At 38.7% G+C, this 144,179-nt stretch overlaps 2 protein-coding genes and 1 non-coding gene across 6 annotated transcripts; 2 read left to right on the forward strand and 1 right to left on the reverse strand.

The window, feature by feature from the left end:
• Positions 1 to 54,209: 54,209 nt before the first annotated feature.
• GPR180 (G protein-coupled receptor 180) lies at positions 54,210 to 84,109 on the reverse strand. Of its 3 annotated transcripts, XM_053563902.1 has the most exons (9): positions 83,896 to 84,109; positions 80,435 to 80,593; positions 74,328 to 74,528; positions 66,628 to 66,808; positions 66,435 to 66,484; positions 62,346 to 62,503; positions 59,195 to 59,386; positions 56,585 to 56,662; positions 54,210 to 55,727 (listed from the first exon to the last, which is right to left on the reverse strand). In XM_053563902.1, exons 1-9 carry the CDS (start codon positions 84,038 to 84,040, stop codon positions 55,569 to 55,571), a joined length of 1,323 nt encoding a protein of 440 aa, XP_053419877.1. In that variant the 5' UTR covers positions 84,041 to 84,109; the 3' UTR covers positions 54,210 to 55,568. The 3 variants fall into 3 exon arrangements, with proteins under 3 accessions (XP_053419877.1, XP_053419878.1, XP_053419879.1); XM_053563903.1 differs by lacking the exon at positions 80,435 to 80,593; XM_053563904.1 differs by lacking the exon at positions 74,328 to 74,528.
• Positions 84,110 to 87,885: 3,776 nt separating this feature from the next.
• On the forward strand, positions 87,886 to 115,855 carry TGDS (TDP-glucose 4,6-dehydratase). Of its 2 annotated transcripts, none has more exons than XM_053563863.1 (12): positions 87,886 to 88,092; positions 90,178 to 90,244; positions 91,787 to 91,855; positions 93,031 to 93,121; positions 106,451 to 106,593; positions 108,510 to 108,608; positions 109,568 to 109,627; positions 111,004 to 111,047; positions 111,643 to 111,808; positions 112,837 to 112,895; positions 113,551 to 113,648; positions 115,031 to 115,855. In XM_053563863.1, the coding sequence occupies exons 1-12, from the start codon at positions 88,010 to 88,012 to the stop codon at positions 115,114 to 115,116; spliced, it is 1,065 nt and encodes a 354-aa protein (XP_053419838.1). In that variant the 5' UTR covers positions 87,886 to 88,009; the 3' UTR covers positions 115,117 to 115,855. The 2 variants fall into 2 exon arrangements, with proteins under 2 accessions (XP_053419838.1, XP_053419839.1); XM_053563864.1 differs by lacking the exon at positions 87,886 to 88,092 and adding an exon at positions 88,147 to 88,393.
• Positions 115,856 to 139,987: 24,132 nt separating this feature from the next.
• TRNAF-GAA (transfer RNA phenylalanine (anticodon GAA)) lies at positions 139,988 to 140,060 on the forward strand. Its single transcript has one exon. It is a non-coding gene; the product is annotated as a tRNA-Phe (tRNA).
• Positions 140,061 to 144,179: the final 4,119 nt, after the last annotated feature.

The following is a 144,179-nucleotide window of genomic DNA, read 5'->3' on the forward strand; positions in this document are numbered from 1 at the left end:
CTGTATTTCATATTCCTTTGGGGAGATGTGTTAGTTTCCCGGGTCTGCTTTAAGAGAGTACTGCAAACCAGGCAGCTTCAACAACAGAAATTTGTTGTGTCATAATCCTGGAGGCTGGAAGTTGGAAATCAAGGTCTCAGCAGGGCTGGTTCCTTCTGAGGGCTGTGAGGGCGATTCTGTTCCAGGCTTTTCCCCTTGCTTCTGGCAATCACTGGTGTTCTTCGGCTTGTACACGCGTGCTCTGAACCTCTGTCCTCACGGGATGTCTTCTTTGTGTCCCTTCTCTCTGCATGTCTCTATGTTCCAATTTCCCCATTTAATAAAAAGGACCCAGTTAGATCAGATCAGATTCCCACCCTAATACCCTCATCTTAACTTGGTCATCTATAAACACCCTATACACAAATAAGGTCACATTTACAGGTACTACAACATCAACATCTTTTAGGGGACTTCAATATCTTTTAGGGGAGCACAACTCAAGTCAAAACAGGGGGAAATGAACAACAACCGAAATACCTCTGGGTTAAAAAAATTAAAAAAAAAAAAAAGAAAGAAAAAAGAAATCATGCTAAGCTGATATGATTTCCTTCACCTCAAGTCTATGTTTGAGTCCAAAGGCGTCTTCACCTAGACAGTCCCAGGAAGGCAGTTTCCCATTAGAAGACAAGGCTATTAGAGGCTGTTTCAATAGACAGTCATGGGGAGCTGATTACAAATCACTCTCCTGACACACTGGCCAAAAATCAATGATCAAAAACTTCAAAAGGACCAATTTTAAAAGCTGCTAGTAAGGTCTGATTTTGACAAGTCGAGATTCCTTATAAAGATGGATTACTTGGTTCTATAGAGAAAAGGGGTACAGGATGAAGTGGGAGGGAGAAGCTCTGCTTTCAGTTGTAGCCTCCCCAGGCAGCTGAGGGCTTTGGGCAGGTGTTCCCCTGTTCTTAGTCTCGGTGTCCTTGTGAAGGGTGGACAGTGACCTAAACACTGAAGGCCGGGTGGGCCGAGCCAGTGCCCCCCTGAGGTAGTGAAGAAGCAGCTCTTTCTGCCTAACACTGCAGGGTAAGATCCTCAGACCCTGGTCCATGCCACTCGCACACTGAGTGTTCCAAGAATTTAACAGTTTCTCGCCAATAAATATGACTTTAGTTTCTACACCGCGTACTATGGGGCTGTGGGAATATCAATGCACGGAATGGAAAACTTCAACCAAGTCTGATGAGGCCGCGTATCTACACAGTCCTCTTTTCTCTGAATAACTTTCTTTCGCCCACTCAAAAACCCTGGGGGTCACTCAGTGAATAGCGTTCCAAAATAAATGGGGATGGAGGCCTTTGAGTAGCCATCTTTAAGTAGCTTGCCGGTCTAGTTGGAAGGTTCACCACACAAAGGCCTGTACAAACTAACAGGGGCTTGAACAGCTCAAGGAACATTCATCCTAGCACAGAGAAGGAGCCATTCTAAACACAGTGGCCAGGCCTGGGGACGCTAGTCTTGTTCACTGGCTCTGGGGTTGAGTGACTGACTTTGTCTTTTTAGGGCAAGGATCTTACAGTGTGTTCACAACACACACATTTTCTTACATAAAAGGTAAATCATCAGCTGAACTAATTCTTTAACATGTTTTCATGAGAATTTCAGCTCCTAGAGAGTGGACAGTATCTTGAGAGTCTCAGCAAAGCACCCCAAATTTGACTTCCTTCTCATCCTTCAGTGTGGCTTCAAAATATACAGGATTGAACTGGACCCACATATGTTTGCAGATGGATATCTGCTAAAACCTTCTCCTTTCTGACATCTTTGCTGGGCTCATGCTAGAATTTTTGTAAACTGATCTGGAAAACTGTCTCTTCACCTCCACAAACCATTGCGGAGAAAGGATAGATAGGGCTTCTGAGAGGTAATTCCTCCAGAGGGAGGGGAGTGAAAAGGGGTTTGGTTTGGTAGGCTTTTTTACTTTTCCAAGAGGTTATATAAGAGAATTGCTTTCCTCTGGCAATATCTGTTGAGAAAAAGAACCCTTTGGAGCCCTTTCATAGGAGAAGCAGTAACTTCTATTTCCCCACCCAGCATCACATTTAAAGGGCCTTTTTTTTTTAGGTAAGAGTCACGAAGCCTCTAGCATTCCCTGAAGGGAAGAGATTCCTCCTTGGCTGGAAGTCTGGATGGGCGTCTGAGCTGCCAAAAGGAGCAGGTGTTCTTCTCTAAGAGCAAGTTGTTGGTTTCTGCTGAGTGGAAGACCCCATGTCACTTCTCAAATCACTAAGGCTGAGACTGTCAAACAACATGTCCCTGGTCACTAAAATAGTATGTTGGTGATGTTATCAGGACTTTTTTGGTATGTGGCACACTGAAGAAATCAGAGTGCTGAGCACGCATGGATTTCTACAAAGAAACACATCATAATGTCGGAAGAAAGGCTTGAGGTGGGAGAAAAAACATGCTGAGGTGATTCACTGCGGGCTTTTCCTCATTTAAAATCTTGATCAGATGTTGAATGATACTATGTCAAGTGTGCATTTGGATTTGCAAGGGGGCTTTAGCCATGGTAGCCAAAAATGGGGTCACATCAGTATCCTGTATGCACATCCCAGCATCCGATTCAAAATAGTCCGTGGTGTGCTTTCCCTTTTGGTACCTATAGATGAATTTCAGTTACGTGTGTGCAAATCACCACCTGTGCTTCCTGGGTCACTCAGCTGACCACAGCAATGACAATCATTGATCATAGATGTAGTTCAGGGGTGTTTGGTGCATAGAGATAGGAGGGTACCAAATGTTACTTTAGGGAGGAAGAACTCATGACCATGAATGGCAAGGATGATAACAGTGGGTATAAGGAAAAGTTGGGGTTCAGCATATTCTTTCCTTTTTTTGGAGTTTTGGCTAGGGATGGGCTTGTACCCACCACCCCTGGTATATGGAGCTGGCACTCTACTCCTTGAGCCACAGGCGCTGCCATTTTTATTTTTTTTTTGGAGACAGAGTCTCACTGTCACCCTCCATAGAGTGCTGTGCCGTCACAGCTCACAGCAACCTCTAACTCTTGGGCTAAAGTGAGCCTTTTGTCTCAGCCTCCCAAGTAGCTGGGACTACAGATGCCTACCACAATTCCTGGCTATTTTTTGGTTGCAGTTGTCATTGTTGTTTAGCTGGCCTGGGCTGGGTTCGAACCCGCCAGCCTGGGTGTATGGCCAGCGCCCTACCTACTGAACTATAAGTGCCACCAATTCATCATATTCTTGAGTGAAAGAGGAAATAGCCCTTATCTCCAGATGACCTATCCCATCAAAGACAAAGGAAGTCCTCTGGATGGGAAAGTTAAATGGACCATCATCTTGGCCGCATCTCACCCACTGCGTGGTTCCATTCATCTTTTCTCCTGACACCGTCTGCAACCTCAAGCTGCCCATCCACAATAGAGACTTCAGATGGGCAGGGAGGAGAATTAAGGGCTTATCAGACATCTGATGATAGATGACTCGGGTTTAGGCTTAGACGTTATAGGATCTCGATTTAAAAACATCAAAATGTTCATTTTGTGCCAGTTTGAAATGTGACTTTCAAAGATGACCCTAAGCTTACGGGAGTAGATAGTCTGTCTGACATATGTGAATTTCACTAGACAGCCTGTTTTTGCTTCCCTGTGAGGAATTAAAGTAGATATGCTAAAAGGTTGTACCTCTTTCAAAGCTGATTCTCGCTGTAAGAAAGTGTTAAACCGCAGCTGGCGATGGAAATGGCTGATAAGGCGTCTAGTCGGTGCCACCGCCTCCGTGGGTGGCTGCTCTTTTGACTTATCTGAATTCGGAGTGAGGGGCTGTTTGTAACAGAGTCTTACACACAAAATTTACATGGTCAGAAAGGTTTGTAACATAACAAACACCCTTATCATCGCTAGCATCTTTACAACAGCTTGGATGACTTTTTAATTGTGGCTTAATACAGTTAATTATGGTAACTCTTCCCCATTTTCCAGGATGATGAATTAATATTACAGATCATTAATGTTACTAAATTGGCATAATGATATAGTAGATCTAACGTCCCAGTTATGTTAAGACCTGCTTTATAATTTGGCTCTTTTGTTATTTGCCTTAAATAGGAAAAGCATGCACTAGGCTTGCCTCTTACAGTAGGTTGCATGTAACTACTTGCACTATTTTCCTTAATAAATTATTGATATAGAAAATCCCAAATGGAAGACTTCTTCATCTTCAGACCCTGTATGAAGCCAGCATTTTCCTTCTAATATCCACTTCATCAGTAATAAAAGTTAGAAAGCTCTGGCTCTTGAGCCAGGTTTTATAATTAGACAAGACTGTATTTTACATCTGCAAAATACTCATGCTTAGCGGGAAAAAAATGAGAAACGCGATATGTTCCATTCTGTTGCAATGGTTATACCATTTTAATCTCTTAAGTTCAATATATATCCTCTAGCAGGCTGTACTTCTAGGATTTCATTTTTAGATCCTTAAGGCGGCATATATCTGTCAAACCGACATAATGAATTTAAAGTGCTAATGCCTAGAAGACCAGAAAAACATTGAAATATATCCTTGGTTGATTAAATTACCACCTCCAGCTACTTTACATCCTCATGTCCAAATAGATTTTCTTTTTACTTACCAAGTGCCGGATCTGGAAGATGTGGAAGATGTAATTTTATGGTAAAAACATGCACATGTCTTTAGACAAGAGCATTTTACTTAAGCATCTTTTTAAAGTCTGCACAGAATTTCTGTGATAGGACTTGCAACTTGATTACGAGTCCTTTGAATTATGCTCAACCTACAGGTTAACCTTAGGATGTAACAAGTAACTTTCAAGTGTATACTCGGAGTAGAATTGATGTTAAAAATCTGGAATACTAATACACAAATGTTTGTGATAACCCCGCTGAAAATACGTTAACTTGTTTCGCAAAATTAAAAAGGCAGCGATGAAGCCTCATCTTTGTGTTAAAGTCGTTTGTTCAGGAACAAGTCAAGAGCAAAAAGGACTCAGAGACAGTCCTTGTTCCTAAATGGGGTTGCCTGGTCATCTAACTAGTCTGTTGCAAAAGAGAGACGTGGTGGAAAATTCACTCCTCCCTGTAAAAGTGGCAGTCAAAATAGCCCTAGAAATAAAAATGCTATGGGCCTGAATTGGGAGAAAATATTAGTTTTCCACTCAACTTTTACTTTTGTAATTTAAGGTAGAATCAAAGCTGAAAGATAGTCAAGCCTTTCTCTACACTGGTATCCACAGATTTTTGCTGGTTTAGATAACACCACACATCTACGTACACTTATCACACAGTGTGACTCCTACACACACGTACGCTCAAGTACACAATCACAAAATTCAAATATCCACACATTTTAGCAATCACTCTCACACCATCTTTAACAAAAAAGGGAGCAGCAAACTCAGCAGCAGTATGTGGGACTCGTTTTCTCCTGGAAGATGTCCTGTTGTAAGCAGCAACCATGTGACACCCTGTCCTGGCCCTTGGGAGGGAAGGACCAATTCTGACCCACTGGTATGTCCACTATGCGCACCAGTCTGAACGTGACTGTGGGTGTGGGAGAATGGTTCTGCCATTTCAAGGTTAAGTTTCCAGAACTTTGGAGTGCCAAAATGCAAGGCAAAGGCAGTGAGTCTCAGTGGTTAGACATGAGGGTGCTGTGATGTCTCCGGGTGAAACTCACATCCGCGAGGAACGGGAAATAAAATGACAAATATCAGAGGAAACAGGAGCTGGGCCTGACGGCAGGAGAGCAGACTTGTAGTGCTTTCAAATGAAACGTTATAATCCCTCTGACAATCCTGTTGACTATGAGCTATAGCACTAGGAGTACAACGCAGAAAAAAAGATACATTGTGGGATAAACAGCTTCTTCTAAGGTAAAACTGAATGGCCCAAATAGATGAATAAGGAGACACAATGCTGGGAGAAAAGAAATGAGTCAGTGGCAATATAAGAAAGAGGTAAAAGTGAACAGAGGACAGAAAGGCAGGAAAGAAAAAAAATGTAAATGAGTGAGACAAAAAAGCCAAAAGACAGAAAAGAAAAAGAGAACAAGAGGGGGAAAGAAGTAATATTTTTCCTTGATAAAAATGCACAAAAGGGAAGATGAACTTTGTTCTTTTTCTCTTTCTACTCTCCTCTCTTTTTCTGCTTTTCGCCTCGCAGCACGCCAGCCTAAGCTGAGAGCTGTAATGTCATTAAATTGCAAATGCTTTTTCATTTCCGACACACACTGTTTACTTATCTGGCAAAAACATATGTTGGAAGGAATCCGTTAAATTCTGCCCATTGCCTTGGGTAAAAGTGCAATGGAAACGGACCCACCGAGCGTCCTCTTTCTTCTTCTTTAGCACTCCCCTTATCTACAAGACGGCTTCGCAGAAAACTGGCTAGTTCAATGAAAAATGAAGATACAGCGGGAGATTAGGGAAGAACACTGAGCACAAAATTCCTGGAGAGAGGGTCACTCCATTGCAAATGATTTCACTCCTCTAGATCTGCATAAATTACTATTTTTAAGGCATCTCCAAAGTCTGTATATTTTTCTCACTCTGTCAAACATTTAATTTCACGCCCCGTGTTCTGAATATGCTAAAATGCATATCTCTGATGCACCTTTAAGCCAGAAAAACGAATGCAAAATTGAAGATAAAATGATGTGATTTGCACTACAAGCCTATTACTTGAGGTATTTACATATAGTTTACCTCTGCAGTTCTGAGGATGATTTATTAAAAAAAAAAACTGGATTAAGCTCATATAAATATGTATAAATCTTTGTTTAGAAAATAGATTTTGCAGCTGTTGTGTCGAGAAAAAGTTCTTTAAGATTCTGTGAAGAATTTTCCTTTTAGCATGCTTTAAGAAGGAAAAAAAGGGGGACAGAATTTGACATTCTGCTTGGGGGGCGGGGGAAGCCTGTTCCACCATCTGACAGTTATAAAGACTCCTTTTATTGCCCTGCTTTGCCCAAAGCAGCTGGCCCCTCCTCGCTCTTTTATTATACTTATTTAATTTTCTTTCTTCCCCCCTTTTTGCTTGGGCCCAAATAATAGTGCCCTGGATTACTAAGCTCAAATTAAATATCAATGTTTAATGACTGAAACAATCGCGAGCTTCTTGGATCTGCCCCCACTCCCTTTTCCGCTCCCCTTCCAAACAGACTCTGTATCCAGAGCAGAGGCTCCTCGCTGACACTAAGCCTCCGAGTTGCCGACTTCCAGTTACTGATTTGAAAATGATTATTAACATACTGCAAGCAAGAGTTTCACTGGAGAAGCAATTCCAAAAATACTGGCGTTTTGTTTAAACTATCTCCACCTGTGCATTTCAGCCCTTCTTGTTTTGTTTTGTTTTTTAATCTAGAATTTTGCCTCTTTGTCTGAAAAAATGCTTCAGTGAGTCCAGCCTCTCGCATCCCCCTCTGATCCTCGTCCCTCTGTAATTATTATGGAAGAATTACTCTTTGCTATTTTCTTGTTGGGCTTTTGGTTTAGGAGAATTTAGATAACAAAGTTGACTAATTCAGGACTGAACACACATTGGACTCTGCACGTATACCACCAGCTACACGATAAGGGAAGGGCCCAGCTTCTGGCTGCACCTGCCGTGATGCTGTGGGAACAGCAGCTTCTAGAAGCAGGTAGTGGGAACAGTTATTACTTCAAAGCCCACATTAATCCTTTGGCAATTAAAACAAGAAAGGGATGTTTACAGGCATTCGATCACTTTAGGTAGAGATAGGAGTTTGCTTACAAAGATTAAATTCCAGTTCTGGTGTGCTACATCTGCTTAAAGTTGACTAATGACAATTTAAAATAATGAAACTGCAGTCATTTTCAAAAGTTAAGAGTCATTCTTTTTGTACAAAATGGCTTAACAATCCCCCCTAGTGGTCTGATGCCTGTTCCTGGGATTTGTGAACATTCTCTGTTCCAAAACTGCCCACTTGGTTTGTTTATAGGTTCATAGCAAAGAATCTGCAGATGAAACCAAAGTCAGACCATTTAGAGTTGAGCTGAACTTCCACTGAATTCCTCCTTTCCTATTCCTACAGTGGCAACTACTCCTTGATTGACTAGACTAAAGCCTACCTTAAAGCCAGCTTTGTATCTCAAGGGTTTTCTTAAAGCTGATGAACAAACTCAGGTTCACGCTCTTGTCATTAAAATCAATGAATAAATGAGGGGTGTGATGAACTCTTTCTTTGCAATATTGCCAGTAATTGATTTAGGTTTCATTGGAGAAAAAGAGTAAGTCGTAGAAACGATCTAGGCTTCTTTTCCAGGAAGGTTTTGCCCAAATGGATTATTTCAATTCTTTAGGATAGAATTACCTTTACATGTTTTTCAAGTGTCACCACTAAAAATATGGGGAAGGGGGAGAGGCGGGAGGATAGGCGGAGGGAGGGTGATTGGCGGGATTACACCTGCGGTGCATCTTACAAGGGTACATGTGAAACTTAGTAAATGTAGAATATAAATGTCTTGACACAATAACTAACAAAATGCCAGGAAGGCTATGTTAACCAGTGCGATGAAAATGTGTCAAACGGTCTATAAAACCAGTGTATGGTGCCCCATGATCGCATTAATGTACACAGCTATGATTTAATAATAAAAAAAGAAAAAAAAAAAGAAAATGCTGGGTTGTTGTTGCCATTATGGTGTTTAAATCTTTTCCTCACTCTCCACACAAAGGGTGAGACATCCCCTGTTTCCTTTGAGGAAACAGATATTTACCGGTGACATGAACTGCCTGATGTTCTCTGCTTCCTTGGGCCCATGCCTACACCTGAGGTAAGTTGTAACTGAGATGCAGTCACATAAGTCTTCAAGGCAAGAGCACAGAGACAGGGAGAGATCCTGGAACCTGACTGCTGGCTTCTTTTCCCTCTGTCATGTTCCCAAATTCCTTTTCTGGAGTATGGACAAATGCAATCTAGCATTCCCACTTTTCTTTTTTTGTGTGTGTGTGTGTGGTTTTTGGCCAGGGCTGGGTTTGAACCCACCACCTCTGGCATATGGGACCAGTGCCCTAGCCCTTTGAGCCACAGGCGCCGCCCCCCACTTTTCATGTAAGAGGCTATATAGGTTCTTCTCCTTGCTAGCTCAGATAGGGAGGTTTCTTATATTACTAGAATATGGGAGAAGAAGAATATTAGAAAATTACTAGATGCGCATCTACCACAAACAGTGCAAAATAAGCCTCAGATTCTAAACCCTGACCTGCAAGAAGCTTATAATGTTAGGAAAACGTAACATATAAAAACAAATCCATTGCCAGTCTCTGCACTTCAGCCTTGAAAGCTTGCAAACTTTTAAATCTGTTTTCTCCTGAATACATGAAAACCTCCAAAGTTGACCACTCCCCTACACTGATAATCTCCTTAAGTTGACCTGATTTTCATAGACCAGACATGCACCACATGTACATATCAGTACAGTAGGCCTCATTCCTTATGTTGACCATCTCCACATGCTAACCAGTTTGTTAAAGTCCTTTGGGTGGTCAACATACAGAAGTTCTTCTGTATTTAGACTATTTCCTTCAATGTCACTTGGACTTGACTTCATTTTCTTCCTTTCAGTTTCTGCAGTCTCCGTCCTGGTCCACAGAACAGCATTTCTTGCTAGCCCTACTGCCTCCTTTTATTTATTTACTAATGCACTTCAAATTCAGTGGCAAGAAATATTTACCTAACCAATTAATTTTCCTTGTCAGAAATCTACTCTAGTTCCCAACTATACCATCCATCATGAAACTTAATTTCCTTAGCTTTTAGGACTCCTAACAGGCCTTGTCAATCAACCATTTAGGAATACAATCATCACTTTTCCTGTGTATGCTAGGTTTCATTTCTCTCCGTAGTTAGTTAAACCTGTTGGCTCTTCCTCGAACCACACCTTGGATCTTTACACACCTTTATATCTCTCCTGCAGAGGCAGAGTCACCATGAAGCTAATGAATCTTAAGCTTGAGAGCTTCTACTTGCATGGTCCATTACTCCCAAGTCCTGACCAGGCCCAACCCTAATGCTTAGCTTCCAAGATCAGTGGAGATGGGGCACATTCAGGGTGATATGGCCATAGAGAGATTGGGCCATTTCTCAGAGCTTATACCTAATTTCGCATTTGTTTTCTTAAGGAGGACCCACTAAATTGTGTAAGCTTCAGGCTCCACAAAATCAGAACCTATACCAGTCTTTCCTTTTTATCATTTCCCCAGTGACATCTCAGTCCATATTCTTCCTAGGGCCCGCCCACATGCCTGTCCATTCTCTTTCTGAACTATGTATTACACTCGCATTTGTTGTCAGTTTTAGGAGCTTCCCTGCAATCGTGTTATCTTTTCCATTAAATGATATGATAAACCAATCCAAAATAGGGACACTTTTTACATTCCAGAAGATAACTGAGTACCAGAATGCAAGAACATTGGTTTAGTAATTTAATATACTGAATAGAAATTTTTACCAGCTATTTCTGAGGAATTTTGAAACTTGTTAGTTTACCTATATATCTACATATGCCTTTAATATTTATATTAAAGTTTATTATAGGCTAAAATTATAATTTCATAATATCAAGTTATTCAAATAAAAATCAAAACAAACATTTGCAGAACATATTCACTGCTGTATCTTTAACTCTAGCATGGGTAGGTAACAAATACTTCTTGATAAATTATGCTTAAGTCAGGGCTGTGGGTGGGGGATGGAAAGAGTTACTTACTGGCTTATGTACCTGAAAAGCTAGGGGGATTGAGCTGGCCCTTGGCACAGTTGGATCCAGAAATCAGTCTCTTCCCCTATTTGCTTCTTCTTTCTTTCTTGTTGAATTCACCCTTGGGCATTTCTAATTCCTGCAGTTCCTTGATGACCTTCAGCACTTCTAAGCACATATCCTATTAGTTCAGAAGCTGTAGAGTAGAAATAAAAAGCAAAACAAAAGTTTATTTTCTCCCAAATTTCTAGCAAAAGGTGTGGAATTGAGTCTCATTGTGCCAACCTGAGGTGCAACCTAAGTCCTATTTCCCACCTGACCTTTGTTGTAGGAATGGAGAGGACTGGGTCATAAGCACTTTAGGTGAGGGAAAATGGGGGCTGAAACTGTGTGGATCCAGAAAGCAGGAGGTGATGCCCTGGAGGGAAATTGAGGTGCTATTACCAAAAGAATGATGAACAGGTGGTGGGTAGGCAAAAATGACTATTCTTACCTCCTGGCCCCTCTGTATCAATAGTTCTTAATCTAGTTAGGGAGGGAAAGAAAAATACCTGAAAAACTAAATAATGACATGTAAATACTATTGCAAAATAATGCACACACATGTGCAAGTAGCAATGAATCAACCTGGAGAGGTCCTTAAAAATAAGTTTAGAAAGATACGTATATAAAGTATCTTTGTTGTTTGAGGCCACTGCCATGGTTTTTAATAGGTAAATGTAAGAATAATTACAAAACAGTGAAGATCATTATAAACTGATGATTGGAGTATAATTTGGTAGAACCACCATAGAAAATAGCTTGGGCTCATCTTGTGAAGCTGAATATATATGCTGTTTCTGACTCCATGGTCACAGCCTTCAGTCTATGTCTTAGAGAATTGCTTTCGTGTATGCATAAGAACATCCAATGTCCCCTGTTCATCATCATCGCTGAATTTAATTGCAGGCCAGAGGTTGTGCCAGGCATGCACAACTGCATCTTTAGTCACTGTTCTACAAGCATTGGCAGCAGCATATACAGCATTGTTCATGCTAACATCCTTTTTGAAAACCTTCCATGTCCATGACTCTGCTCACTGCTGATAGTGTGCTGTTTAAGAACATTCTTATATTTACTCTTTATTGACCTAAGGATACCCTGGTCAAAGGGTTGAATTAATAAAGTCACATTTGGGGGAAAATATAGGTCATAAATAGTATTTCTAGCTAGCCATGGTGGTGCATGCTTATCGTACCAGCTATTCAGGAGGCTAAGGTGGGAGGATCATTTGAGCCCAAGAGTTTGAGTACAGCCTGAGCAACATACAAAGATCTTGTCTCTAAAAAACTAAATTCTTTCTGATGAGAATTTCAGCTGGAGGATGAGCACAATAATTGTCAAGGAATAATAAAATCCTGTAGTTATCATCCAGTCCAGCCTCCGTGTACTGAGCACAAGCCACTGATACAGAATGTTTGTGAAGGTATCAGAAAAGATGTTGCTGGCGACTCATGCCTTTTGTAAGCACTAAGGGCCTAATAAGAAATTCACCCTTTGAAAACAGTGAGGTTGCAAACTTTTACCTATCACAGCAAGTTTTCATGTATGCATGCCTGCTGCATTAGCGTATCCCAGCACAATTATTCTCTCTTGGCATCCTTAATTCTTAGAGGAGCTATCTCATCAGCTGTAGTCAATGTCTTTCCAGGGCAATAAAACCAAAACAGTAGTGTTTCATTAGAATTATAGACTTTTTTGGTGTTGGATTTTCATCAACAAAGACCTTGGCAAATCCTTCAAGGAATTTCTCCATTGTTTTGTGACCAGCAGATACTTATTTATTATCATAAATCTTTAAAAATCTAATGCTGTTGAATATTCACAATTTAGTTTCATTTTTAGTTCATCATGATAGATTTGTGCTTGTTTCATGATCAGCATACCACTAAGTGGTGTGTGTTCACCATAACACTGACTGATCCACTCTTTCAGTACACAATTGAGATCATCATTTTTAGCTTTATGCATTGTTTTTCTATTTTTTACTATTGTTCATCACTTTCTGCATAGAACTTAAACAGTTCATCCTTCTTTTCTTTAGGTCACATTATAGTGGCCCTTCTAATACTATACTTTTCTATAAGACTTTTCACACTTACATTGCGGTCTAGTTTCTCCAACAGAGTGACTTTCTGTGTGATACGTAAACATTCCTCTTTTTCTTATCTCTATTGTCTATAGGTGTGTCTACAGAATTTTTTTTGGCATTTTCGACAATATTGTTACACCACAGAGCAGAGAATAAGCAAAAAATACATAGCGAATAATACACATGAGTCTTAGCCCAATGTTCAACATCATAGGAATCTACCATTGGTGCATCCTGCCTGCATACATGCCATTTTATTATCTTTTGTAAGCATGCCTGCATGGGAAATCTGGGCATGTGTGGGAACAATATATCAAAGCTGAAGGGGGTTTGGAAGGTCTTTTCAGGCTGCTGAGTAAACTGTGTATTGTGTGCCTGCATTTTAACTGTGACCTGTTACATGAGGTCAGGATGAATGGAATTTTCCACTTCTGACATCATGTCAGTACTTCAAAATTTTTCAAATTTTAGAACATTTGGGATTTCAGGTTTTCACATCAGGGATGCTCAAGCTTTAGTATATTTATGTTTCCACACTGAAATACTATATAATGGTGAAAATGAAAAAATTACAGAGACACACAATAAGGATACTCAAAACATGACTTAAAAAGTCACATCCAGTATGACATCATTTCTATAAAGTTCAAAACCATGAAAACCCAAACAGTACTTTGTGTAGGGGTATTATTTTATAAATATAAAATATTTTTCAATAAAATATTTTCAGCACCTTTAATAATAATTTAGAAGTCAAAAAGAGATAAAATGAAAAAAGAAAACAAAATGCTTAATTTTATGTTTCTTTGTGCTTCCTTAAAATCTGTTCATGGATTGTTTTCTTTAAAGGAAAAAAAAATCCTCTCACTTTCTGCTAGCCACTCTGTAAGTTGGTCACCCAAGGGACTAGTAACAAACTGGTCAACATACAGAGGTATTCAACACAAGAAACTACCAGTGAGTACATGCAATATGTAGTCTATGGAAATTAGGTCAACTTAAGGAAGTGGTCAATGTAGGGAGGTGATTAACTGTGGACGGTCTACTATATATTAAAAAATGATTGTAGGGAATATTGAATATAGAACAGTAGACAGAATAGTACAGCAAATTCCTATACTCATCACTCAGACCTAACAACCATCAACCCATAGTGGTCCTTTCCCAGCCATAACCTACCACCCTCACTCCTGTATACTAAGTAGAAGCAAATATCCATGAATTGTCATTTTATACAGATATTCATGGATAAATACTTAAGTGTGTACCTCTAAAAGTGACTCTTAAGCAATCCACAATACCATTGCTACAGTGTTTTAAAGCCATAATAATTTCTTATTATAAAATAACTAAAATATACATTTCCAAGCATCTCTTTTATGTCAAAAGTTGTTTTATTGTTTTTTTAAAAAACAGCACTCAAGTAAGGGGCACATCTTTTCTTCTGGTTGATATGTGTACTGACTCTCTGTTGTTGGTTTGTTTTGTTTTTCTATAATCTTTATTTTCTTTTATTTTCTTCATAATGTTTTTTGTTGAAGAAACGAGGTTGTTTTTACCTATAAAGTTTCTCACATCTTGCATTTTCCTTTCTTCCTTTTTTTTTTTAACATTTCTTTTTTTTTTTTTTTTGGTTGAGACAGAGTCTCACTATGTTGCCCTTGGTAGAGTGCCGTGGCATCACAGCTCACATCAATCTCAAGCTGTTGGGCTCAAGCAATTCTCTTGCTTCAGACTCCCTTGTAGCTGGGACTACAAGTGCCCTACAGGTGCTCACCACAACACTAGGCTATTTTGTTTGTTTGTTTGTTTAGCAGGCTGGGGCAGGGTTCAAACCCACCCACCCCGGTGCATGTGGCTGGTGCCCTAACAGGTGAGCTACGGGCACCAAGCCCAGTTACTGTTCTTGACTGATGCTCAAGTTGTTGCATCTTTGGTTATTGGGAACCTTTTCAAATTGGCTCCTAAGTCTATTAGACAAGATCGAAATAGTCCTTGATTATTTTCTTTCTTTCTGGTTCGATAAGATGCTCTGGCATCATCCTATCCATTTCCTACCTCAAACCTGGAATTAGCAATTTCCTCAAGGATCCCTGTTTTTTTCTAGTGAGAAATGGTATACAGAGCGGGCATTTTGAGTGCTAGAGGTGCTCACTGTTACTGGACTCACCATGGTTTCTTGTCTTTGGAGTGGATAGCACTAGGAATGCATACACATTAAAGATAAACTACATCAAGAATTTATAGTGAAACTTCTAATTTAAAGTCAGGGCTACAGTGTTTTAATTACCCTTATTTAGATCATGTTTGTAACTCTCTTTTTCCATGTTGAGAATAGTGGTTAGCAAGGTATTTAATATTTGGTTTAAAAAACTTGGCTTTAATAATTGATCATTTTTACTTAATCAGTTTAATCATCAATAATATTTCAATTGTTTTTACAACTCTAATTAAACTCACTCAAAGGCATTATCATAAAGACATCATTATTTTCCTAAAGAAAAATTTAAATTGCAATATTTTGTATCTACCAAGTTTTGTAAGAGAGCTAGTGATGGCTTACAATGGCATTGTTGTATGGAAAGATAGGCCCAATCTTTCAGTTTCTCATCAGTAAGATAAAGATATTATCAACCCTAACTAGCAGGTTTGTGGGGAGTTAGGATTAAATGTCAGTCTAGGATTAAAGGCCTGAAGGGGACTTCCTAAGTAGGCCCTTCTCATTTCTTCCTTTGGAAAAAATATAGAAATTTAAATACCCTTTCCAAGGTCACACCATTAACTTATAGAGCTGGAGTGATCCTTGAACTATAAAAGCTCAATGATTATGCATGCTCTTTCCATCAAGATAAATTGTTGTGATTTTAAAATATGTGAACTAGGGCGGCGCCTGTGGCTCAAGGAGTAGGGCGCCGGTCCCATATGCCGGAGGTGGCGGGTTCAAACCTGTCCCCGGCCAAAAAAAAAAAGTAAAATATGTGAACTATACACATGCCTATCTATCTATATATCTATCCTTTATCTTATTTTTATATGTCTGTATAAACATGTCTACATATATATGTACATTTATATATATGTACCCATAAATGCAAATGTACACACATATAAATAAGAGAAACAATGAGCATGTAGAGAGATAGGCACGTATATGATTTGCAGATATACCCGAGACATATATATGGCTGACATAGCTTCCTCAGATATTGAGTTCAATATACTTATTACAAGTTTTTTAAAATTATTTTTTATTAAATCATAACTTTGTACATTGATGCATTTATGGGTTTCAGGGTATATACAATGTGAAATGTTTACATTGAAGTAACACATCCATCACAATTAAATGTTTACATTAAGTAACACATCCATCACAATTATGCTCCTTTCTTAATAGTTGTGAAATGTACCATTGCATCATGTACATTAGGTGAGGTTCCCCCCAAATACCCTCCCTCCTCCATATTCCCTCTCCCCTCCCTTCTCTCTCCTCTTCCCTTCTACTTTCTGGACTATAGTTACGTTTTGCCATTCGTATGAGTATGTAGTGGTTATATATTGATTTCATAGTAGTATTAAGTACATTGGATACTTTTTTTCCCATTCTTGAGATACTTTACTAAGAAGAATATGTTCCAGCTCCATCCAGGTAAACAAAAAAGATGTGAAGTCTCCATCTTTTTATGGCTGCATAATATTCCATGGTGTACGTATACACAATTTGTTAATCTATTCATGGGTTGAGGGGCACTTGGACTGTTTCCATGTCTTGGCTATTATGAATTGGGATGCAATAAACATTCTGTTGCAAATGTCTTGGTTGTAAAATAATTTTTGATCATCTGGGTATATAGAGGAATTGCAGGATCAAATGGTAGGTCTACTTTTAGTTCCTTGAGTGTTCTCCAAACTTCTTTCCAAAAAGGTCATATTAGCTTGCATTCCCCTGAGCAGTGTAGAAGCATTCCCCTCTCTCCACATCCACACCAACATCTGTAGTTTTGGGATTTTTGTGATGTGTACTAATCTTCCTGGAGTTAGATGATATCTCAAAATGATTTTGATTTGCATTTCTCTGATGATTGAGGATGATAAGCATTTTTTTATGTGTTTGTAGGCTATGCACCTGTCTTCATCGGAGAAGTTTCTGTTCAAGTCTCTTGCCCACATAGAAATGGGGTTATTTATTCTTTTCTTATTGATTAGTTTGAGTTCTCCATAGATTCTAGTCATCAGACCTTTGTCAGAAGCATAACCTGAAAAATCTTCTCCCATTCTGAAGGTTGTCTGTTTGCTTTACTTACTGTGCTCTTGGTTATGCAAAAGCTTTTTAGTTTGATCAGATCCCAGTAATGGATTTTTGGTGTTGTTTCAATTGCCCCGGGGGGGGTCCTCCTCATAAAATATTCTTCCAGGCCAATTTCTTCAGGTGTTTTCCCTGCACTCTCTTCTAGTATTTTTATAGTTTCATGTCTTAAATTTAAATCTTTTATCCAGTGAGAATCAATTTTTGTGGGGGTTAAGGTGGGGTTCCAGTTTCAGTCTTCTACAGGTCACTAGCCAGTTCACCCAGCACCATTTGTTAAATAGGGAGACTTTCCCCCACTGAATGTTTTTGATAGGCTTGTCAAAGATCAAATGACAATATGTATCTGGGTTCATCTCTTGGTTCTCTATTCTGTTCCATAAGTCTACCTGTCTGTTTTTGTGCCAGTACCATGCTGTTTTGATCACTATTGATTTATAGTATAGCCTGAAGTCTGGTAATGTGATACCTCCTGATTTGTTCTTATTTCTGAGTAATGTATTTGCTATTGGAGTTTTTTTCTGATTCTATATAAAACAAAGTACTATTTTTTCAAGTTCTTTAAAGTATGACAATGGTGCTTTAATAGGAATTGCATTAAATCTGTAGATTGCTTTGGGTAGTATGGACATTTTAACAATGTTGATTCTTTCCAGCCACGAGCCTGGTATGTTCTTCCATTTGTTAATATCTTCAGCTATTTTTTTCTTAGAGTTTCATGGTTCTCTTTATAGAGAGAACTATGTTAAACTATCTTTATAGAAAGAACTATGTTAAACTATCTTTAACATTATTTGTTAGGTAAATTCCCAGATATTTCATCTTCTTTGGCACTATTGTACAAGGAATAGAGTCCTTGATGGTTTTTTCAGCTTGACTATTGTTGGCGTATGTAAAAGCTACTGACTTGTAAGTATTGCTTTTGTATCCTGAGATGCTGCTGTATTCTTTGATCACTTCTAAGAGTTTTGAAGTTGGGTCCCTGAGATTTTCCAGGTATAGGATCATACCATCAGCAAAGAGTGAGAGTTTGATCTCCTCTGACCCTATTTGGATACCCTTGATTGCCTTCTCTTGCCTGATTATGATGGCTAAGACTTCCATTACTATGTTGAATAGCTGTGGAGACAGTGGACGTCCTTGCCTCATTCCTAATCTGACTGGAAATGTTTTCAATTTTACATCATTTAATATGATATTGGCTGTGGGTTTCCTGTAGATGGCCTCTATCAGTTTAAGCAATGTCCCTTCTATGCATATTTTCATAAGAGTTCTGATCATGAACAGACGCTGGATATTATCAAAGGTGTTTTCTGCATCAATTGAGAGAATCATATGGTCTTTGTTTTTTATTTTATTGATGTGATGTATTATATTTATAGATTTGCGTATGTTGAACCAACCCTGTAACCCTGGAACAAAGCCAACTTGATCATGGTGTATAATTTTTTTGATGTGTTTTTGAATTCTGCTTGCCAAGATCTTATTGAATATGTTTGCATCAATATTCATTAGTGATATTGGTCTATAATTTTCTTTCTTTTTTTTTTTTTTAAGAGACAGAGTCTCATTTTGTCACCCCGGTAGAGTGCTGTGGCATCACAGCTCACAGCAACTTCCTGCTCTTGGGCTTAAGCAATTCTCTTGCCTCAGCCTCCCAAGTAGCTAGGACTACAGGCACCCGCTACAATGCCTGGCTATTTTTTTGTTGCAGTTTGGCTGGGGCCACCCTCGGTATATGGGGCTGGCGCCCTACCCACTTAGCCATAGGCGCCAACCTATAGTTTTCTTTCTTTGTTGGATCCTTTCCTGGTTTGGGTATTAGGTGATATATGCTTCACAGACTGTGTTGGGAAGTATTCCTTCTTTTTCTATGCTTTGGAAAAGGTTGTATAATATAGGTATTAGTTCCCCTTGAAAGGTTTGATACAATTCGGATGTGAAGCCATCTGGTCCTGGACTTTTCTTTTTAGGGAGATTTTGTATTGTTGATGTTATTTCAGTGGTTGATATAGGTCTATTCAAGAGTTCTAATTCTTTCTGGTTGAGCCTAGGAAGGTGGCGTGCTTCCAGGTATTGATTCATTTCCTTCAGATTTTCATATCTCTGGGAATAGAGATTTATGTAGTAATCATTGAGGATTTTGTGAATTTCTGAAACGTCTGTTGTTATTTCTCCTTTATCATTTCTGATAGATGTTATCAGAGATTTTACTTTTCTATTTCTGGTTAAGTTGGCCAAAGGTTTATCAATTTTGTTAATCTTTTCAAAAAACCAACTTTTTGTTTCATTGATCTTATGAATGATTCTTTTGCTTTCAATTTCATTTAATTCTGCACTAATTTGGGTTATTTCTTTTCTTCTGCTGGGTTTGGGGTTGGAATGTTCTTCCTTTTCCAGTTGCTTGAGATGATCCAATAAGTTGTTGGCTTCCTGTCTTTCTGTTTCCTTAATGAAGGCTTCCAATGCTATAAATTTCCTTCTTAGGACTGCCTTTGCAGTTTCCCAGGTTTTGATAATTTGTGTCTTCATTATCATTTTCTTCCAAAAATTTAGTGATTTCCTTCTTAATCTCATCTTTGACCCAGCTATCATTCAGCCTAAGATTATTTAGCTTCCATGACTTTGTTTGAGTATGAACATTCCCGTTGTTGTTGAGTATAGCTTAGCTTTTATTCCAGGGTGGTCCGAGAAGATACAAGGAATAATTTCTAACTTTTAAATTTGCTGAGGTTAGACTTGCGTCCTAGGATATGATCTATTTTGGAGGATAACCCATGGGCTGATGAGAAGAATGTATATTCAGTTTTATTAGGGTAAAATGTTCTGTAGATGTCTGTAAAGTCCATTTGATCTAGGGTCAGGTTTAAATCGAATATTTCTTTGTTTAGTTTCTTCTTGGAGGATCCATCCAAAACTATCAAAGGGGTGTTAAAATCTCTAACTATTATAGTGCAGGAAGATATCAAGTTGTTCATAACCATTAGGGTCTGCTTTATGAATTGAGGAGCATTCTGGTAGGGTGCATGAATGTTAATTATCAAAATCTCTTTATGTTGGGTGTTTCCCTTGACAAATATGTAGTAACCTTCCTTATCTTTCTTTATCTTTGCTGGTTTTAAAGCCAATTGTATCTGCTACTAAAATCGCAACCCTTGCTTTTTTCTGGTTTCCATTTGCCTGCATTATATAAGTCCATCCTTCACCCTGAGTCTATTTTTATCCTTTAAGGTAAGGTGAGATTCTTGTATGCAACAAATATCCGGTCTGAGTTTATGCATCCAGTCAGCCAGCCTGTGCCTCTTTAGAGGACAATTTAAACCATTCACATTAATTGAGAGAATTGATAAACCTGGCTGTATTTGGGGTGTCATGATTTTCAGATGTCCAGTGGACATTTTAATCCTTTCACCACTGTGGAAGTTGGGTTTTGTTCAAAAATTTCTGGGTGAGTTTACTTTGGATGTAGAGCATTGCGCTGGTCAATGTGGAGGATGGGTATGAGAATATCCTGGGGAGCTGGTTTAGTTATGGCAAATTTCTTCAGCATGTCTATGTCATTAAAGTATTTGATTTCTCCATCATAAATGAAACTCAGTTTAGCTGGATAGAGGATCCTGGGCTGGAAGCTGTTTTGTTTTAGGAGACTAAAGGTTGATGACTATCTTCTTCTGGCTTGAAGCATTTCAGCTGAGAGATCTGCTGTTACTCTAATATTTCTCCCTTTGTAGGTGATACTTTTCTTACATCTGGCTGCTTGCAGAATTTTCTCCTTCATCTTAACTTTGGCAAAGTTAATCACAATGTGTCTAGGAGATGCTTTATTTGGATTGAGTCTTGCTGGGTCTGCTACCTGAAGTTCTATATCTCTTGCAATGCTTGGGAAATTTTCCTCCAAAATCTCTTGGAGTAGAGAATATGTACCTTTAGGATCATCTCTTCTCCTTTGGAAATTCCCATAAGATGAATGTTTGATCTTTTGGCGTGATCCCACAACTCTCTCGGGGAATGATCTGTTTTTCCTCTCCATTTTTCTGCCTCTTTGAGTGTTTGGGAATGTTCAAAAGTTTTGTCTTCAGTTTCAGAGATCCTTTCTTCTGCCTGGTCAACTCTATTGCTAAGGGATTCTACTGTATTTTGGACCTCCTCAACTAACTTTTTCACTTTCTTGAGCTCTGCTATCTCTTTTCTCATTATGTCCATATCTTTGGTGACTTGGGCTTTGAATTCATTAATTTCTTGAAACAACTTTAGAACTACTCTTTAGAATTCAATTTCTATCTTTTCTTCCATTCTATTTATCTTATTTGCAATCCTTATTTTATTTTATTTTATTTTTATTGTTGGGGATTCATTGAGGGTACAATAAGCCAGGTTACTCTGATTGCATTTGGTGGGTAAAGTCCCTCTTGCAATCATGTCTTGCCCCCAGAAGTTGTGGCATGCACCAAGGCCCCGCATCCCTCCCTCCCTCCCTCCCTCTCTCTGCTTTTCCTTCCCCCCCATAACCTTAATTGTCATTAATTGTCCTCATATCAAAATTGAGTACATAGGATTCATGCTTCTCCATTCTTGTGATGCTTTACTAAGAATAATGTGTTCTACTTCCATCCAGGTTAATACAAAGGATGTCAAGTCTCCATTTTTTTAAATAGCTGAATAGTATTCCATGGTATACATATACCACAGCTTGTTAATCCATTCCTGGGTGTAATCCATATTTTGAATTCAATTTCTAACATTGCTGCCATTTGTCTATGCATGGCATCTTCAGTTGTATCTCCTTTATCATTTCTTGGTGGCGGTGGTGGGGGGGGTAATCTACTTTGATTATTCATGTTGCTGGAGTTCTTCTGTTGGGTCCACACCATGATTATTGTCCACTGTTTGGTTATTAGAACTGGTAGGGTGAGATTGGTAGTACAGATAGCCCCTTAACAAAGCTCTAGGCTTTGTAATTGTGGCTTATCTCCTACAACCTTACAAAGGCCCCTTTCAGAGTTTTGGCCAGAGACCTGAGGACCTACTTGATGAGACAGCACAAGCTAGCTCTGTTCTGATATCAGCCAACCTCTACCCTATCCTAAGAAATCACAGTATTAGATTTAAATCTCGACTGTGAAGAGATACAAATAGCTGCAGCCCCCAGCCCCCAGCCCCCACCCTTCAGTTCTTTTCTGCTACAGAACTTCAAAGGTCAACCTCAGAATGTCCGTGAGTGGACAGCTCCAGACATGGGTTCCAACCAAATTTTCTCAGGCAGTGCACCCTTCAGTTCTTTTCTGCTACAGAACTTCGAAGGTCAACCTCAGAATGTCCCTGAGTGGACAGCTTCAGACATGGGTTCCAACCAAATTGTCTCAGGCAGTGCAAACCCTGCCCAACAGAGAGGGATTCAAGGGTATCCAACAGCACAATTGGAGACAAAAATCCACACTCCCACCTGCAAGACTCAGTCCACACTATTGTCCACTTCTCTGCTCACAGGCTTAGCTGGGGCCAGGGGCAACGCCTCCACCCTCCGGTCTCAGTCCACACACAGTTAGCCTCTGCTTGCCAGACCAGTTGGAGTCAGGGGACCATGCCCCCACCTGCCAGTCTCAGTCCACTGCCTGGCAAGCCTCTGTTCACAGACTCTGTTGGAGTGAGGGCACCACACTCCACCCACAGGTCTCAGTCCTCACCTGGTAAGCCTCTGCTAACTAGCCCCGCTAGAGGGGTCAACACTATGCCCAGATCTCTCAGGACAAGACCAAACACTCTATGCTCTACAGGAGGCAGAACTTCAGACTGCCATGCAAGGGGGAAAGGGTGGACTTGGAGTTTGGACTTGTGGGGGAAAATATCTATTCAATTTAATGCCTGGTGGGGTGGTGTCTAGGTTCCTACGTGGGATCTCCCTGGAGAAAGAGACCTGGAGTTTAGCAGCTCTCTCCAGCAAGGTAAAATGAGAGATCTTTTGTTCCCTGCTCATTCGCAGATAGCCTGTGGCAGGCCTCCTGTTTGGGGTAGGGGTCTCCCATCCTCTAGTCAATAGGCTTTGTACCTGTAATTTGTTTTCTTGAATGCTCTTCCTTGGACTTACAGCTTGCCAAACTTCTTTCTTGGCTCAGCTCCCCATCTTTGGCTTCATAGAGCCCAATTCCATCCAGTTTTTCTTCCTTTGCTCAGGAGCCTCTGCCGAGGGTTGCTACCAGTCGGCCATCTTCCCAGAATCTACTACAAGTTTTAACAACTTGCCACTGAACATACTTAATTTAGGTCATAAGTCCAAGGACTGACTTTACTTTCCAGTCTTGCACCTTGTTTAATTCTCAGTTGGTGCTCAAGAAGAAAACTGTAGCCATAATATTAAAAGAAACAAAATGAACAATTTGAAATCTAAAGTCATATTATATTAAGGGAAAAATTAAGCTGGTCATTTATGGAAAACTAAGCCAACAGTTACTTTGATCTCAACTCTTCTGACTCAAATAGACTGTAAGATAAAGAACAATATTCCAAGTGGATTACACAGTACAGAAGTGTACTGATTTCCATAATCTTTACTTACGCAGGTGTCTAACAGAGCAAAATCTGGCCCTTGTAGTATACATTCCTGAGGCAGGGTGGGGCAACAGGGTTGTAGCATTTCAACCACTAACTTCAAATTTCTTGCAGTTCTACCGTCTACTGGATGCACTTTTAGGCAAAACTATTCTTTTTTGTAATATATTACATCTCATACCTAGTGACTGTGAGGAATCATTTGTTGTAAACTGGCAAAAGAAAACAGTGCTAAATTTCATGTTTCCTGGTAGATGCAAGGAGAGTGAACTAAATTTGTACACTTTTCAGCACATCATTCCATGAATGGGGGATTTAATGGGTGGATACAAAAGAAAATGAAATGAGACATATCTGAAAAGTAGCTGCTGTACTTATAAGCTAATCACACCTCAAAGCATAACATTGTTTTTTTTTAATAACAGAAGCAATAAAATCCTATTATGGATTAATCTTGTGCCAAATTTTGTTTTTTAATCAAATCTATTTTGAGCTAAAGAAAATACAAAAATGCAAATGAAGGGCCTGATCCTCCAGATCTTGTGAACATGTAAGGGCTGATACACTTCAAAGAATTTTTTAAAACTCATAAATTAAAATCATCATACAACACAGCAAAACATACTTATTTGTAAACCTTTTAATTTTATATTCTATGTAAAGTTTCAGCCTACTAAAAGTCTTTGGGAGGGTTGGTTTTTAAAATCCTTAAAATTAGATGTTTAATAAATAAACACCATTCTAATTTAATTTCTCACATATGTGCTATACTATACTCTTAGACTGTGGGAATCCAGTTCTTGCACACAGAAAACAAAACTAAACAACAACAAAACTGTGTTTGAAGAGTCAGTGCTAGCAAATATGCAGCTCCAGTCTCTTCAGATACACACTGTACTTGAACACAAAGGCTGAGTGAGTTCATAGACATGCTGTTTGTGCAGTATTCCCCTGTGTACCTTCTCCATCTGGGATGAAATATTCATTAGTAAACCTAAACAAACTCTTCAGAACATTTTTATCTCAAAGTGAGAAAATACTGTTCAGACAGGCTGCTAATGAAGCCATCCACCAGGTTGTTTGATGTTCTTGTAGTTCAAGTGTTCCAAAAGGCTTTAGGCAGTTTTAACCTTTGTAGGGCAACTGGGTAGCTGTAACACAGACTCCTCCTATAAAATGCCAACTCACACGCCCCAAATGTAAAATATGACAGTATTCAGAACTTCACTATATAGTACTACATATCAAGTAACACATAAACTCTATCTTTACTGTAGAAGTTCATAATAATATTATGAGGATGAGGATGCTTCTTCTTAGAACTCAAAGCGTAAGAAAGAATGTTTTAGTTTCTGTCCTGAAGCCAGGGAACCCAGAAGGTTTTGGGAAATGTATACTGTTACAAAATATATAAAAGAAGTACTTTGCATGTATACTTTTCACAGAAATATCTCACACAACTTAGAAGCAAATATATAATGGGTAAGATTTTATATTATTTCAATATAATATGTATATACATGTATATATACAAAACTATAAGTAAAGTTAAAGCATATACAATGGAAATTTTACATTTTGCAATGATGCAAAGAAATTTTAAGATGCTCTTTCCAGTCATACAAATACTATTTACATTCAGTTGGAGAGAACAGTTATTAGGAAGATGGTTTTGTAGTATTTATGCTGACATGGAATGTGTGCTAAAGCTTATAGGTACTGTGTAGAAAGTCATCAAATACAGTACTCTCCAGCCAGATGACACACAGGCATTTCAAGTTTCATATTCATTTGAAAACGAAGCTCAGTGTTTAACCTGAATAAAATTGCTCCTCTTTCAGTATTTTTCATTTCAATTCATGACACGCTGTCTGTGGTAGGCAGAATCTAAGCTATTGAGTGAGAACAGGACTTGCGACTGTGAGGGGATAGCACTCTAATGATACATTACATGGCAAAATTAAAGGAATTTTGCAAATATCATTAAATTCTCTAATTGGCTGGCCTGAGTTGATCAAAAGAGAGACAAACCTGAGTGGGCCTGATTTAATCAGGTGAGCCCTTAAAAGAGACTCTAGGCTGACAGCAGTGGCTCATACCTATAATCCCAGCACTGAGTCCAGGACCAGCATGGGCAACACAGCTGGAGACCTTGTTTCCACTAAAAAAAATAAAAATTGAGCTGGGCATGGTGGTGCACTCCTGTAGCCTCAGCTACTTGGGAGGTTAAGGCAGGAAGATCCTTTGGGCTAGGAGTTTGAGGTTGCAGTGAGCTATAATGACACCCCTGCACTCTAGCCTCAATGAAAAGCAAGACCTTGTCTTAAGTAAGTAAATAAATAAAGGCATGTATCATGGCAATGTATTTGAGTTGGAGCTGCTATACATTCTTGCCATTGGAAACTGTTTTACTAATTTCAGTCATCCTAGTTGATATAAAGTGATGTTGTGTTTGGTTTTGATTTGAATTTCCCTGGTAACTAATGATGTTGAACATCTTTCCATGTGCTTATTGGTCAGTCATGAGTCTTTTTTTAAATGAAGTATCGGTTCAAGATTTTTCCCCCTTTTTCTAAATTGGTTTATGTTTTTTCTTATTTATTTGTGGGGTTTATTTATCTATTTGGGTTTAAGTCCTTGTGTAGATATACATATTGTGAATATTTCTACCAGTTTATGGTAGCCATTCACATTCTTCACAGTGTCTTTGGAAAAGCAAAAGTTTTAATTTTGATAAAACTTACTTTATCACCTTTCTTTAATTGTTAGTGGTTTTTATGTCTTAAGAAATTTTTGGCCTATCCAAAGGTCACAAAGTTTTCTTTAACAACTTTGAAGTTTTAGCTTTTGCGTCTTACGTCTATTATTTCTTTCAAGTCAATTTTTTTGGGTACAGTATGAGATAAGGGTCCCAGTTTGTTGTTTCTCCGTACATTTATATAGTCATTCTAGTACCTGTGTGTTGCAAAGATTCTCCTCTCCCCACCCAATTGCCTTGGCACATTTTGTTGTAAGGCAGTTGATTGTATGGGTTATTTCCAGACTCTGTATTGAGTTCCATTGTCTGTTTGCCTGCTTTTACACTAAAACCATATAATCTTGATTATGGTAGCTTGATAGCAAGTCTTTAAATCCACACTTTTGTTCTTATTTTTCAAGATTATTTTGGCTACCTCTTTAAAATTATTTACTTTTTAGTAAGTATAATCTTTTGAAAAAAGTCAATTTTTTTTTTAGACAGAGCCTCAAGCTGTTGCCTTGGGTAGAGTGCCATAGCATCACAACTGACAGCAACCTCCAACTCCTGGGCTCAAGTGAATCTCCTGTCTCCGCCTCCCAAGTAGGTGGGACCACAGGCTCCCCCCACAAAGCCCGGCTATTTTTTGGTTGCAGCCGTCATTGTTGTTTGGCGGGCCCGGGCTGGATTCAAACCCGCCAGCTCAGGTGTATGTGGCTGGCACCTTAGCCACTTGAGCCACAGGCGCCGAGCCAGAAAAAGTCAATTTTATTAAGCAAACAAAGGTTCTTTTGGCCAAACAATGCAATAACTAACACAATCTCTTTTTGTCCTGAGGATCCTACCAAGTCTGTTTAAATAGATTAGCAGTCTTACATCTTTTGTTGGCATTTTTACATAAGGCTATTCAGGGATGTGTGTGAACAGAACAATCTTTGACTCGAATTTTAGAATTGTATTAAAAATAGTTTTTGAGAAAAAACTGTGATGAGAAACCTACATGCTAATGCTATTTAACTATTCCCAAAGGAAGTATTTTGTAGGCCTTACTAATGACATGCCTATTTTCAAGGCCAAAGTCAATACTCTTTTATGGAATATAGGGTTTATATGTGCTTGCAAAGGTATAAAAAATGACGCAGAAAAATTACACTTGTTAAGAATTGGCCCAGGTGAGGTGGCTCATCTCTGTAATCCCAGCACTTTGAGAGATTGAGGTGGGAGTCTAGGAGTTTAAGGCCAGCCTGAGCAACTTGGTAAGACCCCAATCCCTACCAAAAAAAAATAATAAAAAAAAGAATTTGATGAACAGGTATACAATTAAAAACAGAACAAACGTAAAGCAAAGCAAGATTCTTTTCTTTTCTCTTCCTTCCTTCCTTCATTCCTTCCTTACTTTCTCTCTTTCCTTCCTTCCTTCCCTCCCTCTCTCTTTCTTTCTCCCCTTCTTTCTTTCTTCCTCCCTCCCTCCCTTCCTTTCTTCCTTTCTCCTTAAATGGAGTTTGCTCTGTTGCCCAGGCTAACATATTTTATAAGGAGATTTTCATTTTTTTTTTTTTTTATTGTTGGGGATTCATTGAGGGTACAATAAGCCAGGTTACACTGATTGCAATTGTTAGGTAAAGTCCCTCTTGCAATCATGTCTTGCCCCCAGAAAGTGTGACACACACCAAGGCCCCACCCACCTCCCTCCTTCCCTCTTTCTGTTTACCCCCCATAACAATAATTGTCATTAATTGTCATTAATTGTCCTCATATCAAAATTGAGTACATAGGACTCATGCTTCTCCATTCTTGTGATGCTTTACTAAGAATAATGTCTTCCACATCCATGCAGGTTAATACGAAGGATGTAAAGTCTCCATTTTTTTAATGGCTGAATAGTATTCCATGGTATACATATACCACAGCTTGTTAATCCATTCCTGGGTTGGTGGGCATTTAGGCTGTTTCCACATTTTGGCGATTGTAAATTGAGCTGCAATAAACAGTCTAGTACAAGTGTCCTTATGATAAAAGGATTTCTTTCCTTCTGGGTAGATGCCCAGTAATGGCATTGCAGGATCAAATGGGAGGTCTAGCTTGAGTGCTTTGAGGTTTCTCCATACTTCCTTCCAGAAAGGTTGTACTAGTTTGCAGTCCTACTAGCAGTGTAAAAGTGTTCCCTTCTCTCCACATCCACGCCAGCATCTGCAGTTTTGAGATTTTGTGATGTGGGCCATTCTCACTGGGGTTAGATGATATCTCAGGGTTGTTTTGATTTGCATTTCTCTAATATATAGAGATGATGAACATTTTTTCATGTGTTTGTTAGCCATTCATCTCTCGTCTTTAGAAAAAGTTCTATTCATGTCTCTTGCCCATTGATATAAGGGATTGTTGGCTTTTTTCATGTGGATTAATTTGAGTTTCTATAGATCCTAGTTATCAAGCTTTTGTCTGATTGAAAATATGCAAATATCCTTTCCCATTGTGTAGGTTGTCTCTTTGCTTTGGTTATTGTCTCCTTAGCTGTACAGAAGCTTTTCAGTTTAATGAAGTCCCATTTGTTTATTTTTGTTGTTGTTGCAATTGCCGTGGCAGTCTTCTTCATGAAGTCTTTCCCCAGGCCAATATCTTCCAGTGTTTTTCCTATGCTTTCTTGGAGGATTTTTATTGTTTCATGCTTTAAGTTTAAGTCTTTTATCCATCTCGAATCAATTTTTGTGAGTGGGGAAAGATGTGGGTCCAGTTTCAGTCTTTTACATGTAGACATCCAGTTCTCCCAACACCATTTATTGAATAGGGAGTCTTTCCCCCAAGGTATGTTCTTGTTTGGTTTATCAAAGATTAGGTGGTTGTAAAATGTTAGTTTCATTTCTTGGTTTTCAATTCGATTCCAAGCGTCTATGTCTCTGTTTTTGTGCCAGTACCATGCTGTCTTGAGCACTATGGCTTTGTAGTACAGACTAAAATCTGGTATGCTGATGCCCCCAGCTTTATTTTTGTTACAGAGAACTGCCTTAGCTATACGGGGTTTTTTCCGGTTCCATACAAAACGCAGAAACATTTTTTCCAAATCTTGAAAGTACGATGTTGGTATTTTGATAGGAATGGCATTGAATAGGTAGATTGCTTTGGGAAGTATAGACATTTTAACAATGTTGATTCTTCCCATCCATGAGCATGGTATGTTCTTCCATTTGTTAATATCCTCTGCTATTTCCTTTCTGAGGATTTCATAATTTTCTTTATAGAGGTCCTTCACCTCCTTCGTTAGGTATATTCCTAGGTATTTCATTTTCTTTGAGAATATGGTGAAGGGAGTTGTGTCCTTAATTAGCTTCTCATCTTGACTGTTATTGGTGCACACAAAGGCTACTGACTTGTGGACATTGATTTTATATCCTGAAACATTACTGTATTTTTTGATGACTTCTAGGAGTCTTGTGGTTGAGTCTTTGGGGCTCTCTAAGTATAAGATCATGTCGTCAGCAAAGAGGGAGAGTTTGACCTCCTCTGCTCCCATTTGGATTCCCTTTATTTCCTTGTCTTGCCTAATTGTATTGGCTAGAACTTCCAGCACTACGTTGAATAGTAAAGGTGACAGAGGACAACCTTGTCTGGTTCCAGTTCTAAGAGGAAAAGCTTTCAGTTTTACTCTATTCAGTAAAATATTAGCTGTGGGTTTGTCATAGATAGCTTCAATCAGTTTTAGAAATGTGCCACCTATGCCTGTACTCTTCAGTGTTCTAATTAGAAAAGGATGCTGGATTTTATCAAATGCTTTTTCAGCATCTATTGAGAGGATCATGTGATCTTTATTTTTGCCTCTGTTAATATGGTGGATAACGTTTATAGACTTGCGTATGTTAAACCAGCCTTCCATCCCTGGGATGAAGCCTACTTGATCGTGATGAATGACTTTTTTGATGATAAGCTGTAATCTATTGGCTAGGATTTTGTTGAGAATTTTTGCGTCTATGTTCATGAGTGAGATTAGTCTGAAATTCTCCTTTTTGTTTGGGTCTTTTCCTGGTTTTGGTATCAGGGTGATGTTTGCTTCATAGAATGTGTTGGGGAAGATTCCTTCTTCCTCAATTTTTTGGAATAATTTCTGCAGTACAGGAATAAGCTCTTCCTTGAAGGTTTGATAGAATTCTGGAGTGAAGCCATCTGGACCAGGGCATTTTTTGGTTGGAAGATTTTTTATTGTTTCTTTAATCTCAGTGCTTGAAATTGGTCTGTTCAGGAGCTCTATTTCTTCCTGGCTGAGTCTAGGGAGAGGGTGTGATTCCAAATATTGATCCATTTCTTTCTCATTGTCAAATTTCTGGGCATAGAGTTTCTGGTAGTATTCAGAGATGATCTCTTGTATCTCTGTGGGATCAGTTGTTATTTCCCCTTTATCATTTCTGATTGAGGTTACTAGAGATTTTACTTTTCTATTCCTCGTTAGTCTGGCCAATGGTTTATCTATTTTATTTATTTTTTCAAAAAACCAACTCCTTGTTTCATTAATTTTCTGAATGATTCTTTTGTTTTCAATTTCATTGATCGCTGATTTGATTTTGGATATTTCTTTTCTTCTACTGAGTTTAGGCTTAGATTGTTCTTCTTTTTCCAATTCCATAAGATCTCTTGTGAGATTGTTGATGTGCTCTCTTTCTGTTTTTCGAATGTAGGCATCTAAAGCGATGAATTTTCCTCTCAAAACTGCTTTTGCAGTATCCCACAGGTTTTGGTAGCTTGTGTCTTCATTGTTGTTATTCTCAAGGAAGTTAATGATTTCCTGTTTTATTTCTTCCTTCACCCATCTATTATTCAACAGAAGATTGTTTAGTTTCCATGCCTTTGGGTGGGGTCGAGCATTTTTGTTAGAGTTGAGTTCCACCTTTAGTGCCTTATGGTCTGAGAAGATACAAGGTAAAATTTCAATTCTTTTGATTCTGTTGATATTTGTTTTGTGTCCCAGGATATGATCAATTTTGGAGAATGTTCCATGGGGTGATGAGAAGAATGTATATTCTTTATCTTTGAGGTGGAGTGTTCTATATGCGTCTATCAAGCACAGTTGTTCTAGGGTCTCATTTAAGTCTCTTATATCCTTGTTTAATTTCTGTTTAGAGGATCTGTCCAGCTCTGTAAGAGGAGTGTTAAGGTCCCCTGTTATTATGGTATTATCAGATATCATATTGCTCAGACTGAGTAAGGTCTGTTTCAAGAATCTGGGAGCATTTAAATTGGGTGCATAGATATTTAGAATTGAAATGTCTTCTTGTTGTATTTTTCCCTGACCAATATAAAGTGACCATCTTTTTTGACTTTAGTGACCATCTTTTTTGACTTTAGTTGCTTTAAATCCACATGTATCTGAAAATAAGATTGCAACTCCTCTTTTCTTCTGAATTCCATTTGCCTAAAAAATTGTCTTCCAACCCTTGACTCGGAGCTTTAATTTGTCTTCTGAAGCCAGGTGTGTTTCTTGCAGACAGCAAATGGATGGCTTGTGTTTTTTAATCCAGTCAACCAATCTATGTCTCTTCAGTGGGGAATTCAAGCCATTAACATTTATTGAGATAATTGATAAGTGTGGTAGTATTCTATTCGTCTTATTTGGTGAGAGTCCATTGCTTAGTTTTATCTTTTGCATCAGTGTGGAGGTTTGGTTCTGTCCTTTAATTTCTGAGTTCTTACTTTGCTGCTGATCCATTGTGGTGGTCAGTGTGCAGAACAGGTTGAAGTATTTCCTGTAGAGCTGGTCTTGTTGTGGCGAATTTCCTCAATGTTTGTATATCCGTAAATGATTTGATTTCTCCGTCAATTTTGAAGCTTAGCTTAGCAGGGTACAGAATTCTGGGCTGGAAATTGTTCTGTTTAAGTAGATTAAAGGTAGATGACCATTGTCTTCTTGCTTGGAAAGTTTCATTAGAGAAGTCTGCGGTCACTCTGATGGATTTGCCCCTGTAGGTCAACTGGCGCTTACTTCTGGCAGCTTGCAGAATCTTTTCTTTTGTCTTGACTTTGGACAGGTTCATCACAATGTGTCTTGGAGAAGCTCGGTTAGAGTTGAGACGACCTGGGGTCCGATAGCCCTCTGAAAGCAGTGTGTCAGAATCTTTGGTGATATTTGGGAAATTTTCTTTTATAATATTCTCTAGTATGGCTTCCATTCCTCTGGGGCATTCTTCTTCCCCTTCTGGAATTCCTATAACTTGTATGTTGGAACGCTTCATAAAGTCCCATAATTCTGACAGTGAACGTTCTGCTTTCTCTCTCTTCTTGTCTGCCTCTTTTACTATCTGAGTTATCTCAAAAACTTTTTCTTCTACCTCTGAAATTCTTTCTTCTGCATGGTCTAACCTGTTGCTGATACTTTCCATTGCATCTTTAAGTTCCCTGATTGACTGTTTCATTTCCTTCAGCTCTGCTATATCCTTTTTATATTCTTCATATCGTTCATCTCTGATTTGATTCTGTTTTTGGATTTCCTTTTGGTTATTTTCCACTTTATTAGCAATTTCCTTCATTTTTTCCATCATTTCTTTCATTGTTTTCAACATGTGTATTCTAAATTCCCTTTCTGTCATTCCTAACATTTCTGTATAGGTGGAATCCTCTGCAGTTGCTACCTCATGGTCACTTGGCGGAATTGTTCTGGACTGGTTCTTCATGTTGCCTGGAGTTTTCTGCTGATTCTTCCTCATGGGTGATTTCTTTTATCTGTTTCTTTGCCCTAATTTTCCTTTCACTTCCTCTTGCTCTTTAAGTTCTCGTGCCTGTGGAAGGTGCGGGTGGGTTTAGATGGATTGAACACACGCAACCACTTGCCGGTTTTCCACTGTTTTAGTCCTCCTCTTGGGGTCCAGAAGTCTCTCGCTGACTCCCTGTATCCTCTCAGGGGTGATGATAGGCAGATCCCACCAGCCAGAGATGCCTGGAGTCCTATATCCCCAGACTCACGGTGCCCAGATGCAAGGAAGCTGTTACTCGACTGCCATCTTGCTCCGCCTCCCTCATTTTGTTTTGTTTTTTACATGAGAGTCTTGCTCTGTTGCCCAAGCTAGAGTCCAGTGGCATCATCATAGCTCAGCCCAACCTCAAACTCCTGGGCTCAAGTGATGTCCCTGCTTGGACAGGTAGCTTGGACTGAAAGCACACACCACAATGCCAAACTAATTTTTCTGTTTTTTTTTTTTCTTTTCAATAGAGACAGGGTCTTGATCTTGCCCTGGCTGGTCTCGTACTCCTAACCTCAAGCAATCCTCCTGCCTCAGCTTCCCAAAGTTCAAGAATTGCAGGTGTGAGCCACTGCACCCTGCCAAGATTCCTTTCTTTAACATACCGTAAGAAAATTATATTTAATAAAAATGATTGATAATATGGTTGCCAAGAAGATGGCTATGCCATAAAAATCAGACTTACAGTGTGACCTAGGAAATTTGCTATTAGAAGGAGTGTTAGATGTAAGACTCTTGCCCTTCCTTCCAACCTCACCAGGACAGCACAAATAGCATCAGTGGAAGAGTCTTCCCAATGAGTGTTTTCACCTCTCCTTCTCTCCCAAAGGGTCAATGAATGTTCTGGCAAGTCCGTCCGAGTATCTTTTGCAAACATGTGAGATTCAGGATGTCTGTCTTCTATGCAGTAAAAAATACACTTTAAGTTTGTTTTAATCAAAAGAAAAAAGTAGAGTGTAGCAACTATTAAGCTTTAGTCTGACATAGTCCTAATTCTGTCATTAAACTGTGAAACAGTGGGTATATTGCTCAATCTATTTGAGCTCATTTCTTCTCAAGGTTGTTGAAAGGACATTAAATAACGTGTACTTGGCCACCACCTTGAACTCCGTAAGTGATGAGTATGTTGTGACTACTAGGATTTTTTTAGATTTTCCCCAAAGTAGATGAAGCATACATAAAACAAATACGCTAAAACAACCACATAGCTTACAAATTCAGTGTACTTAAAATTATGTATTAATCATAATCTTCATCATATCCTAGAATTTCAGGAGTGTGAAAGAATGGAAAGGGTATATTAGGGCCTGGTTCTCCCTCTATGTGATCCTGTGATCTTCCTAGAGAAATTATTTACCCCTCAGAGGCTTTAGATTCCTTATCAGACATATAAGAGGATTGTTTAAAGTCTTATCTCTAAGACTCCTTTTCAGATCTAAGATTTTAGGATTTGACTAAGTAAATATAATTGCCACTTTGCAGTTTTTTTTGTCTGGGGCTGAGTTTGAACCCACCACCTCTGGTACATGGGGCTGACGCTCAACTCCTTGAGCCATAGGCGCTGCCCCATAATTGCCACTTTGCTCTGATGTTTGCTCCCAAATGTTTAGGACAAAATATTTCACATCTCCCAACTATACTCTAGCACTTATGGAAAGTTCTAGGGCTATGAAAAAGTAAGTGCTTGCCTCATTTAATCAATCAGAAAGCTTTTTGCAGAAGAATTCTTAATAGCTTTAAGGAGATACCCTTGACATGGCAGAAACAAACAGGTCATTGAAGTGTCACTTGGATTGGGAGGAAGACATGATCAACTTCTCAGATTGATCTCCTGCCATAATGCTTTTATCACCTGGGCTAATTATTAAGTCTCTTAACAAATTATCATATGAAATCTTTCTTCACTAGTCTCAGACTACATATTAATCTTTGGTTTTGTTTTTTTAAAAGTTAAAGTTTGTAACTATATTTTTCTCATTATGAAGAGAAAAACTTGATATTTGTAGACAATTTGGAAAATGCGGAAAAGGATAAATGAGAACATTTAAATTTCACCACTTTGAGATAGTCATCATTAAGATTGGTATGTGTTGTTTAGTCTCTTTTACCATACCATTGTAGTTTAAAATGGGAATTCAGAGGGCATTTGGCATATAAGGTTTATGTCCTTTTTTTTTTTACTTATGCTCATTTTCTCATGAGTATTTTTATGTCAATAAATATTCTTCAAAAACACCTTTGCAAGGTGGATTGGAACAACCTGGGGGAAAAATATTGGATCTCTACCTGACCCTTTATACAGTGGCTCTTGACTGTGATTGTACATCTCAAATTACCTGCAGAAATTCTAAAACAATACAATGGCCAGACTCCACCCTCGGAGATTCTCCATGAATTACTCTGGGATGGAATTGAAACAGGAATTTTTTTTCCTCATGTGATTCTAATCCTTAGCCCTGAATAAGAACTATTGTTCCACTCCATCCCAAAGATAAAGAATATACATTCTTCTCATCACCCCATGGAACATTCTCCAAAATTGATCATATCCTGGGACACAAAACAAATATCAACAGAATCAAAAGAATTGAAATTTTACCTTGTATCTTCTCAGACCATAAGGCACTAAAGGTGGAACTCAACTCTAACAAAAATGCTCGACCCCACCCAAAGGCATGGAAACTAAACAATCTTCTGTTGAATAATAGATGGGTGAAGGAAGAAATAAAACAGGAAATCATCAACTTCCTTGAGCATAACAACAATGAAGACACAAGCTACCAAAACCTGTGGGATACTGAAAAAGCAGTTTTGAGAGGAAAATTCATCACTTTAGATGCCTACATTCGAAAAACAGGAAGAGAGCACATCAACAATCTCACAAGCCATCTTATGGAATTGGAAAAAGAAGAACAATCTAAGCCTAAACTCAGTAGAAGAAAAGAAATATCCAAAATCATATCAGAGATCAATGAAATTGAAAACAAAAGAATCATTCAGAAGGGCGGCACCCCTGTGGCTCAGTCAGTAAGGGGCTGGCCCCATATACGGAGGGTGGTGGGTTCAAACACGGCCCTGGCTAAACTGCAACCAAAAAAATAGCCGGGCATTGTGGCAAGCGCCTGTAGTCCCAGCTACTCAGGAGGCTGAGGCAAGAGAATCGCTTAAGCCCAGGAGTTGGAGGTTTCTGTAAGCTGTATGATGCCATGGCACTCTACCAAGGGCCATAAAGTGAAACTCTGTCTCTACAAAAAAAAAAAAAAAAGAATCATTCAGAAAATTAATGAATCAAGGAGCTGGTTTTTTGAAAAAATAAATAAAATGGATAAACCATTGGCCAGACTAACGAGGAATAGAAAAGTAAAATCTCTAGTAACCTCAATCAGAAATGATAAAGGGGAAATAACAACTGATCCCACAGAGATACAAGAGATCATCTCTGAATACTACCAGAAACTCTATGCCCAGAAATTCGACAATGTAAAGGAAATGGATCAATATTTGGAATCACACCTTCTCCCTGGACTCAGCCAGGAAGAAATAGACCTCCTGAACAGACCAATTTCAAGCTCTGAGATTAAAGAAACAATAAAAAATCTTCCAACCAAAAAATGCCCTGGTCCAGATGGCTTCACTCCAGAATTCTATCAAACCTTCAAGGAAGAGCTTATTCCTGTACTGCAGAAATTATTCCAAAAAATTGAGGAAGAAGGAATCTTCCCCAACACATTCTATGAAGCAAACATCACCCTGATACCCAAACCAGGAAAAGACCCAAACAAAAAGGAGAATTTCAGACCAATCTCACTCATGAATATAGATGCAATCAACAAAATCCTAGCCAATAGATTACAGCTTATCATCAAAAAAGTCATTCATCATGATCAAGTAGGCTTCATCCCAGGGATGGAAGGCTGGTTTAACATACGCAAGTCCATAAATGTTATCCACCATATTAACAGAGGCAAAAATAAAGATCACATGATCCTCTCAATAGATGCTGAAAAAGCATTTGATAAAATCCAGCATCCTTTTCTAATCAGAACACTGAAGAGTATAGGCATAGGTGGCACATTTCTAAAATTGATTGAAGCTATCTATGACAAACCCACAGCTAATATTTTACTGAATAGAGTAAAACTGAAAGCTGTTCCTCTTAGAACTGGAACCAGACAAGGTTGTCCTCTGTCACCTTTACTATTCAACGTAGTGCTGGAAGTTCTAGCCAATACAATTAGGCAAGATAAGGAAATAAAGGGAATCCAAATGGGAGCAGAGGAGGTCAAACTCTCCCTCTTTGCTGACGACATGATCTTATACTTAGAGAACCCCAAAGACTCAACCACAAGACTCCTAGAAGTCATCAAAAAATACAGTAATGTTTCAGGATATAAAATCAATGTCCACAAGTCAGTAGCCTTTGTATACACCAATAACATTCAAGATGAGAAGCTAATTAAGGACACAACTTCCTTCACCATAGTTTCAAAGAAAATGAAATACCTAGAAATATACCTAACAAAGGAGGTGAAGGACCTCTATAAAGAAAATTATGAAATCCTCAGAAAGAAAATAGCAGAGGACATTAACAAATGGAAGAACATACCATGCTCATGGATGGGAAGAATCAACATTGTTAAAATGTCTATACTTCCCAAAGCAATCTACCTATTCAATGCCATTCCTATCAAAATACCAACATCGTACTTTCAAGATTTGGAAAAAATGATTCTGCGTTTTGTATGGAACCAGAAAAAACCCCGTATAGCTAAAGCAGTTCTTAGTAATAAAAATAAAGCTGGGGCATCAGCATACCAGATTTTAGTCTGTACTACAAAGCCATAGTGGTCAAGACAGCATGGTACTGGCACAAAAATAGAGACATAGACACTTGGAATCGAATTGAAAACCAAGAAATGAAACTAAGATCTTACAACCACCTAACCTTTGATAAACCAAACAAGAACTTACCTTGGGGGAAAGACTCCCTATTCAATAAATGGTGTTGGGAGAACTGGATGTCTACATGTAAAAGACTGAAACTGGACCCACACCTTTCCCCACTCACAAAAATTGATTCAAGATGGATAAAGGACTTAAATTTAAGGCATGAAACAATAAAAATCCTCCAAGAAAGCATAGGAAAAACACTGGAAGATATTGGCCTGGGGAAAGACTTCATGAAGAAGACTGCCATGGCAATTGCAACAACAACAAAAATAAACAAATGGGACTTCATTAAACTGAAAAGCTTCTGTACAGTCAAGGAGACAATAACCAAAGCAAAGAGACAACCTACACAATGGAAAGGATATTTGCATATTTTCAATCAGACAAAAGCTTGATAACTAGGATCTATAGAGAACTCAAATTAATCCACATGAAAAAAGCCAACAATCCCATATATCAATGGGCAAGAGACATGAATAGAACCTTCTCTAAAGATGACAGACGAATGGCTAACAAACACATGAAAAAATGTTCATCATCTCTATATATTAGAGAAATGCAAATCAAAACCACCCTGAGATACCATCTAACCCCAGTGAGAATGGCCCACATCACAAAATCTCAAAACTGCAGATGCTGGCGTGGATGTGGAGAGAAGGGAACACTTTTACACTGCTGGTGGGACTGCAAACTAGTACAACCTTTCTGGAAGGAAGTATGGAGAAACCTCAGAGTTCTCAAACTAGATATCCCATTTGATCCTGCAATCCCATTACTGGGCATCTACCCAGAAGGAAAAAAATCCTTTTATCATAAGGACACTTGTACTAGACTGTTTATTGCAGCTCAATTTACAATCGCCAAAATGTGGAAACAGCCTAAACGCCCACCAATCCAGGAATGGATTAACAAGCCCTGGTATATGTATACCATGGAATACTATTCAGCCATTAAAAAAAATGGAGACTTTACATCCTTCGTATTAATCTGGATGGAAGTGGAAGACATTATTCTTAGTAAAGCATCACAAGAATGGAGAAGCATGAATCCTATGTACTCAATTCTGACATGAGGACAATTAATGACAATTAAGGTTATGGGGGGGAGGAAAAGCAGAAAGAGGGACAAAGGGAGGGGGGTGGGGCCTTGGTGTGTGTCACACTTTATGGGGGCAAGACATGATTGCAAGAGGGACTTTGCCTAACAATTACAATCAGTGTAAACTGGCTTATTGTACCCTCAATGAATCCCCAACAATAAAAAAAAAAAAAGAATTATTTTTCCACATCAAAATAAATTCCCAGTCGATTAAAGAACAGATTGCAAAAACAAAAAACAAAATGAAACCATGAAATTAGTGTATACAAATATAGAGGTAGATGTAATCTTAGGGTACTGAAGAACACCAAAGACAGAAACTTCAAAGGAAAATATTCATATATTGGACTACATGAACACTTTAAATTTCTGAATGTTGAAAAAATTATATATAAAACTGAAAAGCAAATCACAAAGTAGGAAAACTATTTCTAATATGCATTAATAGGCAAAGGTCTAAGAAAGAATAAAGGCAAAGAAGAAGAGCTAATAGAAAAGGTAAATTGTAGGCTAATCGCCTAGAAAAAAGTCACTGTGTATGGAGATAAAAAAAGCATTTTATTTTTATCTATTTTTATTTATTTATTTATTTATTTTAATTTTTTGTTGTTGCAGTTTGGCTGGGGCCTTGGTTTGAACTCATCACCCTCGGAATATAGAGCTGGCACCCTACTCACTGAGCCACAGGCACCACCCAGCATTTTCTTTTTAAATTAAAATTAAGCTGCTCTTCCCTTCAGAATATAATACTGACTCCTCCATATCCCACCCCCACCACACACAACTCAGGGGCTACATAGAGTGTTTATATTCATGCCCTAAAGCTTTATCTCATTAAAAAAAAAAAATCAAACTCAAAGCAAATATATGAAAACTAAAACATGAATATATAAAGAAAGTCACTCTGACACATAAAGGTCTCATAAAATCAGATGCAAAGGAATGTAGCACCACTTTATTACTGCCCGAGTCCAGCTCTGCACAGGTTCAACTTGCAATAAAAGGAGGTCTTTTCAATCTGCTCTCGTGGTTTTACCCTTATTAGAATGCATACTCATTATTTTCTGATTACTCCTCTACATAAAACATATCATTTCATACCTTGGGTTCCACACCCCTTGTGCAGTATTTATAGTTTATCTCTAAAGATTGTAATAAAGCACTGCAAACACAATAGCCCATTTAAGAATGGATTTTATAGGCAAAAAGGCACACCTTTAGTGAAGTGACTTATCATCAGATGCTCCAGTTCTCCCCAAGCCTTGCACGGGGTATACACAACGGTGCAGTAGCATAGCAGAGGCTATTACAGGCCCAGCGAGTCAGCTCCACCCAGTGTGTGTGTTTCCCAGTTTCAGGATGTATCCATAGGAACCCTTTGAAATGTTTTGTTTTATTAATTTGGCTCCTTTCTAGTTTTCACTAGAGCCAACACATTCAAGATAATGCAGTTTAGACATGTCACAGCTGTTGAAATTCAGCATAAGCTTGAGCTGACAGTGGTGTATCATCAAGAATCAGAAACGCCAGAACGACATCATGATAAAGAGTAGAAGCATGAGAAGTAAGAAGACAAAGGGCAGGAAATATTGCCTTACCAACTCCAACAGAGCCCTGGAGGGCAACATCTGGTCTGGAGCAAAGAGTGATTCTTTTAGCACACATTAGCGTCTTCTAGGATAGAGTGATAGAGTGGGGAGTGGCAGGATCTGAGAGATGGATTTTTCCTGGAAGCTGTGAAATGTTGAGCTCTGGAAGGGGATTTTTTTTTTTTTTTTTGGAGACAAAGTCTCACTCTGTTGTCCAGGCTAGAGCGCCATGGTGTCAGCCTAGCCTACAGCAACCTCAAACTGCTGGGTTCAAGCAATCTCCCTGCCTCAGCCTCCTGAGCAGCTGGGATTCCAGGGCCCAACACAGGCCCGGCTAATTTTTTTCTATTTTTAGTAGAGATGGGGGTCTCGCTCTTGCTGGGGCTGGTCTGGAAGTCTTGAACTCAAGTGATCCTCCTTCCTCAGTCTCCCACTGTGCTAGGGTTACAGGAGTGAGCCGCCAGGTTTGGCCAAGAATTTTTATTTAAAAAGGTGACAGATCTATAACCTTGAAATCTACAATCTACATAGGAGCCATAATCTACAATTTTTGCTGTGTGTTTAAAACCTGACCTTACTCTGTCAGGAATGTTTCCCATCTTGAATTCTCAGGTTGACTTTAGAACACACTATATACTTTGAGGAACAATCAGAGATAGAATTTACAGGAGTTTAAAGGATTTTGGTTTGGAAATATTAAATTGTAACAACTATCAAATATCATTTATTTCCATAAAACCTGTTATTTTTACAAAATGAAATTTAAAATATCATAGTGTGCTAATTTGACAAGGAACATAATTTACAGCAATTTGTGGTGTATCCAGGAAGAAATCACTTTGCACTTAAAAAATCCATCTGTCCACCCCTCTCCATCCCCCTACAAAAACCTTTTACAAAGACTTCTGAGTAAGACTTAAAAACTAATCTTCTAAAAGATTGATACTGCTCACAAGCTAGGTAAGACACTTAAAAGTTTATTTAGTGTGGGAGTAAGTTGGAATGCAGTCAGGTGTGAATTAGATAGAATCTTGAACCTGTTCTAATCACACCTACTTTCTCTTGTAACCACATATGTATGATTATTTAAAACAAACATTTCATTTTGTGGACATTTAAATATTATCTCCATGAATGGATAGATTAGGAAGAACCTCAGGCTCCTTGAAAATTCTACATGCAAGGGTCTTAAATAAAGAGTACTGTATCATGTAGGCACAAGCACCATACACAATGTTATAACATTTCCATGGGTTAGTAATATTAGAACCCATCTCTCAAATCTGGCCACTCCTCACTCTATCCTGCAAGACCCTCTTTTCCATGCCAAAATAATTGCTCTGAACCAGAATACATCATTGAAAAAATGACAGAGCCCGTATTTGAAATCAGGTCTGTCTTGCCACAAAATCCATGCTCTTTCTCATATATTATTAATACCTTCTAGTTATGAAAGATGTCAGCCCCTTTTATGCTTAACTAGCCATATTCTAAAGCATCTGTGGCAATGAACCTGAAGTGTAAGTGATATATAAAGCAAGAATTAAAAAAATTACAACTGATTTTAAATACGCTTTTCTTATTTGAGTACAAGACTTATATGAGACAATATGCAAGATACAATGTGAGATACTCATAAGGTTTCTCTTTCAACAGATGTTCTTAAGGAATGAGTGAATCTGAATATTCTCATTCTCTAAACTTCTGGAGTTTATACCCTATTAAGTATCCCTGACTTTTGTTTTTCAAAAATCTCATTAGTTCAGGGTGATAAAACTTTCAAAAATGTATTTAATGTTGGTTTAACATCAGGAAAGCTATTACTACTACTCACCATATTAATAGAACAAAAGAGAAAAATCATATCATCATATTCTTGGATGGTGAGAGGCATTAGATAACATCTATTTTTTTTTAAAAAATATTTCATTCAAAGCATCAAGATACCAGGCCAAGCATAATGGTCCTATTTGTAATCCAAGCACTTTGGGAGGCTAAAGTGGGAGGATTACTTGAGGTCAGGAGTCCAAGACCAGCCTGAGCAAAAGTGAGACCTTGTCTGTACAGAAAATAGAAAAACTAGCTGGACATAGGGACTCACATCTATAGTCCCAGCTACTCTGGAAGCTGAGGCAGAACTGATTGAACCTAAGAATTTGAGGTTGCAGTGGGCTATGATGATGTCACCGCACTGTAGCCCAGTCAACAGACATCCTGTCTTTAAAAAAAAAAAAAAACTTAATGCAGTAAATTGACTTTTTTGGTGTCTAATTCTTTGAATTTTAACATGTTTAGCATGATGAAATCACCACCACAGTAAGGACACAGAACAGTTTCATCAGTCCCCCAAATGCTTTGGTGTTAACCCCTTTGTAACTATACCCTTCCCTCCTGGAAATCACTGATCTTTCCTCCATCACTGTGACATCTAAATGGAATCATACTGTAACATGTAACTTTTAAAAACTGGGTTTTTTTCATCCGCCATAAGATCTTCAGTCTCATACAACTTGTATGAATCAATAGTTGTTTCTTTTTATTACTAATAGCATTCCTTTGTATGGACCAATCATACTCTATCAATTCCAGGGCATCTGGGTTATTCCCAGTTTTTGCTAATTATGAATAGAGCTTCTACAAACCCTCTATACAGGTGTTTATGTGAACGTTAAGTTTTCATTTCTCTAGGGTTAAAACCCAGAAGTGGGATTGCTGGGTTATCTGGTAATGTGCTTAGTTGTAAATAAGGAACTGCAAAACTGTTTTCAGAATGACTGCAACATTTGGCATTTCCACCAGGAATGTAGGATGCTCCGCATCCTTACCAGGAATTGGTAATTTCAGTATTTTTATTTTAGCTATCCTACTAACCGTACAGTGGTATCTTGCTATGGTTTTAATTTGCAATTTTCAAATGGCTAATGATGTTGAACATCTTTTCAGAAGCTAATTTTCCATTTGTATACTCTTTTTGTTAAAGCACCTGTTCAAGATTTTGGCCCATTTTTCCATTAGGTTGTCTTTCTCTCTGTAAGGTTTTAAGAGTTCTTTACACATTCTTTATGAAGAGCCCTTTATTAGATGTATAATTTATGAATATCTTCCTCCAGACTGCTGCTCATCTGTTTATTCTCTTGACAGTGTCTTTGGTAGAACAAAAGTTTTTAATTTTGGTGAAGTCAAGTCTATCATTTTGTGTGTGTGTGTGTGAGTCGTGCTTTTTTTTTTTTTTTACATAAGTGAAAGACACTTTTTAGGATAATTGGCACTGCCAGATATTTTATTATATATTCTTTTACATATTCGGGGGCCAAATTTGGTAGGGGTTTTCCCCTCAAAATATTCAGGGGATACCAATGTTTTTCTTACATGGATAGCTTCTGTAATGCTTTGGTCAGGTCTATAAGTGTGCCCATCACCCAAATAGTGCTCACTGTACCTGTGAGGGAGGTTTTTAATGCCTCCCCTCCTCCTCCTCTCTCCTTGATTTCTAATGACCTTTATTTCTCTTTGTGCCCATGTGTACCCGTCATCTAGTTCTAAATTATTAGTGAGTACATGTGGTGTTTGTTTACCATTCTTGAGATAGGATAATAGTCTCCAGCTCCATCCATATTGCTGCAAAAGACAGTAATTCATTTCTTTTTATGGCTGAGTAGTACTCCATAGTAATACACATACCATATTTTGTTAATTCATTCATGAACTGACAGCCACTTGGGTTGATTCCACATCTTTGCAATTGTGAATTGTGCTGCAATAAACCTTTGAGTGCAGGTGTCTTTTTGATAAAATGACTTCTTTTCCTTTGGGTAGATGCCTCGTGGTGGAATTGCTGGATCTGGTGGTGGGTCTACTTATAGTTCTTTGAGATATCTCTATCTTGTTTTCCAGAGAGGTTGTACTAATTTTCAGTCTGCCAGCAGTGTATAAGCCCTCCTTCCTCCCAGGCATCCATACCAGCATCTATCATTTTTGGACTTTTTAATAAAAGAGAGTGAATTGTGCTTTTGGTGTTTAAGAACTCTGCCTAATCTCAAGCCATAAAGATTTCATCCTATGTGTTCCAAAAGTTTTATGTTTTACAATTAGACCTATGATTCATTTTGAGTTAATTTTTGTATAAGATGTGGGATTTAGGCTCTGGCACCTGTAGCTCAGTGGCTAGGGTGCCAGCCACACACACCAGAGCTGGTGGATTTGAATCCAGCCCGGGCCTGCCAAATAACAATGACAACTACAACCAAAACAAACAAACAAACAAACAGAAAAAGATGGGGGGGGAGGGGGGAGGTACCTGTGGCTCAAAGGGGTAGGGCATCAGCCCCATATGCCGGAGGTGGTGGGTTCAAATCTAGCCCCGGCCAAAAACTGCAAAAAAAAAAGTGGGATTTACCTAAGATTGAGATTGAGGTTCATTTATTTTGCATTTGGGTGCCCAACAGTCCCAACACCATTTGTTAAAAAGACGTTCCTCTCTTTACCAAATTGCTTTTGGTCTTTCTCCTCCTCCCCTTCTAGTTTTCTGAAATAGATTGTGTAGAATTGATGTTCTCTCTTTAAATGTTTGCTGGAATTCACTAGTGAAACCATCTGATCCTAAAGATTTCACTTTCAGAAGGCTTTTAAACAAGAATTCAATAGTTATAGAATTATTTGGGACATTTATTTCTTCTTGAGTGGGTGTTGGTAGTTTGTGATGTTGGGGGAGGCAATCACCATCTCTAAGCATCCCTGCATATTTCTGATGTACTAAAAATCCCAGGTTCTACCTATTCTTTATCTGGGCCATTTCTGGGGGCTGTGTATATAGTGAGCAGGACAAGGTAATGTTTCTTCCTCAACAAAGATCCGGTTAGAAAGGAGATAACTTACCCTTGAGTGTAACACAAATCCATTGCATATGTTAACATCCTGTACTGCTCCATAAACTTCAAACATCCGTGCTACCAGTGCACACCAACATGAAGCTCATGGTGCATGCTGCAGCAGGTTAACTGGTTAGTTTGCAAGTAAAATTTCAACATACAGTTTTCAGAGAATTGCTTCTGTCATCTAAATTGTCATACACATATTTATGTTTATGGGGTTTTTTTTTTGCAATGTTTTCTTATTCTGTTAATGTTTGCAGATTCTGATATCCCTTTTACTCCTTAATTTGTGTCTTCTCTTTTTTCCTTTGTCAATCTTGCTAGAGGTTTATAAATTTCATTGATTCTTTAATGAACTAGCTTTTGGCATCATTGATTTTTCTCTATTTTTTTTCATGATCAAATTCATTGATAGCTGCTCTTATCTTTGCTATTTCCTTCCTCCTGCTTGATTATAGGCTTTTGCTTTTTTATTTTATTAAATTGAAAATGTAGATTATTGATTCAAGACATCTCTTTCGGTATAAACACTTAAATGTCAAAAATTCCTAAGAAATACTTTAGCTGCCCCCTACAAATTTTGATAACTGTATTTGCAATTTTCAGTCAGTTCAAAACATATTTGAGCCATGGATAATTTTTAAGTGTTTGACTTGCAAACATTTAAAGATTTTCCAATTATCTTTTTGTTACTGATTATGGTGAGAGAACATATTATGCATGGTTTTGATTCTCTTAGATTTGTTACAGTTTATCACCCAGGTGAATGTACCCCTGATAAGAATGGATATTTTACTACTGTTGGATTGAGTGATCTATAAATGGCAAGACTCAGTTGATTGATAATACTGTTCAGTTATTCTATCTTCTAGCTGATTTTCTGTCTACTTGGTCTATTGACTACTGAGAGAAGAATGTTGAAGTCTCCACTTATAATTATGGATTTTTTTTGTCAGTATTTGTTGCATGTATTTTGAAGATTTGCTATTTGGTGTCATTTAAAGTTATACTGTCTTCTTTGTGAATTGACCCTTTATCCTTGATCATTTCTGTTACTCTGAAGTCATTTTTGACAATGTCTGTAAAGTTCTTTACTTTTTATTTTTTTAGTTGTTACTAAGAATTTCAATATATATATTTCATTTTTCAAAGTCTAGTTGGAACCACTACATGTAGAATGTAGAAATCTTACCACCACATGTGTTTATCAAAACTATTTAACATTGTTATGGAGGTACCAGTATTAAGAGGCAAAAATAAGAGGTATGAAATGGAAAGGAAGAGACAAAAAAAAATCAGATTTTATAGATAACATGATTATTTACCTAGAAAACACAAGAGAACCAACTATAAATTTATTACAACTGTTAAATAAATTCAGTTAGGTGAGTGAGAACAAAATTAGAATACAGAAATCAATAGTCTTTGTGCATAAAACAAACAGATGTATGTAAGAAATAATGAAAGAAAATAAAATATCCATGGGTGTCAAGAAATGTACAAGATTCATAGAAAGAAGTTTTTAAAGGTAACTGACAAAAACACACATTAAAAAAAATACAAAGGTGTTTCATGCCATTTTTTTGCATCACTGTGGGAACAACCTCCATTTCAGAGTGGATGATATACTTGGCTAAGAAGACAATAGGGTGAATCTACCATTTATGGGCTTAATACCCAACATGTTAAGAAAGTCAGATCTCCTTAAATTGTTAAGAAAATTTAATTCATTCTACTAAAAATACCAAACAGGATTTTTTCTTTTGAAAATCAGAAAAACCAATTTCAAAGTTTATGTGAAAAAATTAGCAAGAATTAGAAAAATTATGAAAAAGGACACTAACAGAAAGTTATCCATACCAGAGAATATTTCAAAACCACAATAACTGAAACAGTATGGTACTAGATCATGAATCAACAGTGCATCAGATAGCCTTAAAAGTCCAGAAATCAATTAGTAATAAATCAGTACATAAAAGATGAATTATGTAATACATGATGCTGCTATAAGTGGCCAGCCATCTGAAAAAAATGAAGTTGGATCTCTAGTTCATATTTTAAGCAAAATAAATTCCAGGTGAATCAAAAAAATAAAATTAAAATAAAAAATAAAACCATAAAACTACTAGATGAAAATAAGGGGGGATTTAAAAATAATCTCAGTGGTAAGGCTTTTCTGCCTTTGGCAGGTGAAACACAGAAACCAGAAAACACACACACACACACACACACACATACACATAAAACCCCTGAGAATTCCATCTGTACTTAAAAAAATCTGCAAGAAAAAAATACCATTAACAAAATATAAAAAAAAAGTGACCAACTAGGAAACACATTTTAAACTCATACCACAGCCAACAAATTTCTTTTATAAAGAGCTTCAACAAATCAGTAAGGAAAAGTCAACTAGCCCAATGGAAATGTGGGCAAAAGAAGTGAACACACAGATCACAGAACTGGAAAGAAAATGGTTTTTAAACATTTATACTAATTTATTTACATAAATTAATAATAGGAGAAATACAAATTAAAACTATCATGAGATGAAAACTTTTTATCAGATTGGCATCTAATATTGTACAAGGATATTAGCAATGTCTTCTGACATCAAATACCTGAAGGCAAACTTCATGGGTTAAGGGCACAAGCCTTCACATGACCACCCTCACTTCAGACACCAGTGGCAAGTTTGGGCATTTCAGGGCCGTCCTCACTTCTGATCTACTGGCTACAAGTTCAGTGGTTTCCACAGCCCCCTCAGGTTCAATAATTTGCTACCAAAGAGCTCAAGAAAGTGCTATACATAAAATTATAGCTTATTATAGTGAAAGGACACAAATCAGAACAGTCCCAAAAGACATGCAGAGCACAAGGTTTAGGACCCTAAACAGTAAGTTTCCGTGCTCCAAGGACACATCACTCTCCTAGAACATTGATGTATTATGACACAGTGCACAGTCAACTGGGTAACCTCACCTGAGCTTCACTCAGTTTCTTTTGGAACTTCATTACATCTGTATGATTGATGACATCATTAGCCATAAAGTTGAATTCAATTTCTAGTGCCTCTACCCACTCCAGAGGTTGGGCTGCTAGTATTTGATTCAAACTCTCTATTCAGATGGCTGGTCTTTCCTGTGTGGCCAGCCCCCTCATCCCAGTCATGTCGCTAGCATAATTACCAGGATCTACCATGAATGACAAAGACACTTTTATCACTTAGAAACTTGAAAGGATTTAAACCTGGGAACTAGGTGGAATGGCAGTGAGAGCATCTTGGGAGAAGGGAGGAACAGGCAATTCTTGATTACATAATCCTAGTTTCAGCCTTGTCTGTAATAACAAAAGACTGGAAACCAATAATGTCCAATAATGGAGAACTGATTTTAAAAAATCAAAGTTCACCTATGCAATGGAGATATAAAGTTCACCTATAAAATCAACGAAAAGAATGCAGCAACTCTGTAGGTGGAGCTGTAAACTGCTGAATGTACAAAACAATCTGTATATGCTATAACTTATGTTTCAGGAATGTTTGTTTATTTGTGCGTGGGGACATTTCTAGAAACATAAGAAACTGGTGACACAGGTTGGATCCAGGGAAGACAAGTGAGTGGAAGAAGAACTTTTTTTCACTTTTTTAAACTTTCTACTTTGTGTACAATCTGTATATATAATCTATTTACTAATAAAACACTATAATGTATTTGCCCATTTCTGAGACTACCAAACACAATTTATAGCAATCTTTTCTTGATACAAAGGGCCACCATCACGAATTATATTAAATAAAGCTCAATAATCTATTGAGACACAGAGGGCAGTTTTCATCCGAGTGACCCCCACACTGCCGTAATTTGAGTGTTATGGCCATTTTTAGCTTTCCTGTCTTCTCCCAGCTGCTTCTGACTAGGGTCAACATTCCTTCCCCAGTTAATTCCAACTTCTCTTTTAAATTGGTGCTTCTCGTTATTGTGGGCTAAGCAACCAGACAGACATACAATCCTATTACAATACTGCACAAAGGGAAACTACCTCTGACACAACTTGAGAGATCCTCTCTTAATTGATGAGTTTTAGATCAGACTTACAAAAACGACTTGACTACGGAAGATTTTTACACATTTCCAAGTTCTATATAATTGAAAAAAGAACAGGCAAAGCATACTGAAGTCATTACGGACAAGTTGTATTATTTAATTAATGCTACATTGCTAAATACACACCTGCAACTTTTTTCATAATTACTTTTGTACATTCACACAAAAATGTTTTTGCATCTAGTACGCATCAAGGAATGTTCCAGGTACTAGGCATCAAGGAATGTTCCAGGTACTAGGCATACAGCCATGAACAACACAGACAATGGCCAACCTCCCTTAGAATTTATATTGTAAAAGGAGAATGACAAAAAAGATAAAGTAGTTAAGTACATCGAAGGAAAAAGTGATCTAGCAATGAGAATAGGGGAGGAGCATTAGATAGGGTAGTGTATCAATCAGGGTCTGATCAGAAAAGAAGAATCACTAGGCTGGCTCAAGCCTGTAATCCCAGCACTTAGGGAGGCCCAGAAAGGAGGATCATTTGACTTTAGCAGTTTGAGACCAGCCTGGGCAACAGACTGAGACCCCATCCTATACAGTCCTATTACAATGCCGCATTCTGCAGAAGCTGGCACCCTCTGTCTTAGAGAAAAACACACAACCTGGCCCAAGAGTCAGAGAAGCTGAAGAAAGCATTCCAGCAGGAGCTGGTGTTCCTGGAGGCCTCACTGTTGTCCCATAGCCAACACGAGCCAACAGGTAAGCAATGACATGGGAGATGTACAACAGTGCCTTGTGCCCTGGATCTGGAGGCTCCTTTACTCCTACCTTCTCTGTGTGGCCCACACTGTCTGAGAATTATGCTGGGAAGGGCATCCTGGAGAACGTATCTCAACATTGACTAAATTGACACTGTATAAACCCATCACAAGAGGTCTAAGATCTCTGAAAGACAGAGCTGAGCGGAGAACTTGAAGGATGAGGATTCAGCTATGCAACAATGCCCAGATTTGGAAGAGAATTTCCTAGGCAGAGCAAATGGCTAGTGCAAAGGTTCTGAAGCAGTGATAAAGCTAGATATTTTTGATGAATAAGGACAAGGAGGCTGGGGTATGGTGGGAGAGATGGTGTGAAATAAGATCAGAGAATTTTTCACTAGCATACTCAATATTGGGGCATCACACACACACATCACATGGGGCCATGAAGAACATGGCAATGAGCAGAGACTTCTTTCTTCTAACTGCCAGGGGAGACAAATGGAGAGTTTTCATCAGGGAATTTATATATATATTTTTTAACTTTTTATTCTGAAATAATTCCAAATTTACAATAAAGTTTTAAGATCAGCATGAAGAATTCCTGTAAGCCCATCATCCAGATGATTTCCATTTTTAAGAGACTGGTTTGGCTGTATCGAGGAAAATGGCCCTAGGGGGCAGGACAGTTCTTTCCTCAGCTCCAGGCCTGGCTCTTGTCCCACAGGCCAAGATGAGCCAACAGGTAAGTGACAATGTGGGAGATGTTCATGTGCTTCATGGCACTCCTGGAGCACAGTGCACACAACACTCTTAGAGCTGTGCGGAAGGCTGCTTCCTGTGCGGAAGGTGGAAGCAGTAACGTTCCTTAGCTACTGCGAGAGTTCACACTACACTGCTTTCCTGACTCTGGTTTCCAGATCTCATAGGAAAACCAATCTCATTATTTTAGTCTCAACTCACAAATTCACGCCGGAAGAAAAATATAACATTACCTCTTCAGATTTGGCCTCCAATTGATTGGCTATTTCTAACAATCATACTAATTCTTTAAAACAAACCACCTCAGGGATTTGACACCACATAAGCTATTTACGAGAATGTTTCATAAATAATTCCAGATTTCCAAAGAACTTCCATGGAAAGTGAGGTCTCTAGGGAAACATGAAGAGGCCCATGTTTATACTGATGTATAGGCTCTGCTCTTAATTTTTTTTTTTTGAGACAAAGTCTCACTTTGTCACCCTCAGTAGAGTGCTGTGGCATCACAGCTCACAGCAACCTCTAGCTCTTAGGCTTAGACCACGGGTCCTCAAACTGCAGCCCGCGGGCCACATAAAGTGGTGTGATTGTATTTGTTCCCGTTTTGTTTTTTTACTTCAAAATAAGTATGTGCAGTGTGCATAGGAATTTGTTCAGTTTTTTCTTTTAAACTATAGTCCGGCCCTCCAACCGTCTAAGGGACAGTGAATTGGCCCCCTGTTTTGAAAGTTTGAGGATGCCTGGCTTAGACGATTCTCTTGCCTCAGCTTCCCAAGTAGCTGGGACTACAGGCACCCGCCACAACACCTGGCATTTTTTGTTGTTGTTGTTGCAGTTTGGCCGGGGACCAGGTTTGAACCCACCACCTTCGATATATGGGGCTAGTGCCCTTCTCACTCAGACACAGGCGCCTTAGAGTTGACCTTATAGACTTGTGTATCTTCTATTTCCTCTGACTTGGCTTACTTTACTTGAGATCATAAAAGTTTCCCTAAAGCAAGCTCTTCTGCCTAGCTTAGCTTTCTCTGCTAGTACTATCTGGTAAAAGGCAGGTTCAAATGATGAAATGTGCTATGCTCACATCTGACTTCAGCACAATTGCTGGTTTAATGTTCAAATCAACAGCTAAAATTAACTATGGCTAGCCATTCATTCTCACTAAAATACACACACCTAATGTGTGCTCATTAAATCATGAGGGTAAAGTAGAAAAACGACAGTTAGGTGACCTTAGGGGAATAGTTTATCCTGTCTCATGCTCAGGTGGTTGGGAACTTGGTTACTGCAGCAGGGCTCAGTAATGATGACGGCAAAGTGCCTGATGCTTAGTAGTCACTCAGATATGACTACATGTCAATAAAAATAAGCAGCTACATGTTTTAAGGGAAGAAAAAGGCTTATGGAAGTACAAGAGCTCTGGATAGATAATTGATCTTCTTTTTTTTTTTCCAAGTCCCACATCTTTATTGATCAAATCATTGCAACAACTCCATGAGATAGGTATTACAATCATGCCCTTTTTGTTAATGAAGTTACTAAGGCACAGAGAGTTCAATGATAAGGTCCAGAACGACCCAGCTAAGAAGTTCCAGTGCCAGGATTCCAACATGGTCAGTGTAGTATAGCCCACCCCCATTCTGAACTCTACACAAACTCCCCTGGTGTTCTACATGCTGCACTTAAATGGAGCTGCCCAAGTTCTTCACTGAATTCTTAATTGGCATAGGAGCCTAGAACTCAAGAAGAAATGGGGAAACTGAGGACCCATTAAGAAGAGACTTCCCAAAGATGCAGCGAGTGGTTGAGCCAAGATTAGGACCCAGGCCCCTGCCTTCCAAGAGCTTCCTTCCTCCATCCCACTGGATAATCGATCTTCTTTAAGAAAAAAATGTAAAAATGTAAAAACAGATTAAAAAGCTTTATCTGATAGAGGAAGAAAAGTATGAAAGTTTTTATCTTTGATTTTGCAGTATATGCTCGCTATAATTGGCAATGATGAATCTCCATGTAAATATTTGGAAGGAGAAAAAGAAGGAATATAATACCATGACTTATGAACTATAAATTTTGTCTTCAATTACTAATCAAGAGCAGGTTTGTACATTGTTAATAAACAATCATTTTCCTTCATTTAACAATGGCTCTGGAGAACTAAATTATTAGCAATGCAATTTCAACCATAAATTGAAAAATAATTAAAGTAGAAATAACCTGTTAAAGTTTCATAAAAGCAAACATAGTAATAAACTACATATATGTCGATTACAATTACTATGTTCTTTGAATAAAATAATAGATTATTCCCTTTCTATTGTTGCAAGTTTGCAAACTTTATGAAAAGGCTTCACTTTTTTTTTTTTTTTTGTAGAGACAGAGTTTCACTGTACCGCCCTCGGTAGGGTGCCGTGGCGTGACACAGCTCACAGCAACCTCTAACTCTTGGGCTTATGCAATTCTCTTGCCTCAGCCTCCCAAGCAGCTGGGACTACAGGCGCCCACCACAACGCCCGGCTATTTTTGGTTGCAGTTTGGCCAGGGCTGGGCTTGAACCCGCCACCCTCGGCATATGGGGCCAGCGCCCTACTCACTGAGCCACAGGCGCTGCCCTCACTTTTTTTTTTTTAAAGCTTAATTAACTGCAGCTCAGTTTAACACAACAGGGGCTATTAAGGAGACATGATAAAAAAAAAAAGGTTATGACCACTCAGCAGATCCTGTAAAAACCTAAAACATACCTCATACTTTTCTAGTCTTAACCTGTAGCTCTCACTTATTAAATGATTTACAAAGAATTATTAGAGACATGATTTAATGAGCAGGCTCAGCTTTGTTACTGTGCCATTTTGCAAGTCACACACACACACATTTTGTCTTTAAAATAAAGCAGAATACTATTCATTTCCAATGATAAACTAGGTGTGAGAGAAAAAGACAAAACCATAGATATTTTTATGTTGTGCTAGTTATTTTAACTATTTAATTAAAAAGTTTAATTGTCAGATCAATGCATCATTTCTTCCTTAAGAACATAATAAGTAGATAGAAAATATTTTTAAAATAAGCCAGAGGTAAAAATGAAAGGCCTGAACAACTTGACAAACAACAACAGAATAAATTCCACTCAGTGGCTGTTAATGGAAGTTTTTATTTTCTACAGCAGCTCTGACCACCTTTTAGCAATTCTTCAATCAGGCACTTGAAGCTAGCAGTCTTTTAGCTAGCAGACTCAATACTGGGGCATGACATACATACAAAAATATGGCTTTATTACAAAGGATTCAAGATGGCAACTACTTAGAATCCAGTGCCAACACAGATTATAACAAATCCAGTGAGTATTTTGTTTTTCAATTATTCATAGAAAATTTAATCCTGATTAAGTATCCTTGGGCAGTAATTCATGGGTAGTTGATGACTGAAACCAACATTTATGTGAAATGCTTCTGTTAATTTAATCTGTGTATATGGCTTAATTATGATTGGGGATTCAATGTAAGAGAGATGAATAATATTGGGATTAAAATTTTAGTACCATATCACATAGTACCTTTTCCTTCTTTCTTTTCAAACACATAAACCTGCTTGCGTCTTCACCTAAGTGCTCAGATTTTAAAACTCTTTGTCCTTACAACACATCATGTATCTAAGTTTTATTTTTCATAAACTATTTGTCAAAAGCCCTTTGGTGATCAAGATAAAACCTGGGAGCCAAAAATGATAGGAAGAAATGGAGAATAACCCTACCCACAAATAAACAAAAGCATATTCATTTAACTGTGAATATATTTTATATTCATTTCCTGAAGTAATTTCAGTTTCAATTTTTTTAAACTCAAATGTGAAATGCATTTTTCTTAAAGCATTAAAAAGAAAAGCAGTTTTTAAAATCAGTGTGTTACACTGATTTCATAACTGGACTAGTTTAATATGTATAAGTAATCATTTAACTGATTACTTTTTATAAGCTATCACACCTGAGTTAGCTATTGATATATAAGATGAAGCATTATAAGTGGTGAATATTTTATCAAAATATCATATAACTCTTTTTCACATTTATTTCCATACAGAAATTGCTTCAATTACCTTACAATAACACTCTTTCTTGAAAGTTTATTGTTTAAGTATATTCAAAACATTTCATTTATTACCTTTTCTCAGTTCTGGCACTGCTTAAATGCAGTTATATAAATAACATGCTATGCTTTCACTGTTCAATTTTTCATACTCAATGTATGAAAAGAAGTCATTGTATTTGGATCCTTATTGCACTTTTACCCAATTCACTTTTCCTTTCAGTAAAAACCAAGTATCAGAAATGAGGGCGACTTTTGTGTCCAGATGATATGGTCAGTGGTAATGTTACCGAGGAAAGTGAAGAAACTTCCCAGTATAGACTGTGGGACAGAAAGAGTCTGTAGAGAATAATCATGGAAACAGCCTGGCAAAGGATAACACCTATTGTAATCACCTGAAAAGAAAAGAAAGAAAATGTTTTACTGCAGGCAGAAGCGCGGAAACTGTATTTATCACGAACGTATAAACGTACTCTATGTTTCTATAACATCTTTACCATGGGTACGTTTTATCAAGAAAATTTTCAGTAGAAAAATATGACTAATGCGCAGGCCTGTAATTGGTCAAGGATAAAACTCCTTTATGGTTTATGGATGCCAAAGTAAGAGACAAGAAGAAAAATTTATAAACCATTTTCTCCTATAGGCATGCACACTACAGCCAGGAGTTTTAGTTAGTTATGAGAAAAATCGGGTTCCTGGCTGATTTAGTGATGGGAAATAAAGCATTTCCTATCCGAATTTTACCCTTTTAAATCCCTCAGAGGCTCAATAATTTGTGTGTTCAAGCACATACTGCATTGCTTGGAAAGGGGCTCCTGGCAGAAGTCCCCTTTGAAATGATGGAGCTATTCAGGTAGGTGTCAGTACAATCAAACTTGTGGCACACTGTTAAAACAACTGGATTGATGTTTATAAATATCTTGATTTTTACCATTATGTAGCAAAAAATTTTAATCATTTTTTCTTAAGAGAGATTTTATAAATCCTCTAATTCAATTTATAAAACAGTATTCTAAAATAAGCTAACATTGGAACAACAAAAACTACTTCCATCATTTTGCATATAAACTAAATTTTTGAAAATTTTATATTTTAAACTTCTAATTTATATACTTATGGTTCAACATTTTGTATTAGAGTTTTAAAGGACTTATGAAATTTCTGAATAAATAGGCCTAGTTTAATATTTTCCCAATAAAGACTAAATTTCCATTTAAACAAACCTATGTTGAGCAGGTATGTTACTTACCTTATCTCTTTGGTAGTCACTAAAAATGACAGAAATGCATGCAAGGCCTGGATGGCACAAAAACCACAAGATACAGCCCTGAAACAAAGGAACATGTCAAATAAGTCCAGCTCTGTTTACTATCAAAATACACCAGACAGAAAATGTTACTTGCGTATTTAGATCCCAATTAACCTTAACTGGCCTGCAGTTAGTAAAGCTTGCAATAAAATGTGGAGATAAATTTTCTGTTGCTGTGCTATGAATATTTAGTTTCTATCCACGTAAGTATTTTTTTGGAGTATTTGTAATCTTGTATCTGTCAATCTGTTACATATATACATTATGATAATACTACAAATATTAAACACATAAAAGTAACAAATTGATAACTAAGTGACAAAGTATAAATGTGTAATCTCTATAAAAAATAAGAATATACATTTATATTTTCATGTTGATACACAAAAAAATTCTGTAATAATACACAAAAAAACATTAACAGTGGTTACCTATTTGAAAGGTAGGACAGAAGAGGGGGAAATGGGCAACTAAGAGAGGAAACTTTTTATGTTATACTTTTCAAATCTCTTTTTCTATTTTTCCTTGAACCATAGAAATGTATTCTTTTCCAAAATTAAATTTGAAATTAAAAAATAAGTTAATAAATACGAGCTGTTAAGATGCTTGGTACATTGCAGATAGAAAAGAAAAAACAAAATGTAGAGCAATATGTTTAGTATGTAACTATAAAGAAAAGGAGAGAAATCTATACAGGAATATACTACATTAAAATTCTCTGGAAGGATAAATTAGGAGTGATGATATGAGGAGCTAATAGCAGTGATGATATGAGGAGCTGCAGGTAAGTGAGTACATATAATAGAATTAAGAAATACTTTTTGCTGGGTGGCACCTGTGGCTCAGTGGATAGGGCACTGGCCCCATACACCGAGGGTGGTAGGTTCAAACCCCGCCCCGGCCAAACTGCAACACAAAATAGCTGGGCATAGTGGTCCAGCACCTGTAGTCCCAGCTACTCGGGAGGCTGAGGCAAGAGAATCGCATAAGCCCAAGAGCTGGAGGTTGCTGTGAGCTGTGACCCCACAGCACTCTACCAACCGTGGATATAGTGAGACTCTGTCTCAAAAAAAAAAAAAAAAAGAAATATTTTTTGCTACTCTAAAGTTTTGGATGTTTGACACCATTCAAAAAATTAAATTAAAACATATAAAATAATATTTTTAAGCTCGAGAAAATGTTTGGTACTGTTGAAACATAAAACAAAGAGGAAAATAGTACATACTACCTTAGCAAATAAGCATTCCTGTAGCTGTGAAAAATTCAAAGGCCAAATGACATTTTCTTGTCTGTCTGGTACTCAGAAGCCTGAAGCTGGTTCCTAGGGCTGTAGTAGCAGCTTTGCAATGCTCAAGGCTACAAATAAAGAAGGGATTTGGCCCTCCTTTCATAACTGCTTCAGGATGGTCAACAACTCTGCAGACTACTGTGGGCTGACTGAACAGCATGTCACAATGCTGATTTGAGCTCTAGGATGGAGGGATATGGATTCTCTTTATCTGACAGAAAAACAGAACCTTTTAGGGAAGTTTCTGTAATGTTACTGCTCCGCTTCCTCTCCTGATCTTTTCTTTTACTAAATAAGTATACTAAAAAATCAAACATGCCTAGCCGGGCGTTGTGGTGGGCGCCTGTAGTCCCAGCTGCTCGGGAGGCTGAGGCAAGAGAATCGCGTAAGCCCAAGAGTTAGAGGTTGCTGTGAGCTGTGTGACGCCATGGCACTCTACCCGAGGGCAGTACAGTGAGACTCTGTCTCTACAAAAAAAAAAAAAAAAATCAAACATGCCGGGCGGCGCCTGTGGCTCAGTCGGTAGGGCGCCGGCCCCATATACCGAGGGTGGCGGGTTCAAACCCGGCCCCGGCCAAACTGCAACCAAAAAATAGCCGGGCGTTGTGGAGGGCGCCTGTAGTCCCAGCTACTTGGGAGGGTGAGGCAAGAGAATCGCTTAAGCCCAGGAGTTGGAGGTTGCTGTGAGCTGTGTGAGGCCACGGCACTCTACTGAGGGCCATAAAGTGAGACTCTGTCTCTACAAAAAAAAAATCAAACATGCCTTTAGATCTCTGTAGTGTAAGGACATACAAAGACAAATTAATGTGAACAGATCTCATGTGGAAGGAGTGAAGGTGGCAGAAACATAGACTCAGCCTCCTGGCACTACCTTAATGCTGAAGGACAGCTCCTCAGTTTGTTATAAAACACCGCACAACTCTGAGAATAACAGTTCACAGTCAATTAATAAATTCTGAGAAATGCAAACCACGATCTATTTTAAAAATTTAAATTCTGATGCTACAGAAAAAAATGTAAAATCCCTATTGATAAGAAATGATGAATGAAGCAAAACAAACTTGCCAAACAGTACATGAAAAAATGGGGATAAAACCTACATCACATAAGTTGTGAAGGTTAAATGAGCCAAAACACATAAAGGACTTAACAGTAGTGCCTGGCACATAATAAAAGTTGAAAATGTTAGCACTCGGTTATTTATTCATTTCCCCAGAATGATGTTGCTAATCAGAAGACGCCACTTTCTTTCCAATCCATACTTTGGCAAAGGTGATGTAGAACTCCCTTTTGAGCGTACTCCTCTCCACTGTGATGATCTGATAGAGTCCGCAGCCTAATGACAATGCCAGGCAAATTCTTAAAACAATCAGAAGGATCCCTGCTAAGTTGTGGTGTGAATGGTAGCTATGATGACTGGTATCTTCAAACTGTTCCCAAAGTAGCAAAATACTCTGCAAAAAATAACATTACCTTTAGAGAGAGAGAAAAAAGCATACCTACCCTGTTAAAATACTTTTTAAACCTTTTAAATAAACATCCTCTTAAACATTACATAAACATTCTTAAGTGAATCTAATTTTTATCAGACTACAGAGGCTAATAAAGTACAGGCACAGTCTTTCCATTGCTCAATACCCTGAGGCTAGGCAAAGGTATTTTTATCAAGTAAGATCATATTCAAAGATTTAAAAGGTGCTATAGCTATCATGAGTCAAATAAGACATCTCTAAGGATGAAAATAAATGGAAAAGGTTAAGAAAACTAACAAACTTTCTTCTAAATCTATTTCCTTCTTTCTTCAATACCATCAAAAGAAATCAAGACGCTTTCAAATATTTCAGTGTCTTATGTAATCCAAAAATTAACAAGTCAGAATTGTTGATTTCAGGCTTCACTCTTGTTCATGGTAACCACCCTGAGTAAAAGAGAACATTTTAACATTCACTGTAAGCACTCAGGACACTGTTACTCATTCCTATCTGTTTGCTGATCGCTTCTCCCATATTCTTAACAGTAAAAACTTAGTTCCTAAGTATTCTGCTTATTGCTATTCTATAGAAATCAGTGTCCACGTTCCTTCTATCTTTACTAAACATCTATCATTGAAATTAATACAATGTTTCTACCATCTCACATGTCTGCGGCTCCCGGCATTCCCTCATTTGTCAACTCAGCCCTCAGAACTAAATCTAGAGCGGCATTCAAGGACTTTTGGAAGAGATCAAAACTCAATATTGAATTTAATTCTTAGGTTTCCTGACGTTTACCAGCAATTTCTTTTTTTCCTCATTCTCAAATTTTCTACCCTAATTTTACTCCTACCATTCTTGGTAGGTAAATTCCTTTGTCATCCTGACATATGAAATTTTTTTCTTGGGCTCAAGAATTGCTCTAAACTGAGTGTCCTTCCTCCATTCCACCAAATTATGCTCATCTGATTCCTTAACCTGTATTCTGTAACTTACAACACAGAAGCGTTGCACTGAGAAGTTTTTGCATTGAGATGACAATACTATTTTAACTATAGAACCACCTCATCCCATAATTCACAGTTTTACATATTCAAACTCCCATTTTCAAATACATATGCTAACATGTGATCTGTGTGAAATACATATCTATTTACGTATCTTTGGTTGCCTGTCTCATCTGCTTTGTCTGGATTGTTATTCAAGATCAGGGCTACAGCTAATATATTCTTCATAAACTCACTTAACCTCTAGTGTAGTGTCAATCTCCATTCTTAATTCGTATTTGTCTATGACAATGAATTAAAATTACATTGAAATGATAATCAAAATCGTGTTTTGCAAGAAGAGCTATTAATTGAAAATTGAGAATTTAACCCGATACTAACAATATTCTCCATTAATCCTGGATCAAAAACATTCAGCTGATGAAATCACAACCTTATTGTAATCACTTCCAAATCAATTCCTTCTCATCAGCCCCTTTCCTGGCACTATCATCTGCTTTCTAAATATCACCACTTGTGATAAGGTCTCTTTCTTAAATCAATCATGCAAATTCAATACTCCTACTTCACTCAGAACCTATAGAACTGAGTAAACACAAGGGATATAAGGATGATAAAGCACTGGTCCCTCCCTTCACTGATACATTTTCAATTTATTTCATCCATTAAACTTACATTAAAATATTCTTTATAGGGGTGGCGCCTGTGGCTCAGTGAGTAGGGCGCCGGCCCCATATGCTGAGGGTGGTGGGTTCAAACCCAGACCCGGCCAAACTGCAACAAAAAAATAGCTGGGCGTTGTGGCGGGCACAGCTGCTCGGGAGGCTGAGGCAAGAGAATCACGTAAGCCCAAGAGCTGGAGGTTGCTGTGAGCCATGTGATGCCACGGCACTCTACCCGAGGGCGGTACAGTAAGACTCTGTCTCTACAAAAAAAAAAATTCTTTATAGGCTTGGCGCGCGTAGCTCATTGGCCAGGGTGCCAGCCACATACACCAAGGCTGGCGGGTTCGAATCCAGCCTGGTCCCGCCAAACAACAATGACAACCACTACCAAAAAAATAGCCGGGCATTGTGGTGGGTGCCTGTGGTCCCAGCTACTTGGGAGGCAGAGGCAAGAGAATCGCTTAAGCCCACAAGTTTGAGGTTGCTGTGAGCTGTGATGCCACAGCACTCTACCCAGGGCCACAGCTTGAGACCGTCTCAAATAAATAAAAAATAAATAAATAAAATGTTATTTATAGAACCCAGCTGGGAACATATATATTTCATTTTCATTTATGCTGGTCACAAACTCAGAATAAATTTTTATATTTATACCTTTCTTTCTTAATTTTTAAAAATCGATTGCACCTAGACATGGATATCCTAGGATAATGTCAATACGCCCCCGACAGAGGAGGAAGGAGAAAAGACATAGAGGGCCTTCATAAGAGACCAGGTTTGTTTTTATACAGCAGATTTGTTCTTCAGAATAAGACCTTATTCTCTTTTAGTCTATATTTTGCCTTTTAATTAATCTCAGATAATTACTTGAGTTCTTTTCAGTCAGTATAAAGTGGTCAATCCTAAAGATTCCTGAGAGAAGTTAAATCTCAAATTCACTGAATCACTCTTTTAATGCTGAATACTTACCATGAGATAGAAAATATGAAAGAAAGCTATGAAGTAGGAAATTAAAATTTAATCTAACATTAAGCATGCTTTACTTAACTAAGCTGACAGAAGTTCAAATTCAGGTAAATTATAATGAAATCCTGCAATCCACATATACTAGCACCCAGAAGATTAAGAGATTATTTATCACTCCTTAAATTCATCCTTTAAAATGATACAAATTCCTGAAGGGTCGCAGGTTTCAGTTTTGAAATGAGGTGTGTTCAAGTTTGCATTTCTGAATAGTACAAAGCAGAAACACCAAGTGTCAACACTCACCTGAGTCACGACAATAAACACTGCGATGCCAGTGGATGCAGGGGTAGAATCCCACTGGAGAGGTCTGCTCTGAGGCTTCTTCATTCTGACTATTGTCCAACCCATGCATAGACTCAATAGTAGGTACAACATCTGAATTTGGGAAGCAATGTCAAAAACTAATGGGAGATGAAAACCAAAGTCAACCAAGTTTTCACCATACAAAGAGTAGTTTTTGCATTGAGATGACAATGCTGTTTTAACCACAAAAAAATCAGCCTATTCAAGTATAATAATTCTAAAGAATTAAAATTTTGCCATGCAATTTCTAAATATTTATAATAGCTAAAACAATGGCAATACTCCTATTTTAAAATACATACATATGTCCATACCATATCTCTAGTAAGTCTAAATTTAAATCTGTTTCTCATCTTTCTTAGCTTTTCTAACTGCATAATCCTGTTCTCTATAACTCATTATGTATTAAAAGAAACAAATTTTAAATGTAACTTCTACAATGTGGAGAATCCTAGTACCTTCATTATTGTTTCTGTTTTTGTGTTGTCTGAACTACAATGTGAAGAGCATTTTCCAAAACTATTGATAAGAAACAACACAATTATATGCATAGCCACCGTTACGTCCAATTATATTGGCTTTCGTTTAATTTTCTCTTAATATTTTTATTAAATCATAACTGTGTACATTAATGCATTTGTGTTTCATAGTCCCAACAGCAAATGAAAAGCTCCATGCGTTAGTGTGATGTGCCACCAGGTGGCCAGCAATGACACTGCATAAAATGCCTGCTACTCTTAAAAAAAAGGATGTAGCAAAACCACCTGTATGGAGGTCAGCATTTCAAGAAAACAACAAAAAAATCTATAAATGCTTCAAGTTCCATGCATACTTATAAACTAGTATTTATTGATTTAATAAAACATTATCGCTTTTTCATCAGAATGTATTTTGATATGAATTTTGGAATAAAATTGTGATCTCAATTTAATAAAACTCTTTAAATTCCTATCCATAATTTTGATGTTTACAATTTTTACTTATTTTATAAAGGGATATTCTTGTAGAAACAGATAAAATTGTCTATATTTGTATTTAACAGTTGGAAGCCAAATACCTATTAATGATAGATCTTTTCAGGTATATTTTGACATATTTCCCTGGCTCTGCCATCAAAATTAAAACTGGCTACTCTACATTTACGCTTTATATTGGTGACAGTGAATTTGCCACATTTAAATGATGTAAAATGTCATGAATTTTCAGATCAAGCATATTTTCTTTTCATCATAGATATTTAAATGACCATGATGCCAATTAATCTTATTAAACATTTTACAAACATAGTAGAACCTCTGTAAGCCGAGTGACTACCTAAGGGACTGTAACAAACTGGTCAATATATAGTGGTGGTCAACATAAGGAACTGGGCCTTCTGTACTGATACGTACATGTGGTGCATGGCTGGTCTATGAAAATTAGGTCAACTTAAGGAGGTCAATGTAGGGAGGTGGTCAGCTATGAAGGTCCTACTGTAGTATTTAGTTGCTTAAATTAGCCAAATTACTTTTCTAGATAAGTTGCTTAGTAGCAAAAATAAACACCAGAGGGAAAAGATTTTCTCGATCTTTTTTTATGTACTCAGTAATTCATAGATCAATAGTATCTCTAACTGGATAGGTAGAATGCTGCTCATTTGTTGTTGAAAAATAATTCTAGATAAAACATACTGATCATACAAAACCCCTATTTTATCTTAAATTTTAATCACTTAGCTAATCAAACTTTTTGCCAGAAATACCAAAAAATACCAACATCAAATTTTTTTTTTTTTTTTTTTTTTGTTGCAGTTTGGCCGGGGCTGGGTTTGAACCCGCCACCCTCGGCATATGGGGCCGGCGCCCTACTCACTGAGCTACAGGCGCCGCCCACCAACATCAATTTTTTTCCAGTTTTTTTTTTAAAGGGGGTTTTTTAAACGTCAGTGAAAATGCCATACAGTCTAACAGGGGTCCTCAAACTTTTTAAATAGGGGGCCAGTTCACTGCCCCTCAGACCGTTGGAGGACCGGACTATAGTTAAAAAAAAAAAACTATGAACAAATTCCTATGCACACTGCACATATCTTATTTTGAAGTAAAAAAACAAAATGGGAACAAATATAATCACACCGCTGCATGTAGCCCGCGGGTCGTAGTTTGAGGACCCCTGTTATTAAAACATAGCAGACACAAAAACTGAACAGTCCTTGATTTTAATAACAGTTCTGCCACTTCGATTTCCTTTTCTAAAATACATATGCTGAATTATTTCTAAGGTTCTGTCCAGATTTAAAATTCTATGATCTTATTTAATCTAAAAATCAGCTAAGAGAGCAGAGAGAGAGAAGCCAGTGCTCTGGATAACATTAAAAAAGGACAAGCTCCTTGGGCAGTGCCCGTAGCTCACTGGGTAGGGCGCCAGCACGTACACCGAGGCTGCCAGGTTCAAATCCAGCCTGGGCCTGCCAAACAACAATGACAACTACAACAAAAAAATAGCTGGGCATTGTGGCAGGCACCTGTACAAGCTGTATAGGCACCTGTATAGCTACTTGGGAGGCTGAGGCAAGAGAATTGCTTAAGCCCAACAGTTTGAGGTTGCTGTGAGCTGTGACGCCATGGCACTCTACCCAAGGCCACAACTTGAGACTGTCTCAAAAAAAAGAAAGGATAAGCTCCTCTTGTTCATGCCCAGGAGGTGAATCGTATACATCCTTTTCTTTCTTTCCTTTTTTTTTTTGAGACAGAGTCTTAAGCTGTAGCCCTGGGTAGAGTGCCTTGTCATCACAGCAACCTCAAACTCTTGGGTTTAAGTGATTCTCTTGCCTCAGACTCCCAAGTAGCTGGGACTACAGGCGCCCACTACAATGCCCAGCTATTTTTTGGTTGTAGTTGTCATTGTTGTGGCAGGCCCGGCTGGATTTGAACCTGCCAGCTCCGGTGTATGTGGCTGGCTCCCTAGCTGCTAAGCTACGAGCACCAAGCCAGTACACATCCTTTTCATAAGGAAAATAAAAAGGTTCTTAATAAAAAGAACCAGAATAAAAAGGTTCAGAATCTTAAAACAAGTGGCAAGGTTAGGATGAGGAGATCCTGAGATGATTAACAGAGATTACAAAAAAATACCTTATTAAATAAAGGCTGGTAAGACTAGAAAAGAAATACAAGAAAAAGTAAGTCCTAGAATGGTTTCATATTCAGAACTTGCTTTTTAGAGCAAGTCTTAGTTTTCCAGGATTAACAACAGCATATGACTTGATGTCCCTCTGAAGTTCTGTTTAAAATATCATGATTATGGGACCATTTAAATATTTTTTTCCTGTCATGCTTAAATGAAAAATTAGTTCATAAGAATTCCTCTTATAAATAAAAGAACACAGGTGTGAGGTCATCTCAATTTACAAGTGTACTTATAGGTGTTCTCTATGGCAGAAAATGGAAATACAAAAGTGAAAAAGACCCCAGCTTTGGGATCAGAAAGTCTGGGTGTCAGCTGAGGCTCTATCCAGGAGTGTCCAATCTGTGGTTGGGTACCCAGACCACATGCTGATTTTGTGAGGACTTTTTGGTTATCTGCTGTGTTGGGTATCATGAAAAGTATGCATGGACCTTTCTTTTGCTAATCAGTTTTTGTTAGTGTGGTGTATTTAAGTGTGTGGCCCAAGACAACTCTTACTCTTCCAACATGTGGCAGAGAAAAAAAAAAAAAAGAAAAAAAAAGGCTTGGGCACCCCTGCTCTATCACTTAATGGCTGGCTGACATTTGGAAATGTGCTTCATGTCCCCAAGCCCAGATTCTTTATCTGCAAAAGAGTAATACATATACCTACTTTTTATTGAGAATAAAATGAGAGAATGTATATAAATATACCCTAAAAACAATGAAGAATTGCACACATTACCTATTATGAAGAAACTAAATAGGACATATGGGAACTAAATCTGTAACCCTGTTTTCAGTTGAGCTGAGTCAATTTTTCAAAAGAAAAATTAGCAAGAAGCAGACAGAAAGTTTATGTTTAAAAAAGAAAATGAGAAAGATACTCACATTCTGCCAAACTTCCCATAAATGGTATCCCTATTCCGTCTTTAGAGTAACTAAGGAATTGAAGAGGAGAGTTATTAGTGCAGATTACAAACGTGAACAAAAGTGTTCATAATCAAAGCAAGCATAATTTTGGTGGACTAATTAGGATTAATTAGATGTAATGATGAACACAGTTTTAGTGTTGTTGAGTTACCTGGAGAAATGAATGTAATTAGCTAAAGCTGAACCAGCTTGTAACAGCAATGCAGTTGTCAGAACCTTTAAAATCATGTGCATGGGTCCTCCTTTCTTAATAGCCTGCCACAATGATTGAGCATAAATGCAAGCAATCACAAAGTACACTAGGACTAAGAGGAAAAAGAACTCATGTAACCCTGTGAAGAGAAGAAAGGGAGTTTGCTTCAGTAAAACAAAGCCAGTTATAGCGCTGGGTTGCTTTCAAATCTTCCTGTCAATATAATGCTAGAACTTGTTTTTTAATTGGAGACACAATATTTACTTTCCTAAAGGGGGAGGGGAAGGGAGATTGTTAAAGCTTAAACAATTTTCTACATTGGGACAAAATTCTAAACTATAAGAAGGCAGATTAAACAAACTAATTAAAAGTCAGTCTATAACAAAGCATAGTAGTCAGGGAAACCCAAAAACTTACCATAACGTCACAGTTTTGTTTGAAAACAGTAAATGAAAAAAATGATTTTAGCATTCAGTTAGATACACTTTTTACCAACAAAGTGGATTTCTTTTGTAAGATGTCTAGAAATATATTTGTTTAGTCAATAATAAATATATTTTGATAATGCTTCTCAAAGTATACTCTCAAGCCCACCAGCCTTACTGGAGAACTTGTTATAAATGCACATTCTAGGCCCACCCACTTTCTGATCTATTAAATCAGGAACTCTATGAGTGGAGCCCAGCAAGCTGCGTTTTAGTAAGTTCTAACAGTGATGCTGATATAATTAACATGAGGAACACAGCTCTGGACTGTCCCATTACCTTGATTTCCATTTGAACAAAGCTTCAAAATAGCTGTCATGTTCTGAGCCCCCATCTGAGGTACACTTTCTGAGATTCATTTTTTTTTTTTTTTTTTGAGACAGAGCCTCAAGCTGTCACCCTGGGTAAAGTGCTGTGGCATCACAGCTCACAGCAACCTCCAACTCCAGGGCTCAAGCGAGTCTCCTGCCTCTGCCTCCCAAGTAGCTGGGACTACAGGCGCCCACCACAACACCCGGCTATTTTTTGGTTGCAGCCGTCATTGTTGTTTGGCGGGCCCGGGTTGGATTCGAACCTGCCAGCTCAGGTGTATGTGGCTGGTGCCTTAGCCACTTGAGCCACAGGCACCGAGCCCTGAGATTCTTGTTAAAAGGGAAATCCTAGTACTCAAAGGTAAGTCAGGCTAATCATATTCTCTTTTGGAATTCACACTACAAATATGGAAAGTAAGTAGGCCATAGAAATTGAAGTTAAAAGATGTCACGTTAGAATAGGTTCTGAGGAATTAAACTAAGTCATGATAAAATTGAAGCTTTGAGTGAGCAAAGGAAGCTGGCTGGCAAAGAACCAAGTAAGAATGTGCAGATTTTATATTAAAGATGGTACCAGTCATTATAGCAGCTCTACTTGTAGCTTTTCAATACAGTCTTCAGGTAACTCATGATAAACACCACTTTTTTCCCATTAAATTGGAATCTTCTGAATCTACATTTTATAGAATCAGAAATTTTTATAGTAAGGCAGTCAGCTCACTTTGACTTTAATGGCTCGCACTTACCTTGGTCACATCTTGGATAGTCCCTAACATTAAGGCTTTTACATTCTGTGCAACACTGGAGTTTCATGACGGTGGTGTGAATAAAGCTGCCTCCACTAAGTCTGTGAATGAGCAGCCAAATCACAATTACTTCCACTCTAGGGATGTGAACGCTGAACCTGCTGCAGTTTCCCACTTGGATAAACTCCAACTAACAGTCAGAGATGGAATATTTCTATTATGTGGAAAATAATTTTGGAAAAGCCATCCCGAAGACACAAATCATAGGAAGAACAGTCAATAAACAGCTCAATCATGTTTTGGGCATGCTTAAGAGAAAAAAAAAGTGGCAAAAAGTATTTCAGCCACTGGGTGTCTCTCCTGCTCTACCAATATGTATAAATAGTGCAGGTGAAAAATCATGTTTACACTTTAGGAAGGGAAGATCAAATAATGAAAGGAACAGGCTTTCTGTTTAAACTTACATAGAAAAGTATGTCAGCTTTAGAAATGAGGGCATCATAATCTTGGAGCTATTATAATACTGGTATAAGACAGAAAATACAAATGCTAAATATATTAACAACAGTGGATTACCTTGTTCTCTGCCCAACAGCTGCCAGAGGTCCCAGCTCTCCTTGGCCTCCCGGTCCCCCAGCCCCAAAATAATGTATCAACCACATTGAGGCCTCCTAGGTGCAGATAGCCTCAATGCCCAGCCAGGCTAGCCAAGGGCCCCCCTAAGACCCCACCTTGGGCTCCACCTTAGGCTAGTGACCAGCCTGACCTCTAGTCCTGGAGGCATAAAAGCCCCTGAGCTGTGACACTGATTGAGTTAGCACTGATTCTGGCCATGGTTAATCCAATTTGGGTTCCCTGAGGCTGGTCTGCAGCAGGGATCTGGATCCCCGGGGCTCCCCAGCCCCCTTTTCCCAGAGGTGGAAGGCCCTTCTTTCCAGGCCACAGGCTTTGAGTTTAGTCCCCTGGCCTGACTTTTGTCACCGGCCACAACCCCTAGAGTACATATGGTTTGACAAGATCTACTTATAAATTATAAGTTCTCAGTTCACTTACCCCCACCTCAAGAGGAGAAGCCCTAGAGGGTGGCACAGTTTTTAGTACCCCTCCCTGCCCCCAGCCCCATATGATTTCTGCTTTCCTTTTTAAGACATTCTAGGTTTCTAGGTGAGGGAGAGTCACCAATAAGCCCCCATGCCCCAGGCTCTTCAGACCCAAGGATTAGGCTAAGTAGCCCGAGTGTCTTAGCACTGCCACCTCTTAGGGCCACCGGCAAATCTTTCCAAGTTAGATTTGCATTTGCACACTCAGCTTTGCACATTTGGAATAAAACATGGTTGTGGGTCAATACAATTCCTGATGCATTTTGTTTTCAATCTTACTTGTTATCTTTTCTTCTTAAGGAATTAATCATGGCATTCTATTTAAAGTTTTATTTATTTACAGTACTTTATAGAATATCCATTACAGGATAAAGTTTTAGACTCCATTAAGTTACAAATCCACCAAGAAAAGAAAATTCTCAGACTATTTACTGAAGAATCAGAATAATGTAAGAGGAAGGAACTTTTGAAAATAAGACATACAGCTCAGGGCCTGTAGCACAGAGGTTACGGTGCCAGCCACATTCACCGAGGCTGGCGGGTCAAACCCAGCCCGGGCCAGCTAAGCAACAATGACAACTGCAACAAAAAATACGGGAGCCTGTAGTCCCAGCTACTTGGGAGGCTGAGGCAAGAAAATCGCTTAAGCCCAAGAATTTGAGGTTGCTATGAGCTGTGACACCACTGCACTCTACCGAGGGTGACATAGTGAAACCCTGTCTCAAAAAAAAAAAAAAAAAAGTTTTAGGATTACTCAAGGTTAAATGTATCTTCCCAAAAAGCTAGCATTTTAACCAATAAAAATTTATTTCATTAAAAAATTTCATTTCATTGAGGTAATATATTAAATGAATTGAACTAAGACATCTGTCCCAACTTTGTTCATTGAATTTTTAATAAATGGTTTTTATCTTGAACCTAACTTTAAAGATAAAGTGCTAGTTCTGCATTGTATTCGTTCAAATAAATCATTTCTAAAAGTCTCCCCGGTTTTTTCTTCACTACCAATTTTACATCTGTTCTGCCACCAGCCTTCACAAGAAGAAAGTAATCTGTGTTCACTTTGATATTAAAATCTAATTTTTAAAATACATGGAAGCTAAGTGTTAAGTCTTTTTTTTTTTTTTGAGACAGTGCCTCAAGCTGTCACCCTGGGTAGAGTGCCGTGGCATCATAGCTCACAGCAACCTCCAACTCCTGGGCTTAAGCTATTCTCTTGCCTCAGCTTCCCAAGTAGCTGGGACTATAGGTGCCCGCCACAATACCTGGCTATTTTTTGGTTGCAGCCCTCATTGTTGTTTGGCAGGCCCAGGCTGGATTCGAATCCACCAGCTCAGGTGTATGTGGCTGGCGCCTTAGTTGCTTGAGCCACAGGCGCCAAGCCAGTGTTAAGTCTTATATAAAATTTAATGTATACTAGAAAAGAAAAATACTCTAAATAAACATGCAACAGGTGGTAAACACTATAAGGAAATTTGCAGATTTTAAGGCAAGTCTAAAAGAAGAAGTATTGGCAAAATTAAGTAGAAGGAACACTTACAACGATAAGCTCCATAAATGCTGCCCGGGCAAAATGACTGGAGACAGGAGAGGAGAGGGCAAGAGGAAATAGTTTTGGGTCACGGGAGCAGCACGTGGAATAGACACCTGCCTATCCATGATCACTGTTTCAGAGTCCCAATGATCTCCCTTCCTCACGTGTCTCAACATATATCCTGAGTAGTCTAATTCAATGGCAAGTTCCAATCCCCTTGCCATTTAAGAGGTAAACCTAACCGTTTTGATACATTTCTTCTGTCATATCTTCTTTCTTTCACCCTAACCTTATGTTTCTCTTAAGATGTTTTGTAGCAAGGGTAGGTGACCCAGTTCTGGAAAATGAACTGAAACACGGAGCTTTTAGAAAAGATTCCCTTTCTCTAATGAAGAGATACTGAGCTCTGCCGCTATTGAGATGTGATGCTTAGAACTGCCACTGCTGACTTGGAACTTGAAGGAGCCAGCCTAAGGACAAAGGACAGTCAGAGGCGGGCAGGGTAGAGAAACCACTCTGGAGAAGTCTGGAAATTTCTTGTGTAAAATAATTCATTTCGTTATCATCCATACTGTTTGCATTAAAGTTTCTGTTACTTTAAGCCAAAAACATTCCAAAATGTTACAAGGGCTAAATGGAAGACCCAATTGATGGTCTTTTGGAACAGAGTTGGGAAAGGGAGGAAAGAATGAACTTATCTCCTAGAATCTTAGAAATAGCAAGAGAGCAAATGTGGCAGAGCCTGCAATATTATTCCAGTGAGTATCAGTCTACCTGTCTTCGGGTAACAAAGTTCTCAGGATTCTTGGTGCTTCTTTTGGTCTCTAACAAGAGTACAAATATAGTTAACAAGGTTGCTTTATTTTATTTTATTCTACCATAAAGCACTAGATTCCTATTTGGTGCTTTGTCAAATGGCTTAGTTTGTTTTTTTAATCTAGACCAACTCTGTGAAATAGAGAATTAACTAAGATCTGGTAGATTTGGTTCGAAAGAAAACAAATTATAAAAATTAACCAGAATAACATGAAATATTAATTGCAGCTATTTGCAGGTTAGTCTAATGCAAACCTCTCAGATACATGGTAACAGTTAATTCTCAGTAAAAAGCATAGCAAATCAATTTTCCTTATTTGGAGCAAAAAATTAGACAAATTTGTAGAAGTTTCTAAAATGAACTTATTGAAGATTATTTCCTGGAAACAAATTCCATGCCTTAGGCTACAGAGAAGGAAGAACCCCTCTTAAGGTTCTATTTTCAAACCAACACATTATTGAAACAATGTGAAATATGGAATTTTAGATCAGTGGTTCCACACATTATAATCAACTTTAGAACCCTGATTACCAACACCTGGGTTTCACTCCAGACCAAAACTGAGTCTCTGGATGTGAACATTTGGATTTTTTGAACCTCTCTAGATGTACACATAATGATAGGAGGGGAACCACTGATTTATACTTTATTATGAAATTACTCACAAAGGCATTTAGACCTTTTAATCAATAAAATGATGTGATCTTTAGGAAATAAGGCAGTCACATAACAATGATTGATACTTCAGGGTACTTCTGGAACTTTTTAGGAATTCAATCCCCACAGGTTAGCCTTGCACAGAATCTTATGCTTAATGAAACTACATACAATTATTTGTTCAAATATTGTCAGTGACATGACCAGTGTGACTTTCTTCATTTTTGTATTAAAAAGACAGCTTTTAGACAGAAGAGTAAGCATCAAATCAAAACCAGTCACACAATCCAGAAAATGTAGGTCAGTAGGAGTTAGGAGTTAGGAATCATAATGGTTCATATGAATCCTAAAACAGGCTAGCCACAACTCAGGATGTTGAGGAAAATGCTAGAAGATGTGGGCAAGGTTCAGGACAAGCACTCAGAGACCCAAGTAACACATGGGGAATGAATGTGATCATTTTGGCCTTGGGTCAAAATTCACATGCCAAACTGTGGATGAGGAAGGAGATAGGAAATGGGAGCCTGGATAAAGAGGGAAGAAAAAGCTGATCATGTCCAGAAGAGTTTTATGAATCCACACAATGAAACAACCTTCTGAGCCAAAGGACTATGGTCTGGAAGCCAGGAAGGGAAAGGGTGAGTAGATCTAGATTCCACTAGAGGTAGCTGGGTTTGTGCACGCAGCACCTGCAGCAGAGATCTACCTCTTTCTGAGCCCTGACCAATGCTAAAATTAGGTGTTATAGGAAATAATGAAGTCTTACAGCTTTAAAGGACCTTAAAAACAATCTAGTCCAAGCATCCGTCAATCAGATCTGGGCTCCATCAATTCCTTTTCAAAATACAGAAAAATGTCAACATCCTTTATAAAGATTAAGGAAATGGCAGGAAGTTCCAATAATGATCTACACTGGTCCATGATATCATTTGTGAAATTTAACCTTTACATTCATCTGCACTGAAAAGCAACTTGAATAGCTTACACTATTTCACTTCCTTCCTGGAAAGAACTTTTAAAATTACAATTTTAAAAATGTTTAGTACCCCTTCTATTACAATGTATACAGTTCTCCAAACCAAAGAATATTTATATTATTTGTGACCTACTGTCTATAACACATTCTCCTTGAGTTGCTTTTCTAGCTGTGACAAGTTTACACTTTGAACTAAACAATGGGTTTAGCGCCTAATGTGGTTTCACTCCTGCCCCACCTCTACCCACTCCCCTTCATGGCCAACGAGATGTAAGGGAATTGAATTTTTCTCTAAGCAGGTTTACTTTTTCAAATGAATCTCATTAAAAGGTAAATCCTTAACTCTTTTTTTTGACAGATGGCCTACAAATCCTTACTCTGACATGTTAATTAAGAAATTTGTTATACTTTATAGCATGTTTATCATGATCATAAGAAGTCATTCATTTCTGTTGGTGTTTGAACATCTCACTTCACTAGGGTAGGAGATAGTTACCTAAAATGTTAATGAAATATTTAGGGAAGTAAATCTGATTCCAGAAAGCATTATAAACTCTCATCATTCCTAAATGCTTGTAACCCATCAACGAAGGAAATCCCTAAATCTATTCAAATAACCCAGTTTCCAATCCTACTTAATTTTTGAGTTAATTTATGTTGCTCAATTTATTACTACTTTTCCGTTTATAAAAATAATGCTAACTGATCATAAAAACAACAAACTTAGAATGTATAGAGGAAATTTAAAACTATACAACTCTATCACTCACCCGGAATGTGTAAACAACTTCCATATTATGTTTTGCACTTGTTTTATTGTGCATTCTTTACATACACTTGAAATCATGTAATGTAAAATTTAGGGGTCTGCGTTTTTTAACTTAATATTATAGCTATCTTTAAGAAGATCCACTTAACTATTTTCCTACTTTTGGACACATAGGTTCTTTTTTAATATTTTAAAAATACATGAAGGTATCGGTGCATAAATCTTTTCCTGCATTTAGTGTATATTTAAATACACATTCTTACCAGATTCTCCAGCACTAAAATGATCACATGGGTTCCCTTCAGCATCTGGGTTTAGTAACACCATTTCAAATGGGATATCTTCCACTTGAGATTTTTCCTTGTCATCTTCGCATGTATACTTGTCTGCATAAAACACATGCCACGTTTGTGGAGAAGGAATCTGGGACACTGTCAGATTATGTTCAGTCTGGTTCATGGTCACTTTAAAGAGAAAGAAAATAGCATCTTTCATAGAAAAACTCTCAAATGTGTTCATTGTTTTAGTCACGTAACCAATTTCATGTTAGAATACCCTTTGTTTAATTCTTATTGCCTCAGAAATCCAAACTCTCTTGTAGTATTGGAATAAAGGCTGTAAATAATAAAGTAGATAAAAATGATATTTTTAGTAGCACTAGAAATCACTGAAAGTACTAGTATGAAACACCACAAATGAGTAGATGGTTTCACTGAAACGTTGAATTTTAATTTTAAATGTTTTCAAAGTTTCTAAGTGTATTAATGACATTCAAAAAACATTATTGTGATACAATAAACACAATACTAAATTTATCATTTTAACCATTTTTAAGTGTACTGCCTATGGCATTAAGCACATTCACAGTGCTATGCAATCATCATGGCAATATTTTTAAAAATTATTCTAGTTAAATTTAAAATAGAGCATTCAACTTAAAAAAATCATTATAGTATTTAAAAACTATGGTTGACAAATACATTCAAAAGATTTTTCCAAAATCTTTTTCTGATTGGTTATTCTTAAAAAAGGTACTAAAAGCAGAAAAATAGAAATTCCAGGAATATAAAAGTAGTTATGCTAGATCAGATCCATATGAGGTAATATGATATAGTGTGAAGGGTAGGAGGGGAGACTCATACAGACCTATACTTGAATCCTGGCTTTAGTATTTATCTGCTATCTGACTTGAGCAAATTACATAAGCAATGACTCCCACTTTCTTTACTGTAAATGAAAACACTAATGACAGCAAAGAGCTGATACAAGGACTGAGTTATATGAGTCACCTAGCATGGTACATGTCACAGAGCAGCTAAATAAAGGTTAAATCTCCTTTCCTTTTCTTTAAAACAAGGAAGGCTGTTCCCCTCCCCTGGTTACTCTGGGTTGAGAACCACTCAAAATATGTGGGGACAGTTTCGTTGTCACAATAGCTGTTTAGATACTTGGAGGGGGCTGTGCTAAACCTCATGCAATACCAGGTAACGTCATACAACAAAGAACTGTCCCTCCTAAAATGCCAATGGCACCTCCTTTTGAGAAACACAAAATAATGTCCACAAGCCCTACTAGATCTAAAAGTATGATCCCGACCTAAGAGTCACTGACTAACACTATTACAAAGCTGTAGGTATAAGGAAAAGAGCAACAGAGTTAGGAGAGCGAATCTTGGCCTTGGAACTCAGCAAATAAATTACAACCTCTCTAAATCTGTTTCTTTAATAGCAAAACAGATATCTGCCCTGTCTGGGTCAGAGTTCTCATGAGGAGCAAATGAGACTGTACTTGAAAATCTTAAGAGTATGATCCTATACAAAGTAAGAGTATTTTTAAAACATAAGATTATGATGAGCCCAATTCCCAACTCTAGATTCCCACCACAACATGTCAATATTTAAAGATAAATTCGTCTTTTCTCAACTGTAGAAAAAAGATTTTAATAAATAAAAGACATTTGTTGAGGTAGCCAGGAATTTGTGTATGGAATAGATTTTAGAAGACATTATAAAATTATTCATTTTCTTAGGTGTAACAATGCAATGTCTTTTACTCATAGAAGATGTATGCTTTGGTATGGAGGGTGAACTATTCATGACACCAGCTGCTTATTTTCACATGGTTCAATAAAAATAAAAATCAGACATAAAGCAAATATAAGAAAATATTAATAATTATTGAATCTAAACAGAGGATATACAGATATTGTTTGGACTACACCTTCAACTTTTATGTATGTTTGAAAATTCTTCTAATAGAAAGTTAGGAGAATGTTATTTTTAAGTTGTCTTTACAAATGAGATACAGATGTATCTTCTCAGGATTCAAATTTTGAGAACTTGGACTATACAAGTGGGAATTTCATTCATTAGTAGTTAAACTAAAAAAAAAAGATTTGATTAATACCACAACATTGCTTTTGTGGCTATTATAAATTAGCTGACACTTATACTACTTTTTTACATAAAGTTTCTAGAAAAATGCAGCAGACTGTAGTTTCTGCTAAATATTTGAAGATAATAAGAATTTAATATATGGTCAATAAGCAGTTCAGAAATAAGGCTTTTAAATATGCTGCTTATAATTACATAATCTGGACCTCATTATGTAAAGGCTTTGCTGTGTTGCCATTTTACCATTTGCAATTTTTCTCTTAGATAAAACAATATAAAAATAAATATTTTTGATATTTCATTTTAAATTATGTGGATTTACATCAAACAGAAACAAAAGTATTCTTCACAAAGTGATACCGGCCTTTTGTTTCTGTCTTGCTGTCTTTTTCAGCAAGCCTGGAAAGCAAGCCTCTTGATGAAACTGCAAAACTGTGGTGTTCATTGTTTTTGATACAAAAGACTACAGCACAGCATGCACGTTCTATGCCAGTGTAATTAGTACCTCAAATATTAACAAAACTTGAATTGCAGAAAATGGTACTGAATAGCTAATTGCCCAATCATATTATAAGAGGAAATGAATGCTGTTAACCAAAACACACAATAATAAAATAGTAGCACCTTTAAATGATTTATAAAAGACACCAAGCATACAAAAGGAATTATATGCATAAGATGTCAAAGACAATACTGAAATTTTTAGGTACAATATTATCTTTAGCTCTTGTAAACTGATAGGGAATTACTCTGAAACTCCTTGTTAAAGTTTTTTTAGATAGAAACATATAAACTCATCATTCTCAGTGCTTTTAAATATCCTGCTTGCTTGCTCTAAAAACCTGCAAAGTAGTTTTTAGTATTTAAAAAAAATGTTTTATGACCTTAGAAAACAAAGGAAGAGTGAAAAATAAATTCTCAAACATTAATTTGGAGGAGTCAACATTTGACACCAGGAGATTTTTCAAATCTGCTAATCTCTTCATAGTGCATAGCAGCTCTTGGGTTTTAAGTAGAGCTAGGCATAAGTTAATGATTAAATTACCAAATAGGCAAAAGGCTGTTAATTCCTAAAAGTCTCATTAATAACCAAGAAATAAACTTCCCACAAGTAATTATTTTAAGATATGTGGTACTATTATACTGTCATGAATTTAAGGACATGCTTAAAGCACTTAAGCTCCTGAATAACAACATACAATGAAAATGACAACTAATTTATAAGAGTTAAAGACAGATTTTCTTAAGATTGGGATTTTGTTACCGAGAGAAAAATTGGTGATATGAATAGAAAATATATAGAAATCAGTACTTAATTTATTTCAGGTCTCAAAATTTAATATGAATAAAATAAGCTTCATTCTTCTAAAATTCCTGTGTCCTGATATCTTCCATTCCTTAATTCCAAAGGATATCCCTGGCACTCAATAGAATACAGATGAAGAAGGGAAAACAGAAAAAGAACAGTAGCAAGCGGTTTCCTTAAGTTATGGTTCCGTATATAAACAACTCCATCCTTTCCATCCGAAAGAGTTAGAACCACAGCATTTTAGGATTATCAGGTACCTTAGACAAACCTAGTCCAACATACTTGTACAAATAAATAAAGCAAGGCTCAAAGATAACAAGAACTTGTTACAAATTGGTAGTAGTGATGCTCAGTTTTGTGGTCTTCCTATTACATCACACTGTCTCCCTATGTACAGAAGTTTCGGGAATGCAGGAACATAACTGATAGACAAATGATGTTTTTGCAAGTGTATATAATATATGATATGATATTCACCATATGATATAAGAAAACAAATTGATAATCTTACGGCTCAAACCTAAAGTCTGATAAATTTTCCCTGGAGAGAGAAAAAAATCTTTAAGGTGCCAAATACAAAAAGCAAACAACCTACTAAGCAAAAGCCCCACAAGCCATTCTATGACTGACTATTCATTCTACAAATACTTAGTAAATACTTAACTAAGTACTAGGGTAAATTCTCATTCTCATAGTACCATGTAATTAGCAGTCATAGTACTTAATCACAACTGCAATTTCACATTTACTTACCATCTAATTCATTCCTGTCACCCCTACTTGCAGTAAGGACAGAGAGAGTGCCAGTATTTTGTCACTGATATATCAGTGCCTCTAACATAGTACATGAAACAATGGAATTGCTCAGTGAATGAATGGACCAAAAGAGCCCTACGGATAGATTTTATAACAAATAAAAAAAAGTAGAGTGGTAACTATGGTAAGTGCAGAGCAGGAATGGAAGAGGCTATAGAAGTCATAGGTGTTAACTTAGTAGTGGGAGGAGCCAAAGAAGGGACAAGGAAAAACCTGTGCCAAGGCCCAGGGTAACACTGAAAAAAAATTTAGCACTACAAATAAAATGAGAGTGGAGGGAGGCAATACTGTGAGATGAAGCTGAGGGATAAGCAGCCACCAGTCTATGATGTCTTTCCCCGTTGGGTTAAGGAGGCCTGTCTTTATCCTAAGAACAGTGGGAAACTGTTCAAGTATTAAAGGAAGTGAATGCAGCATGCCCAGATCTGCTGTTTAGAAAAAATTTGGTCACGGAAGTGGGAATAGTGTGGCTATAGAGTGACCAGATAGGACGCTACTGAAATAGCAATCAAGAGTGTATAGCAGCTTGGAATAACGTGGTAGGGAGAAGAAGACTCACTAATAGATCAGAAAGGGATAGAAAGGTTGGAGAGGGGAGTGTTGGAAGACTCCTTGGTTTCTCACTTGTTTACTGGATGGATGGTGGTGCAATTTCATGAAACATGAACTCTGGAAGAAGGCCAGACTTGAATGGAGAAGACAGTGAGTTTGGTTTGGATATTACAAACATGTGTCTAACACCCAGATAATCAAATTGATATAGAAAGGACAAGATAACTAATAATAGCCATCTGAACAGATTTCCCAGATAAGTTCTGAAATTCAGGGTTGAAGTAAATAACTTACTGTCTCTTTGAAATCTGAATCCAATCATTCAGATCTCCTCAGCATACTGTCAATGTCATCTCACATATCTAGATAAAAGATCTCTACAAAAGATTGGGGACCTGTACTCTTATCCTGTACTGGCTAGCTGCCTTATGAGAGAATCAGAGAGTAGCAAAGATCAAGACTGGAAGTTTAAAAATGGAAGTAAGTGTTTTACTGGATAAGACTAAAAGAGCCTACCATGTTCAACATATGGATGAATCTCTGAATAATAAGGAAAAAGGAGGAAAGGGATAATTCCTATTTTTTCTCATGTATGCTTTAATTCCTAATGTCTCCTATAAACAGTTAACTTCCAAAGAATAAAGTGAGTACAATGGTACAGGTTCTTCAATTCTATATTACAAAATATTTGCATTCACTCTGGATGGCCAACACCCCAATGCATGGGATAATGGTGATGACAAAGAATGAGATCATGGATTTAAGCCACTCGATTAGGACAAAAAAAGTAGAGTATCTCTAGAGGCAAACCCAGAGGTTTATAAATGACATGGTACTGGTACATCCCAAGTGACATATATTGCATATATGACTAAGTCTCATGTTCCAATGACATGCTAAAAAACAGCTTCACTTGGGCTAAATTATACAATTAACTAAAATAATACATTTTTAGTGTTTAGCTTAGTGCTGGCAGATAATAAGCATTCAACAAATGTTCTCATTCTCTCTGTGCTGCTACTAGGTTGAAACACATCTGCCATATTGGCATGAATTAAACTTAACTATAATGAAGGAAAGGATTCCTTTATTGTTTCAAAAATGCAAATGATAAAAAGGGGTGAAAACACATTCTGTGTTTTGAAAAAGGCAACAGTTTTCAGATTAAAATGTACTTCGACCGAGTGTTATTACAATGTGATAAATGCTGTCTGGAAACCTCTTGGTATATACATTCTATAGTACCCCTCAATATTAACAAGGGAAAAAAAAATGATCAAAGAAAGAAGGATATACTCACTTGTCAGCTGAGCTTTGGATAATTTTTCACTACAGCTATGAGCATGGCTGCTTTCCTGAAGCTTTAGCCATTCCTGGGCTTGGAACAGGTACAGTTTAGCTTCCTTTCCAATAGCTACTGCTATGTTGTTGATTCTGACACGGAGAAGAGCATGGTCACCTAGGCATTAACACAAAAATTATCAACTAGTTTGGTCTTGTATGAAACTGAGATGGTAGCACAATTCAACACCTACACTTATCAAAATGGAAATTTAAAGAGCACAATTTTTCTTTTCTTTCTTTTTTTTTTTTTTGTAGAGACAAAGTCTCACTGTACTGCCCTCGGGTAGAGTGCCATGGCGTCACATAGCTCACAGCAACCTCTAACTCCTGGGCTTTTGCGATTCTCTTGCCTCAGCCTCCCAAGCAGCTGCGACTACAGGTGCCCGCCACAACGCCCGGCTATTTTTTTGTTGCAGTTTGGCTGGGGCTGGATTTGAACCTGCCACCCTCGGCATATGGGGGCGGCGCCCTACTCACTAAGCCACAGGCACCGCCCCACAATTTTTCTTAAATCTCACTTAACTAGGTAAATCACATTAGAATGAACATTACATTCAGATGCAAGTCTAAGAGATTATTCAAATTAATGTGTGGTGTTTCCTTATGATTTAGCTGGTAACATAAAATTTCACTGAATAAATAGTAGTATCTCAGGTATTTTGGACTTTCTTTGTAATAAAATTGTCTTATTTACAACACTTGTCCTTTATAGTCATTTATAATCCATAGAAATATACTGTCAAAGTTTAATTTTAATATAACATGGCTGTTAATATTTAAGTATACTTTTTTTTTTTTTTTTGCAGTTTTTGGCCAGGGCTGGGTTTGAACCCACCACCTCCGGCATATGGGGCTGGCGCCCTACTCCTTTGAACCACAGGTGCCTCCCATTAAGTATACTTTTAATATAAAAAATAAGCATAGCTACTATTAAGAAAGTTTAAAATAGGGGTAGACATTTTATACCTGAAACAAAATTTGCTATCTGTGACTTTTACAATAGAACTTCATAACAAAGTATGTTACAAGATTAATACAGAATGAGCCTGGTTGCACATACCAACTACATTTAAGGCCCAGAAGAGAAACAGTGAAAAGTAGTTGCCCTCAGGGAAAGAAATTCTGGGAGAGGAGAGGTCAAGCAGGAGACTGTTTTTTCATTTTAAGCTCTTCTATTCTCCCAGATTGTTTTTTACTTTAATTTTCATTTTGATTAAACACTTTAAATAAATTTAAAGGCATAGTATATATGAAAGAATGGCTAAGACTCTTACATAAATTGATTATAAATTATCGAGTCTTAAAAGTGACTGTAAAACCCTATTAACACCTTAAATTGCACTCTAAGTTAGAGATCATTACTTCAGTGTAGTTTTTATATTATTATTTACTGAACTGGAATTCACTGAAAATTGATAAGTAAATATGTATGTAAATATGTGTGTGTGTATGAGAAAGAGAATGAATATACTTAAAGCACCCTGTCCCCAATTTGTCCTGAGTTGAGAAATCTGGACTTAGTATACGTTTCTCCTCTGTTTACCAGGTAATCACGAGCTATCAGGGTTGTCTACATTTCTCTGCTGGTCCTGAGTATGTCATAGCTTCCATACATCCCAGATTTTCCAGCACTGTCCAGATGGTGCCATTTATATAGTGACACTACCATCACTGTCTATACTACACTCACAGTATGGTTATATCCAATTAAGAAACTGAAAAAATCTGGGCGGTGCCTGTGGCTCAAAGGAGTAGGGCGCCTGCCCCATATACTGGAGGTGGGGGTTCAAACCTGGGCCCAGGCAAAAAAAGAAACTGAAAATTTGACCAAAAATAATAATAAAACTGTTTCTAGTGTTTCTTCTTAATTCACCCACAGTATGTTCTACACTGGATTTTGAAAAACTGGGTCATACTCTTTTTCTCAGCTACCTTAAGAACTTCAGATCTGGTTTTGGGTTTTTTTGTGGTTTTTGGCTGGGGCTAGGTTTGAACCCGCCACCTCCGACATATGGGACCAGCGCCCTACTCCTTGAGCCACAGGCACCGCCCAGAACTTCAGATCTGGGATGGGCATGATGGCTCATGCCTATAATCCTACCACTTTGGGAGGCCTCAAGGCAAGGAGAATTGCTTGGGATGAGGAGTTCCACAGCCTGAGCAAGAGCAAAAATTTTTCTACAAAAAATAGAAAAATTAGCCTGGTGTGGTGGTGTGAGCTGGTAGTCTCAGCTACTGGGAAAGCTGAGGCAGGAGGATAGTCTGAGTCTAGGAGTTTGAGGTTGCAGCGAACTATGACAATGCCACTGCACTCTAGCCAAGGCAACGGAGTAAGACTGTCCCAAAAGAAAAAAAAAATCAGATTAAAAAAAGAAAACACGTTTTCCTGCCTTTATACCATTCATTCTGTAACTTCCCAATACTTTAAACTCCTTCTCCATACCAAAATAGGTTCTAGTTTCTATAATTTTCTTGTATCTTTTCTAGGCTAATATTCTGATCTTCAAAGCTGCATCTTCTAATACTGTATGTATATAAAGCAAAGATCATAACCTCATCAAGGGAAATCATTACCTGAAATTCAGTACTAATAAAATTAATAAGAGTATCAAGAAGATGTACCAAGAAAAACATTTAAATTTTGAGAGTGTGAATAAAAGAGACCAAATTAGATAGATTGCAAATTTTCACTGAAGGAATAATTACTGATTTTTGAGGGAGACCAAATGTTTAAGAATCAAATGCAGCTCTGCTTTTAGAAGCTTCCAGGACACTCCTTACACGCATTTCCATCATCTTCATTCTTGGCCTCATGATCAATCGTGTATTATTGTACTAGGTAGGGGCCAAGTAACCGAACTGTCTGTAACAACTATATTATCGTGTATTTTACTTGGTTTCCCAAAACCCCCTGCTCCAGTTAGGTTTTATCAAATTAGTCTCAAAAACAAAATACAGTAAAGCTAAGTTGCTGAGCTTAAACGCACACGTAACGACAGTACCTCGGTATATATAACCCGGCTGACAGGGAGTGAGCAAACGTGCTTTGAGGGTAGGATCTTGAAAGACGCAGCAGACCAGTCATTTGTATATTTGTTTGCCTAGGGAGCGTGATGGCCATGGAAATGGGCTTTCAGGCGCAGACATCGCCAGAGGCCAGGGGCCTCTTGGAAGCAGCAGCAGTGCTGTTGGCAACAAACGCATCCCAGATTCCGGGCAGATGCAGGGGGGAGAGGGCTGCGGCGACTTTTAAGTCCAGGTGAGGCCGGTGAAGTCGCCGGCCTGCCCAACGTGGCGGGGAGGAGCCGGGCGCCGCCGGCTCCAGGTCTCCGCTGGGAGGCGGGGAGAAGCTACCCGCCGGCCGGCCAGCAGCAGGAACCCGCGCGCCTTCATCCCTCTCCCCGGCCCCAGACCTACCGTGGAACTCGAAGTGACCGATGCTCTGGCCCTGACCGTCTCGGGCCGCGGCGCTGCTGAAGCTGCCCCGAAGGGTCTTAGCCTGGCAGCCCTGCGGCCACCAGCAGCACGCGAGAGCCACAGCCAGCAGCCTCAGCCCCCCCATCCCCGTCGCCCGCTCAGGGCGTCCACCGGGTCGGGTCCCTAACCGCCGGCACAACGTGCCCCCACGTCAGCAGCTGGGGGTGTGGGGGTTCGTACGCCGCGGACCCGCCTCCGGGAAACTAAAAGCCAATGAAGTGGCTCCTTCGCCATGAGTCAAGGATAACCACCAATCAGAGTCCTAAGAGGGCGGGACATGCAGATCCGAGCGTCCCAGCATTCCTTTGCCTCTTGGCTTAGTTCCCGCCCCCCCCCCTTTTTTTTTATTCTTTTAGTGAAGAACCTGGAGGATGTTGCTTCAGGTTACAGGAAAATTATCGCGTTCCTCTTTGCTCCTGCGTGTCCTGGCACTGCGCACGCGCAGACGCTGATCCTTGGGCCCTTTGAGGGACATGTGGGCGTTCTGAGAAACGCACAACGGGAATGGTCAAGAGAGAAAAACTCCCTCAAAGCAAGAACCATTGTCTTGTCTTAGCTTTTCTTTATCGGTGCCTGTATAACCTATCCAACCCACTTGAATGTCTCAAACCCATTTTGCTGCGCAAAGTTTTTCCCTCCTACATCACCCAGTGGACCAGCTAGCTGGGCATTCTCACTACCTCTTCTCCCCACGCCCTCTCAGCCAATCGATTCAATTACAAAAGTTGATTTATCCCTCTGTGCTGGGAGGAAGCTGCAGCCAAAATCCCCCGCAGGCCGTCACTTTCTTGGCCTAAGGCAAGATCTGCTTCCAGTCTTAATTCTAACTGGCTACAGTCCCTCTCTGACCTAGCCACAGAAAGCTTTAGGAAAAGCAATTTGCACCACTTTGCTTCGAAGGTCTTTCCGTACCTTTTTGTACGTACGTAACGCAAACTCTGTAGAATACGGCTCTCAAGCCTCTGAAGTTTCTGTTTTTTAACGCTCATCTCCATCCTTACCACTGTCAGCTGAACACTCCAACTTCTCACTTCTGGGCCTGTATCCCACATCTGGCACATCCTTTGGCTGGAATACTGCTTATTCTACCACTCACTCTCCACCTCACCCTCCTTTTTCTCCTTTGCTCCTTTACAAGGCCCTTCTTTTTTTTTTTTTTTTAAACAAAGGCTCACTTTCTTCCCCCCTGCAGAGTGTCGGGGCCTCATAGGTCACAGCAACCTCAAATTCTTGCCTCAGCCTCCCAAGTAGCTGGGACTACAGGTGGCCACCACAATGTCCGGTTATTTTTTAGGACGGGGGTCTCAGTCTTGCTCAGCCTGGTCTCACAACTCATGAGCTCAAGAGATCCACCCACCTCAGCCTCCCAGAGTGCTAAGATTACAGGCGTCAGCCATCCTGCCCCGCCACTCAAGGCCCTTTAAGAAGCCTTTCTCATACCCACAAGTGTGTATTAGATACCCCCTAAACAGGCATACCTTACTTCCCCACTGGGGCACTTAGCACACTGTATCGTAAATGACTCTTGGTTTATCTGAATCCCCCACAGCTGGTCAAAGACTCTGCCTGTCTTGATGAAAGTAGGAACTCAAAATTATTTCATGAATAAATGTATATAAATCTTTTTTTTTTTTTTTTGAGACAGAGCCTCAAGCTGTCGCTCTGGGTAGAGTGCTGTAGCATCACAGCTCACAGCAACCTCAAAGTCCTGGGCTTAAGTGATTCTCTTGCCTCAGCCTCCCAAGTAGCTAGGACTATAGGAGCCTGCCACAATGCCCAGTTATTATTAATATTTTTTTGGTTGTAGTTGTCATTGTTGTTTGGCAGGCCTAGGCTGGATTGGAACCCGCAGCTCTGGTGTATGTGGCTGGCACCTTAGCCGCTTAAGCTACAGGCATTGAGCCTATAAATCATTTTCATTCAAACATATTTTATAACACATAAGCAAGTTCTCACCACAGACCTCACCATTTAGGAAAAATATCTTGGGGGAACACCTATCACATACCCAGCATTTTCAGTATCTCTAGCTGACCAGGAAAATACTGGAGGTATTGATATTTAGGGATTTATAGAAAAAATTTACTTTAAAAAAATATTATAAAAGTCATCTGACTTTGAAAAAAATTCAGTCAAAAGCATATAAAGGGCAAACGCAGTCACTCATGCCTTTAATCCCAGCACTTTGGGAGACCTTTACCGTACCTCAGGCAACAGAGTGAGGCCCTGTCTCAAACAAAAAAAAGTGTATGAAATAAATATTAATGTCCCCATTACCTTCTTTCCCTGCCATTTTTGATACTCAAAGGTAATCTCCATTTATAGTTTAGGGTGGATCCGTTCAGTCAAGCCTTTATAAATACATGTGGTATTTGTAAACCAAGGACAGGAATAAAACTGATCCTGAGGAAAAACTATGACACAGGCCTTGGGTGCTGTAAAGCCTCTCCATTTCTCTCTCAAGTCTTCTTGATCAACTTTGTTTTCTCATTGAAGTTAGCTTTTTGGCTCTTTAGTTCATTTGCAGGAACTTGGCCACCATGACAAGCCCCAACTTTGTAGGGCCTCAGAATTCAAAAATATCTATCAGACTATGGACTGAAAATTTGGACTAAATCTATGGATTAAAAACTTAGTCCAATTCCAAATCCCAAGAAGAAGCTTCAGTTGGCTTAGGATGAGTCAGATTCTATCCTGCAGCCTGCCTACATGGGTTGGGGGGTGGGGGTCTACTTTGTCATTTCATAAATGCTAGGGGCAATCTGGTCAGGAAAAAGCCCTAATATCAACTACAAGATGAAGTTTTGGTCCTTATTCCATGTTGGTACATTCTTCTTAAAGGCTATATAACACTCCGTTATATTTAAAAGTGAGGCTGTATTATATACATTTAGAGTGTGTCCAATTTTCATTATTATAAGCAATATATTAATGAATGATAAACTATATTACATATTATGAAATTTGGGGGTCATGAATATGCACATTTGAAATTTTCATATATATTACCACTTTGCCCTCAAAAGGTTGTAAAGGATGATACTTCCACATATATATCTGCACTGGGCATTTCCATTCTTTTTAAGCTTTGCCAAAACATTATGTGAAGAAAGAAAGATATCATTAATCTATTTGATAATATTTACTGATTGTTTATTTTGTGACAGGTACGGTCCTAGGGACTTGGGATTATAGCAGAAAACAAAACAAATCCCCTACTCTCATAGGGCAGTGACAATGAGCAAGTCCATCGATTTAAGTGTTGGTTAGGTGCTATGAAGAAAAACAAAGAAAGGTAAGAGGGTTGGGCCGGGCTGAGTAGAGCTTGTTATTTTAATTGGAGTGCACAGGAAAGAACTCTGTTATATGATGACATTCAAGCTGAGGACAAAAGTAGTAAAGCGAACAACTAGGCAGACATCTGGAGAAAGAGCGTGCAGGCCCCAGGAAGCAGCATGCTTGGCAATTTCAAGGAAGGGCAAGGCCAGGGAGGTCTGGGCAGTGTGAGCAAAGGGGAGAATAGTAGGATAAAATCTAAGGATAGCAGCCTCTTGGGAATATCTTTAGCAAGCCTGAAAGCAGCCTGCCCTGGTCTGTAATATCATTAACAAGGGCAAAAGACCATTCTGCAATTTTGACCTCCCATTTTCACAATGCAAGACAACTTCTCGGAATTCTCAACTCAACAGGTGCATAACTTCTGGAGATGGCTGTAGTACAAGAATGAAAGAGGTATTCATTCATAACTCTGACCTCCTGTGTATCTAAGTAAAGTCTAATCTCTGCTGCTGACTTTTGCTAGGAAAACGATCCAAACCAAACTGGCCTGCGACCCTAACTGCTCCCACCAGGCCTGCGCGGTGACTCTGCCCGGCCGCGCCCAGCCGGCCCGTGGGCGGGGACGAATCCGCTGCAGCACCACCGTCTGGCAGCTGACGCTAACTGTCCCTTTAACTTAGTGGGTGGGAGAGGCGCGTCGCAAAAGGTCGCGGTGGAACTTCCCTACGGTCTTCAAACGGGTCCTTTACGGTACCAGGCACTGCTAAACTGGGAGATGTCGGCGGCTCGCTGGGAGGAAGCCTCGGGTCCTAGCCTCTTTGCGAAGCGAGTCCTGGTGACCGGGGGTGCTGGTTTCATGTACGTAATGGCGCCGCTGACCGAGCAGTGGCTCCCTAGAAATCCCAACTTATTCCCGTGGCTCTGCTTGCCTTTGACAGTCTGGGTCTAACTTTAAAGGGTCTGACATGGGGGAAGGTCCTAATGCTCAACTGAGACCTTTCTACTTTATCTCCCTGGCCTGCGAAGACGTGTTTTCTTTGAAACTGCGGCTTTGAAACGCCTACCTTCCAAAGCGGGAGCGCCGTGGCACTGTACTGTCTGCGCTCTGGTGGCCTGAGATGCTTAACCGCTAGTCAGTCCTGAGTGCGCACCCGTTACTGTAAGCTTCTCACCGACTGCTTGCCCCCCACCCCAAGCAGAGAGCACCCCCTCCTCCGCCCCACAATGCCTTTCATACAGGCTCCCCCCTTAAATGATTTTGGGATTATGGCAAAGCATTCCTTTATTCAGCAAACTTTTAAAAAGATCATTGTTGGACACCTTTTTCTCTCCCACACGCACAATCACCTAGCTTTCTTTTTCTACTTCTACAGTATATCCTTGCGGCGACCACTTCTCACCCTTCCTAGCCCATGTTGTCGTCCTCTTTTGCCTGGACTTCTGTTGTAGCCTGTGGTTGGTCATATTGCTTTTTCTCTTGTTCCCTAAAGTCTGTTTCTCACACAGAAGTCAGTTTGTTAAATAAATCAGATCATGTTAATGCATAGAATTTTGTTCCAGTGAATACCTGTTAGACATAGAATAAAGTTCACTCTTTACCATTTTTAGAAGACTTAGTGTCCTACTTTTGCAACCGGATCTCTTTTCTGTACCTGCCACACATACACTTTTAAAGTTCTGGGAACACCAGGCTAGATCCTCTTCCTGTCTGAGGCCTTAGTGCTTGCTCCCTCTCTTGTTAAGCTGATTGCAGCCCTCAATTTAGGTTTTTACTCAAGTTATCATCACCTCTTCTGAGAGGCCTTACCTGACCACCCCGTGTAAAGTAGTCCCTTTCTCAGCACACTTACCCTTACCTTAAATTATATTGCTTATTTGTGTTTACTTGCTAATTGTCTGCATCCCCACTCTAAAATGTAAACTCGATGAGGGCAAATACAGTTGTTCACTTAGCACCTGCAAGAATGCCTAGTCTAGTTTATGAAGATCTTTAGTTATTGTTGAGTGGATGATTGCAAGAGTAAGAAACAGAAAACTCCTCCTCTCAAGGGACTCCGTGTCTAGTGGAAAAAGAGGGACCATGCCTATTAGCACATTTAAAACTAGTTTGACAGTGACTTGGGAGAGGATACCAGGCTCCAGGGTTTATTTAATGAGGAGAGGAGCAAGGACATGAAAGGATGGCACTTGGATGAGAGTGCTGGTGCAGGTAGAGTGCAGCCTAGAGAAGGCTGTGAAAGGACTACCAAGTATAAATGCTGAGTTCATCATTTAGTCAAAGGTTGCCCTTACTCCTGGGAGCTCAACATTTTAAATATGTGTGATGCAATCTGGTAGATCATCTTGGTGAGAAGTGTCTCTGGTTCCCTTTTGGGGTCCTCTGAAGCCCAAGAGCCACCATGGATCTCCAATTCAGGATGGTTTCAGCTGTTATTAGTGTGGGAAACCTGGCTTCAATCTAGAACCCTCCTGAGGATTCTGGTTTACACCATCAAATTCTTGTACCAAGAGATAGCGGTTGCAGAAGTTAATATAAACATAAATAACTGAATATGCTCATACTAGTTTAATGTTTACATAATTCTATCTGTAATTTCTGAAAAGGCACATTGTATTTTCAGTACAGTTGCACTGACTAATATTCATTATATTTATCCTGCTGTACTCACACTAAAGCGTGCACAAACACATCATTTTAAACAAGTTGTTTTTCTTACACCAAGAACCAATAAATCCTCTCTTCTATGTAATCTAAAGGGAGTGTAAGACTTTGTTTATAGATGCTATTGAGAAATTTGGAGAAAAGTATGTGTATGTGCGTATTCAATGTAGTTATATTCTTTCTGTTATTTTGGAAAAATTTAAAGTTACCTTTGAATATTTTCCTAATACTCAAGCAGCTTAGGAAAACATTTAAAACTCAGACATACTTTTTTCTTATAGTGCATCACATGTGATTGTCTCTTTGGTAGAAGATTATCCAAGTTACATGATCATAAATCTAGACAAGGTGAGTTTTATAAAAATATCTTTATGCATTAAAATTACATTTCAATTTAATTACATTTTTAAGAAGAATCTCATCGTGTTCTTAGTTTAGTTTTTTATTTAGTCATGGTAGCAATTTAGGGGTCTGTATAGTCATGTGCTCAAGCTGTATTTAATCTTATATAAAATCTTTTAAAACTTCCACTTATTTTGCTATTGCAATATTTTTTTACCGTCATTCTTTCCAAATTTAGTATTTAATGTAATGTGATTACTAATCATTTTAGTTTTAGGATGCTTTATGTGATTATATAGCTGTTTGATTTTTAACTGCCACTTCTTTGAAAATATGTATTTCTTTTCAAATTAAAATGCACTTAAGTTAATTTAGTTTTGAGAATATTGCAGTAATAATTGGAGTCTCCTTGAGAATCTGAAAACCATGTTTGGTAATCACTAGATTTTTTTACTTGAAACAGAAGATGCAAAAAAGAAGAAGAAGATGCAAATGGTTACCATAATTTTATAAAACATTATAGTAAAATTGTAGGCAAAAAGTAATCCTTAAATCATATGAATTTTTGCCTGCCTTATGGCAGGGATTTTTACTATTATGAACAGGGATTTTTTTTCTTCCTATCTGTATACTGTTTAACCAGGAATTAACTGAGGAATAGGCATAATGAATTATACTATACATAACACAGATATAATTATTTTAATCACTAATTCCTTTTCTGTAAGCAATTTGAACAGTAATTTTTTTTTTTTTTTTTTTTTTTTTGAGACAGAGTCTCACTTTGTTGCTCCTGGTAGAATACCATGGCATCATAGCTCATAGCTGGGAGTACAGGCTCCTGCCACTAGGCCGGCTATTTTTAGAGACAAGATCTCCTCTGGCTCAGGCTGGTCTGGAACCTGAGAGCTCAGGCAGTCCATCTGCCTTGGCCTCCTAAGTGCTAGGATTACAGGCGTGAGCCACCAAGTGGCCAGTACCTTTTTTTTTTGAAATAGTAACTTTTTTTTTTTTTTGAGACAGAGTCTTACTCTCTGTTGCCCTAGGCTAGAGTGCTGTGCTGTCGCACCTCAAAGTTTGGGGTTCAAGTAATACTTCTGCCTCAGTCACCTGAGTAGCTTGGACTACAAGAGTGCAACAACACCTGGCTGATTTTTCTATTTTTAGAGATAGGATCTGGGTTTTGCTCAGGCTGGTCTCAAACTCCTGAGCTCTAGCCGGATTCTCTTGCCTTAGCCTCCCGGAGTGCTAGGATTGCAGGCATGAGCTACCCTACCCAGCAGGAACATTTTTTAAATTAGAAGTTTATCAAAATGATTTGAGGGTTTTTTTTTTTCCTCTTTTAAAATGGAATAAAATTACTTGTTTGGTTTCTACTTTTAAGAAGTCAGAAACTTAAAATTTATAAAAACACAGAGCAAACTTATGTTAAAAGGACATGTTCTTGTACTATAGTCATTAATATCTACGGTTTTTAAAATAATTTTATAGGAAAATCTAATATTATCACTTCTTGTGTTGCCCCTCACGATACTCTCTTACTTTAAGTTGGATTACTGTGCAAGCTTGAAGAATCTCGAAACCATTTCTAACAAACAAAACTACAAATTTATACAGGTATGAAAGTTTTCTTAAAATTACTACACTGTGCCTCTTGAGAGGTTATAATACACGTCTTTCTACTTTACTAACTGTGTGATATGGGCTTGGATCTTATTAAAGATCTTATAAAAGATTAGGTAGTTAATTTCCAGAAGTAGCCATGTGTTCTAGAGAATCCTACTTTTCAGCTGATGCCATATAAAAAGTTAACTGTGATTTTTGGTACCTTGGTAGCTCTATAAGTAGCTAATTGAATTTTCATGGTTTGTAATTTTAGGTCCTCAGTAGCTTCTTTGATAAGGCCTTCCTGGATTCAAAGTAATTGGGGTGTTACCCTGTAAAGCCAGCAGAAACCCACCACGAAGCTCATAGAGGACAGTCTTCCCCCATGAAGGTTGATTGATTCTGGAAGTCTGATCTTAAATGAGTCCACAGTATGAAACACAGGGCCAGTTCATTAATTTGCAAAGGGAAATGTTACTCCAGATGAAACTATTTCTTATTTATATACCCTTTTATAAAGTAATTCTATGGCTCTCTTTTTAACCACAAAACTTAAAAAATATACTAAGGAACCATCTCATGATTGTGTTCTTCTGTGTGAAAGTGTTCTCTTTATTACAGAAGAATTATTGAAAGTATTTTTTAGAAGAATTAAAGGTACATGTAAGCATCAAAAGTATCCTAATTTTACTTAGTTGTGGTAAAATATGTTTTCAAAAAGGTCTTTCAAATTGTTACCATTACCTTAGGGGGGTGCCTGTGGCTCAGTGGAGTAAAGGCGCCGACCCCATATGCTGGAGGTGGCAGGTTCAAGCCCAGCTCCAGCCAAAAAAAACCTGCAAAAAAAAAAAAAATTGTTACCATTACCTTAAATACATTTCAATTACAGTTATCTCAAAAAAATTTTGAGGTTGGTGATAATGTGAAAAAACTATTTCAGTACATAAGTTGGTGCTCAATAAGATACTGTTTATACTTATTTGCAAAAATATTATGAATCTAATATCTGATATCCTAGGATGCTAGAGAAATACATCATTACTATAGTTACTTAACCGCTTGGTTGAATTTTCAACATACTCTTTATTAAACTGAGCAGTGGGAGGTGGGGGTTGTTACAGTAAAAATGATTATGAATGATAGTGTTCAGTGAAACCTAACTTCTTCATGTTTGCTTTTTCATATAGGGTGACATTTGTGATTCTCACTTTGTGAAACGGCTTTTTGAAACAGAGAAAATAGATATAGTACTACATTTTGCTGCACAAACACATGTAGGTAAGTGTTGTTTTATGTTACAGTTACGATTGGCTATTTTTCCCTCTGCAGCTAATTAGCCTAAATCTAACGGTGATCGGTAGAATAAGTAGCTACAGAACTTAATACACACCTCTGAAAGAGGGTATACCATGCTATACCTGAAAAACAAGCCCATGGTCACTGTGCCATCAACATACTTGTTACTCTTGGGTCACTTTTATTAGTGTGGGTTGAAATATGTATAACCTCTCCTAAAACTTTGCGTTTAGCCAAATTCAGGGTAGTGATTGGTTCTGAAAGGGAGGAATGGGGAGATGGGCCTTCAACTGTATTTTCAATGTTTTTCTTGTTGAGTGGTGTGTACACAGATGAACATTATATAATCTATACCATTTGTACATTTGAAGTATTTTCTAATAATTTGTCTCTAATATTTTCTTGTGAAATATAACATATATTCAGAAGGATTTAGAAGTATAGTTAATAAGTAATGATAATATGACCATCCACGTAGCCATGATCTAAACAAAGATAGAGTGTTGCAGAATCCTCTAGCTTTATAAAAATTTTGATACCAAAAGAGCAAACCTTCCCACTTTATTGTTGCTCAAAAAATTATCTTTGATGATCTTTTCTAGGGTGTATTTTCTATAAAATGAATTTCTTCTGTTATCTTTACTATTCCATCATTTCTACTTTAGGTTTGCTTTACATATTTTTTAAACTTTTTGTGATATATTTAGCTTACTCATTTTTCAGCTTTTCTCTAATGTGTACATTTTAGGCTACAGATTTGCTTCTAAATATTGCTTTATCTGAATCACAAGTTTTCATGTGTGTTTTTTCTTTAGTTTTTATTTTTAAGTATTAGATTTTTTCTTTAATCCATGGATAACTTAGATGTATATGACTTAATTTTTAAACATGTATGAGTTTCCTTGTTATCTTTTTTTCCTTTTTATTGTTAAATCATAGCTGTGTACATTGGTGTAATCGCCTGTACCCATTCTAAGATGCACCATAGATGTGGCTCCCCCCATTACCCTCCCTCCACCAAAACCTCCCCCCTCCCTTCCCCTTCCTTGGCCCTTTCCCCATAGTCTTGTGCTATAGTTGGGTTATAGTCTTCATGTGAAAGCTATAATTTAGCTTCATAGTAGGGCTGAGTACATTGGATACTTTTTCTTCCATTCCTGAGATACTTTGCTAAGAAGAATATGTTCCAGCTCCATCCGTCCTTGTTATCTTTTTGTTGTTTATTTCTATCTTAATTGTATCTGATTAGATAACATCCAGTATGATTTCAGTCCTTTGTGCTACAGCTTACTTTCTCATTCAGTGTATGGTCACTTTCAGTAAAATGCTATGTGTGTATTGAAAGGAATGTTAATCTGGGAACATTGGGTTCATTGTTCTTTACATATCCATTGGGTTTGTTGGTTAATCGTGTCAAGTCTTCTGTGTATTTCTGGTGAATTGAACCATTTATGACGCGATCTTCCTTGGTGATATATACTGCTGTGAAGTCTATTTTGTTGGACATTAATATAGCTGTGCCACTTTCCTTTTGATTAGTGTTTTCATGGTGTGTCTTTTTCAGTCCTTTCATTTCCAACCTTTCCTTAGTTTTATGGTTAGCAGCTATATGTCTTATAAACGTATACTTGGATTTGGGAGTTTTTTAAAATCCATACTGGACAGTTCTTTATTTTTATGCTCAGGATTTAGTTTCTTGATATGATTGGATTTATTTCTGCCATCTTTTTGGGTGCTTTCTATTTTCCTCAGCTGTTTTGTTTAAGCTTGCTTTTTAAAACTTCTTTTATGTTATTCCTTTCTTTTTAAAAACTTTTATAATTCTTACTTTTTTAAGGACCTGACTGAGGAATTTTTCTTATTCTCTTCTTCCTGTATCAGTCTAGAATGTAGATATTCCAGGCAGCGCCTGTGGCTCAATGGGTAGAGCGCCAGCCCCAATATACCAAGGGTGGCAGGTTTGAACCCAGCCCGGCCAAACTGCAACAAAACAATAGCCGGGCATTGTGGTGGGCACCTGTAGTCCCAGCTGCTCGGGAGGCTGAGGCAGGAGAATCGCCTAAGCCCAAGAGCTGGAGGTTACTATGCCCTCTGATATTAAAAAAAAGAATTTAGATATTCTGTTTGTTTTCTTGTGTAATTAGTTTATCAAAGTATAAAGTCCGTCATAACCTTTGCCCTTTTCCCAGGTAATACACTTTAACTCCATTTGTCTATTCCCAACTCTGCTTTTATCTAGAATTTTTTTTTTTTTATTGTTAAATCATAGCTGTGTACTTTCGTGCAATCAAGGGGTACAATATGCTGGTTGCATACACAATCTGAAATATTCTCATCAAACTGTTCAACGTAGCCTTTATGACATTTTCTTAGTTATTGTATGAAGACATTTGTATTCTGCCTTTAGTAAGTTTCACCTGTACCCATTCTAAGATGCACCTTAGGTGTGGTCCCACCCATTACCCTCCCTCCACCCTAACCTACCCTCTCCCTTCTCCTTCCTTGGCCCTTTTCTCATAGTCTTGTACTATAGTTGGGTTATAGCCTTCATGTGAAAGCTATAATTTAGCTTCATAGTAGGGCTGAGTACATTGAATACTTTTTCTTCCATTCCTGAGATACTTTGCTAAGAAGAATATGTTCCAGCTTCATCCATGTAAACTTGAAAGAGGTAAAGTCTCCATCTTTCTTTAAGGCTGCATAATATTCCATGGTATACATGTACCACAATTTGCTAGTCCATTCGTGGGTCGATGGGCACTTGGGCTTCTTCCATGACTTAGCAATTATGAATTGGGCTGCAATAAACATTCTGGTACAGATGTCTTTGTTATATTGTGATTTTTGGTCTTCTGAGTATAAACCTAGTAAAGGAATTATAGGATCAAATGGCAGTTCTATTTTTAGGTCTCTAAGTATTCTCCAAACATCCTTCCAGAAGGAATGTATTAGTGTGCATTCCCCAGCAGTGCAGAAGTGTTCCCTTTTCTCCACATCCACGCCAGCATCTCTGGTCTTGGGATTTTGTTATGTGGGCTACTCTTACTGGGGTTAGGTGATATCTTAAAGTAGTTTTGATTTGCATTTCTCTGATGATTAAGGATGATGAGCTTTTTTTCATGTGTTTGTTTTCATACGTCTGTTTCCTTTAGAGAAGTTTCTCTTCAAGTCCCTTGCCCACCCTGAGATGGGATCACGTGTTCTTTTCTTGCTAATACTTTTGAGTTCTCTGTGGATTCTGGTTATTAGACCTTTATCGGAGGTATAACCTGCAAATATTTTCTCCCATTCTGAGGGCTGTCTGCTTGCTTTACTTACTACGTTCTTGGCTGTGCAGAAGCTTTTTAGTTTGATAAGGTCCCAGTAGTGTATTTTTGATACTGCTTCAATTGCCTGGGGACTCCTCCTCATAAAATATTCACCCAGGCCAATTCCTTCAAAAGTTTTCCCTGCACTTTCTTCAAGTATTTTTATAGTTTCATGTCTTAAGTTTAAATCTTTTATCCTGTGAGAGTCTATCTTAGTTAATGGTGAAAGGTGTGGGTCCAGTTTCAGTCTTTTACAGATCACCAGCCAGTTCACCCAGCACCGTTTGTTAGGGAATCTTTTTCCCACTGAATGTTTTTAATTGGCTTGTCAAAGATCAAATAATGGTAAGTAGCTGGATTCATCTCTTGGTTCTCTATTCTGTTCCAGACATCTACTTCTCTGTTTTTGTGCCACTACCATGGTGTTTTGATCACTATCGATTTATAGTACAGTCTCAGGTCTGGTAGCATGATTCCTCCTGCTATGTTTTTATTGCTGAGTAATGTTTTGGCTATTTTAGGTTTTTCTGATTCCATATAAAACGAAGTATTATTTTTTCAAGATCTTTAAAATATGACAATGGAGCTTTAATAGGAATTGCATTAAAATTATATATTGCTTTGGGTAATATAGACATTTTAACAATGTTGCTTCTTCCCAGCCATGAGCATGGTATGTTTTTCCATCTGTTAACATCTTCAGCTATTTTTTTCTTAAAGTTTCATAGTTCTCTTCGTAGAGATCTTTCATGTCCTTTCTTAGGTATTCTCCCAAATATTTCATCTTTGGCACTACTATGAAAGGAATAGAGTCCTTGACTGTTTTTTTGGCTTGGTTATTGTTGGTATATATAAAGGCTACAGATTTATGGGTGTTGATTTTGTAGCCTGAGACATTGCTGTATTCCTGGATCATTTCTAAAAGTTTTGTAGTAGAATCCCTAGTGCTTTCCAGATATACGATCATATCATCTGGGAAGAGTGAAAGTTTGATCTCTTCTGACCCTATGTGGATACCCTTGATCACCTTTTCTTCCCTAATTGCAATGTAAAACTTCCATTACAATGTTAAAGAGCAACGGAGACAATGGGCAACCTCGCCTGGTTCCTGATCTGAGTGGAAATGATTTCAATTTAACTCCATTCAATACGATATTGGCTGTGGGTTTGCTGTAGATGGCCTCTGTTAATTAAGAAATGTCCCTTCTATACCAATTTTCTTAAGTGTTCTGATCATGAAGGGATGCTGGATATTATCAAAAGCTTTTTCTGCATCAATTGAAAGAATCATATGGTCCTTATTTTTTAGTTTGTTTATGTGCTGAATTACATTTATAGATTTATGTATATTGAACCAGCCTTGAGATCCTGGGATAAATCCCACTTGGTCGTGGTGTATAATGTGTTGTTGTATTCTGTTTGTTAGGATCTTATTGAGTATTTTAGCATCAATATTCATTAGTGATATTGGTCTATAATTTTCTATTCTTGTTGGATCTTTCCCTGTTTTGGGGATCAAGGTGATGTTTGCTGCGTAGAATGTGTTGGGTAATATTCCTTCTTTTTCTATATTTTGGAAGAGGGTTAGTAATATAGGTACTAGTTCTTCTTTAAAGGTTTGGTAGAATTCTGACGTAAAGCCATCTGGTGCTGGGCTTTTCTTTTTAGGGAGATTTTGTATAGTTGATGCTGTTTCAGAACTTGATATAGACCTGTTCAACATTTCCACTTCATTCTGGCTAAGTCTTGGTAGGTGGCGTACTTTCAGGTATTGGTTGATTTCTTTCAGATTTTCATATTTCTGAGAGTAGAGTTTCTTGTAGTATTCGTTAAGGATTTTTTTAATATCTGAGGGGTCTGTTGTTATTTCATCATTACCATTTCTGATTGCTGACATTAGAGATTTTACTCTTTTTTTCCTGGTTAGGTTGGCCGAAGGTTTATCTATTTTATTGATCTTTTCCAAAAACCAACTTTTGGATTTATTGATCTGTTGTATAGTTCTTTTGTTTTCAATTTCATTTAGTTCTGCTCTGATTTTGGTTATTTCTTTTCTTCTGCTGGGTTTGGGGTTGGAGCGTTCTTCCTTCTCCAGTTGCTTGAGATGTCCCATTAAGTTATTAACTTCCTCTCTTTCTGTTTTCTTGAGGAAGGCTTGCAGTGCTATAAATTTCCCTCTTAGGACTGCCTTTGCAGTATCCCAGAGGTTCTGGTAATTCGTGTCTTGATTGTCTTGAATTTTTCTTCCAAAAATTTGGTTATTTCCATCTTAATCTCATCTATAACCCATCTATCCTTCAGCATAAGGTTGTTTAGCTTCCATGTTTTTGTATGGGTATGCAGCTTCCTGTTGTTATTGAGTTCAACTTTTATTCCACGATGGTCTGAGAAGATGCAAGGAATAATTTCTATTTTTTAAAATTTGCTAAGGTTAGATTTGTGGCCTAGGATGTGGTTGATTTTGGAGTATGTTCATGGGCTGATGGGAAGAATGTGTATTCAATTCTATTGGGGTGAATTGTTCTGTAGATGTCTGTGAAGTCCAGATGTTGAATGGTTAAGTATAATCTAAAATTTCTTTGCTTAGCTTCTTTTTGGAGGATCTATCCAGCACTGCTAAAGGGGTGTTAAAATCTCCAACTACTATGGAACTGGAGGAAATCAAGTTGCTCATGTCTGTCAGAGTTTCTCTTATAAATTGAGGTGCGTTCTGGTTGGTCCATAAATATTAATAATTGAAATCTCATCATATTGAGTATTGCCTTTAACGAATATGAAGTGTCCATCCTTATCCTTCCTTATTTCAGTTGGTTTAAAACCTATTGCATCTGCGAATAGGATTGCAACGCCTGCTTTTTTCTGCTTTCCATTTGCCTGGAGTATAGATGACTATCCCTTCACCTTGAGTCTAAATTTGTCTTTTAATGTAGGATGTGATTCTTGTATGCAGCAGATAGCTGGCTTGAGTTTTTGTATCCAGTCTGCCAACCGGTGTCTCTTTAGAGGACAATTTAAAACATTCACATTAATTGAGAATATTGATAAGCCTTTCGAGAGTCCAGTGGACATTTTTAATCCTTTTGCAACTGTGGAAGTTGGAATTTGATCAAAATTTTCTGGGTGGGTTTACTTTTGTGGTGGAGGATTACGCTGGTCTTTATGGAAGATAGGTCTGAGAATATCCTGGAGAGCTGGTTTAGTTATGGCAAATTTCTTCAACATGTGAATGTCATTAAAGTATTTAATTTCTCCGTCATAAATGAAACTCAGTTTAGCTGGCTTCAGGATCCTGGGTTGAAACTTATTTTGTTTTAGGAGATTAATAGTCAATGACCATCCTCTTCTAGCTTGAAAGGTTTCAGCAGAGAGATCTGTAGTTATTCTAATATTCTTGCCCTTGTAGGTGATGGTTTTCTTTAGTCTGGCTGCTTTCAGAATTTTCTCCTTTATATTAACTTAAGTGAAATTGATTATGATGTGTCTGGGGGATGTCTTATTTGGGTTGAGTCGTGCTGGACTTTTGAAACTGTCTGCTATTTGAATTTCAGAATCTCTTGGCATGTCTGGAAAGTTCTCCTTCATAGTCTCTTGGAGAAGAGACTTTGTGGATTGTGAAGCCACTTTGTCGCTTTCAGGGATCCCTATAAGACGAATATTGTTTTTTTCCGAATTATCTCAGAGTTCTCTGAGAGAGTGATCTGTTTTTGCCCTCCATTTCTCTTCTTCTTTGAGAGTTTGGGAGCGTTCGAAAGCTTTGTCTTCAATGTCAGAAATCCTTTCTTCTGCTTGGTCCATTCTGTTACTGAGGGATTCTACTATGTTTCTCAGATCTTTGAGGGCTGCAACTTCTTGTCTCAATGTGTCAAAATCTTTGGTCATTTGGTCTTTGAATTCGTTGAATTCTTGAGATATCTTTTGGATTACTGCTTGGAATTCTAATTCGATCTTATTTGCTATCCAGATTCTGAATTCGATTTCTGACATCTCAGCTATTTGTTTGTGTATAAGATCTTGTGCTGTGTCTGCCCCATTGATCCTTGGGGGAGTTGATCTACTCTGATTATTCATATTGCAAGAGTTTTTCTGTTGATTTCGCCTCATGATTGTTCTTCACCATTGCCTCTGGTCATCTTAAGAGTTGGGGAGGTGACTCTCCAAGATCAGACCCCAGTGGGATCACTCTAGTGTTGCTGGATCTTTGTAGGGAGTGACCCTACGTAGTTCCTTTGGAGCTGCCCCAGCCAGGGAGTTCTGGTTTTGGAAGCAGCTCCGGAGTGTAACATACCCAGATTCAGCAACAGGGCGGGATATGGTGCGAATAGTTCTGGGAGTGCCTGGCGCCTTGTGACTTTGGCACAGAGAGCTCAAGGCTCCAGCACTCTCTGGCCTGGAGAAGGGCTCTGCTCAGAGGTAGGGAGGGCTCCGGAGGGCACGTGGCTATCAGAGTCCCCGGCCAGACAAGCGGGCTGGTGTGGAGGCCGGGAGGGTACAGGAGGGAGGATGCAGGGTTGCGCATCCTTGTCAGGGTATGCAGAAGCCTGGCGGACTCCGTTCTTATGGATGTTCAGGCGGCGCCAAGCCCAGGAGTTTGAGGTTGCTATGAGCTGTGACGCCACGGCACTCTACCCAGGGTAACAGCCCAAGGCTCCAGTGTGCCAAAACCCATCTCACTGTTCCCCTGAGGGTTATGGCTGTAAGGCAGCTCAGTTCCTGCCTTTAAGCTGCTCAGTCATAGGTTACTAGCTCCCGCCTGAACTTTGCTCTGCGACCCTGAGGGCGGAGCTTGCCAGGCAGTTCTCTCACAATGGTTCCCTGCAGCGCACAGCCGAACACTATTAGCTCCATCTGGCTCAGCGGCTCAGTCTGGGGCCCAAGACAATGCCCAAAGTTCTCTGCATTGCTGCTCAAGCTCTCCCCAAGGCAGTTCAACTGAGTGCCAAGTCCAAAAACACTGAAACAGTTCACAGGTAACGCCTTTCCGGTTTGCAGTCTCACTGCTGCTTGTACTTATGGCTGCCGCCAGGGTTAGGTCAATCGAACACACGTAACCACTTGCTAGTTTTCCACTGTTTTTGTCCTCTTGGGGTCCAGAAGTCCCTTGCTGACTCCCTGTATCTTCAAAGAGATGATTATAGGCAGATCCCACCAGCCAGAGATGCCTGAAGTCTTATCTCCCCAGACTCACCGTGCCCTGTTGCAGGGAAGCTATTACTCGGTCACCATATTGGATTCTCCGACTTTATCTAGAATTTTAATTCTATCTTATTTTGTTTTTAATCCCACTCAATAGTGCTATTGTTACTTTATATAGTCAATATTTATGTATATATTGGGGGTTTGCAAATGATGATATCCTATTTATGTCATTTATTTTTCTTTTACACCTTTAATATTTACATAAAAACAAATTTCCTTATAAATTATTAGGTTATTTTGAGATTTAGTAGATACTGCAAAGCCAGTTGAAGTGTTGGCTGTTTTTATTTGCTAGATGTTAGTCTTAATAAGTTGGTTTTTTTCTTAGCATTCTTCTTCCTTTTATCTTTTTGTATCATGAATTTATAGATTTTAACACATGGAATTCTTTTCTTTTAATCAATTTCAGGTATTTTTCTTATTTATATTCAAATTGACTCACAATTAGCTAGTGAGAGCTTCTTCTAGTTATTTCTAGAGTCCTTTTGACTTAACCTTAGTAGTCTTTGACAGCCATCTTACTCTGTAGTGTGGCAGGATAATCCATCTTATCTGTAGTATTTCTTCCAAAGACCTGAAATCAGCTCTTTTTTCTTTTCTTTTTTTATTTTTTACTTATTTATGTTTTAACCAAATCAGAACATGACAGTCAGCACAGCGTACATCTCTCTTTTTTCTTTTCTTTTTTTTTTTTTTTGAGACAGAGTCTCACTTTGTCACCCTTGGTAGAGTGCCGTGGCATCATAGCTCACAGAAACGTCAAACTCTTGAGCGTAAGCGATTTTCTTGCCTCAGCCTCCCAAGTAGCTGCGACTACAGGAACCCGCCACAACACTCAGCTATTTTTTGGTTGTAGTTGTCATTGTTATTTGGCAGGCCTGGGCTGGATTCGAACCCGCCAGCTCCAGTGTACGTGGCTGGTGCCCTCACTGCTGAGCTACAGGCGCCAAGCCAGCTCTTTCTTTAAAGAGCTCTTATTCCTTTTGGTGATAAATGGTATTTAGAGACCATAATCTGGACATCAGGAGTGTTCATTACAGTGTTCATACTACTGATAGGACATTTTTCCTAGGCTTTTTCATGGTCAGAGATAGGGAGTATTTGTCTGTTTACTTAATACACACACACACATATATATACATACATATATATGTATATGCACATAGATATAGCATCATAGTGAGCTGTCCAGTTCAAATTTAGAGTTTTTAATTTAACTTCATCAGTCTTATACCTTATCTTCCCCTAAATACCTTGATTCTCAACAGCACCATCATAATTACTCATTTACTTTATTCCACAACATAACAATATAGGAATAGCAATACCAACATTATCTCTAACAATGTGATAACCGAAAAACTAAAAATATTTTGAAGACTTGCAGAGGACTTTTGTTCTTTAATACTTTTCCATGAGAAACTATTAAAACTATGCCAAATTGTTTTGTTTTAAAGTAATTTAAAATGATTGTTCTACTTGGTTATAGTAGATTCATTTTTGTCATTTTACTTTTGATTTTTAGGAATTGCTTTATTGCTGTTTATTTTTTAAGATAAGGTCTTGCTCTAATGCCCATGCATTAGGGGTGGGATCATAGTTCACTGCAACCTCAAACTCCTGGGTTCAAGTGATCTTCTTGCCTGAGCCTCCTTAGTAGCCTGGACTTCAGATGTGTGCTACCATGCATGGCTAATTTTTCTATTTTTTTTGTAGAGACAAGGCTTACTATGTTGTTCAGGATAAGAAATTGCTTTTTTTTTTTTAATTTATGTAAAATATGTATATAGTTTTAAAGTCAAATCTACCAAACAAGTAGATTGATGGGTAGACTTTTCTAAGTCTACCCAACAATCTACCAGACTTAGAAAAGTCTGCTTTGGTCCTTTCTTTTCTACTGTGTTCTACTCTTTTCCCTATAGATAATTTTATATGCTTTATTTTTATTATCTGCTCTTCCTTTTAAAATATATATGTGTATATATACGTCCTACTGCTCTTCTTACACATCACTCTCCATCTGTACGTCATAGTAGCAGACCACTGCTAGGAGGCGCTGTCGTTTCTTTTCAGTGCTTCCTTGTGCAGCGGTGCTGTCCTGGGTTGACTCCCTGCTGTTTGAACAGTGCTGCCATAGATGGCTTAGTGCCTGTGTCATTTAGTACTTTTGTCATTTGAGGCTAGGGAGAGAGATTCCTAGAGGTTGGATTGCTGGTGTTTTTGTCTGCTAGAGGTGCCACCACAAAATATCACCACTCAAGGAGTGGCTTAAAAAATAGAAATGGGGGACAGAAGTTCATCAAGCTGTCAGTGGGGTTGGTTTCTTCTGAGGCCTCTCTCCTTGAGTTACAGACGGTTACCTGTGTCTTCACATGGCCTTTTCTCTGTATGTGTGCCCTGGTTTCTCTTTGTCCAAATTTCTTCTTATAAGGACACCAGTTATATTGGATTAAGGCCCACTCTAATGACCTCCTTTTAACTTAATCACCATCAAGATCGCTATCTCTAAATATAGTTATATTCTGAGTACTGGTCTAGGGGTTAGGCTTCAATGTGAATCTTGAAGGAACACAATTCAGCCCATAATTCTGGGTGAGAGGGTGAATGTGTATGTAATTTGGCTAGATATTGCCAAATTTCCTTCTCTGGGTGTTGTAAACATTTTGCATGCTCACTCCCAATGTACCAAGTCTCTTTTCCTCCATAGCCTCCCCAACAAAATGTATTGTCAAAATTTTGAATTTTCACCAGCAGTGTTATCTCTGAGCTTTTAATTTGGGTTTTCCTTATTATAAGTGAGATTGAGCATTGTAAGTTTAAGGACCCATTTGTCAGGGTCCCACCTCAGGGGCAGGGTCCGCTAAGACCTGTTGTGCTGGCAACAACTGACTGAAGAAATATAGAGTTAGAAACAAAGGTAAAAAAAGATACAAGAGACACAGAATGGAATTAAAGGTGGGAACTCTCGGGTCCATTGCCCATTCGTGGGATTCCAGAAGTGGCACCAAGTATTTGCTCCACTCTGCTTTTATTGGAGTCTGTTTGCCCAGAGGGTAAGATGAGGGAGGAAACAACGAGGATATCAGTTGTTATTATTTAAGGGTTTGAGTAGCCTTAAGAAATCTGAAATCTGAGCCTTGTATTGGGACAGCCGCTCACATGAGATCACACACACAGATTTCTAGGGAGGTGTTAAATTCCACTAGTTCCCTGTGGGGTAAAATGCCACTGGTGTTAATCTCTGAGGAATTAGTGGGAGGGAGAAATTTTCCTTCCATCACCACCAAAGAGGATCTTCCTCTGTGATAAGGGATATGAGTGAGTTCTGTCCATGTCTCAGGGCTTGAGCTATTCCCTTGATCTCTGCCCCAGGAAATGCAAATCTCCACAATGGGTATCTGCTTTGCCTCATGTTTACTAGGCAGGAAAACAACCCAGTGAATGTATCTTTCTAGGTGTTTGCCACAGTTTCTTCTATGGCCATTTTTCCTCAGAGTGCTCACAGACCCAGCAGGGGTGTTTGTGAGCTGTATCCCCAACAGGCTAGAATTTCAAAAAAGGCAGGAAGCTTGCTAGCAATGGCTAGCTTAAATGTAAACTAGCTGACTTTTCTTTGTTCCGACACATTCAGCCTGCTTTTTAATTTTCCTCTTTTTCTGGAGGTGCTTTCCTTTGCCAAGAATGGATTCTTTGGTCCCCATTCTCCCAGCACCATTATTTCTTTGTTTAAACAATTTATGTCTTCTACCCTTTTTACTATAGAATTGCTTTTATTTATATTTTATAAGTTCTTTATAGACTGAAGATATTAACACTTTTTCTCTGATAAGTTCAGATTTTTTTTCCAGTTTGTCTTTTGTCTTTTACTTTATTTTTATAATAGTTTAGTTGTTTTGTTTTCTTTTAACCATGCAAGAATTTTTATATAGTCAAATTTGTCGTTCTCTTTCCTTATTGTTTCTGGATTGTGAGTCATGGTTAGAAGAAATTCCCCCTTCCCTAGGTATAGAGGTTCAAGTCTTTGAAAGTGAAATTTGTTTTTAAATAATTTGGTAGTGTCTGTTGCTCAGTGGGTAGGGTGCCGGCCACATATACCCAGGCTGGTGGGTTCAAACCCAGCCTGGGCCAGCTAAACAACAATGACAACTACAACAGAAAAATAGCCAGGCTGCAGCTTGGGAAAAAAAAAGTTAGGCTGCAGCATACACCTGCTCACTTTTCTCCTCTACAGGTGTTGTGGCGTACCTGTAGTCTCGGGTACTTGGGAGGCTGAGACAAGAGAATCGCTTAAGCCCAAGAGTTAGAGGTTGCTGTGAGCTGAGATACCATGGTGGTACTCTACCAAGAGCAACATAGTGAGATTTCATCTGAAAAGAAAAAAAATTAATAATTTATCCAGCATTTATTGTTTTTAGCAATAAGTTTATGTGAAAAGTCATGTCCTCTAATAGCAGAAATTAGAAGTTAAAAATTTCTTTTTTAAATGTAAGAATATTTTTAATTTGGATATGTCATTTCTTAGTTTCTTTTTTTTAGAATAAAAAAGTGTATTTTAAATTTAGCACTGATAGTCTTCTGGGTTTTAGTAATTTACATGTGATATGTATATATATATATATTATATACATAATTTAGGTTCAAAGAAATCATAAATATCAATGTATCAATGTATGTTTATTTCTAAAGCTGTTGCAATTGTGGTGAATGAAGAGAAGTAAATAATACTCTCCCTAAGCCTGAGTTCATCATTTTGGCATTTGTTTTGTCCCTTGATGGAATCATTTTGGCTTTTTACTCTTTCTTTTAGATCTTTCATTTGTACGCGCCTTTGAGTTCACCTATGTTAATGTTTATGGCACTCACGTTTTGGTAAGTGCTGCTCATGAAGCCAGAGTGGAGAAATTTATTTACGTCAGCACCGATGAAGTATATGGAGGCAGCATTGATAAGGTGAGCTTAGAATATGTACATTTCACCTACTTACTACATACCACAGTTCTCCAGAATGTTACTCCATTGTCTCTTATGTCCAAATCAAGAACAGAAGAATTTTATGCCATCCCGGATGGGGAACAACTACAGACTTATTTGTAATTTTGCAAGAGGCTAGCAGATACCATCTTTTATCCTAGTTTTATGAATGATGAGTGTTATTCCCCCAGGCCACAGCATAAATAAGTTAGGCTGCAGCATACACCTGCTTACTTTTCTCCTCTAGTCAGGAAAACACATTAGAACATTGAGAAGTGATTGTGAAATTATTGTAAAAACTATATTCTTTTTTTTAATCATTCCTAAGTAGTATACTTTTTTTTTTTTTTCAGATTAATGTGAGGGTACAAACAACTAGGTTATAATGAGTATTATACTTTTTATGCAAAAAGATAATCCATTCCTCAGACTATATTTTATATAGCCATTGTGTCCAGTGATCTCTTTTGTTTTTATTAAAGGGTCTTGCTCTGTTGCCTGGGCTACAGAGTGCAGTAGCACCTTCATATCAAGCTCACTGCAACCTCATAAACTGTGCTCAAGTGATCCTGCTGTCTCAGCCTCCCAGGTAGCTCGGACTGTAGTTGCATACCACCATGCCCAGCTAATTTTTCTGTTTTTTTAGAGCAGGGCCTCAATTCTTATTCAGGTTGGTCTTGAACTCTTGGCCTCAAGCAATTTTCCTGTCTCAGGCCCACAAAGTGCTGGAATTATAGGTGTGAGCCACTGTGTCTGGCCTCATTTTGTTTTATTTATTTTACTTTTTAATAATGTTTTTAGTTTACCAAAACACACACATAGTAGAAAAGGTCCAATAGTTCAAAAAGACTTACAATGAGAAAAAGCAGACCCTGACCACCTCTACCTGATTCCCAGTCCTGCTTCTCAGAAGCAACTATTTTCCTATCTCTTTGCAGTTTTTGAGACAGAGTCTCGCTGTGTCACCCTCAGTAGAGTGCTGTGGCATCATAGCTCACAGCAACCTCAAACTCCTAGGCTTAAGCAATTCTCTTGCCTTACCCTCCCAAGTATCTGGGACTACAGGCGCCTGCCACAACACCTGACTATTTTTTGTTGCAGTTGTCATTGTTTAGCTTGCCCGGGCCAGATTCGAACCTGCCAACCTTGGTATATGTGGCTGGCACCATAACCACTATGCTACAGGTGCTGAGCCCTCTTTGCAATTTTTATCAGGTAAACTTCTTCTTTCCTGCACTTTTGCCAACCTGCATCAGACATCAGATCTGACACAATAGCCAAAATAATTTTTAAAGTACAGAACTTCTTTTTTTTTTTTTTTTATATCAGGCTCAAAGTACAGAACTTCCATACGTGGACCACCCAAGGGACTGTAACAAACTGGTCAGCATAAGGAAGTGGGTCTACTGTACTGATATGTGCCTACTATGCATATCAGGTCTGTGAAAATTAGGTCAACTTAAGGAGGTGATCAGTGGAGGGAGGTGACCAGTATGTCGGTTCTACTGAATGAGTCAGATCCTGGCATTACTCTGCTCAAATAGCCCATCACTGTTTTCACAGTGGCCTTTGAGGTTTGTCGTGATTGGGCTCCGTCTAGCTCTGGGACCGCGTCTCCCCCCTTGTCCCTCACACCCACACTCTTGGAGTTCCTCTGGACACAGTTCTGTCCCATCCGTCTCAGGGCCTTTGCTCATGATGTTCTCCGCCTGCCTCCTGGGATCATTGGGAGCATTAAAGAAGTTACTATGTGTTCTTAGAAAAATACCAGGCACATATGGTTCCAGAAACGGTTTTTTCAATTGACATTTCAAGTTTATAGTATGTTTTTCTGGTTCTTGTACTTAGAAGGTATCCATAACACTTGTTTTCTAAATATATATTTTTAAAATTAGGAATTTGATGAATCTTCACCTAAACAACCTACAAATCCTTATGCATCATCTAAAGCAGCTGCTGAATGTTTTGTACAATCTTATTGGGAACGATACAAGGTAAAAATTGATTTCAGAAACTCTTGAAACATTGCCCTTTGGACGTAGGTGTTAAAACCCCAGGACAGCTTTAGCAAAACTTGATGTTTAGACTAGAAGACATAGATTGAGAAAAGTTGACAGTAAAGAACTTTTAAAACTGGTGTCCTATATTGTGTGGACAAAGTAGGACCTACCTGTTCCTATTAATTTATCAATAAAGGAATAATTTGAATATATATTTTTTTCCTATTTCAGTAATAGGTAGAGTTACAGCTATAGTGAAAGACCTCTTGGAATCCTATGAGTGGAGGAAGACAGAGGGAGGACAGATTCCCTTTCCTGCCGTGCGCTCTTCTCTGCATGATTCAGCTTTCTTGGCTCCTTCTGAATGGGAAGTAGACTGGCTTCTGGTGGCCCTGACAGTGTCAGTGTGGGAGCCTTACCCAGTATGAGTCATCACCTTGAATCCCCTGCATCTGGCTCCCCCCGATCTGTGTGCATTACTAGGGATGGGGTCAGAAAGGCAAGCCGTAGAATTCCTTCCGATTCTCTCTCCTTTTGTGCTCTAAGAGTATTATTCCTTTTCCCTTATATAGTAGCTCTCTTTATTTGTAAGGCTTGGTGCAATGGAGAGCATGAAATAAGTTTAACTCCTGAATGTACTTAGAGTCCTGGAGGTGGTCTCTTAAATAATTAGGTGGAAAGATACTGAGTGTTCTGCTGTCAGACTTAGGAAACTGCTTCCATCTCTAATCATCCTTCCCTTGTCACAGTAACAAGAACATTCCTCTCTGCCTTACCTGAATCCCATCGGCTTCTGTCTTTTTAGAAACCTTATATTAGAAAAAATCTCTTTGCTCTGTCTCTAAGGTGTATAGAATAGGCAAAAATGCCTATATTTCAGAACTCTGTTTATCTTTAAAATAATTGTTATTATTAGACTTTTCCAAAACTTTAATGTTGAATATTCTTTTAAGTTTCCAGTTGTTATCACGAGAAGCAGTAATGTTTATGGACCACATCAATATCCGGAAAAGGTAAATTGTACTTCTGAATTCATGATTTTTTAGTGGTTATAACTTTTCATTATTTAAAATAATTTCTCTTTCGTTATTAGTCTTAAATAATTTCCACTGTAATTATTCATAATTTTATATACTCTGTATGCTACATGCACATGCTGTCAGACTTAAGAGTTCGAAGACTCGAGTTAAGTCTCAACTTGACGTTCACCGGTGGCGTGCCCTTAGGCCCTGTGGGCATAGTCTTTAAATGGAGAGGTGATGATAATACTTAGGAACAATTTGGAAGGATCCAGTGAGATGATACATGTGAAAAGTGCCTCATACTTTTTAGATTTTAAAGTGCGGTAATACACTTCTCCACTACTGTCAGTCTTGGGTAGGATTCCCAGTTTCCAGTCAGACCATATGTCAGAATATATAGAAACTTAAAAGCTAGTTAGATAGTGATGCAGGAAGCTGTGTACATAAACTGTCTTACTTACAGCTGGTTAACTGTACCCCAGTTCATTGCTGTAGGCTTGAACGTCTTCCACAAGGCAATACAAGTAGCAAATAAAGAAATGTAGTTAAAAGGCTGAAAACACCTGCGTGTTTGGTTCTGCATCATTAAACCCAATTTTTGGTTACTGTTGGCTGCTCTGCCTGAGTGTATAGACTGGGTTTTCTGGTTACATTGATCTGTTTACCCAAAAGAAAGAGCCATGTCATGATCTGCAGCTATTAGTATCTACTTTGTTTAAGCATTCTTTGAATCTAAGAACACTGGAATTTACTTTTTATAAATTTCACAAGCACAGATAAAACAGTAAGTACAATAAGATTTCTGCCCTTACAAAATCAACACAAAAGTGAGCTTTATGATAAAAGCAACTGTTTGATGAAGACTTTTCTGAATTTTTGTTCAGGTACCTGGTCTTTATGAAACAGCAAACTATCATAGAATTCTTTTCCCTTTTTTTTTTTTATTTTGAGACAGAGTCTCACTATGTCACTCTTGGTAGAGTGCTTTGGTGTCACAGCTCACAGCAACCTCAAACTCTTGGGTTTAAGCAGTTCTCTTGCCTCAGCCTCCCAAATATCTGGGACTATAGGCGCCCACCACATTTGTTATTGTTGTCATTGTTGTTTAGCAGTCCCTGGCCTGGTTCAAACCCACCAGCCCTGGTCTATGTGGCTGGCGCCCTAACCACTGAGTTATGGGCACCGAGCCCATACAACTCTTTTTCATACCAAATACAGTAGGTTTTTTTTTCATGAGCTCCTGATGAAAAGAATTAGAAATTATCCATATGTATACTTCTTAACAATCTTTTAATTTTATCATATGTTCTAATTCATACTAATGAGTGAACTTCCTAAATCTGAAATGATATTTTAATTTTTTTTAGGTTATTCCAAAATTTATATCTTTGCTACAACACAACAGGAAATGGTATGTAATTATTTACCTTTGTATCCTTATGCTTTTCTGGTATATTAAAATATTTGATGACACTTTTGAAAATCATAAAGTCTTAAAGTTAGAGGCTACGGAATTCAGTGTCCTACCAAATTTAAGAATCCCTTCTGTGGTATAATCGTTTTTCAAATAATTATAATCTGTAATACATTTTTAGTTACTAAGATAATTTCAATTCTTAAATGATTTATCATAGAACTTTGAGTTATAGCATTAAAACTTGACATATATTTTTATATTATTTGACTTTCTCAAAGGATACATTTAATTCATAGGACTATGGATATTTCTTCAAAATAGACTTATAAAATACATATACTTGTAAAATACATATTTTACAGTGGTCACTTAAATGTTTGCCTTTTTTTCTGTTGAGTATTTTAGGAGGTTTGCAGATTAAGAACTACAGAAGATATTTAGAAAAGTTAGGAGAATTTGTATTTTTGATAAAAGATTTGTAGGGTCCTTGTTGGAATTGGCTGCTCTGGACTTCTACCCAGTCATTGCGTCCCCTAGTTTATAAGGTGCTTTTTTACACTGTTATTCTTTTTCATTTATTCTATTTAAGCTGTATTCACGGATCAGGGCTTCAAACAAGAAATTTCCTTTATGCTACTGATGTAGTAGAAGCATTTCTCACTGTCCTCAAAAAGGGGAAACCAGGTGAAATTTATAACATTGGAACCAATTTTGAAATGTCAGTTATCCAGCTTGCCAAAGAACTAATACAACTGGTAAGTATGTATTGTAAAAAGGTGGTATTTTTAAAATTGTCTATCAATTTACCTCTTTCATGTTTACATGGATGGAGCTGGAACATATTCTTCTTAGTAAAGTATCCCAAGAATGGAAGAAAAAATACCCAATGTACACAGCCCTACTATGAAACTAATTTGGGGCTCTCACATGAAAGCTATAACCCAGCTACAACTTAAGAATAGGGGGAAGTGGGAAAGGGGGGGTGTGGGTAGAGGGAGGGGAATCGGTGGGATCACACCTGTGGTGCATATTACAGGGGTATTTGCGAAACTTGGTAAATGTAGAATGTAAATGTTTTGGCACAGTAACTGAGATAACGCCGGAAAGGCTATGTTAACCACTGTGATAAAAATGTGTCAAATGGTTTATGAAGTGAGTGTATGATGCCCCATAATCATATCATTGTATACAGTTATGATTTAATAAAAAAATTAAAAAAAAAAATTGTCTATCACTAATGTAATCAAAATCAACAGTTTACCTAATTTAAAAGTAAGCAAGTAGAATATTAATAGCTACGTGTACCGTGTATGTCTTAAGTTATGTAACTCATTTAGTAATGGCTTTTCAGGAAAAGAATAAGTCATTAAATGTACCTGCCCTAGTTGTAAGACATACCTCCATTCAGAAATATAAAAGTGTGTGTCCTAGAATCAAGAAATAATGTTATATAAAATATGGTTATGGACATACATATGTATTAGGGAACATCATTTATAAATCTTAGGATTTAGTAGAAAGAGGAACTGAGTTAATAACCAAAATCCAATAAAATGTATTTTCTCCCATAGCTTATACAATGTGTAGTCTTGCCAAGCTTCAGATGGAATTTTCGTTATAAAGTACAGTATTGAAAGTGTAATTAAAATAAATGTTCAGTTTAGCTGTTTCCCCTGCTTTGAGGTGGTTGTTTTTCTTGTCTTTTTAATCACCTATTAAATACTGTTGTTATTCTCTGATCTCATTTTATAATTTCAATCAAAAGCTTTCTCCATTTTAACAGATAAAAGAGACCAATTCAGAGTCTGAAATGGAAAATTGGGTGGATTATGTTAATGATAGGTGAGTAACAAAACCTTGGGGAAAGGTTGCAAAATCTTAGGTACTTAGAAAATTTTAAAATATATAGACAACTGAAAATTAGTTTATCTCTTTTGAGTTTTCTGGTAAAACACTTCTCCTGATTATAAATGTCATACAGATTAAGTGTAGTATTCTAACTCAATAGCTGTGTGACTTGAAAGTTATTAACTCTTTCCAAGTCTGTGCTATTACACTATTTCCTCCAGTATGAAATAGAGATAATAATATCTTGGTTATAAAAGTATTTCAAAGTTTAATTATAATGTATATAAAGTACCTGACTCAGGGAGGGCTTGGCACAACAGAGTACTAAAAGTTTATGTGGATTTGCTTATTCATTTATTAAACATTTATTGAGTTTTTTCTGTGTGCCAGGCACTATACTCATTGGCACGGGTTGTGATTGAAATAAGAAAAGGATAAGCCACAGAGAAGATTAGGTACCTGGGATTATGGATGATATTTTTAAATGTGTACTGTATTTTACAAATTTTCTGCAAAAAGCCTACTGGGAATTTTTTTTTTAAAGAAAAAACTTGAATATGGTAAAGATGCGTGGATACACATTGTATCTGTTAGTATTTAAATTTGTAACTATATTCACAATGTTGTTTTACGTGTTTTGTTTTCTAAGACCTACCAACGACATGAGATACCCAATGAAGTCAGAAAAAATACATGGCTTAGGATGGAGACCTAAAGTGCCTTGGAAAGAAGGAATAAAGAAAACAAGTGTGTTATGAATTGATCATGGGGGTGGGGGTGATTTAGAAAAATTTGAAGGAAAAGTAAGTTATTTTAGAACACTATACAAATGCAGAATATTGTGATGAATCATTTGTACTTTTTCAATTGTTACATTTAATATATTTCTAGCAATAGTCCTATGTTTTCTAAACATCTTAAATTTCATAGACAGGCTTCTGATCAGTTCTCCTATATCTTATAAGCATTAATTAAACACCTATTTTATTAGGGTCAGGTGAGGTGGTTCACGCCTATAATCCTAGCACTCCAGGGGACTGAGGTGGGTGGATTGCTTGAGGTCAGGAATTGGAAAGCAGCCTGAGAAAGAGTGAGACCCTGTCTCTAGAAACTTGCTGGGTGTCCTGGCAGGTACTTGTAGTCCCAGCTACTCGGGAGGCTGAGGCAAGTGAATCACTTGAGCCCAATAGTTGGAGGTTGCTGTGAGCTATTACACTATGGCACTCTGTGGAGGGTGACAAAGTGAGACTCTGTCTCAGGAAAAACAAAAAACAAACAAAAAAAAACCTGTTTTATTGATTTTGAGGTTCACTTTTTTAACTTTCTTCACACTTCTGAAAGGTATGTTTGTTATTAATCATTGGTATCTTATAGTCTTGTAATTGCAGCTTTTTTCTTAGTGATATGTAAAATAATGGTCCATCTTAAGATCATTTAAGGTTTGATTAAATAATGATAGTTGCAGTCTTTGAAGATCTTTTTTATGTTGAAAAAAATTTATGTGCAAAAAAATCTATTAAGTACATATAAAATCTGCATATATATGTTAGAGCTCTAGAAATGTACTCATGAGAAACAATCTTGATTCAGAGCTTGAAATGCAAAATACTTGTGTTGAATATAAAACAAAAAATTAAAAATAATTAAAACTATCAGTTTTTTTTAACTAAGAACAACATAAAATAATTTCATTTATTAATGGAAGCTCACATCATCTCTCTGTGCCTCTTATGTAGTGTTACCATATTTACATTAACAGACACTGTATCAGACTTTTTTCTGTAAAATAACTTTAAAACCAGTGCCTTATTCTCCCCACCCTGAATTCCTTAAAATCAGGATGTCTTAAATATTTACACCAGTAAGTTAATATTAAAAGACTTTTGAAGTTAAAAAGAACAAAATGGTTGATTTTTAATGGGTAAGTTTTTCAGATGATAAAATGTCTTGTGTTTAATTTCATTGTTAAGTTCAAAATCAGTTGTTACATCATTAGACATCCTAGGTCTGCTGGTTAGCTTATGGGCAAGACTGTTGTTACCTAGCAAGAACTCAGTTACATACAGGTTAACTGATGCATAACTTTTTATTTTTTATAAAATAAAATTGTCTTTGTTTTTTCCTATCAGTTGAATGGTACAGAGAGAATTTTCACAACTGGAAGAATGCAGAAAAGGCATTAGAACCCTTTCCAGTACAGCCACCATTTACATAGGACAGTTTTCAGAGAAAGAAGAAAATTATCCTACCTCCACAAGTGACTGACTGAGACCAAGTGACCAAAGGAAGTGTCCTCTTTTATGTGGAATTAGATTCATGACTTTTAAATTCAAATGCAGAACATCTCAATCTTTGGAAGACTTTCAATATTAGGACAGCATTTAAATATCACACTTCTTTCAGAAACACTTTCTCCAGGAAATTAGGAAACAGTAGACACAGAAAGGCTCTCCCTTAGGAGTGGTGGGCCGGAAAGAAGCTGTCTGGTTTTGAGAACAAGGACTGGCAGTGGCTCTGGGCAAGTGGCACCTTTGCTGACTTTGAACTCAGTCAGCCTCTCAGCCTTTCCTAATGCCCAGTCTCTGAAGTTTTCATTTTTAGACAATATAGGATGAGTCGTGTGCCCTAATTCCATCTTTTTTTTAAGTTCTGATGTGCTATAATTGCTTTTAAAATGGAACAAAATAGAAGCATATCTAGTACTTTTTAACTTTGATAAATTTATAAAATTAAGTTGAATGCTTTTTAAAAGAAGGATGTAAAGTTTTTATATTTTCAAAATCATTTGTTGACCTATATATAACCTGAGTCAGAGCAATAGTTATGTATTTACTGTTTAAAATAATTTTATTTATAAATTGTCAATATCTTAATGTATTTAATGTAGAATGGGAACATTTTAGTAATAAAATGCTTTTATTTTGCTGTAGAAAAATTTAAAAATACTTCATTATGCATTTTTAATCTCTCTTTGTCCTAAAGACTTCAAGATGACTTAAAGACATAACTGAGTGAATATTGGATTCAGAAAACGAAAGGAAACTGAAAAACCCTCTGTTAAAAATGTAGATCTTAGTATGGGGGCTTCGTAACCCTGCATTCATAGGTATTACTACACTTAATTCCTGCCTCCCATGCTGTCTAGAGGTCCCCAAGTCCATACTGCTCTCTTTAGTTTCTCTAGGTCACAAGTCTATACCTCTTCTCCTCAGTTTCTCCAGAGAATTCCCCCTGTCTGGCGGGAAAGGGGAGGACAAGAGTGTCAGTTGGGTCTTGCAGGAAGCAGATGCTGAGGCAAAGTGATGGATAAAAGAGGGAGGAAGCAGAATTGGGCAGGACCGGCTAAGGCTCTGTAGGCAGACGGGCAAACTCATGCAAACAAAATGTCTCATTCTGAGAATTAACTACTGGTCCTTCCAGGATGGAAAGGGTTCAGTGGAGTCCACTGGCCACCAAGTAACTGGTAGGTTTCCTTGAAGAATGGCACCCAATTGGGGGCTCAGTATTTGTCTCTGTTGCCAGCAGGTTAGATGTTGACGGGTAGTAGTAGCTAGATTGGCCCTGGTAAGTGAGAATCTATGCTGTGTATCCCAAGAGTAGGTTCCATCTCTCCAGTTAACGCCTGTTCCATTCAGGTGTCTGTTGTAGTTCTGGGTAGCTGGTGAAAGCTGGCTAAAGTTAACTGACCAAGTAATTTTGTCTCCTGGATGGTTCAGTACCTTTTGCATAGTAGTTGCTTCCTACTGGGTTTTAACAAGGGGTTCACAGAACTGCTCCCCAACCTCCTCAGTATGCCCATCCACATGCCTCCAACCCTGACCTTGTTGCACCCCTCTAGTCTTTTTCCCCTCAAGCCTGTTTGTGGTGGAGCAGGGGTGCTTGGGTTTTAATTGTTCTCTATGCAGATTTCCACCTCAACCTTTTGCTTTTAGTCCAGTACCTTATGCTCTCCCACCTTTCCCCCCCTACCTTCTATAGCCCTTGGTGCTGCAGTGTTTGTTAGGTCAGCTTCTCCAATCTGGGTATTCCTGGAGATGACATTTCAGCTTTGTCTTAATCAATAGCCTTTCTGGAGATGACATATCAGCTTTGTCTTAATCAATAGGAGTTGGTAAGGAAACTGAGGATGATTCCGGGCAGAGTGACCAGCAGAGTAAACGCACCGAGTTGTAAATAATACTGTGCATTCAGGCAACAACAGGTCACCAGGATTACTCTAGCACAGTCATTCTTCATATGTGTCCCCAGTTCATTAGGGAGGTCAAAACTGTAATGAGATACCACTTCACAGAAAATAAGTGTTGGTAAGGATGTGAAGAAATTGGAACCTTGGTGCATTGCCCGTGGGAATGTGAAATGAAGCATCCACTGTGGACAACCATGTCGTGATTCCTCAAAAAGTATGATCCAGCAGTTTCATGTCTAGGGATATACCAAAAGGGATTGAAAGCAGAGATTCAGTTACCAGCACACCAGTGCTCATAGCAACTTTATTCACAATAGCCAGAAGGGGAAACAACACAAATGTACATCCGCAGCAGAAGAATGGACAAAGTGTTGTATTTGTACAGTGGAATATCATTCAGCTTTAAAAAGGAATGGAATTCTGACACATGCCGCAACATGAATAATCCTTGAAGACAGAAAAGATAAAGATGGTATGCTTCCAGATTCCCTGTTCTCAGTCACTGACCAGAGGCTGCCCAGTAACAGACAAGGTGGATCCTGAAGGCATTGCAAGCAGAGGCTATTCTTGACAGCTGAATGGCAAGCACTTTCTTGCAGGGAAATCCAAGGGGTACACCTTCATATAGTCCACTTTCATGAGGTCCCTAGAGTAGGCAAATTAATAGATTCAGGGTAATGGAGGTTTGCCAATGGCTTGGGGGAAAAGGGAAGGGAGTTTTGTAATGCGCACATAGTGCCTGAAAGTGGACAGTGCTGATGGTTACACAACATTACAAATGTACTTAATGGCTGCTGAATTATACCCCAAAACCTGGTTAAGATGGTAAATTTTACATTATGCATTTTTTACCAGAATAGTAATTTTAAAAAGTGTGTCCTTGCACCAACAGCATCCATATCACATGGAACTTACTCGAAATGCAATTTCTTGGACCACATCCCAAACTTAAAGAATCAGAAACTCTTGTGAGGGGATGCCCAGTAATTCTGATGCACCCTACTGTTTGAAAACCACTGCTCTATAAGATGAGATGGGGAGAGGGTGCTGGAGAAGAATGTGGTGGCCAGGTCAAGGAGGGCCTTGTCTGCCATGATGAGATTGGGAAGTACCTGATGCTGTCAGCAAAGAGGGAATTCAGGATTTTAAGGAAGAAATGGACATGATCAGATTTGTGGGTTTTATCTGTTTCTTAATTTCAAAACTAATACTCATTGCAGAAAGCTTAGAAAACTATAATCAATAAAAAAAATCTACCACTGGAAGATAACCCCTGTTAATACTTTGATGTATGTCCTTTATTTCATTTTTTTCGGTACATGTGTACACATTGTTATAAGCCAAGTATGGGATCCTAATGAACAGTATTTTTTACTAGCAACATCGTGAACATTTAAACGTATCTTTTGCCATTTGTATTGACTGCAGAAGTACATTTTTGATAGCTTATTCTGGCAACAGTATGTGAGACGAATTTAAGGAAGACAAGAATGAGTTCCTGGAGGGATCCGGCTCTGAAGATGCAGTAACCCAGGCAGTGCTGGTAAGGCCTTAAGTACAGCACTGCAAACATAGAATCTCAGACAGGAGAATATTTTAGATTAAAAATTTCTTTGATTGGGCAGGCATGGTGGCTCACATCTGTAATCCTAGCACTCGGAGAGGCAGAAGTGGGAGGTTTGAGCTCAGGAGTTTGAGACTAGCCTGAGCAGTGTGAGATTCCATCTAAAAGTAGAAAAATTCTTTGTGGGGGGGTGGCACCTGTGGCTCAGTCCATAGGGCACCAGCCCCATATACCAAGGGTGGCAGGTTCAAGCCCGGCCCCGGCCGAACTGCAACAACAACAACAAAAAATAGCCGGGCGTTGTGGTGGGCGCCTGTAGTCCCAGCTACTGGTGGGGAGGCTGAGGCAAGAGAATTGCTTAAGCCCAGGAGTTGGAGGTTGCTGTGAGTTGTGTGATGCCATGGCACTCTACCGAGGGCCATAAAATGAAACTCTGTCTCTACAAAAAAAAAAAAGAAAAATTCTTTGTGCATGGTGGCACCTGCCCATACTCCTAGCTACTCAGGAGGCTGAGGCAGGAGGATAACTGTCTTGGATGTTGCTGTGAGCTAGGCTGGAGCCATAGCACTCTAGCCTGGGTGACAGAGCAAGGCTGTGTAAACTTTTCTTTTTTTTTTTTAGATAGTCTCACTCTGTCACTCTGGGTAGAGTGCCATGGTGTCATAACTCACAGCAACCTCAAACTCTTGGGCTTAAAGCAATCTTCTTGCCTCAGTCTCCCAAGTGTCTGAGCTTGCAGAAGCCCATCATGACACCCACCACCCACCCAGCTAGTTTTTCTATTTGATGCCCAGCTAGTTTCTCTATTTGATGCCTAGCTAGTTTTTCTATTTTTAGCAGAAATGAGGTCTCACTCTTGCTCAGGCTGGTCTCAAACTCCTGAGTTCAGACAATCTACCCACCTCAGCCTTCCAGAGTGCTAGGATTATAGGCATAAGCCACTGTACTTGGCCTAAAAAAACAAAGCAAAACTTTTCAATGATTATATTATACCTTGGAAGTGATGTTTCTTGACTTGGATGGCATGTTAAGGGTTTTAAATTTGAATTATAAAGGCAGAAAATGGTGTATTATTTTTTAGGAGGTGTTGAGCTTTGGGAGATGTTGAGCTTTAGGGATAGCTAGCAAACAGTCAAATATATGAGTCTCAAGGTCAATTTGGTAGGCAGGCTTCAAGAGCTAGAGATACATCGGGAGTTAAATGACTATTAACATTTGAGTGTGGGGCAGTGCCTGTGGCTCAAAGGAGTAGGGCGGCAGCCCCATATACTGGAGGTGGTGGGTTCAAACCCAGCCCTGGCCAAAAACTGCAAAAAAAACATTTGAGTGTGGAATAAATCCCCCAAGGAGAGTGTACCAGATGGCAAAGTTGATGGCAATGAGAAGCACCAACATGTAAGTTACAGGCAAGGAGTCCAAGGAAATTAGCAAGGCATAGTTAAAAAATAATATTTAAGGATGGCGCCTGTGGCTCAGTCGGTAAGGCGCCGGCCCCATATACCGAGGGTGGTGGGTTCAAACCTGGCCCTGGCCAAACTGCAAAAAAAAACAAACAATAGCCGGGCGTTGTGGTGGGCGCCTGTAGTCCCAGCTACTTGGGAGGCTGAGGCAAGAAAATCGCTTAAGTCCATGAGTTGGAGGTTGCTGTGAGCTGTGTGAGGCCACGGCACTCTACCGAGGGCCATAAAGTGAGACTCTGTCTCTACAAAAAAAAAAAAATAATATTTAAGCACAAAAATAGAGACATGGGCATATGGAACAGAATAGAAAACCTCAACATGAAGCCAGACACTTATCACCACCTGATCTTTGATAAACCAAACAAAAGCATACACCGGGGAAAAGAATCCCTATCCAATAAATGGGGCTGGGAGAACTGGTTAACCACATGTAGAAGACTGAAACTGGACCAGCACCTTTCACCACTTAGAAAAATTGATTCGAGATGGATAAGATTTAAATCTAAGACATGAAATGATAAAAATCCCAGAAGAAAGTGTGGGGAAAATTCTAGATGATGTTACCTGGAGAAAGATTTTTTTGAAGAAAACTTCATTGGCAATCAAAAACAACAAAAATGAATGGGAGTTAATCAATTAAAGCAAATAGATAACCTTGAGAATGGGAAAAGATTTGCATGTTATGAATCTGACAAAGGCTTGATAACTAGAATCACATAGAACTCAACAAAAAAAGAGCAAACAATCCCATCTATCGCTGGACAAAAGACATAAGAACCTTTCCTGAGGAAGACAGATGAGTGGCTAACAAACACGAAAAGTGCTCATCATCCTTAATCATGAGAGAAAGGCAAATCAAAACCACCCTAAGAGATCACCTAACCCCAATGGGAATGGCCCACCTCACAAAATCCCAGAGTTGCAGATGGTGATGTGGGTGTGGAAGAAGGAAACAATTTTACACTGTTGGTGGGACAGCAAACTCTTTGGAATACAGCCTCTTTGGAAGAAAGTATGGAGAATCTTCAAAGAACTCAAATTAGACCTCCCATTTGATCCTGCAGTCCCATTACTAGGCATCTACCCAGAAGAAAAAGAAATCATTTTACCCTAAGGACATTATGCATTAGACTGTTTATCGCAGCTCAATTTACAATCACCAAGATGTGGAAACAACCCAAGTGCCCATCAACCTAGGAATGGATTAATAAGCTGCAGTGTATGTATACACCATGGAATACTATTGAGCCATAAAAAAGATGGAGATTCTAGGGTGGTGCCTGTGGCTCAAAGGGGTAGGGCGACGGTCCCATATGCTGGAGGTGGTGGGTTCATGCCCAGCCCCTGCCAAAAACTGCAAAAAAAAAAAAAAAAGATGGAGATTTTACATTTTTTGTATTAACCTGGCTGGAGTTGAAACACATTTTTCTTAGCAAAGTATCACAAGAATGGAGAAGCAAGTATGCAATATACTCAATACTAATATGAAGTCAGTAGATGAACCAGTACACACCCACACAAGAAAAAACTCAATCCAAGTTGTGGGGAGGGAGATCAGTGTGCTCCCACCTAATGGGCACAATATAGAGGGTGATGGCACACCTCCTGGTGGCGGGACAGAAGAATAACAGGGACCCTACCTAACCAAAGCAAACATTGTAATCTAATGGTCTGGACCCTCGTTTTAATCTGAAATTAAAAAAATAAAATTTACAAATAAAAAAGGAACAGTCAGAAGAGTGGATAGGAAAAAAACAGGAGGAAATGACATCACAGAAGCCACAGGGACAGACACGGGGCAGCAGGCAGGCAGCCAGCTGCAGCCCAGCAAGGCAGAGACCAACGAGCATCTGCAGGCTGTGGGAATGTCCAGGCAAATTTCCTAGAATGTGGGGAGAAGAAAACTGCAGCCATGGTAAATTCCCTCCCCACAGCCCCTCCTTTCAGCTCCATGGGCAGCTGTGTTCACACATGGCCACGGCTGCCGCCTTAGGACATCCAGCCCCATGGGGCCTTTGAAGGCTCTGTGCCTCTGCACGGGAATGCTGTCTGTCCCACCAGAAATGTACTTTTCTCTTTGTGTGAAGAATTCCTGACCAACCTTCAAACCCCCACTTAAATGTCACCTCCTCGCTGAAGTTGGCCTCATCTGCAGATGTTGAATTTCTGCCCACTGTATTTCCATTGCACTTTAGCCACATGAGTTATCTGCTTTTAGGTTTGCTCGGCCCACTAGACTTGGAGTTTCTGGGAGTGTGATCATCTCTGCATCGATGGGCCTGCACACTCAGCTTCTCTATTCATTTCTAAGGTTTTAAAGGAGCAAAGTCTCTCAGTTTCTCTCTGCCTCTCTCCCCAGCTTCCTCCCTCTTCACACACACATACCCCTTCCCCACCCAACCCAGGAAGAACCCCTGGCATTTTCTCGTACAACTGACTGTGTAAAGGTCTCTTTCTTCCTCCCATATTAAATCTCCATTTTAAGAAAAAGTTAAAGTATCACAAGTCTTCTCTCTTCTGTCCCCAGGACTATAGGCTTGTGCCAAGATGCACGGCTAATTTTTAAATTTTTTTTTTTTTTGTAGAGACAGGGTCTCACTATGTTGCACAACCAGGTCTTGAACTCCTGTCCCCAGATGATCTTTTTGGCCTCCCAAAGTGCCGAGATGATTGGCACAAACCATCACACCCTGTCAGTTTTGCAAGTCTTGTGCTTGCTTCTGATTTCACTTACATTTTGATGTTATTATTTTAAAAGCCTGATCTTTAATTCTCACTTTGGTGCTTCTTTGTATAAACCTCTGTCTTTGAATAATTGTTCTTTGATCCTTTCAGAGCTTTGATAATATTTTTAATGCTGTTAGGTTTATAGCAAAACTTTCCATGTACTGAGACACTCTTAAAAAGAACGTTACCCGATGATGGAAGATATTGTTTTAACAAGGTAACCTTTCTATCCTGAATTTAGAAGTGGGAAGCCCCATCTCATCATCCCAACCTAACTCAGTTTTGAGGAGCAAAAGAAGCAATCCTAATTCTTGTATCTTTCTCTTGGCTCCAAATTAGAGGCATACCTTATTTCATTTGCTTCCCTTTATTGCACTTCTCAGACAGGGTGTGTTTTTCATAAATTGAAGATCTCTGGCCCTCCTGTGTCAAGCACGTATGTTAGCCCCCTATTTCTAACAGCATGTGCTCACTTTGTGTTTCTGTATGAGATTCTAGTCATCCTCCCAGTATTTTAAACCTTATCATTATTGTATCTTTTATGGCGACCTGTGATCAGTTGTCTTTAATGTTACTATTGCAATTGTCCTGGAGCATCATGAACTACATCCTTATCAGTCATGCGTGCTCTGATTGCTCTACCCACCAGCCATTCACCTTCTTTCTCCTGCTCCTCAGGCCTCCCTATTCCTTAAGAGATGACAATCTTGAAATTATGCCAATTAACAACACTACTAAGGCCCCTTCAAGTAAAAGAAGGAGTAATACATCTCCCACTTGAAATCATAGGTTAGAAATGAATAAGATTAGTGAGGTAGACGTAGCAAAAGTCAAGATAGGCCAAACGGCTAGCTAAGTTGTGAATTCAAAGGAAAAGTTCTTGAAGAAATTGGAAGTGCTTCTGCAGTAAATCTATGAATTATAAGAAAGCAAAATATCCTATTGCTAACATGAAGAAAGTTTGAGTGGTCTGGTTAGAAGATCAAAGCAGCCACAACATTCCCTTAGGCCGGCAGTTCTCAAGCTGTGGGTTGAGACCCACAGGAATTGTATTAAAGGGTTGCAACATTAGGAAGGTTGAGAACCACTGCCTTAGGCCAAAACCCAATCCAGAGCAAGGTCCTACCTGTCAATTCTATGAGAGCTGAGAGACTCGAGGAGGCTGCAGATGAATCCTTGGAAGCTAGCAGAGGTGGGTTTGTGAGGTTTAAGGAAAGAAGTTTTTGCTATAACATAAAAGTCCAGAGTGAAGCAGCAGGTGCTGACGGAGAAGCTGCAGCAAGTTATCCAGAAGGCCTAGCTGAGAACATTGATGATGGTCGCCATGCTACACAACAGATTTTCCATGTTGATGAAACAGCCTTCTGTGAGGAGATGTCATACAGCCTTTCATAGCTAGAGAGAAGTCAATTCCTGGCTTCAAATCTTTGAAGGATAGGGCAACTCCCTTGTCAGGGGACAATGCAGCTGTCGACTTTAAGTTGAAGCCAATGTCCATTTACTGTCCTGAAAATCCTGGGCCCCTAGAACTATGCTAAATTCATTCTCCCTGTGCTCTGGAAATGAAACAACAAAAACTTGGTTGGCAGGATGTCTGTTGACATCATGGTTTGCTGAACAATTTAAGTGCATTGTTGAGACCTGCTGCTTAGAAGATTTCTTTCAAAATATTACTGTTTATGGACAAAGCACCTAGTTGCTGGAGTGCTCTGATGGAGATGTAAAAGGAGATGAATATTGTTTTCATATGTGTTAACATATAGTCTGCAGCCCACAGATTAAGGAGTAGTTTCACTTTAAAGTATTATCTAACAAATAGATTTCAGGACGGTGCCTGTGGCTCAGTGAGTAGGGTGCCAGCCCCATATACTGAGGGTGGCAGGTTCAAACCCTGTTCTAACCAAATTGCAACAACAACAACAAAAAATAGCCAGGCGTTGTGGCGGGCGCCGTAGTCCCAGCTACTGGGAGGCAAGAGAATCACCTAAGCCCAAGAGCTAGAGGTTGCAGTGAGCTGTGATGACACAGCACTCTACCAAGGGTGACAAAGTGAGACTCTGTCTCTAAAAAATAAATAAATAAATACATAAATAAATAGATTCCAAAAAGCTAAAGCTGCCATAGATAGTAATTCCTTTGATGGATCTAGGCAATGTAAACTGAAAACCTTCTGGAAAGGGTTCACCATTCTAGGTGCCATTAACAGCATTCATAATTCATGGGAGGTCAAAATAGCAACATTAATGGGAGTTTGGAAGGACTTGATTCCAACTTGGGGATGACTTTGAGGAGTTCAAGACTTTGGTGGAGGAAATCATTGCAGATCGAGCACAAGAGAACTAGAATTAGACGTGGAGTCTGAAGATGTGACTGAATCATTGCCATCTCACAGTAAAACTTGGATGGATGAGGGGAAAAAGTGGTTTCTTGAGATGGAAAGTGGTTTTTTAGTTAACTTGCTGTGACCATTGTTGAAATGACAACAAAAAAATTCAGAATATTCGATAAAGTTAGGTAATAAAGCAGCAAAAAGCTTGGAGAGGATTGACTCCAATTATGAAAGAAGTTCTACTGTGGGTGAAATGTTATCAAACAGCATTGCATGCTACAGAGAAATCTCTGTAGGAAGGAAGAATTGATTCATTTAACAAAATTTGTTGTTGTCTTATTTTAAGAAATTGCCACAGCCCCCCCAACAATCAACAGCCACCACCTTGATCAGTCAGCGGCCATTAACACTGGGGCAACACCTGCCACCAAAAAAAAAAAAGATTACTCACTGAGGGCTCTGATCATCCTTAGCATTTTTTAGTAATGTAGTATTTTTTTTTTTAAATTAAGGTAAATAAACTGGATTTTTAGACATACTCTCTTACACACTTAACAGACTACAGAATAGTGTGACCATAACCTTTATATACACTGGGAAACCAAAATATTTGTGTGACACACATTGTGATAGTCACTTTATTTGCTGTGGTTTGGAGCCAAACCCACAGCATCTCCAAAGTGTACCTGTACTTGAAAGCCCTCTAATTACATGTCTAGTAACAGTTTTATACTTTGCTTAGTCTCATCTATCAACTTGGATTGAAAACATTGCGCCCTTAATGAAGATAATTGTGAGAATTAACTATAGGGGTAGAAGAGAAAGGAAAGCAATTTCTAGGTTAGAATACTGAATAAAAATTACGAAGGTGACAAATATTAAATAAAATAGGCCAAATAAGCCACTGAGAAACATCGCTTTTTCCAGAAAATGTAAACATTTTTATTTGTGGTTCTGGAATTCTGCCTTGCATATGTTTTCTTAGTTGAATAAACTTTGGTGAAAATATAAATCATCTTTTCTTTGCCCAGAAAAAAAAAAAAAGAAAGAAAGAAAACTCCAAAGGAAAATTTTAGCTATTTGGATATTGCACGTCAAATGAAAATTGCAAGTGTATTAATACGTAGAAAATGCACATTTCTCTTAAAATTTGCTTGCTGCTCTTCCGGGTTTCCTTTCCCCCTTGTAATAGTCTAAATAAGTGTACTACCTCTGACTTGCTCTGCAGATGTTTCAGCAGTTATAGAAAAGGAATAGAATACCACATAGCTAAAATTAAATCAGTTTAAAATTCTCAGGAGTTGAAATTGTGGTTGCTTTAGTTAATGGACTGATTAAACCATAGTTTGAAATGATGTTACTGCAATATTCTAATTACTGCAATCTCATTTTCCTCAGTAATTGTGAAGGTCAAAACTAAAAGCCTGATTCAAAAAGGAAATTAAAAAGTGAAAAATAACAGACAAGGAAGGCATTTTTCTTCCTACATATGTCATAATAAATTATTGAGTTGACCTTGTAAAGTGAAAGATTTTTCTGTGAACCACATTGGAGTTGACTAAATGCAGGTAAACTGTGGATTCCAAATCCTTGAAGCAGCACAATTTGATTTAATTATTAATATGTTAGTTTTCAATAAATGTGATTCATTATATTTTAAACAAATAAAATAATTATGTCTACGAGTGTTTTGACTTTTATGCTTTTGTGACTTTCATATGAGTAAAAGCAGAAGCAAGAAAAAAATCCTTTGTCCAACCACATATCTTGATTTGAGGATGGCAAAAGCATGGGCCTGGTGTGTACAGGACAAGCCTTAGCAATAGAAAAAGAGGTTACTTAGGCCATTTGTGGATTTGGGAAATGGGCCTTAAAGAAAACACATTCCTATCCCTAGTCACCAGTAAGAAACAAAGTTCTTCAGTCTTTATGGAAAATAAGATTCAAATCCAGAAATTTCTAGGATCTATAAAATAACTAATATTTATCCTTTTCTCTAAATTTTTGTTATGAAAAATTTTAAGCATACAGAAAAGTTGAAAGGTATATCTCTCCACCTGTTTTCAACAATTGTTAATATTTTGTCATATTGGCTTGGCGCCCGTAGCACAGTGGTTATGGCTCCAGCCATATACACCCAGGGTGGTGGGTTTGAACTTGGCCCAGGCCAGCTAAAACAACAATGACAACTGCAATAAAAAATAGCCGGGTGTTGTGGCAGGGGCTACTGTAGTCCCAGCTACTTAGGAGGCTGAGGCAAGAGAATCGCTTAGGCCAAGACTTTTAGGTTGCCATGAGCTGTGATATCACAGCACTCTACTGAGGGCACCATATGAGATTCTGTCTCAATATATATATATATATACACACATATATATTTTGTCATATTGTTTTTTTCTGTGTGGGTGTGTATAAGACATGTGAAAGTTAAGTTATGGACATTATGGCAATTTACTTCTAGATACTTCAGCACAAATTTCCTAAAACCAATAGCTTTCTCCTACATAATGACCATACCATTTTCATATTTAAGAAAATTGGGTCATTTCCTGATATCTAATATACATATTCAAATTTCCCCAGATTTTTCCAAGTTTCCTATCTATAGCTTCTCCCCTCCTCCCACCAGGCTCCAATAAAAGTCCATGTAACCTTTGGTAATGTTCTTTTGGTCTGTTAAACATAAAGTTGTCTCTCCATCTTTTTGATTTTTTTATTTTTTTCATGACATTGATATTTTGAAGACAGCAGGCTAAACGTCTCAAACAATGTCTCATATGCTGGCTGTATCTGGTTATTTCTTCCTGGTGTCATCTAACTTGCTTCTCCAGTTTCTGAATTTTGTATATACTGGAAGTTTGGTCTACCTTTCAGGTCAACAAGTTTTAGCAAGAACTCTTGGTTTGTGATGCCATGTACCCCGTGTTACAGTGTGTCTGGAGACCTATAAAGAAGGTCGAAGGAGATACATATATATATATTCAAACAATTAAGTTTGAGAACCCATCCTAGAAAAGTATTTAAGCTTTAAGGGAAATAAATGGAAGGTATGACAGTTGGTGATGATGTTTGTTTATGCAATATCCTATCTTAGTGCTAATAGTCTCCTTCCTTGCTGGAAATGCCCCAGAGAAGGGATTTATGGCAGCTTCCTTCTTGGAATGCTGTGCCCTTGGTTAGATAATGGAAACTCAGCAAAGTCGTCTTTCTGCATCTGCTGTATCTCAGATGTGTTCTGAGTTTAAAATAATCTTCACATGAGTTGATTGCAAGTCCCTACGCAAGTCAAGAATGTGAAGCACCCGAGAGGCTGAAGAGACGCGTGGGCCCAAATGCTCAGGTACCTGTGTGCCCTTGCCCCCTTTCCTGAGTTCCTGGTCACTGAACACCATCTGTGTCCTTTGTCACTGGGGCAAAGGAAGAGACAGATTGATTTATGATTTCTGGCAGTTTTTGAATTGTTAAGGGATTTAAGTTTATTTCATCAGATTTCTTTGGGTGACTAGTCAGGCCTGATGCTTAATCACTGTGTAGGGGTGAGGTGGGAAGCTGGGGAGATGGGAACAAGGATACAGTTGGGAGGCTGGCCCACTTCATCAAAAGGAGAGACAAGCAATTAAGCTGAGAAGTATTTAAATAGCACTCAAGTCGCTGAATTGCAGCTTCTGGAATCCAAGTTTCCTGGCCTTGAGGGCACAGTGCAAAATCCACATGGCTAGTTAGGCAGTTTGCTTGATGGATGTGGGAGGATTGGATTAGAACATATGAAAAGCTTGGTAGGCTGTTTTTGAGTATAATTTACTTAATTGTTTTTGGCCGGGTAAGTATACCCAGAGGCTTTTTATTGATGTATGTGATTCAAGAAAAACAAAAAACAATGAGGTCTTCATTGACTTGTGGTTTAATGGCTTTAAATAAATTAACTTCTTTTGGATCAATTCAGCCCGCTGATGGCATTTGCCATGTATTAACTTCATTTATACGTCTTCCCCAAGTTACAACTTTAATATAAAACTTTGGAGAAATCACAAAACCATACAAATGCACGTGAAAAGGCATCGCCGGAAAAAGCGGGGCCCTACGCCCAGGTTCCAGTTGGGGTTTTAGATGGTAATGCTGAAGAGTATTCCCTAAGTGTCAGCACGCATCCAATTGCGTAAAAGCTCTGAACTGAAAATGTGTCCTCCCCCAGATTTATACGTTGATGCCATCACCCCCACCTGATTGTATTTGGACATAGGGCTTTCAGGAGGTAATTAATGTTAAAGAGGTCTTGAGTGTGGAGTCCCAAGCTGATGGGGTACATGGCTTTATAAGAAGTGGAAGCCCACTGTCTCTGAACACACACACGAAAAGTCATGTAAGCACCCTGAGAGTCTGTGGCCCAAGCCACGCCTGCAAAATGCCCTCACCAACGACTCAGTCCTCTGGCACCTTGAGTTTGGACTTTGCAGCTTCCAAACTGTAAAAAACAAAATTTCTGTTGTCTAAGCCGCCCAGTCTATTGTATTTTGTTATAGCAGCCGAGCAGACTGATAGAGTGATCTTTTTTTTTTCTTGAGACAGTTTCACTATGTCACCCCCGGCAGAGTGTCATGGCATCACAGCTCACAACAACTTCAAACTCTTGGGCTCAAGCGATTCTCTTGCCTCAGCCTCCCAAGTAGCTGGGAACACAGGCACCTGCCACAACACCTGGCTATTTTTTTGGTTGCAGCTGTCATTGTTGTTTGGCAGGCCCAGGCTGGATTCAAACCCACCAGCTCCAGTGCATGTGGCTGGCAACCTAGCCACTGAGCCACAGGCACCACCCTGATAGAGTCATCTTCCTGATGTCTCTGAGCATGACGTGTAACATTTGTGGATTAGGCTAAATCAACCCTAAGTTCTCTTCCAGCTGTAGCCTAACTATAACTCTAATCGAAATCATCTTGGCTCCAGAAGCGTGCCAAGAAAGTTTTTATTTTTATTTTTTAAATTTGAGTGTTAAATTTTTAGAAAAGTTACAAAATGGTGTAGAGGAGTTTCATATATCTTTTTCTCAACTTTAAACGTGTTTCCCCATTTTCATTTTCTCTAATATAAACATATATGTGTATATATATTTACATATATAACAATATGCATGTGTATTATTTTATTTATTTTGAGAATCGATTGAGAGTGGATTATCTCTCATCCCCTAGTACTTCAATATGTGTTTCCTAAAATAAAGATATTTTCTTACCCAACTATGGTTGCCAACTTCAGGAAATTTAACGCTGAGGCATGTGTAACACTTTCACCTAATCTACAGCCCATGTTTCCACTTTATCAGTTGTCTTAATTATATCCTTTCAAGCGTTTCTCCTTCCACAACTGGAAGATCCTAGTTCAGGGTCATAAATTGCACTGATCTGTTGTGTTTCTTTAGCCTCCTTGTGTCTGGAACAGTTCCTCATCTTTTCTTTGCTTTCATGGCCTTACTGGTTTTGAATGATATGTGTTATTTACTAAAATGACCCGTGTTGGGGTCAAGCTCAGGTTGTATGCCCCTGGCTGGACCACCATGCAAGTATGTAGTGTCTTTTTTTAGTGCATCCCAGGAGGAGACACGTGGTGATGGAATGTCCTTCATTGTGATGTTAATTTTGATGACCGATCAAGGCATTGCCCAGGTTTTCCACGGTGTAGTTATTTTCCCCTTGCCACTATTAAGCAGTCTGAGGAGACACATTGAGGCCCTGCAATGATTCTGCTCTTTCTCCAACTTTCGCCCTTGAGATGTAACATCCATCGATGATTCTCTATTGAAAAAACAAACTTCGGTGCTTGGAAAAGGGTGATTTCCAGTGCCAACACACCCACCACATTTATCAGCTGGAACAATAACTCTTTCAGCGATAAGCAAGAGTCCTCACCATCCCTTACCCTCCACACGATTGTTTTACTCATGAATTTTTATTTTATTCAAAGAGTAAATCCAGGCCAGATGGGGTGGCTCGCTGTAATCCTAGCACTACAGAAGGCTGAGGCGGGAGGATCCTTTGAGCTCAGGAGTTTGAGACCAGCCTGAGCAGGAGTGAGACCCCATCTCTACTCAAGAGAGAAAAATCAGCAGGGCATTGTGGTGGGCGCCTGTAGTCGCAGCTACTTGGGAGGCTGAGGCAGGATTGCTTGAGCCCAAAAGTTTGAGGTTGGTGTCAGGTAGGCTGGTACCAAAGTACTCTAGCCTCCGCAACAAAGTGTGACTTGGTCTTCAAAAGAAAATGTTTAAAAACACTGATTAGATATTATAACTATATACAACATACTCTTTTTAGTTTTATCCTTCATAGACATGCCAGTTAGTTCTCATAGCTGGTTATTATAGTAATTTGGCTGGCATCAGCCAAAATCCTTGGGCTGAGTTGGAAGCCAGGACTGCAGCCTACACAAAGTTTCTTTTCAACATCAGGCCTTCTTCAGTATCTTTATCCTCATTTTGAATGCCAACTACCTTGTCATTTGTTTTTTCTCACCATAACATGGGTGCACAGACTTCCACTTCATTTTCTTTACCCTGTGGCACTTTGTCTCCACGGATGATCTGATGGTTCTCGATTCTGCAATCCTGCTGAGTAAAGCAAGGTTTTCTCCCAAGCTCATAACAATTTTCATTCACTTTCTCTGTTCACAATGCTCTTAACGTCTGAGGCATTTTTTTCAGTGCCCCCAGGTCAAAAGAAATACTGAACAGTTCCTTTTATTAAGTACTCAGGACCAAACAACTTAATAAGTATTTATGTCCAACAACTCTGTAGCTACTTGAAAAAAATTACACACATAAATTGCAAGAAGTTATATTTTCTTTTTTTTTTTTATTGTTGGGGATTCATTGAGGGTACAATAAGCCAGGTTACACTGATTGCAATTGTTAGGTAAAGTCCCTCTTGCAATCATGTCTTGCCCCCATAAAGTGTGACACACACCAAGGCCCCACCCACCCGCCTCCTTCCCTCTTTCTGTTTCCCCCCACATAACCATAATTGTCATTAATTGTCCTCATATCAAAATTGAGTACATAGGATCCATGCTTCTCCATTCTTGTGATGCTTTACTAAGAATAATGTCCTCCACTTCCATCCAGGTTAATACGAAGGATGTAAAGTCTCCATTTTTTTAATGGCTGAATAGTATTCCATGGTATACATATACCACAGCTTGTTAATCCATTCCTGGGTTGGTGGGCATTTAGGCTGTTTCCACATTTTGGCGATTGTAAATTGAGCTGCAATAAACAGTCTAGTACAAGTATCCTTATGATAAAAGGATTTTTTTCCTTCTGGGTAGATGCCCAGTAATGGGATTGCAGGATCAAATGGGAGGTCTAGCTTGAGTGCTTTGAGGTTTCTCCATACTTCCTTCCAGAAAGGTTGTACTAGTTTGCAGTCCCACCAGCAGTGTAAAAGTGTTCCCTTCTCTCCACATCCACGCCAGCATCTGCAGTTTTGAGATTTTGAGATGTGGGCCATTCTCACTGGGGTTAGATGATATCTCAGGGTTGTTTTGATTTTCATTTCTCTAATATATAGAAATGATGAACATTTTTTCATGTGTTTGTTAGCCATTCGTCTGTCATCTTTAGAGAAAGTTCTATTCATGTCTCTTGCCCATTGATATAAGGGATTGTTGGCTTTTTTCATGTGGATTAATTTGAGTTCTCTATAGATCCTAGTTATCAAGCTTTTGTCTGATTGAAAATATGCAAATATCCTTTCCCATTGTGTAGGTTGTCTCTTTGCTTTGGTTATTGTCTCCTTAGCTGTATAGAAGCTTTTCAGTTTAATGAAGTCCCATTTGTTTATTTTTGTTGTTGTTGCAATTGCCATGGCAGTCTTCTTCATGAAGTCTTTCCCCAGGCCAATATCTTCCAGTGTTTTTCCTATGCTTTCTTTGAGGATTTTTATTGTTTCATGCCTTAAGTTTAAGTCCTTTATCCATCTTGAATCAATTTTTGTGAGTGGGGAAAGGTGTGGGTCCAGTTTCAGTCTTTTACATGTAGACATCCAGTTCTCCCAACACCATTTATTGAATAGGGAGTCTTTCCCCCAAGGTATGTTCTTCTTTGGTTTATCAAAGATTACGTGGTTGTAAAATGTTAGTTTCATTTCTTGGTTTTCAATTCGATTCCAAGTGTCTATGTCTCTGTTTTTGTGCCAGTACCATGCTGTCTTGAGCACTATGGCTTTGTAGTACAGACTAAAATCTGGTATGCTGATGCCCTCAGCTTTATTTTTGTTACAGAGAACTGCCTGAGCTATACGGGGTTTTTTCCGGTTCCATACAAAACGCAGAATCATTTTTTCCAAATCTTGAAAGTACGATGTTGGTATTTTGATAGGAATGGCATTGAATAGGTAGATTGCTTTGGGAAGTATAGACATTTTAACAATGTTGATTCTTCCCATCCATGAGCATGGTATGTTCTTCCATTTGTTAATATCCTCTGCTCTTTCCTTTCTGAGGATTTCATAGTTTTCTTTATAGAGGTCCTTCACCTCCTTCGTTAGGTATATTCCTAGGTATTTCATTTTCTTTGAGACTATGGTGAAGGGAGTTGTGTCCTTAATTAGCTTCTCATCTTGACTATTATTGGTGTACACAAAGGCTACTGACTTCTGGACATTGATTTTATATCCTGAAACATTACTGTATTTTTTGATGACTTCTAGGAGTCTTGTGGTTGAGTCTTTGGGGTTCTCTAAGTATAAGATCATGTTGTCAGCAAAGAGGGAGAGTTTGACCTCCTCTGCTCCCATTTGGATTCCCTTTATTTCCTTGTCTTGCCTAATTGTATGGGCTAGAACTTCCAGCACTACGTTGCATAGTAAAGGTGACAGAGGACAACCTTGTCTGGTTCCAGTTCTAAGAGGAAAAGCTTTCAGTTTTACTCCATTCAGTAAAATATTGGCTGTGGGTTTGTCATAGATAGCTTCAATCAGTTTTAGAAATGTGCCACCTATGCCTATACTCTTCAGTGTTCTAATTAGAAAAGGATGCTGGATTTTATCAAATGCTTTTTTTGCATCTATTGAGAGGATCATGTGATCTTTATTTTTGCCTCTGTTAATATGGTGGATAACGTTTATAGACTTGCGTATGTTAAACCAGCCTTGCATCCCTGGGATGAAGCCTACTTGATCATGATGAATGACTTTTTTGATGATAAGCTGTAATCTATTGGCTAGGATTTTGTTGAGAATTTTTGCGTCTATGTTCATGAGTGAGATTGGTCTGAAATTCTCCTTTTTGTTTGGGTCTTTTCCTGGTTTGGGTATGAGGGTGATGTTTGCTTCATAGAATGTGTTGGGGAAGATTCCTTCTTCCTCAATTTTTTGGAATAATTTCTGCAGTACAGGAATAAGCTCTTCCTTGAAGGTTTGATAGAATTCTGGAGTGAAGCCATCTGGACCAGGGCATTTTTTGGTTGGAAGATTTTTTATTGTTTCTTTGATCTCAGTGCTTGAAATTGGTCTGTTCAGGAGCTCTATTTCTTCCTGGCTGAGTCTAGGGAGAGGGTGTGATTCCAAATATTGATCCATTTCTTTCACATTGTCAAATTCCTGGGCATAGAGTTTCTGATAGTATTCAGAGATGATCTCATATATCTCTGTGGGATCAGTTGTTATTTCCCCTTTATCATTTCTGATTGAGGTTACTAGAGATTTTACTTTTCTATTCCTCGTTAGTCTGGCCAATGGTTTATCTATTTTATTTATTTTTTCAAAAAACCAACTCCTTGTTTCATTCATTTTCTGAATGATTCTTTTGTTTTCAGTTTCATTGATCCGTGATTTGATTTTGGATATTTCTTTTCTTCTACTGAGTTTAGGCTTAGATTGTTCTTCTTTTTCCAATTCCATAAGATCTCTTGTGAGATTGTTGATGTGCTCTCTTTCTGTTTTTCGAATGTAGGCATCTAAAGCGATGAATTTTCCTCTCAAAACTGCTTTTGCAGTATCCCACAGGTTTTGGTAGCTTGTGTCTTCATTGTTGTTATGCTCAAGGAAGTTAATGATTTCCTGTTTTATTTCTTCCTTCACCCATCTGTTATTCAACAGAAGATTGTTTAGTTTCCATGCCTTTGGGTGGAGTCGAGCATTTTTGTTAGAGTTGAGTTCCACCTTTAGTGCCTTATGGTCTGAGAAGATACAAGGTAAAATTTCAATTCTTTTGATTCTGTTGATAATTGTTTTGTGTCCCAGGATATGATCAATTTTGGAGAATGTTCCACGGGGTGATGAGAAGAATGTATATTCTTTATCTTTGGGATGGAGTGTTCTATATGCGTCTATCAAGCACAGTTGTTCTAGGGTCTCATTTAAATCTCTTATATCCTTGTTTAATTTCTGTTTAGAGGATCTGTCCAGCTCTGTAAGAGGAGTGTTAAGGTCCCCTGTTATTATGGTATTATCAGATATCATATGCTCAGACTGAGTAAGGTCTGTTTCAAGAATCTGGGAGCATTTAAATTGGATGCATAGATATTTAGAATTGAAATGTCTTCTTGTTGTAGTTTTCCCTTGACCAATATAAAGTGACCATCTTTGTCTTTTTTGACTTTAGTTGCTTTAAATCCACATGTATCTGAAAATAAGATTGCAACTCCTCTTTTCTTCTGAATTCCATTTGCCTGAAAAATTGTCTTCCAACCCTTGACTCGGAGCTTTAATTTGTCTTTTGAAGCCAGGTGTGTTTCTTGCAGACAACAAATGGATGGCTTGTGTTTTTTAATCCAGTCAACCAATCTATGTCTCTTCAGTGGGGAATTCAAGCCATTAACATTTATTGAGATAATTGATAAGTGTGGTAGTATTCTATTCGTCTTATTTGGTGAGAGTCCATTGCTTAGTTTTATCTTTTGCATCAGTGTGGAGGTTTGGTTCTGTCCTTTAATTTCTGAGTTCTTACTTTGCTGCTGATCCATTGTGGTGGTCAGTGTGCAGAACAGGTTGAAGTATTTCCTGTAGAGCTGGTCTTGTTGTGGCGAATTTCCTCAATGTTTGTGTATCCGTAAATGATTTGATTTCTCTGTCAATTTTGAAGCTTAGCTTAGCAGGGTACAGAATTCTGGGCTGAAAATTGTTCTGTTTAAGTAGATTAAAGGTAGATGACCATTGTCTTCTTGCTTGGAAAGTTTCATTAGAGAAGTCTGTGGTCAATCTGATGGATTTGCCCCTGTAGGTCAACTGGCGCTTACTCCTGGCAGCTTGCAGAATCTTTTCTTTTGTCTTGACTTTGGACAGGTTCATCACAATGTGTCTTGGAGAAGCTCGGTTAGAGTTGAGGCGACCTGGGGTCCGATAGCCCTCTGAAAGCAGTGTGTCAGAATCTTTGGTGATATTTGGGAAATTTTCTTTTATAATATTCTCTAGTATGGCTTCCATTCCTCTGGGGCATTCTTCTTCCCCTTCTGGAATTCCTATAACTCGTATGTTGGAACGCTTCATAAAGTCCCATAATTCTGACAGGGAACGTTCTGCTTTCTCTCTCTTCTTTTCTGCCTCTTTTACTATCTGAGTTATCTCAAAAACTTTGTCTTCTACCTCTGAAATTCTTTCTTCTGCATGGTCTAACCTGTTGCTGGTACTTTCCATTGCATCTTTAAGTTCCCTGATTGACTGTTTCATTTCCTTCAGCTCTGCTATATCCTTTTTGTATTCTTCATATCGTTCATCTCTGATTTGATTCTGTTTTTGGATTTCCTTTTGGTTATTTTCCACTTTATTAGCAGTTTCCTTCATTGTTTCCATCATTTCTTTCATTGTTTTCAACATGTGTATTCTAAATTCCCTTTCTGTCATTCCTAACATTTCTGTATAGGTGGAATCCTCTGCAGTAGCTACCTCATGGTCCCTTGGCGGGGTTGTTCTGGACTGGTTCTTCATGTTGCCTGGAGTTTTCTGCTGATTCTTCCTCATGAGTGATTTCTTTTATCTGTTTCCTTGCCCTAATTTTCCTTTCACTTCCTCTTGCTCTTTAAGTTCTCGTGCCTGTGGAAGTTGCAGACGGGTTTAGATGGATTGAACACACGCGACCACTTGCCGGTTTTCCACTGTGTTAGTCCTCCTCTTGGGGTCCAGAAGTCTCTCGCTGACTCCCTGTATCCTCTCAGGGGTGATGATAGGCACATCCCACCAGCCAGAGATGCCTGGAGTCCTATATCCCCAGACTCACGGTGCCCAGATGCAAGGAAGCTGTTACTCGGCTGCCATCTTGCTCCGCCTCCAAGAAGTTATATTTTCATTTCATTCTTGAACAACCACAACTACTTACCAGTGGAATGTGTACACCTTGGGCAGTGTACAATTTCTCAAGCCTTGTAAGCATATTGGACGCTTCAATCCTCATTTCCTATTCTACACCGATTTTTACTGGCATTTCTTTTTAAATAATAACTGCTGAAAACCTGGCTTTGTAAAGAGATGTTGTCACTGAAAGAAATATAATCTATTGCTGAAACTGTGAACTACGTGGTAGTTTACATAGTATCCTACAGATGTTAAATATTACTGTGTTTCCCTCAAAAATGTAAAATATTCTGTGCACTTCTGTGAATTCACTGTAGCAACACAGGTGCCTGGCCGCACAGTTTGGGAACTGCGGCACTAAGTCCTAGAAACTTTCAGTCTCCTTTGTAAAACAGCAATGACAAATACTGGGTCGATGGTCAAAATCTTTTTGCTAACAGTGAAACCGGCAGAGTACATTGTGTAGCATCCAAGATAAGGCTTGTTATTATTATTTTTTTTACAAAGGGTATAAATTGGGTGATCAGATTGTTTACTTTTCAGTAATTCCAGGACACTTTTAGTTTTTTCTTTTTTTTTTTTTTTTGAGCCAGAGTCTCACTCTATCGCCCTGGGGTTGAGTATTGTGCTCATAGCTCACAGCAACTTCAAACTCATGGGCTCAAGCCATCCTTCTGCCTCAGCCTCCCAAGTAGCTGGGACTACAGGCACCCACCACAACACCCTGATAATTTTTCTGTCTTTAGTAGAGACGGGGGTCTCACTCTTGGTCAGGCTGGTCTTGAACTTCTGAGCTCAAGGGTCTACCTGCCTTGGCCTCCCAGAGTGCTAGGCTTAGAGTTTTCAACAGTGAAAAATGGTACTCAAAAAAAAAAAAAGGAAAGGCAGGAAGGGAGGAAGGAAAAAAAAAAAAAAGGGTATTACCATGGAGGAATTCTGAGACAACATATATTACAAGGACTGTCCCAGGCAGACTGGTATGTGCGCCCACCCAGCTTATCCACAACATACCTCACAACACGTACATTCTGAAATGAACGTTTACTCACAATGATCACTATTAGAATGGAGTTACCATTATAATTTGGCAAGAGATCTTATCACATTAAATTATGAAACACAAAGTTTATTGACTGCACTCTTCCTTCTGTCTTGTCCTTGTTCATCTATTTCCCCTCAGACCCTTTCCCCATTTCCCCACCCCAAATCCCATCAAAACCTACCTGCCACTTTCCTAGTCACCCAGGTTTTGATTTTCCATTTGACAATACGTGAAGCCACAGGTTTGCAGAAATGACTAGAAGACCAAAGCAGGGGACACTGACACTGTGTCACAGACCTCGTTTGTGTTTTCCTATCAGCCCTCAACGTCTTACACGTTTTGAGACTTCCTAGATTTGATTTTAACCTATAACCTAACTTTTGTAAAATTTAAGAAGTTGTGCTATCTCATAATTCAAACCAGTAAAAGAGCTAGCTGGCAGCTCAAAGAGTCATGGAAAATAATTCAAGTCTTTCCTGCAATGATTTGAGAAGCAGGTAAAAGGTAGCTGAATTCATAACGCACAAGAAAGCCTGCCAGAGGCCTCCTTTCCCACCTCTTTTTCCATGTATCCACACAGCTGCCCCAGATGTCTTCTTTCTCCACTCCAAGGCCTCCAAGCCCTTCTCTAGACTGTTCTGCCCCCAACTCTCTGGGTCTCTCTGGCCTCCTTGACCACTGACTTCTTTTAATGCTCTTCCGTCACTTGGATTTGGCACAATTAAGGAAACCAGAAAGAGACTCTCCTTCCTGGAAGGAGACAATAGATCGCAAACACTTCTAATTTTCTATTTTTTCTCTTCTTGTACATTTGAATCCATCCATCCGCCCATCCAAATTGGCTGTGAAATTTCCACATAAGTGCAAAGCTCTAAAGAGCATAAATAAATAAAGATCCCTGCCTGGACAGAACCACAATTTAATTGGGGAGAAAAATTAAAAATAGTTACAAACAAGAGGATGTCTTGGGAATTGAAGAATGTCTGTGCCTGGCACGTAGTGGGTGCTTCAGAAACACTTGTAGACTTATAATCATCGTTACTGAGCTCACCAAGTATTTGTCAAGCAGGTCCCACGCAACCGGGTGACAAAGTGGGCACTGCCAGGACCCCGGAGCTCGGAGAGGCTGCAGAGTCCTAACCAAGCCCGAGCTGACGATTCCTGCCGCCACTCCTTCCTCAATCTAATTCCTCGGCAGCTGGGGTCTGGAGCTCCTCCAGAGCACAGTGACAAAGCTGTGCGGCTGCAGGCAGGGAAAGGGCAACCCACCGCGGCAGCAGCGCGCCGAGGACCAGCCCCGCGGGAGGGAACGGGCGTTCGCGGGCCGCCTGGTCCGGCCGCTGCCCTCCCCCCAGCGCCTGGCTCCCCGCCGTGCTGCAGGGGCCGAACCACCGCTTGGAGAAAGTGGGACGGAGGAATGTTGTAAGCGGTTATCAGAAAGAACAAGCCCAGCTCTGGCACGCAAAGTGCTCAGTGATAGTTTACTCAAAAGAGAACAACAAGCGTGCCGAAATAGCTCAGTTGGGAGAGCGTTAGACTGAAGATCTAAAGGTCCCTGGTTCGATCCCGGGTTTCGGCAGCTAGCTTTTAGTTTTAATCGGAAAGAATTCGAATTTCCTAAGGCCCCCTCTACCTGTTACCGTGGCTCATTCATCCACACCCACGAAAAGACTGGGACTTGAGTGGATCAGAACCAGAAATAGCGGAGCCAGCCCCCCCTAGGCCAGGCCGCTCCGCCCACCACTTCCGTATCTCCTCCGGGCGGGGCGGGAGTCGCTGCCGCGCGTGCGCACTCGGGGCCGGCGCCGGGGCCCGAGCCGCTTCTGCTGCGAGTCGCCGAGTCGCGCGGTCGCGGAGCGGTCGCTGCTGGTGCCTCCGACGCCCGGGACGGGGACGCGGGAACCCTGCTGAGAGGGAACAGGCCCCAGTGGGAGGTGGTCTGAGTTGGAGACGAGAAAGACAGCTTCGTCCCAGATTTCGTTCCGTTCCTTCTAAGTATCCGATTTTTAAGAACAAGCAGAACCCCGCTGCTTTGTCACGTGGCCGCCATCGCGCGCTGCCGGTGCTGGGGACCCGGTGCTGGGTGTCTTTGGTTAGAGAGTCGGAGGCCGGCTCTGGGTGGCGGGAACAAGCTCACTCGCTTGTGGTGGAGGCGTCGTAGCTTTACAGCTCCCTAACATGTTAAATAAAGCAGACGGTTTTATTTAGAGTCTGGACAGGCGGTTCTCAGACTGCGGTCCCCTGATCGGCAGTATCTGCGCCACCTGGACCCTGGTTAGAAACGTAGATCCTCGGCCCCTCCCAGGCCGGCGGAATCGGAAACTCGAGGGAGGGGCCCCTGGTGCTGCTCCTTTGAGGTCCATTGATTCCGACATTCCTATTTCTAAAAGAGGCCTTTGTGAAGACTTTTAGCGAACCAACTTTTTCTTGCTGCTTTCTTTTGTCCTGCAAGTGCGAAATAAAACTTTCTTACGTACTCGAAATTGATTTTTCTGATAATTTTTGCTTTCACATGTAGCCGCGAGGTATGCAGGGGCAGCAACTTCCCTCCCTCCTGCTGGGAGACCCCACCCAAGGCCAACGCAGGCGCCTGAATTTATAGGGCATGGCTCGTGGGAACTGAGCCAGGACCCAGGGCTAGAAGTTGCAGGGATGGAGATTTGAATTACAAGATGAAGACGTTTCTAGCATTGAATCTTTATGTTAAGAGAAGAAGAAATGTCAGTCTACAGGTGTCATTAGAAAATGGAATAGTTTAGTGAGCTTTGACGTGAAAGACGTCTTTCAAGAAAAGTATTAAGTCTTGCTTATTTCCTGGTTCTATTGTTTTGAGGGCAAAAGGCAAGTCACAATTTTTTGTGTTCCTGGTTGTGCACTCACTCACTAATGGGGCATTAATTCCTGACCTCTGATAGGTATCAGCATTATTCTTCACAACAGCCCTATGAAGCACGTATTACCATTCTCATTTTACACACAAAGCCCTGCGTAGGGTTGCAAGGATTGAACTGAGATATGTCAGGCATCTGACATCCCCCACCTCCTAAGTGTTACTATAAATGATTAGTTGTTGGGATGTGAAATTAGAAACATTTTATCCTAAAATATAATTCTTTGATGTAGAGAAAACTGAGCCCTGATCTTTAGCATAAGACTCTTCTGCTTGAGAAACCTGGAGAATCGCAAGAATGGCACGTGAGTTGTGTGCATGCAGGAGATCAGAAAACTGGTCTCCAAGGAAGAATGTACATTGAGGTGTGGCAATGCCAGGCCTAATGGCTTGGTAAAAATTCTCTAGATTCCAAAGGTCTTGATGCTAGAGGCAGAGGTCTTGCTTAAGGTCTGAGATTTTGCAAAACAAATTGCAGACATTCTATCTGACACTCTATAGTCTCCCCTTTTTAATAATGCTGATGTCTGATAAGTGACTTTTAACTACCTTTTCCTACTTTGTGGTAATAAATAGACCGGAAGTTTACTCTGGAGGGCTCCTCCCAGAGTTCCTCAGTCACCTGACACAGACTTTGTGTCAAGCCTCTTCATTCCTGGAGCCAAGACTTCATCTGGTGATCCCACACTCCTTCACTTTGACATATTTTGAGATGGCTGCCGTGAGTCCTACAGATAGAAGTAACACTACAAAGTTGTCTTTTGGGGGTGGAGAATTTACATGTGTAGAGAATCTGCATCAATACAGCCAAGTGTGTCCTTAAAAGATTAACTGAGGAAATATATTTATTACCTAAATATATTTCACAATGCATTTTGAGAAAACTCTCCCCCACATACTTCACTGACTCCCTTGGTCCAAAGTATCAAGAATTACTTGGTCCAAAGCTTAACAATTGTCACTGCTTACAGAGTGCTGTGTGCCAGGTATTATGTAAGAAGCACTCTTCTTGTACAAATCATTAAACTTGCCAATAACCCTTTGAGGTAGATGCACAATTGAATATAAATAAAGGAAGGAAAATCCTTGCTACATTGGAGTGTTGTGGAAATACAGCTACTGCTTAGCTATCTTAAAATGGACCGAGAGCCATGAAAATAAAGTAGCAGCTCTTCTTTCATACATTACATCAGGAAGATCCACAGACAACATCGTGTCCAGTTTTGATTAACTCAACTAAAAGAAGAAAGTTAACTAAGAACAACAACATGGATAAGGAAGAGGATGTTACCAAAAGTTTGGTGCTTGTCCCCAGGGCCAAATCAATGAGAACAAAGAATGAGAACAACGGAAGAGAAGTTTATTTTTTTTGCCAGCAAATGAGGAGGGTGGCAGACCAGCATCTCAAAAGCCACATCTCCCCTTTAAGAAAAACAGGGCTTTTTCAGGGGTCTTTTGGCAGTAGGTCTATGTGATAGGTGTCACATGCTCTGGCTCCAGGCTATTGTGGTTTAACTGTAATTGGTAGTTTTGGTTGATCATGATCTCTGTGACTCTTGTCTGGATAATTCTGTTGAGCCATCTCTGTGGGTTTAGGATTATAGAAAACAAAGAGTGAAGAACATTTTTCTGCCCCTTTCATTACTGGCCTCAGGAAAGAATGCAGATTTTGATTCCCCAAAAGGATAGCAGGATCTAAAGAGACAACTGGTAAAATATTTCATTGCCCTCTTTCAGATCTTTACCTCTGTTATAAGAAGATTAATTAAAAAAAAAAAAAGAAAAGAAAACAGGCCAGGCACAGTGGCTTATGCCTATAATCTTAGCACATTGGGAGGCTAAGGCAGGAGGATCCCTTAAGCTCAGGAGTTCAAGACCAGCATGAGCAAAAATGAGACTGTATCTCTACTAAACACAGAAAAATTAGCTGGGTGTGTGGCAGGTGCCTATAGTTCCAGGTACTCAGGAGGCGGAGGCAGGAGGATTGCTTGAGCCCAGCAGTTTCAGGTTGCTGTGAGCTATGACACCACAGCACTCTACCTAGGGCACAGAGTGAGACTGTCTCAAAAAAATAAAATAAAATATTAATAAAACCTCAAATAACAAATAGATATAAAATAGATTTGCCAAGAGGAAAGAAGCTAATGTTAAATTGATTATTATCTTCAAATTATTGTTTTTCAGGAGTATATAATTTCTAGGAAGAGGATGCCAGGAAGAATGGGCTTATATAAAGGCAGGAGAGGTTTCTGTTAGAGAAAGACAGGAACTGTGCAGCTGGGGTGATAAGATATTTGACCTCGTTTTGTGACAGGAAAGTGTCCAAGAATGGGTAGTCTGGAGAACTGCTGTTGAATAGACGGATCTGTATTTGTAGAGGAGTGCTAGGCAACTTTTGGCACTTTTGAAAAAATCTTCTTTTGATTTTCTTTGTGGCTGTTGCTGTTGATGGTTGAGAAAGGAGGGAGAGGAGGTAGCGGGAGGCGTGCCTACTAGCGGTGGCCTCACTGGGATGAATCCTGTTATCTCATTATCCCTTAACACTAAGTATGTCGTGAACTAAAATAAAATCTTAGCTCCCTAGCTGACTGAGTGGACCTCTTCTTGGCCAAGGGGAATCCAGATATATCTTAGAGCTGAGTTGTTGGCCATGAGAAAGGAGACCAGACATGCCTGGCTCCCCTTTTGGAGATATCTTTTATTATTCATTCATAGGCCAGACAGAGCAAAGCTTCAAGCACACCTGCAGGTCCTCACTTTACTTAACAGATCACTTAAGACTAAATATATGTCTGGAGACTGTTTCTG

This window comes from Nycticebus coucang, chromosome 15 (assembly GCF_027406575.1).
Source record: "Nycticebus coucang isolate mNycCou1 chromosome 15, mNycCou1.pri, whole genome shotgun sequence".
Taxonomy (NCBI): Eukaryota; Metazoa; Chordata; class Mammalia; order Primates; family Lorisidae; genus Nycticebus; species Nycticebus coucang.

What these genes read in the sequence shown, in the direction of transcription:
- GPR180 (XM_053563902.1), bottom strand. Translation starts at nt 84,040, where the DNA reads ATGGGGGGGCTGAGGCTGCTGGCTGTGGCTCTCGCGTGCTGCTGGTGG. An exon ending in AATTACATTCATTTCTCCAG is followed by an intron (nt 66,485 to 66,627) that starts GTAACTCAACAA and finishes TCAATTCCTTAG; the next exon opens with TTACTCTAAAGACGGAATAG. An exon ending in TATGGGAAGTTTGGCAGAAT is followed by an intron (nt 62,504 to 66,434) that starts GTGAGTATCTTT and finishes ATCTCCCATTAG; the next exon opens with TTTTTGACATTGCTTCCCAA.
- TGDS (XM_053563863.1), top strand. Translation starts at nt 88,010, where the DNA reads ATGTCGGCGGCTCGCTGGGAGGAAGCCTCGGGTCCTAGCCTCTTTGCG. An exon ending in TGCTGCACAAACACATGTAG is followed by an intron (nt 93,122 to 106,450) that starts GTAAGTGTTGTT and finishes TCTTTCTTTTAG; the next exon opens with ATCTTTCATTTGTACGCGCC. An exon ending in CCAAAGAACTAATACAACTG is followed by an intron (nt 111,809 to 112,836) that starts GTAAGTATGTAT and finishes CCATTTTAACAG; the next exon opens with ATAAAAGAGACCAATTCAGA.